General features: G+C 35.2%; 3 protein-coding genes across 6 annotated transcripts in view; 2 read left to right on the top strand and 1 right to left on the bottom strand.

Moving 5' to 3' along the window:
* The first annotated feature begins 16,359 nt into the window (after positions 1-16,359).
* On the top strand, positions 16,360-121,467 carry LOC6045821 (cytosolic purine 5'-nucleotidase). 4 transcript variants are annotated; one of them, XM_038254928.1, is made up of 6 exons: positions 16,360-16,814; positions 25,304-25,514; positions 109,492-109,779; positions 109,836-110,109; positions 114,515-115,480; positions 120,327-121,467. In XM_038254928.1, exons 2-6 carry the CDS (start codon positions 25,405-25,407, stop codon positions 120,513-120,515), a joined length of 1,827 nt encoding a protein of 608 aa, XP_038110856.1. In that variant the 5' UTR covers positions 16,360-16,814; positions 25,304-25,404; the 3' UTR covers positions 120,516-121,467. The 4 variants fall into 4 exon arrangements, with proteins under 4 accessions (XP_038110856.1, XP_038110841.1, XP_038110845.1 ...); XM_038254917.1 differs by lacking the exons at positions 16,360-16,814; positions 25,304-25,514 and adding exons at positions 80,579-80,783; positions 86,146-86,479; XM_038254913.1 differs by lacking the exons at positions 16,360-16,814; positions 25,304-25,514 and adding an exon at positions 40,127-40,920.
* A 7,314-nt stretch (positions 121,468-128,781) lies between these two features.
* Positions 128,782-130,872, top strand: LOC6049042 (transferrin). The gene is made up of 2 exons (XM_001865823.2): positions 128,782-130,250; positions 130,319-130,872. The coding sequence occupies exons 1-2, from the start codon at positions 128,845-128,847 to the stop codon at positions 130,794-130,796; spliced, it is 1,884 nt and encodes a 627-aa protein (XP_001865858.2). The 5' UTR covers positions 128,782-128,844; the 3' UTR covers positions 130,797-130,872.
* Positions 130,873-136,067: 5,195 nt separating this feature from the next.
* The window catches only part of LOC6049032 (programmed cell death protein 4), a 19,235-nt gene continuing 17,781 nt past the window's right edge, over positions 136,068-137,521 (bottom strand). Inside the window, exon 4 of the mRNA XM_001865824.2 lies at positions 136,068-137,367. Coding sequence (XP_001865859.2) covers positions 137,292-137,367 — 76 coding nt within the window. The 3' untranslated portion in view covers positions 136,068-137,291. The remainder of the gene's footprint in view (positions 137,368-137,521) is intronic.

Here is a 137,521-nt window from a genome sequence, read left to right as displayed (position 1 = left end):
ACTACATTCCGTTAGATTTATGGCAGATTGATAAGGTTTTGAAAATGGATTTTCTTTCGAAGATTTGGCATTCTCTTTTTGGAATGTTGTTTCTACTCAATAGCAGGTGAACCTTAAAAGTCAGCGTTACTATTAATCAAGCAAATGGTTCTACCTTCGTCCGTAGGGGAGAGTGGGGAGACTTGATCCCCTTTTTTTGTATCGCACATAACTCTGTCAATTTCTCACAAAACTATGATCTTTTTGCATGAATTGAAAGCTTGAACATTCAACTATGTTTGGCTGATAAGGGTATTTCATGAGATAAACTCTTCGAATAATGCCAAGCTTTTTAAAAAAATATTTTAAACCGGCATTTTCAAAATGTTGGGGTTAATTTGATCCCCCTTTCAACATTTTGAAGAAATCTTAAGCAAAATGTTTCTTATTCATCCAAAATTTTAATTTTCTATAAGATACAGCAATTTCACATTAAACCTGTACGTTTGTGTTCAAAATATAACAAGTTTAGCATGTAAAATATTTAAAAACTTAAAATTTTCTTTTTTAGACCAAAATTGAGCATGTTTACAAAAGCTGGTAATTTTTGTTTACAAAACTTTTGAAAAATGGTTCAAACTGCAGTTAGTTATGTACAACTATACTAAAGGAAACTATGTACGAAAAACCAGCCAAATTATTTAATCTTGAGGTTGATTCCAGTGACTGTAAAAATGCAGGGATCAAGTCTCCCTTAACGCACTTTTTTAAACAATTGATTGTAAAAATAGTATGACGATAAATTTAACGTCAAATGCGTAAGGGTTTTGGAGTTTATATGTTTATCAAACAATTCATGTGAGCAATTCTCTGAGATTTCGGTCATTCGATTTTTTTTGTATTTTTTAATCCGGGTGAAACTTTTTTGGTGCCTTCGGTATGCCCAAAGAAGCCATTTTGCATCATTAGTTTGTCCATATAATTTTCCATACAAAGTTGGCAGCTGTCCATACAAAAATGATGTATGAAAATTCAAAAATCTGTATCTTTTGAAGGATTTTTGATCGATTTGGTGTCTTCGGCAAAGTTGTAGGTATGGATATGGACTACACTGAAAAAAATGATACACGGTAAAAAAATTTTGGTGATTTTATTTAGCTTTTGACACAAAAACTTGATTTGCAAAAAACACTATTTTTAATTTTTTTATTTTTGATATGTTTTAGAGGACATAAAATGCCAACTTTTCAGAAATTTTCAGAATGGGCAAAAATCTTTGACCGAGTTATGAATTTTGAATCAATACAGATTTTTCAAAAATCGAAATATTGGTCAAAAATTTTTCAACTTCATTTTTCGATGTAAAATCGAATTTGCAATCAAAAAGTACTTTAGTGAAATTTTGATAAAGTGCACCGTTTTCAAGTTATAACCATTTTTAGGTAACTTTTTTGAAAATAGTCGCAGTTTTTCATTTTTTAAAATTAGTGCCCATATTTGCCCACTTTTGAAAAAAATATTTTTGAATAGCTGAGAAAATTCTCTATATTTTGCTTTATTGAACTTTGTTGATACGACCCATAGTTGCTGAGATATTGCCATGCAAAGGTTAAAAAACAGGAAAATTGATGTTTTCTAAGTCTTACCTAAACAACCCACCATTTTCTAATGTCGATATCTCAGCAACTATAAATCCGATTCACAATGTTAAAACATGAAACATTCGTAAAATTTTCCGATCTCTTCGAAAAAAATATTTTCAAAAATTTAAAATCAAGACTAACATTTCAAATGGGTGTAATATTGAATGTTTGGCCCGTTTGAAATGTTAGTCTTGATTTTAAATTTTTAAAAATATTTTTTTCGAAAAGATCGGAAAATTTCACGAATGTTTCATATTTTAACATTGTGAATCGGATTTATAGTTGCTGAGATATCGACATTAGAAAATGGTGGGTTGTTTAGGTAAGACTTAGAAAACATCAATTTTCCTGTTTTTAACCTTTGCATGGCAATATCTCAGCAACTATGGGTCGTATCAACAAAGTTCAATAAAGCAAAATATAGAGAATTTTCTCAGTTATTCAAAAATATTTTTTCAAAAGTGGGCAAACATGGGCACTAATTTAAAAATGAAAAACTGCGACTATTTTCAAAAAAGTTACCTAAAAATGGTTATAACTTGAAAACGGTGCACTTTATCAAAATTTCACTAAAGTACTTTTTGATTGCAAATTCGATTTTACATCGAAAAATGATGTTGAAAAATTTTTGCGAACAATATTTCGATTTTTTGAAAAAATCTGTATTGATTCAAAAATTCATAACTCGGTCAAAGATTTTTTGCCCATTCTGGAAATTTCTGAAAAGTTGGCATTTTATGTCCTCTAAAACATATCAAAAAATAAAAAATTAAAAATAGTGTTTTTTGCAAATCAAGTTTTGTGTCAAAAGCCAAATAAAAATCACCAAAATTTTTTTACCGTGTATCATTTTTTCAGTGTAGTCCATATCCATACCTACAACTTTGCCGAAGACACCAAATCGATCAAAAATTCCTTCAAAAGATACAGATTTTGAATTTTCACATATCATTTTTGTATGGACAGCTGCCAAATTTGTATGGAAAATTATATGGACAAACTAATGATGCAAAATGGCTTCTTTGGGCATACCGAAGGCACCAAAAAAGTTTCACCCGGATTAAAAAATACAAAAATTAAAATTAAGCAAAAAAGACCGATTCCGTAGAGAACTGCTCATGTATAAAAAATATTTTTTTGAGTAATTTTTGAGTGTTTTCTATACTTATCAAAACAAAGAAAAAAGATCTCTTGGAAGTTTTTTGCAGCACTTCTTAGAAAAATGTGTGTAACTCAATCCAAACATTTTTTAAATTTTTTCTTTGTTTTCTACAATGAGTTTTAGTCGATTTCGCACAACTTTCTAGAACAAAGCTAATTGTTTTACCCACATGCTGACGAGATACAGGCTACAAGTCTCCCCGGGGATCAAGTCTCCCCACTCTCCCCTACATGCAAACATGGTCGTTGATATTTTCAAACTCATTCCCCCGAACCATAACGATAATCTAGGCATAAAGGTTAGCGCAAAGTTGAGCCCACATAGAACAGACAGTTCTAAATCGAATTATAAATTCGCGCAACAAGAAGGTGTAGGGGAATAATAACTAGATTTTGTTTTAGCGAAGGAGCATTATTGCTCGTAATTGTACCGTTGGTGTACCGTTTTGTATGAGATCAGAGCCCGCTGTCATTAGCACCAAGAGGTAGGGTACGTTGGGAAATTCTGGGTTGGAAGCTAAAAAGGTAATTCTGTGATGCATACAATTGTTATACAATACTATAGGGGTCATTCTCCGCCAACTCACACAGCAGTTGCCCCGACCCCTCTTCGATTTTCGTGAAACTTTACTCTAAGGGGTAATTTTGGTCCCTGATCACGAATCCGAGGTCCATTTTTCGATATTTCGTGACTGTGGGGCGGTACGACCTCTTTCATTTTTCTGGTTTTTTACTAGCACACGTTTTTCAGGGATTTGTAGCTCGTAACCGTGAAGAGATAGAAATTTGGTGTCAAAGGGACTTTTGTGTAAAATTAGACGCCCGATTTGATGGCGTACTCAAAATTCCGAAAAAACGTATTTTTTCATCAAAAAAAGTTAAAAAATAGATTGAAATTCGCCGCCATTTCTCGTTACTTAACTGTCAAAAATCGTAAGACATGTCATTTTATGGGAAATTTAATGAACTATTCGAATCTGAAAACCCAGAAGGGTAATTTTTTTATTTAGAACATTTGTTTTTTCATTTTAAAATTACGTGTTTTATATAACTTCGCAGGGTTACATTTTAGAGTGCAACAATGTTCTACAAAGTTGCAGAGCAAACAAAAACAAAAATTTTGATACATAGACAAAAGGGGTTTGCATGTATTCTTCATGAGTTATCAGAATTTTACAAAAAAGTTTTCTGAAAAAGTTATGATTTTGAGCATTTTTTACCAGTTTTTCGAATTTTTAACCCCTAAAACTCAGTCGTGTGCGTTTGAAAGTTTTTCTTTCGGAATGTTCAGCTACTTTGCATAAGAATGACCCCTTGGACGATTGTTGTGACTCGTGCATTGCGAGAATCAGAATTGTTTTTCCAAGAAAATATTTTTGTGGTGAGTGAGTATATCCGGTTTGTTATTTTATTTTTGAAAAATCTCCACATACAAGCAGTGCACAAGCCACAACAATCGTCCAAGGGGTCATTCTTATGCAAAATTAACTGAACATTCCGAAAAAAAATACTTTCAAACGCACACGGTTGAGTTTTAGGGGTTAAAAATTCGGAAAACTGGTAAAAAATGGTCAAAATCATATCTTTTTCAAAAAACTTTTTTGTAATATTCTAATAACTCGTGAAGAGTACATGCAAACCCCTTATTTTTATGAATCATTTTTTTGTTTTTGTCTGTTCTACAACTTTGTAGAACATTGTTACACTCTAAAATGTAACCTTCCAAAGTTAGAAAAAACACGTAATTTTAAAATGAAATAAAAATGTTCTAAATGAAAAAAAACGACCCTTCTGGGTTATTTCAGATTCGAAAAATACGTTAAATTTCGCATAAACTGACATGTCTTACGATTTTTGACAGTTGAGTAACGGAAAATGGCAGCGATTTTAAAACTTTTATTGAACTAACTAACATTGAAAAATCGGATTTTTGTTTCCGTGTGCCTATTTTATTCCAAAAGTTCTTAATCATAATCTTTAACTTTGCCGGAGACACCAAGTCCATCAGAAAATCCCATCTGAAGGTATAGGTTTTCATACATTTACGTACTCATTAAATTACTAAAAGTGAAAATTAAAAACGACTGAATCAAATTTGCGAACATTTCTAAACTAAATTTTTGATAACCGTTTATACACCAGTTATAGTCACTTTTAGGGTAGATTTTTTTTCGGAAATTTTAACATTTTTTCAAACACTTTATGCGGGAATGCCACCCCTGAATATTTTTCAAGAGCTTTTTCTATTTCCTACAACTTTCACTCTAAGTAGATTTCTACAGTTTGGCATTTTTTTCGTGATTTAATTTAAAAAGTCTCCATTCAATTTTATATGAAATCATGAATCTTGATAAGGATTTTCTGATGATGGTTGTGATTAGGACTTTTCAGAATAAAATAGGGATGCGGAAAAAAAACAATTTTTATTTAACAATTTATAACATTTATAACGAGGCTTTGACAGTTCGAAGAGACCCACCATCTCTGTGCGCCACTCATTCTTCTTTTCACAGAATGCTCAACGGTACTCACGGCACTCACAGCTGACAGTGCGATGGGTACCAGGAAGGTGCTGTGTCCTATCCCTCGCCTAGACCAGACCAAAATCCATGATAAAGCTGACAGACCAAATCTGTCAGACCAAGACTGTCAGACCAAAGAGCAAAAAGTAAACAATCTTGGTCTTCGACGTAGGTGCACACAAATCAAGAATAGAAAATTTGAAAAAGAATTTTATTTTTCCAATTTAATGACTGGGTTTGGACTACAAAATTGAATGGACGTCAGAAAATGATTAAAAAGTGCGGCGTCTTGTACACCTACAATTAAATAAGCAATTAAAAGTCTTATTCTTCCACTTTAATTATTGATCGCGTTTTCGGTTTACACCTGAAAAATCTTGAAATAATTTACACGGATTTGTGATTCCTCTCTTTCCACCATTCCCTTGATGGGTACAGGAACAGCGCAATCTGAAATCTCACTCTATTTATCGTTTTTCTTTTGTTCGCTTATTTTGAGTTGTAGTCTTTCTAGCCAGTTGATAGGACAGTTTTCTTCAATCGGTTGAATGCTTGCTTATATCATATGTTAACATAAAATCATGCGCTGTGTTTAATATGATTACGTAACCACGAGAGCAATTTTATAATTCGGTTATCATACATTGTCCATCCGTACTTTTTAACCCTTTTTAGGCGGCAATGGAGCCATCTGGATCTTATATGTTTTAAATTATAATTATTTATTTTGCAGCTTCCTGAAAAACTCTTTAAATGAATTGCTTACATGCATTTATCTATTCACTATTCACAATAAATCCTATTTATTGTAATTTCCATATAAATCATTATCCAATACTTTATCCTTCATCCCACCATTCACTTATACCATAAACAATCAAATTGCATAAACTAATGACAATTACAATTTCAGCAATGGAACCATTTTAACCTTTTGTCCATTAAAACACTGTTATTTATTTCACAGCTTCCTGGAATCAACTTTAAATTTACTTTCTATTTGTATTTATTTTTCTACTATAATTTTCATATTCCCTCTCCTACTCCTTTTCCTTTATCATACAATTCCTCAATATCAATATGATCAAGTTGCATAATCTAATGAAAATTACAACTTCAGCAATGGGACCGTCTGGAGTACTTGACTTTTAATTATGGATAATTATTTTGCAGTTTCCTGGAATTATTTTAACATTCAATGCTTAATTGTATATAACTTTTCACTATATGATTTATTTTAATCCTAATCCGATTCCTTTATCCTACCATTCCCCTATACTATATATGACCAAATTGCAAAATCTCACGACACTTACAAAAACTGCACATACAAAACACACACCACATCAAAACTGATCCGGAGCGTTTGGTACGGTATGTCCACGCATCCTTCCTCCCCTGTAGATTCTGTGAAATGTGATCCGTTCACAGAATTCTCTCTGCGGTTAATGCAACGCAGTAGGCCTGGCCGCTTTTATGAGTGTAATACGTTTCGGGGATGCTCGAATGTACTACAATCATTAATATTGACAAGAAAGAACATGGGGCGTAATCTAATCACATGTTCTTCCAGGATGCTTTCTTCGGACTGGCTGCGCTTGTGTTTGATTAGATTAGATTAGATTAGATGCGGAAAAAAAACAATTTTTATTCAACAATTTATAACAAAAATATACTTTTTTATTTCGATTTTTTACATGTTTTTATGTGAGTGATGGTGCAAAATCTGGTTTAAAAGATATGAATGTTTGGAAAAGGCATTTTTCGGAATGTATCGAAAATCTGGACAAAAAAATATTGAAAAAAAAATTTAAAGCAATGTCGAATTTAAATCAAAAATTTCTAAAAAAAAATCTATTAAGGAATATTTTTTTTATATTTGACGGGTTTTTGAGTTTAAAAAAATAATGCTTAATGTTGTCTGCCTGAGTGGATCAATAGGACCGCGCACTGGACTTACAACCCAGAGGTCGCCGGTTCGAATCCCGAGGCGGACGCAAAAAATGTAAATAGTGTAAATATAAGTTCTCGGTGCCTTCTCCCCGTGCCATACCTTCACACTTAGGAGAACCGGGAGGCGGAGTCTTGTCGCAAAAAGAACGATACACGCCTGTGGATCCGTTGACGAAACCGCAAGGTTTAAGAGGGCCACTTTATAAGGTGTTGCGTCGATTCCATTCATGCTTAATGTAGATTTTTTTTAAATGTCATAAAATGACAATTTTCAATAACTCCTGAGAAATTCATAAAAATAATATTTATATTTAATGATTAAACTGAGTAAGACACGATTATAGATTACAATTTTGCAAGACACAAAGCGAACTGTCAAACTTTCTGAGCATTTTTCTCGAAACACTGAGTAGATTTTCAGGTACCACGATATCTCGAGATTAGATGGACAAAATTGGCTGAAATTTGGGGTGAAGACTATTATGACATATCCCGTGTGCATGGTGAAGCCCGATTTTTGAAATTTGATAAAAAACAACTGACTGTTTTTAATTTGAAAAACCTATATATCAATACCAGTGCTGAAAAGTTCTACTTTTCAGCACTGAAATGAGTGCTGAAAAGATGAACTTTTCAACACTAGTTTCAAAAAAATAACATTTTTCAATATTTGAATGTTTGACACAAAATTCCATTCAAGAAGCGTTTTTTGGAATTTCAAAAAAAATGTAAGCAACTCGTTGCAAAACTAGATTTTTCCAGCACTTGTCGAATTTATCTAACTCGGTAAACCTCTTGGAAGATTGGAAAGTTTTGGACAACTAGTTTCTGAGATACAGCCTCACAAAGAATACGAATCAATCAAAATGAATATCTCTAAGTGTAACCTAATTAGTCTGTATAATTCTACTGACGATACCTTGCAAACTATTGTTCCAATTTTCCATGTTCTGAATTCTGACTTTTGCGAAATTTTCTGATCTTTTCAATAAAACTTATTACAAAATAAAAAAAAACAAGCCTTATTCTGAAAATTGTCTCTAAAATAGATATTTTTTCTAATTTCATATTTTAAACCAAATAATATTTTTTGAAATACTTCAATTGAAAAGATCGGAACTTTTCGCAAAAGTATAAATTTGTAACATTTAAAATCTGGAAAATAGTTTCCGGGATATCGTCAGTTGAAAATTTCAAAAAGTAAAAAAAAACGTTTTAAGAAAAATTTTAGTGATAAAAAGTGAAATTGAAATGTTTTTTTAACAAGCTTATTTTTCCAAAAAGTCCTAAAAATAACATACAACTTTGCCAAAGACTCCAAATCGGTCGCAAAATCTCGTCTCAAGATACAGAATTTCAAACATTCACATAGGGGAAGGTGGGGCAAGACGACCATATGGGGTAAGAGGAACAGTCGCTCGTACGGCAGTAATTTTTACAATTTTGATTATTTCCAGTATGAGGATTTGTTGCTAGCAATGCAATTAGCTGATTCTACTACCACATAACCACCAAAACGACGTAAACACCACGGGGCATAAGATTTAATGAAGTTTTTTTTTCAAAACCTTTGTTATCTTATAATATTTGGAAAGTACAAAATAAGGCATAGGGTTCGTTTTAAGGCCCATTTTATAAAAATGCTATTTTTCCTAGATCAGTAGTGTCCCTACAAATGACATGCACCTATTACAAAGTATGATTTAACTTTTAGTTATTTTTGTTGAGAGCTTTAAAAAAATCTTGTTCAGGTGGGGCAAGTGTACCATATGGATTTTTAGTATGGAAAAAAATGCGAATTGCTGCAACAACATATTTTATTGGGAAATAAATACATAAAAGTACTTAAAAACTGATTAACAACTGTTAAAAAAATTGTCAATGCAAAATACAATGATATTATGAAAATTTCCTTTTTTCATCTAAGTAATATTTTTTTTTCGTAAAAACGATAAAATTTTTAGTAAAATATTATTATTCAATCTAAAAATGAAAGGAACGTTTCAAATACATTCTAATCTGATGTATCTAAGTGATAACAGTTCGATTGTTAGCAAATTAACTTTTTGTTTCATGCATTGTTTCTCTTGCCCCACTAGTTGAGTAGAACGTACGGAAAATCAAAAAAACTATTTTTTTTTACATTAAAAAACAGGATTTTTTTAAAACTTATTCTCACAAAGTCTCAGTCAAGACCAGGAATAAGATGATTATTAAAAATCCGGCATATTTTTAACGTTTTTAATGGGTTATAACGAGCATTTCCTTAGCTTTTTACACTTGCCCCACTTTCCCCTAAACGTATTTTATTACAGCAGGCCAACAAAATTATATGGCGACTTGTATGCAAAACTAATGATGCACAATTGTTTCATTTGACTTCGGAATGTGCGGAAAAAGTTTCATCCAAATCAAAATATATAAATTTTAAAATCGCGAAAAATTTGTGAAAATCTCATATCCTAAAAATAAGCATGTCTCGTGTTGTTTTTTAAAATTCCTTTTTTTATCAAAAATCGATTCATTTCCATTTTTACATTTCTGGGAGTGGTGTTAATGTCTTACAAAAGGGTTGCCAAATTTTCTAAGCGAGAATTTTTTTGATAAGATGTCTCATCTTTTATCTAGCATTTACAGTTTTGAAATAAATCTTAATTAATATTTTGGAAATTCGACTTTTTCAATTAGAATTAAATATCTCTATTGGATTATATTTATGACAGGGTTACCAAATAATCAATATTTTGCAATATTTTAACGAATCATCACTAGTACAACTTTTTTATCTTTCTCGATTCTTGGAAAATTATTGCTGATTTTGCTGAAATAAAATCTGAAAAGGTTACCCACTAACAGGATAACCTTTATTAGCTTATTAGCCTATTAGTGGTGCGCCCTTCTTAGCGGCTATAGGGTTACCACCACAAATTGGAGCAAATTGCTGCACCAACTAGTTGCCAATAATGTTTTGCATACCGCCCCAGACTGAAGCATCGCGACGGTGTCAAGCGTTTATGCATCAATTTATTATAGAAATAACAATCGCCCTTGCTCGCTTTGCTCTCGGCTGACGTGAAGTGCATAATTGTGTGTGAAGGAAACTGCATCAATTAGACCAGCCAGCTGCTTCAGGGGCTCGTAATTGGCAACACGCAGCAGATATTAAAAAAAGGTTAAAAATTATCACCAACATGGGAAAAGTGGTTTACATTGAAAAGAGAAATACGCCTTTGTGGAAATACAAACCACAAATTTAGAAATACCTAATCTTTTTAAAGAACTTTAAAAGCGCATTTCTAAAATGTTCAACTGAATTTATTATGGTAATCATAATTGCAATTTAAATAAACCACAAAAGGATTTTTCTGCCATTAGAAATTTTTGCAAACACCAAAAATTGCACTTCAAATGCATAACCACATTTATTATTTATTTCCAATAAATAAACCCAATTAAATAGTTAAACAACTTGCATCGAATCGGATTAGCCTGATGACGGAGGCATTAACAACCACTTTGAAAATTTTACCCCGCCTAATTTATGAATCACCCAAACATTTCCACGAAAACGTGCAACGCCGGCCACCAATTCGAGGTGCGAACATTATAAACCAAATCTACGATGACCGCCTAGCAAAGCCGCGGGCGCGGTTCACGCAAATGGCCTTTTGCGAAAAACCCGTTAATCGCGATCGGCACTTGTAGTGCGAGGTAAATGGGTGGTGGTGTCAAATTCTGAAAGTTACCGGCCGAACAAATTGTCTCCACGTGGTGAACCTCACAGCTCGTGATGAAATTAACTAATGGAGGATTATTTGTCGGAAAAACAAATATGTTTTTTGCTTTTTTGTCTTTTGGCTTTTGGCTTTTGGCTTTTGGCTTTTGGCTTTTGGCTTTTGGCTTTTGGCTTTTGGCTTTTGGCTTTTGGCTTTTGGCTTTTGGCTTTTGGCTTTTGGCTTTTGGCTTTTGGCTTTTGGCTTTTGGCTTTTGGCTTTTGGCTTTTGGCTTTTGGCTTTTGGCTTTTGGCTTTTGGCTTTTGGCTTTTGGCTTTGGCTTTTGGTTTTTTTGGCTTTTGGCTTTTGGCTTTTGGCTTTTGGCTTTTGGCTTTTGGCTTTTGGCTTTTGGCTTTTGGCTTTTGGCTTTTGGCTTTTGGCTTTTGGCTTTTGGCTTTTGGCTTTTGGCTTTTGGCTTTTGGCTTTTGGCTTTTTTTTTTTGGCTTTTTTGGCTTTTTTTTTTTTTATTTTTATTTTTTTGGCTTTTAGCTTTAGCTTTTGGCTTTTTTTTTTTTTTTGCTTTTATTTTTGGCTTTTGGCTTTGGCTTTTGGCTTTTGGCTTTGGCTTTTGGCTTTTGGCTTTGGCTTTTGGCTTTTGGCTTTTGGCTTTGGCTTTTGGCTTTGGCTTTTGGCTTTTAGCTTTGGCTTTGGCTTTTTTTTTTTTTTTTTTTTAGCTTTTGGCTTTGGCTTTGGCTTTTGGCTTTTGGCTTTGGCTTTTGGCTTTTGGCTTTGGCTTTGGCTTTTGGCTTTTGGCTTTTGGCTTTTGGCTTTTGGCTTTTGGCTTTTGGCTTTTGGCTTTTGGCTTTTGGCTTTTGGCTTTTGGCTTTTGGCTTTTGTTTTTTGTTTTTTGTTTTTTGTTTTTTGTTTTTTTTTTTTTTTGCAGTTACTATTCAGATTGTTATAATAATGAATTAGAGAAAAACTTAAAATATATTATATATAGAAGTTTAAATTTACAAAACCTCATTGCCTATTCATTGAAACAAATCTACGTTTTTATTACCTTTATAGTCTACGGCATCCTTTGAACCTTCAACCTTGAACCCAATTTACCGTATTCTGCACGCACCGTAGACGCTAGATAAACAACTTTTTGTGCAACAATAAAAAAGTGGAAAATATTCCACAGCTCAATAGTCAACGCCCTTCGCGATCAAGATGGCTCAACAAGTTTTATCACATATATGCATAAATTTCCCCCCGACTGTAGTCGTTATCTGCAGGAAATTCGAAACTTTTCCCACTTTTCCTAGTAAACAACTTCCTTATGGTGCGCCAACACAAACACACACTCTCTTGGCACGTGCTCCGCAAAGAAATGAAGAAGAAGTTTATTTTGCAGACATAACCCCAAACCCCTAAAACCCATTACCCAACACACATCTAGGCAATCTGTAACAATTCACTCACTTTGTTCGTCCCTTAATTTTCCTTTGGCACATGATTTACGACGGGCAAAAGTTTTATTTGTTCGCACTTTTGGAATCGGCGACACGACACCGCAGTAACAAAAACCGCTCGAATCGAGCCGCCAAAACAGCTCGAACTGTGAACTCTAGTTTGCGCCTGCAACTAGACTATGGTGGCGGCGCGCGGTGCTGTTGAGTTTGTGTAACGTAGCACCAAACAGTATCACGTGTTTATGAGAAAAGTTTTTTTTCTGTGCTAACTCTAGTTGGAGGAAGTTAAAATTGCTTCGAGCGCGAAACAAAACACCCCCTTTTGATGTAAAGTTTTTATTAGGAAACACTTCCATTCTTTGGGTGGGTTGTTTAAGTGAAAATGGATAGTATAAATATGAGTGTTATTTTGGAGGGAATTTACACCCAGCAATTAATTTTATCTAGAGATTGAGACATTTGTTAATCTAAAGAATATAAACCTAAAATAAAGAACTATAATAGATAGAATATAGTTATAGAATCAAGACTCTCATTGTTTCAACCATATACAAAAATAAGCAATTCTCTACGAAATCGGTTTGAAATTCGGCTCATTTTTTTAATGTTTTTTTTTTTATTTTTTGATGTTTTTTTAATATTTTTATGAGGAAAACAGTAACTTTTTTGCCATATAAAAATATGTACAAAAATGTTGCCGGTGAGCTATGATTTTTTGAAATAAATGTTTTTGGTTTTTTGGAAACACTTTTTTCGAAATTTTCTGAGCCCTTAAAAACAAATTTTTTAATTTTGGAATCAACTCTAACATTTTAAAATGACATAATTTTGGATTCAACTCAAATATATCAAAATGGCATAATTTTGAAATCAACTTTAACATTTCAAAATGACGTTATTGACTATTTGAGCTTTTGGAAATGATAGTCTTGATTCCAATATTTTAAAATTATTTTTTCGAAACGATCAGAAAATTTCACATATGTATCATTTTCAAACATTGAAAATAGTACCTTTATTTTCTGAGATGATTGCTGTTTGGATGAGACATAAAAACCTTTAATTTTCTTGTTTCTTTTCTTTTTATTCGCTGTATTTCAGCAACCAGAGGTCCAATCTTCACTGGCTCTTTGGCAATTTTATTTGCTTTGCTTCTCTCTATTTTCTCTATTTTTCCAAAAAAATATTCTTAAGAGTTGACAATTATTGAACTATTTTTATACATCGAAAAACTGATTTTTTTTCAGTTAAAATTAAACTTAAAGTTGCTAAATCTCAAAAACAGAATACTCAGTCAAATAATCTGTAGAGTACTTCTGGATTGCAAAATATAAGTAAAATAAAAGTCAAAAATAAAGGAATTCAACCTAAGTTGTTCTTGTTTACAAAATAAACTTTTACAAAACAAAACAATATTCAACATACAAAACTACGGGATTTATATCATTGAAACAAATTGCAAACAAAAATCAAATCTCATCCCAATTCATTTTTTGTAAATCAACACTAAGAGGAAACTATTTTAATCAAATCATTATAAGTCATTGCAAATATCTTGATGATGTTTATATCACTTCACTCCAAGTTGATGGGTTAGGGATTAAACATTTTATTTAAAGAACAGTGCAGGAAAATGGGTTTGAAAATGTTTTACGTAAATAAGACTAAAATTTCATTAAAAAATCAAAGTTCTTAAACAATATTTTTGACCCATGGTTTTTTAATATTTTTTTAAAAATGGCATTCCTTGATTAGACCTTTAAAAATATTGTGAATACCTTATTACACTGAAGAGTTATCACATGTTTTAACAGCAGCATGTATGATTTGACAGTTGTTTAAACATGGGGATAAATCAATGATGATATGTCAATGAGTTATTACAAAATTTGTTAAATAAAAATAATTCAAAATCGATTCGAATTTATAAATTCAATCAACAATTTTTTTGTCATTATCGATTTCAATTTTGATATTGCATCCAACAATGAATTTCGATTTTTTTAGTACCCTTTGTTCGATTACCACCTAAAGCCACATCTCTCTAAAAAAATCATAGATGCCTTGCCAGATTTTGCACCACCCTGTACTCGAGCCCAAAAGATTATTTTCTTGGTACACTAAAATTATTCCAAAAAAATGAAAATTAAAAAATACATTTAAGAATTATACTATTTGAGATAAAAATCGATTTAAAAAATGTGGATTTTTTTTCCTATGACTAGTTTAAACTAAACAATGCAAATAGGCCGAAGACGCCAAATCGATCAGGAAATCCCTTCGGAAGATACATATTTTAAAATATTCACTTCTTAACTTTTTTTATTAGGTTCACGAGATGGGGAGGGGAGGAGGAGTCTGAGTTTCCAAAATAGTGTCCACGTGGTTTATGGATGGTCCCTTACTTAGATTTTTGTTAAAATTTTAGTGTTATTCCAAATTTTAAAATAAAAAAAAATACGGTAAATCTATCAATCATTAAATACAAACCTATATTTATGTTAAATAAAACACTTGAATTAAATTCCGCATGGTTATTGCTTACTGTTTTTTATCAGATCGGCACACCCCTCGCCGTGCAAAGTGAACTTTTTTAATTTTCTTCTCCCCCTCCTTTTGAACCGGCCTACTCGCTTTTCCGAGAAAATTTATCACCAAAACAAAGAGAGTGAGAGAGAATGGAAGCCCGAGGGCAAGTCTGACGGTTGTGACGAACAAAGTAGAAAATGTTTTCGCTTCTTTTGTTTACATTTTGGCATCCTCAGTGCTGTTGAACTTTGTGATTTTTTACAATTTTTCATACGGTTTAATAAACATGTAAAACGTTTAAAAATAATAACATTTTTATGATTTTTTTTTTAATTTTCTTGATTTTTTTTTTTTTTTTGCTAGAAAAGTTCGAGCCAAACATTTCATTAGGGCACAAAACCAAAAAGTAAACATTCGGGATTATTCCACTATTCCACTCCATAGAACACTCCCTACATGCCCTCCAAGAATCAGATTGATAGCAAACAATTTCCTATTGAAAAAATCAAAAAAACAAAAGGGCACATAACAATGTTCACTCCAAACCAGAAAAAAAGTTCAATTGTGCCCTTTTCTTTTTCGTTAGTTTTTCGTGGTTAAGGAACTTTCTATGTTATAAAGTGAACTTTTCATACATTCTTAACACTAATTTACTTCAAAACAAAGTTTGGTTAACGTTTCACCAAGGGTTTCTGCAGAAAAAAAACTTCGTCGAAATACAATATTGAATACGGCCCGCGGCTGCTGTTCAGTACACTTTTGAAGAATTTTAATGTTTCACATACCTTATCTGCTCCATTCGATCATAAAACTTCACCAATTATAAAAATTTCCACTGAATTCCTCATTATTTCTAACTAAACAAAAGGGCCCATAAACATCATTCAAAACAACAATCCGGTGACAGCGCTTTAGTGCCCTTTTAGTTCTCTTCGAAATTGCATTTAGAAAGGGCCCATTATGAACAGCAGTTGGAAAGCTAAAAGGGCCTAATAACGAGATTTTTAAAAATTATGAGTTTTATTGCGAAAATCAACATAAATTAAGAAGCAGTAAAGCAGAGTTGAGGATAATGGTGTGTTTTATCGAATCATCAGTAAAAATACCATCAGTCATGCTTATTTTTTAAATAGGAATTGAAACAAGTTGTCCATTTTTTGCAAGCGATTTTCTCGAATCGCGGTTTTTGCTTTTGTGCCCTAATGAAATGTTTGGCTCGAGTTTATTCTATACAACTCAAAACCTACCACTCACCCTATTTTTATCACGATCAAAACACAAAGAGCAATAAACCGCGGGAGAGATATCGGCTTCGCTCTCTCTCTCTCGTACTCTCTCACGCTCTCTCACCGGTTATCACCGCGTTTGTTGTTTCCAAGCGATTTTGACAGCTGACAACCGTTCACATTGAAGAGTGTGGAGCGCACGACGGTGGAAAACCAACAACATTGAATTTTCCGTTCCTAACACACGCACACAAACAAAGCGCCAGTCGGCTTTGGAAAATTGTTGTTTCTCGCCGCGGTGGTCGTGAAAAATTCGATTTCTTCCACTTTCGGGGCCGTAATTGCGTGCATTTCGGGAGTGTTTTCCTTGTGACAAGTGCGAATTTGGTAGTTTTCCGGGTTCGATGTGAAAGTTAGACGGGGGAAAGTGTGAATTTAGTGTTTTTGGGTTGGGAAATTCGGGCTTAGTGACGGGGTGGGACCAGTGCCGGAGTAAACATTCCACTTCCGGTGGCAAACCTTGCTCATCGTTCATCGTCATCCTGTCATTTCGTCATCCGGCGTTGGTTTGGCCACTTGGTCCAGAGCCAACCGGCCGGAAGTCGCCAGCACTTCGCCCTTCAGAAAGGTTTGTACGCGTGTGTTTTTGCTGTGGTTTTTGGAAAATTGATTTTTACTCGATGGTGGAGAGAACATGTTTGCTAGGATAATGATAGGTTAGGGTAGGTGACCCTATTGTTGTCATTCAATTTTTATTTTTGGCAATCTAACGTACAAAAAGTTCTTCAAAATTTTATAATTTAAATTTCAACGTCAACTAATTTTAATAAACATTCAAAATTATCTCTCAATCCACATTATACACACTTTATAACACTTTTACCGCAGCGGGAGGTTTATGAGTGTTGGCGGCTATTTTTGGAAGACCGGCTGCGTCGCGTCTGAGGATGAAAAACGATTGCCATTTCTCATTTTAGCAAAAGGGAATTATTTCTGTCATTTTCATGATCAAGCGCGAGCCAACACACCACAAAAGTGTGCGTGTCGAAATTGTAGAAATTCTCCTTCGTGCAAAAACAAAGAACGGAAATTACCGTGAAATATCAGGTACAGTAGAAGCCTGATAGATTGACACCTTCAGGTTTGAATCTAACACAAGAAATTAGAAGAACTGTCACTTTTGACAGGACTTTACAAACGATATCAATCGAAATTCAAAATAAACAAACTATGCTGTTGTTTTCAAAACGTCAAAGTTCAACTGAAAACAAAAACAAGCTTTCAAATTGTAGTATGACCTATTCTTCATGTAAACTAATGTCAAAAACATAAACAATGACTTTTATATCCCGCCGTTTGACTTGTGGGTTGGGGTCATCCCGCCAAACAAATCTTAGTAAACTTGGGGTTGCGATGGGAAAAATCATGTCAAATATTTTCGGTTTGTTGTTTTGGACAGAGTTTGCGAAAACATCCTTCGAAAAAATTCTAGAAATCCCTCTCGGTTTAAATTGTGGCATTGGCATATCATTGGATCATTTCCTCTCCTGAACACAGAACACGAAGGAACTGCTCAGTTTCAGAAACGGACTTGGCTGCCGAAGGCATGCGACCAGCGGAACGTAGCGGAGCGGAACGGAAGGGATGGTACAGATTAAGAAAGTGATCAACGTTATTCACGATGAGCCAAGGGTGGCACTGGTGGCAAGCTTGTGTGAATTTTAGCTTTGGAAAACATGGAGCTGGTTGTCCATTCCCGTTTTTTCTAAGAATTTGATTTATGTCCCATAAAGACCAACGCCATGTAGTAAACCCTGATAGTGAAAGTGCGTCAAGCTCCATCAAGACACAAGAAAAACTCTTTTAGATCAACAAAAATCATGGGAATACAAATAAAATCCTTTACATAAAAAAACATCTTTTTTTTGTTCACGATTTTTCAGTAATTATAAAAAAAAACTTTATTCATAAATAATCATTCGGAATCGCATAATTCCAATTTTCTTTTCTTGAGTGAAATTTCTTCCATTCGGCTTGAATTAACTAATCTACGGCAGCTAGCAAATCCGTAATGGCCATCCTTTCGGTACCTTTAGCGTGATCACGGGCAGTTGACATTCTTACGTTTATAAAGCCGATTCGAAGGCTTCAGTGTTTTGTAAATATTAGACACCCGTCCAACGTTGGCCAAACACGTATGTTTTAGGACAAACTCCTGACTCGAGGGCTGTGTTTCAGCTGTGTGGTTCTGGTGACCTAGCTGACAGGATAACGTTTCCCTGTGCAGTTCCACGCGTTCCGTTTTGGTGAAACACGTTGATGATCTTCCGATAGGCCGTGTTGGATTTATCATTATACACTCGAGCCAAATTTTCGGCAGAAATGCCGCAATCAAACCGTTAGTATTTCCAGTTCCTTCATCTGAAAATAATAATCCGTCCAAAACAATAAACCGAAAATATTTGACATGATTTTTCCCATCGCAACCCCAAGTTTACTAAGATTTGTTTGGCGGGATGACCCCAACCCACAAGTCAAACGGCGGGATATAAAAGTCATTGTTTTTGTTTTTGACATTAGTTTACATGAAGAATTAAAATGACTAAGAGCCTTCGCAACCGTTCAACCGTCCCCCAAAGCACCTATCTGAGGAGAAAGATTTTTGATGGATGGTGACAATTAAAGTCAGTGCACTGCACAGTGCCGGTGGTAACGTTCCGTGGTGGGTGGTTCTTATCTTATCTAGAAACAAAACAAAAGAAAGCCAGCCCCGGGACATGATGGCAAACACCGGTGCCCTGGTCTTGAGGGAACACCGAGATATTGTAGAGCAATTCGTTGTCAATTAGTGGAGAGTGCTGTGCAGACTTTTTGTTTCGCGTGAGTAATGGTTTGAATTGTCGTCTAAAAATAAATGTTAAGTGATTGGTCATGTTTGTTAGAAGCTAATGATAATAATACCATTTTTTTACTAAGATCTAAAGTCCATTGAAAGTTTGATACCCTGACCTTACAGACATATGCTTGCAACGTCGTGTAATTAGTAGGCCTTGCTTCTGAATTTTGAGAAATTTTGAAAATTGCGTTTTCTGAAAGGGAAAAATGTTCGCCGTGAAATTTCCTACAAGCTGCATGCATTGGTTTTGCTTGGCTACCCTAAATTAAATGAGCATTTCTAAAAAAAGATTTTTTCGACTTAAATCAGCCTGGGAGAAGCCAAAAACTAAAATTTTGGTCGAATATTGATAGTGCATCTTAGTTGTAGACAAAAAACCTATCGTTTAAGTATAATACACACCAGATTGTAACAGTTTTTATATTGATTCCAAGCAATTTTAGAAAATTTGTTCAAAAAAGTGACTTTTTTCAGTAAATCGAATAGGGGGTGCGAGAAAGTATTTTATTATTTTTTCTTGTCTAAGAAAACATTGTTTCTAACATCATAATCTACCATTTAAGAAGTGAGCACCTGAAATTCCTTGACATGACCTCAAAATGGGACAGGCTACTCACCACACATAACCTTCGGACGCCTAGAAATGAGCAGAAACTTGCAACAGAGACCACAAAAGACCCGGGGGTCGTTATTAAAGTGGATTGCTTTGCTTTGCAAACTCATAAAAAGTATTTTGGGCTGTTTTTTTTATCACCAAATAATAATAAAAAAAATCACTTATAAAAATCAAGAAATAATCTTTTCTCTTCTCTTTTCTACAGATTTTCAAATATTCACATTTCCATTCAGAAAAGCAATAGAAAAGTCAAAACTAAAACTATTTCAGTGTAATTCTCTTAAGAATCTGGAATTTAAAAAAAAGTGGATAATAGCCGGTTTTTCAATGTTCTACGAATGGGTACATCTTTTATTGAAAAAAAAAACAATTTTTACCTTTAGAAATGTGTTGAACATCACTTTTCGGTGTAATGAAACTTTGTCAACTAAGGTTGAAGTACATGTGGTGGTTTTCCATAAGACCAAAACAGCCATCTTGCATTATGAGTGTCCAAAAATGTCTCCATGTAAAATAGCAATTCTCTCTTGATTTTTTAAACCCGGCTGAAAATTTTGTTGGTGCCTTTGTTATGCCAATTGGCATTGCCCAAAGAAGCCATTTTTCATCAATAGTTTTTTCATATAATTTTCCATACAAATTTAGCAGCTGTCCATACAAAAACTAACTTAATGCACCTATGTGGTTGATGCCTTCCTCACTATTTACCAAAAATGTGTAATAAGATGGGTTTGGACACAAATTTCATTTTTTTTATTCGGAATAACAAAGTACATAAATATCACATTAGGGGTCAAAACTTGAGACAGGGTGGACTCGTTGGTAAGGTCTTTCGATTACCTAACCAGCGATGCGTCGGATAATGGATCCGGACATTGTTTACATACATTTAAATGAGATCCGGCTACAAAAAAAAGTACATAAATAACACTTAGGTAAACATAATTCGAGGCAGGATTGCCAGATTTTCAATGTTTTGAACTCGTTTGAAAGGTCTTTTGATTACCTAACCAACGATGTATAACATGTGATATTTGGTGCGATTTCCTGCCATTTATTCAACTTTTGAAAATATGCGGAAACACATTTTTGTACATAGCTTTTGAACTATTGATCGAAACTTCAAACAATTCAATAGCAGCGTCTGGGACGCTGAACCAAGTCAAATGCGACTGGTTTGGTCAAAATCGGTTCAACCAGTGCTGAAAAAAAACTGAGTGACAATATTGGTCACATACATACACACACGGCGTGTTTTCTGGGCAACGTTAAGGAAAAAAAATAGTCATCGCTACTTTCAAAAGTATCTTATAGGAAATTTTCTCAGCTTTCCAATGCTTCTAAGAGTGTTTCATCGGGAAATTTCTGAGATATTTATATTTTAAGTTTTTTGTTTTAAAATCCTTAATCATTTATTGGAAACTTTTAAATAACAGTCTAGGAAACTTGTCAAATGATGTGTTTCATGTGTCATTTACTCATCAAAAAGTGCAAAATAATACAAGAAACAACTTTGTTGAAGGTTGCAAACCGCTAAACATTTTGAAAATTTTGTTTTAACCGAATTTTTGAATATGTGGGATTTATTCATAAAATAAAATCATAAAACCGCAATAAAATATTATTTTTACAAGAATAAATAGATTATTACATAATTGTTGTGTACAAATAACACCGGTCTACTCTGATTCAGCTTGGAATTAGCTGATACAACCGAAATTTTTACAATTTGAGATTGATAGGGTATTAAAAGATTTTGATAAATAAATAACATATTTCCTTAATTAAACATTAACCAGTTGGATGAATACAAAACATGTTTAATACTCGAAATTGAACTGCAAACTACTGTTGCAAGCTTTAGGAAAAATACCTTCCATTAGTATGAAATGATTGTTTCATTTTTATTTATTTTTTTTATACTAAATGATCAAGGAAAAAGCAATACTTTAGACGTTTATAAGACTCTCATCTTTAATCTCATCTTTTTTAAAAAAATGTTTTATTTCTTGATTCTTGTTCAAATAGTTTGGAAAGACTTTTTTTTTGTTTTTTTTTTTTTGTTAAAATAATAGATAATAATTTTCAAACAAAAAAAAGTTTGTGACGGTGTTTTCAGCATTCTGAATTGGAATACTCGAGTTTTATTGCTACTTTTAAGTGCATTTTCAACAGTAAACATTTTATCAAATTTTATATTTATTTTATTCTCATGAAAATATGACTTTTGAAGCTTGCAACAGTAATATGTAGTACATTTCGATTTTAAATCATATTTGTATTTATGTTCCTGGTTAATGTTTGCTTAAGAAAATATCAAATTTATTCATTAAAATTCAATAATACTATTAACAATCACAAACCTGCCAAAGTTTTGGTTGAACAAGCTCAATCATAGCAGACTCGTGATATTTGCACACAAAAAATATATGTAATAATCTAATAAAAATATATTTTTACATTGTTTTACGGTTTAAATTTCATAATAAATTCCAGATATTAAAAAAAAAATTGGTTTAAACTTCATTTTCAAAATGTTTAGCGATTTGCAACCATCTACAAAGTTGTTTCTTGTCTTATTTTGCACATTTTGATGAGTAAATGACTCATGAAACACATCATTTCATAATTTTTCTGAACAGTTAGTATGAAATTTCCAATAAATAATAAAGAAATTTAAAACCAAAAAACTTAAAATAGCGATATCTCAGAAATTTCCCGATCAAAAATTTCGCTCTTAGAAGCATTGGAAAGCTGAGAAAATTTCCTATAAGACACATTTGAAATAAGCGATGACTATTTTTTCTTGATAATGTCTTTCTAGAAAACACGCCGTGCACAAATACAAATTCACATACCCACACACATACACACAGATATTTGTTCAGTTTTCGATTCTGAGTCAATATGTATACATCAAGGTGGGTTTTCGAACATTAAATAAAAAGTTCATTTTAAGAGCAGGGTTATAGCCTTACCTCAGTGAGGAAGGCAAAATGATGCATGAAAATTCAAAAATCTTTATCTTTTGATGGAATTTTTCAATCGATTTGCTGTCTTCGGCAAAGTTGTAGCTATGGATAAGGACTACACTGATAAAAATGATGTACAACTTTTGGTGATTTTTAATATCCCTTTTTGCCACTAAAACTAGATTTGCAAAAAAACACCAATTTTTAATATTCTTTTATATTTTAGGGGGCATTTAATACCAACTTTTCAGAAATTTCCAGAATGTACAAAAAATCTTTGATTGATTTTAAATTTTTGAAGCGAATACTGATTTTTTTCAAAAAATCGAAATATGATCAATTCCATGTCAAATAGGGAATCGGTTGTACCGGACCCTCTCCGATTTCAATGAAACTTTGTAGACATGTTATCCTACGCCTATGTAAGCCATTTTTGTGTATAAGGAGTCAGTTTCACTCGATAACATCATTTGAGAAGGGCGTAAGTGTTTTCAATATTTTTGTATTTCGTAATTTAAATATAGCTGTATCTCGAAGCCGTTGCATCGTATCAAAAAGTGGCCAAACACAAATTTGAAGGAAATTTGACGGGCTTCCCGAAGAAATACACTGAAAGAAAAAAACACGTGACTTTAATGAGATTTTTTCGATTTTTATGCTTAAAAGTCAAATTTGAAGGTGAGCCCACTATTATTTTTCGCTCATTTTTTTTTTTTGGAAAACAGTCTAAGATGTTACAAAAAGACTCACAAAAATGCTGGATGGAGCAACTCACCTAAAAAAAATATCAAAATCATTTACTGAAACTGTTTTTTAAGTGTTCTAAACGTCAAAATCTTGAAAAGCTGAATACGGGAATCGATTCTCCAGACAATTTTACATAACAGTCTCCATATTGACCACTGTCCTAAGTCCAATCCTTGTGAAGCTACAGCGGTTTAAAAAATAAAAATGTTGAAAAAATTGCTTTTTGATGGGTTTTGTTCATTTCTAAATGACAGACTTGATTTTTCAGTCTCGTAAATATTTTAAACGAAATAACTCGTTTTTTGATGATTGAAGCTAATTTACTATCCAGGTTACTACCATCCACTAAACTATACTGAAAAAATCTGTTTTCAGTTATTTTGCACATTCTGGAAATTTCTGAAAAGTTGGTATTCAATGTCCCGTAAAATATAAAAGAATATTTAAAAAAATAAAAATAATGTTTTTTTGCAAATCAAGTTTTAGTGGCAAAAAGGGATATTAAAAATCACCAAAAAAATGTGGTCTAAGACAATCTTATGGGAAATTGAACGAGCTTTCCTTTAAAAATATTCACGAGACTGAAAAATCAAGGCTGTCACTTTAAAAATGTCAAAAATTACCGAAAAGCAATTTTTCAAACATTTTTATTTTTTAAACCGCTGTATCTTCCAAGTATCTTCCCAAGGATTGGATTTAGGAAAGTTGTCAATATGAAAACTTTCATGTAAAATTATCTGGAGAATCGATTCTCGTATTCGGTTTTTCAAAATTTTGACGTTTAGTACACTTTTCAAAAAAACAGTTTCAGTAAATGATTTTTGTATGTTTTAGCTGAGTTGCACCATCCTGCATTTGTCGTGAGTCTTTTTGTAACATCTTATTATATTTTCACAAAAAAAAAATTGATTGAAAAATAATTTTGAAGAGGGGGGGGGGGTCCACGGCCTAACTGCGACTATTTAATAAAAAACTTACCTAAAAATGGCTTTAACTTGAAAACGGTGCACTATATCAATAATTCACTTAAGTACTTTTTGATTGGCAATTCGATTTTACATCAAAACATGAAGTTTTTTTTTGCGATCAATATTTAGATTTTTTGGCAAAATCAGTATTGATTAAAAAAAAATCATACTAGGTCAAAGATTTTTTGCACATTTTGGATTTTTTTTGAAAAGTTTGGATTTGATCACCCATAAAAAATATAAAATAATAAGAATTGTGTTATTATTTTTTTTTCAAGTCAAGTATTGACAAAAAGCGAAATAAAAATTCTCCAAAATATGTTTTTCCGTGTATCATTTTTTTCAGTGTAGTCCTTATCCATACCTACAACTTTGCTGAAGAAACCAAACCGATCCAAAAATTCTCTGAAAAGATGTAGATTTTTGAATTTTCTTATATTATTTTTGTATGGACAGTTGCCAAATTTGTATGGAAAATTATTTGGACAACCTAATGATGTAAAATGGCTTCTTTGGGCATACCGAAGGCACCAAAAAAGTTCCTACCGGATTAAAAAAATACAAAAAATGGAATGACCAAATCAAATCTGAAGTCTTCAAATTATGCTAAAAAAATTACTTCGTTTGTTGATGCACTTGATTTGTTGATGTCATTTAGGTTATTTTTTCCGAATGTCAAAAGCGACCAACGACAAAATAACACGATCTTTTTGATATGATTATCAATTTTGTGTTAAACAAAAACAAAATCTGAATCATGTTGATTTTGTATCAAAATTAAATAAATAAATATTGGAAAAATAATTCATAATGAATTCTTTATCAAGTTACAGATCGTCCCACCCAGTTGCCTGCCCAATCTCAACATGCTAATATTCTCAATTTCTCCACCCACTCTTTCTCCTTCCTCTATTTCAGCACAACAATCATCAATCTCGTCGCGCAAATTCATTGATTCGACCCGTCGAATCACCAGCTCGACCCATCAATCGGTTCGATCGCCCCCGAGCAGCTCGGTCATGTACTACGACGGCATGGAGCTTCCGTCCCCGCAGACGGCCTCCGGCGAGGGAAACAACCCGTTCGGGGATTCGTACGTGAAAAAGTACTACCGAAAGGCCGAGCACAGGTGAGAGATTCTTGGGGTATCGAAGGTCAAATATTTGTTCTTTTTTTTTTTTTTTTTGGGAGCTCTGAAATAGGAAATGAAATGGTGAAGGAGAACTGCGTATAGAATGGCAAGCAGGTTTTGAAAATTGAAGGATTTCGACTCCTTTGTTGAGGTCTTTAGGTTCAAAGGAACAGAAACTCCCAGCGGATTTTTTGGGTCAACCTGCTATCTTCCGATCCCATCGCCATTTGTTATAACTTTTTTTTTGACATTTTTGTTTTATTCCTGTTCGGAATGTTTGACGTAGGCGTGAAAGTTAAAATCTCTCCGGCCGGATCCGTTTGGCGCGCGGGAGCGTAATGGGAAAAAGTTCCTTCCCGGTAGGAAGTTTCCACGTAGGCTTGCGGTGAGATTTCGCTGATTTTAAATTGAAATAAGTGCGTACCTTTTATGCTTCTTTTTTTTTTGCTGGTTTGTTCAGGATGGGAGGTGCGTTTTCACTTTGTTTCCGGATTCTTGGGATGTCGTCTGCAGATTTATTTTTCGTTGAAAAAAACAATTTTATTTCAATTTACGTCGGTTTCACTTTCTATAAATAACGCGCTTAAATCGTGATTAGCGAGTGACGTAAAGGGCCACGAACAAGGATCGATACAGGTCTTTGCGTTTTGATGACCGCTCAGATGAAATGAATGCTGTGTTTACATTTAGATATCGATTGTTTTTGATTCACGCTGGCAAACAATTCAGGCTTAAATAAAGTGTAAATTATCTGGAATCCAATTACATCCACCTCGTTACACAAAATAATGTCGATAAAATCCTGTCGATTATCTAGCCGCTCCATTTCCGGTGCACCTTCAGTGGTAATTTAATTATTGACCAATAAAAATTTAAAATTTTATGGACACTGGATTAATCGAGGTGGAAAAATCCACAATCGATACGTTAAACTATTTTCACTTCCGTATTTCGCAATTCGATTTAAACTCCCGTTTTATTTGCACAGTCTACAGTTTTGAATTGAGATTCCAAAAAGACTGCCAATAAAAATTAAGAGGCATTTAAATGATCATATTGGAAATCAGCGACCCTAAGCTAATTTGAGTAGTCAACTGCCTTTAAAAAAATAAAATCAGACACTTTGGAGGTACTCTGGGTTTGCTCGGCACCGATTCCTTATTAAAGCAGGGCTGCCAATTTTGAAGCTCGTATAACCTTGTGGACCAAATGAGGAAAAAAAAAAATTGATAATAAATTACGCATTTTCCTTCCATAGGACACGAAAATACCTCAATTAGTTTAAGTTTGCGGTTGAATGTTGCGCAATTCCCACTAACTTGGACTTTGCACTAAATTATTGCTATCGATCGCACTATTGCGACTTGCCAAACTGCCTTGGAAAAAATTAAATTTCCTAAAAAATGATCAAAGTGCTCGCTTGTTTTCCAGCTGTCAAAACGTCGTTTTTGTTCAACTCATTTAATCTCAATTTGAAAATGAGCATTTTTCAATCGTTTTTTGCCCATAACATTTTTCAAGAATTAAAATGTTTAAGAAGAAACAAGTTTTGGCTGAAATATTTCAGGAATGAATTTAATTATTTTGTTAATTCCTGAAATATTTCAGCCAAAACTTGTTTCTTTTATAACCACCAGATCATTTTGTACATTTTTGGGCTCCTCTAGAAAATTGTAGAGCTTGTCAAAATTAACATTTTTATTCTTGAAAAATGAATTTTGGTCAATTCTATCAAGAGTTATGGGCAAAAACGATTTGAAAATGCTCATTTTCAAATTGAGATTTAATAAGTTAAACAAAAAAGACCTCCAAGATATTTTCAGTAAATGTACTCTAAAATGTGTACTTTCAGATGCTTCTAAGAGCGAGGTCAGACTCCACCACCTTTTCGAGTAATTCAGATTTCAAAATGGCGTCCTTTTCGTCGTAATTTGGCTATAACTTTCGTTTAAAAGGTCCGATTTTCGCTCTCTTGGAAGATAAATGTGTGTTTCAATAAGCTCTACAAATGTTTAGGAGACATCAACTCGCTACGACACAAGCCTGAGTTGATAAATTAAAAAAAAAACTCATTTTTTCATAAACACACAGTGCAAGGATCAAAAGTGATTGAAAGTTTTGCGGATGAAGACAATCATAATTTCACAAATATAATTGAAATGAAGCAAAATCGTGAACTATTATATCACATCTATGTTGTGTTATTTTTTTGATGAGATTTTTTTCGTATATGCCGATTTTCTACGAAATCGGTATTTTTCTCAAATTTTAATTTTTGTATTTTTTAATCGGACTTAAACTTTTTTGGTGCCTTCGTTATGCCCAAAGAAGCCATTTTGCATCATTACTTTGTCCATATATTTTTCCATACAAATTTGGCAGCTGGCCTTACAAAAATAATGAGCATGAGCATGAGAGACCACCCATGGTTGTCCTTCTCCGTTGCTGAACAGAACCGTAATATCCTTTCAGCACTACTGATCATAGGCTTCGACTATCAAGTGGTATTTCCCTTATCAACAGCATGTATGAATGCGCTGAAAAGATAAAACACCATGATTTCCAGAACAAGATCAGTTGCGAATAGGTAACAGTCATTGGCCACCAACGGCGCCCGCCATGTCAGTTTGTAGATCTCGATTTTAAGGGACGGGAATGTTAGTTAGCGCAGGTTGCTACTAGGGCAGCTGATTTACTCTGTGCTTACACCCCACAAGCGCCAGGAACCTGAAAATTGGTTAGTAGGATAGGGTGTTTGGTCAGGATTCATCATAGAAGATGATGATGCGACCCAAAATCATAGTGTTTGTTGAAAGGTATTATATTTTATTCTCAAGGCAAACAATCGGTTGCTGCGGATGAGACATGTCCCGTTTAACTGTTGTTAAATTTTAAAGGAAATGGTTTAATCTTAGATAGCCGGCTGTGGAAAGATAAAGCCGAATAGTGCTTATTTATAGAATGAGGTGTTAAACGATAGCGTAGTCTAATTTTTAATTATATAATCATTTAGTTCATGAATTTGTTACAGAATAGACGCGACGAACTCAATCATCAAGTGCCTTCCGATCTTCTTTCTGTTAGCTAGATAAGGTATTGATTTTCGTTGCCTCTCGAGCTATGATGCTATGGAGAAGGCTTAACACACAAACAACCTACGTCGAGCCCTCCGAGCTACGGAGCTATGGGAAGGTCTTTTCAACACAAAAAAGACTCGCGCACCACACGACGTTCTTGATGAATCAAAATAATTTTGTTACGCGATAAACCTAACGAACCCGGATCATTTTTATCGAAAACTATATCACAATTCACGACAAAAATGCGAAACAAAAGGCACACACAAAAAAAAATCACTTTTCACTCCAAATATTTTTTTATGGCCACGCGCTCCCTTTGCCAATTATGCACTCGCAGCTGGCCTTACAAAAATAATGTATGAGCAATTCTCTACCAAAACCGGAAATGGATTTTATTTGTATTTTTTGATTTGGCTCAAGCTTTGTGGGGGCCTTCCCTATGACCAAAGAAGCCATTTTGCATCATTAGTTTGTTCATATAAATTTCCATACAAATTTGGCAGCTGTTCATACAAAAATGGTACGTATATATTCGAAAATCTGTAACTTTTGAAGGAATTTTTTGATCAATTTGGTGTCTTCGGCAAAGTTGTAGGTATTGTTAAGGACTATTTAGAAAAAATAGGTACACGGAAAAAAATTTCCCGATTTTTTATTAACTTTTTTCACAAAAACTCAAATTCCCAAAATACGTATTTTTGATTTTCGAGATTTTTGATATGTTTTAGGGGACAAAAATCCGCATCTTTTGAGCTATAGAGAAACATGGTCAAAAAATCTGCCGCTGAGTTATGATTTTTTGAAAAACTGGTGATTTTTGGAAAAAATCAAAATTTCATACATAAAATTTTTTGACCTCATTTTTTATGCAAAATTGAATTTGCAATCGAAAAGTACTTTACAGATACAGCGGCTTAAAGAAAAAGAAACACGAAAATTGAAGTTTTCTAAGTCTCACCCAAACAGCCCACCATTTTCTAATGACGATATCTCAGCAATTAATGGTCCGATTTTCAATGTTAATACATGAAACATTCGTGAAATTTTCCGATCTTTTCGAAAAAAATATTTTGAAAATTTGTAAATCAATACTAGCATTTTTAATGGGCATAATATTCAAAGTTTAGCCCTTTTAAAATGTTAGTCTTGATTTAATTTTTTTCAAAATATTTTTTTCGAAGAGATCGGAAAATTTCACAAATGTTTCATGTATTAACATTGAAAATCGGACCATTAATTGCTGAGATATCGTCATTAGAAAATGGTGGGCTGTTTGGGTGAGACTTAGAAAACTTCAATTTTCGTGTTTCTTTTTCTTTAAGCCGCTGTATCTCAGCAACCAGAGGTCCAATCTTCAATGTCTTTTAGACAATTTTATAGCAAATTTTCTGAACTTTTCAAAAAAAATATTTTTAGAAATGGTCACTCATGGTCACTATTTTTAAAAATTGAAAAACTGCAAATATTTCGCTAAAATCAAACTTTCGGTGGCTATATCTTGAAAACGGAGCCCTTTATCAAAAAATCTGTAAAGTACTTTTCGATTGCAAATTCAATTTTGCATTAAAAAATGAGGTCAAAAAAATTTTATGTATGAAATTTCGATTTTTTCCAAAAATCACCAGTTTTTCAAAAAATCATAGCTCGGCGGCAGATTTTTTGACCATGTTTCTCTATAGCTCAAAAGTTGCGGATTTTTGTCCCCTAAAACATATCAAAAAATCTCGAAAATCAAAAAATACGTATTTTGGGAATTTGAGTTTTTGTGAAAAAAAAGTTAATAAAAAAATCGGGAAATTTTTTTTTCCGTGTACCTATTTTTTCTAAATAGTCCTCAACAATACCTACAACTTTGCCGAAGACACCAAATTGATCAAAAATTCCTTCAAAAGTTACAGATTTTCGAATATTTACGTACCATTTTTGTATGAACAGCTGCCAAATTTGTATGGAAATTTATATGGACAAACTAATGATGCAAAATGGCTTCTTTGGTCATAGGAAAGGCCCCCACAAAGTTTGAGCCAAATCAAAAAATACAAAAAATAAAAATGGTCGAAATCGGCCGGTTTTGTAGAGAATTGCTCGTATGAAAATTCAAAAATCTGTATCTTTTGAAGGAATTTTTTGATCGATTTGTTGTCTTCGGCAAAGTTGTAGGTATGGATATGGACTACATTACACACGGTAAAAAAATTTGGTGATTTTGCCTTCCTCACTGAGGAAAGGCTATAATCCTGCTCTAAAAATGAACTTCGTATAAAAACATCGTAGACCCACCTTCATGTATACATATCGACTCAGAATCGAAAACTGAACAAATGTCTGTGTGTATGTGTGTGTGTATGTGTGTGTGTATGTGTGTGTGTATGTATGTATGTGACCAACAAACTAGCTCATGTTTCTCGGCACTGGTTGAACCGATTTGACCCGAACTTATTGCATTCGACTTGGTTTAGGGTCCCATAGATCGAGTTTTATACAGATTGAAGTTTCGATAAGTAGTTCAAAAGTTATGTATAAAAATGTGTTTTCACATATATTTGGATCTCGCTTAACTGTATGTAAACTATGTCCGGATCCACCATCCGACCCATCGTTGGTTAGGTTATCAAAAAACCTTTCCAACGAATCCAAAACATTGAAGATCTGGCAACCCTGTCTTGAGATATGGCCACTTAAGTGATAGCGATGTACTTTTTGGAAGCCGGATCTAAAAAATAGATGAAACTTGTGTACAGCCATTGTTGTGAGGAAAGCTCCAACCACATAGGTGGATTAAGTTAGTTTTTTATTTAACTTTTTGTCACTAAAATTTTATTTGCAAAAAAACACTATTTTAATTTTTTTATATGTTTTAGAGGACATCAAATGCCAACTTTTCAGAAATTTCCAGGTTGTGCAAAAATCAAATTTGCAATCAAAAAGTACTTTAGTGAAATTTTGATAAAGTGCACCGTTTTCAAGTTAAATCCATTTTTAGGTGACTTTTTTGAAAATAGTCGCAGTTTTTCATTATTTTTTTTAAATTAGTGCACATGTTTGCTCACCTTTGAAAAAAATATTTTTGAAAAGCTGAGAAAATTCTCTATATTTTGCATATTTGAACTTTGTTGATACGACCCTTAGTTGCTTTTAAAAGGGCGTTATATTGAATGTTTGGCCCTTTTAAAATGTTAGTCTTGGTTTAAAAAATTGAAAATATTGTTTTCGAAAAGATCGGAAAATTTCACGAATGTTTCATATTTCAACATTGAAAATCGGACCATTAGTTGTTGAGATATCGACATTAGAAAATGGTGTGTTGTTTGGGTGGGACTTAGAAAACGTCAATTTTCCTGTTTTTAAACTTTTGCATGGCAATATCTCAGCAACTAAGGGTCGTATCAACAAAGTTCAAAAGTGCAAAATATAGAGATTTTTTTCAGCTTTTCAAACATATTTTTTTCAAAGCTGGACAAACATGTGCACTAATTTAAAAAAATGAAAAACTTCGAAGTTTTTCAGAAAAGTCACCTAAAAATGGGTTTAATTGAAAACGGTGCACTTTATCAAAATTTCACTAAAGTACCTTTTGATTGCTAATTTGATTTTACATCGAAAAATTAAGTTGAAAAATTTTTGCGACCAAAATTTCGATTTTTTGAAAAAATTAGTATTGATTAAAAAATTTATAACTCGCTCAAAGATTTTTTGCACAACCTGGAAATTTCTGAAAAGTTGGCATTTTATGTCGTCTAAAACAAATCAAAAAATAAAAGTGTTTTTTTGCAAATCAAGTTTTAGTGACTAAAAGTTAAAAAAAATCACCAATTTTTTTACCGTGTATCATTCTTTTCAGTGTAGTTTATATCCATATCTACAACTTTGCCGTAGACACCAAATCGATCAAAAAATTCCTTCAAAAAATACAGATTTTTGAATTTTCATGTACCATTTTTGTATAGACAGCTGCCAAATTTGTATGGAAAATTATATGGACAAAGTAATGATGCAAAATGGCTTCTTTGGGCATACCGAAGGTACCAAAAAAGTTTCAGTAGGATTAAAAAATACAAAAAAAAATCGAATGACCGAAATCTGAGAGAACTGCCCATTTAAATTTAATATCGATAAGACCAGCAGTGCATTCGAATTATTTGTATAACTTAGATTGTACAAAGCTAAAGATTGTACAAATCATTAGCTTTAAAATATAATTGAGTACTATTGAATTTAGTTTACCTCAGCAAATACACTTTTATAAAAATATTACCAAACTTATTATTCCAAATCGAACCAACTTGACATTAAATCAAAAGCCGTTCACTGAAATATCTTCAATCACCACCAAACATCCTCATCTTTCTCACTGAGCCATAAATCCAGTCTACGAGCGACATCAGGCAGAAGATCAGCTCCCGGCACTCACTTTATTTACATCACGAGGAGCAGCGATAGAGTGTTTAGCAAAACACACAAACCCATCCCAGTCGTGAGCCGTACGCAAAAACAGCAACAGCATCAGCAACAACAGCAAAGTAATGAACCCGAGCTGCATTACGACGACGGCGCACGATAGTTTATGGCTGTTTGCTTTCGCCTTCCCAGGGACTGTTATCAGCTACAGCGATTCTCAATCAAAACGTGAAAGATTTAGGGTAGATTGTGAGGTGATTTTTGAAAATGGTAGAGAGATTTTGATTCTTTGACGATTACCCAGAAATAAAATGTTGCTTTGTTGCCGTACTCGAAAGGTCAACTTGAGTACAGGCACTTTTTATGCATATGTGGGAAGACTCAAGCCGTTACCAAACCGTATCGATAAAACTTGCCCAACGTGTGCAGTAGCTGAGCTGTACAGCGAACACCATGGTCTAGGAAATGATGCTGTCAGTTCAGCTGTTGCACTCTTTTCGATGTTCGATGACCACTGCTAGCTTGCTGGCAATGACGAACGTTACGTGACCTGGGCCTCTAGACAATGCAGCGTGGAATATTTTGGGGGCTCGTCAGCGAGACCGGTTTGACGGGTTTTGGGCTGTTTCAGTGGAATTTTTGTTTTGTTCAAGATTCCGCTTGAAATGAAGGCATAGACACCTAATTTGTTTTTCCACTCTATGGGTCTCAGACGATGCTCACCAGTCCTGATAACGCGAACATCAATAAGACCCATTTCACTGTCAACAGGGCACTCTTATCAGTGCAAGTAGTGCAACTACTGGCTCCAACGGAGGTTCGCCGTTTGCACAACAACATCGGCAAAGTGTTTATGAGTGATAATCCTTCGACTCGAAAAATAAACACAATAAGTAGTCAACGCGATGGGAATGTGCTATCAGATTTCCCAATCACGTAGCGCGTAACAAGTTTGCATAAAAACAAGAGTTCACATTGCAATCCATGCAATTCCAACTGCACCAGACTGCAATCAGACCGTCATCTTCCAGCGCAGCTGTTGCTGTCGATACGGTATCAGTTCGATGGTTTGACATCTGGAATTTTAACCCTTTTTTTCGAGAGACTTATGCTTCTTTTGACATTTTGAGGTGTCAAACTTTGTTTTTGTCACAATGGTCATGTCTGTAACATAACAAGTACTAAATTTACTTTGCTTGACAGCAAACTCCCGTTGTCAAACCAGCAGGGTACTCCCCGTACCTGTCCGGAAGTAGGAAAATCGGAACGTCCCTCTACGGAGCGCATCATGTGGCGTACAAAATAGATGAGATTATCTCGAATTTATACCGGCAACACAAATTGGAATCGAAACGATGAACCTCCACGCTCCACGTAAAATTCCAATGGAAAACAAACGAAAATGGAATAGTTGGTCGGGCTAATCGAAACTGAAACCGCACATGTCTGTCGATGGTAATTAAGCTGTTTTTTCGTGAAATAACTATATGGTGGTCGGTACTAGAGGTGCAAGCTGAGAGTGAATTTTGTCGTTTTAAACTTGAGATCTTTTAAACAGATTTCAACTCTCATAAAATCGGTGATTGAGCAACCCGTACAACGTACAACAAAGTTAAAAAGGGAAATATTCTAGTTTTTTTTACAAACTTTATCAAAAAGTTCATATTCCCATAAGCAAATCGAAAAACAAGTCGGAAATTAAAAACAAAGTTTTTTGGGCATTCAACTTTTACTGATTAAAACTGAAATTGATAAATCATATTTTTGTTCAAATTTGAGATTCTTGTAGGAAATCAATTCTCTACAGCTTTGTCGAAGGATGCAAAACGCTCCGTATTAATCTGTTTTGGTTTTGCCTTCCTCACTGAGTTAAGGCTATAATCCTGCTCTAAAAATGAACTTTGTGTAAAAACGTCGTAGACCCACCTTCATGTCTACATATCGACTCAGAATCGAAAACTGAACAAATGTCTGTGTGTATGTGTGTGTGTGTATGTGTGTGTGTGTATGTATGTATGTATGTGACCAACAAACTAGCTCATGTTTCTCGGCACTGGCTGAACCGATTTGACCCAAACCTGTTGCATTCGACTTGGTTTAGGGTCCCATGGATCGAGTTTCATACAGATTGAAGTTTCGATAAGTAGTTCAAAAGTTATGTATAAAGATGTGTTTTCACATATATCCGGATCTCACTTAAATGTATGTAAACTATGCCCGGGTTCATCGTTGGTTAGATTATCAAAAGACCTTTCCAATGAGTCCAAAACATTGAAGATCTGGCAACCCTGTCTCGAGATATGCTCACTTAAGTGATATTGATGTACTTTTTGGATGCCGGATCTCACTTAAATGCATGTAAGCTAAGTCCGGATGCCAGATCTCACTTAAATGTATTTAAACTATGTCCAGATCCACCATCCGACCCATTGTTGGTTAGGTTATCAAAAAACCTTTCCAACAAGTTCAAAACATTGAAGATCTGGCAACCCTGTCTCGAGATATGCTCACTTAAGGTGAAGCCATTGATCATTTTCGAAGAAAAATTATCATCACTATAAAATATTCTGTATTAAATTCAATTTAACGAATTTCAGCACCAAAATGAATCAGCATGTGCCGGTTGTTGCCATCTTGAAGCCACTGAAGGAATTTTTGATCTAAGTCAATTGTGCTTCAAAATTTATATAATTTTGTGGCACAGTCATTGACGTCATAGTTGGCAATCATTGATTAATGACGATTTCCATAACTTTACAAGGAATGGGATAATCGTTATCAAAAGGAATTAGCATGTGTAGCGCACTATTCTAAACAACTTGTTGAAGGAATTTTGTCAAAATATTGAAAGCGACGCAAAATTTATATCTTTGAACGAAAAATCATGACAATGATGGAAGTCTTCACGTTAAGTGATATTGATGTACTTTTTGGATGCCGGATCTCACTTAAATGCATGTAAGCTAAGTCCGGATCCACCATCCAACCCATCGTTGGTTAGGTTATCAAAAAACCTTTCCAACGAGTCTAAAACATTGATGATCTGGCAAACCTGTCTCGAGGTATGGCCACTTAAATGATATTTATGTACTTTTTTATTCCGGATCTAAAACATAAATGATATTTTTATACAATTCCATCATATCAGCCATTGTTGGTAATAAGTGAGGAAGGCTCCAACCACATAGGTGGATTAAGTTAGTTTTTAATTTATACCCCCTGAGATATACACCCAGAACTGGGCATCGGCATACGAGAGGATAAAGAGCACGATTCGATAGTAAAATGCTACTGTATGCGGACGGAGAGGATAAATCCCGAAATTGCCGTGAGTACTTTACTCATGGGTTCATTTTCCAAAAAAGTTCATCTATCAAAAAAAAAGTACCGGTACCGAGATTCGAACCCAAGACCTTCGGCTTATTGAACCGTGCCTTTGCCGTATAGGCTACCATGGTTCGGTGACTAAGTGGTGGTCATTTGTCCATATAAGCCACTCAATTGGATGAACTCGTCAATGAACGAATGAACTCGCGTGAGGTCTTTACTCACGCAAAATAGTACTTTCCTCACGTTTATTTTCGGGAGGACTTTCCCCTCGTTCTTTAACTTTGGGTGTAGGTATATTTTTTTTCTATCGGTTAAACAAATTAAAAGTTGAAAATTTACGACAAAAAGAGACAAAAAAAAACAAAAATATTGACTGCTTATTTCGAAATAACACAATCAAAACAAGTCTTCCTTGAAGTGACGCACCAAGCCCTCCAAAACGAACCGAAAAAAAACTATACTGCTGCGTCATTGCCTTTGTTTACAAAACAACTCAAGGGTGCGCCCTTATTGGTGTGTTTGTGTTCCACGCATTTGCATACGTGTAAACCTTGGTATGCATTCGATTCCAGCGATTTCTCGACACAAAACCCCCAGCGTTCATTCCATACGCTCCAAAAAACAAAAACTGACAGCATTTCGAACATTTCGAGTTTGTTGTTGGAGTGGTGCGTTTCTGGGTTGTGTTTTGATCAAACAGCTGAGTGGAGCGCGATTCGCGGTCACGAAGTCTCGCGGACGAAAAGAAGCAAAATTGAGTGAATCAGAGTATGGGAGAGAGAGAAAGGGAGAATGAATAAGTTTTGCGTGTGTATAATATAAAAAGAGTCGTATGTGTGTGTGCCCCTCATCATTTTGATTTTCCCTTAGTGCGATGCAGTTACATGCCAGGGAACACTTGAGGGGGCAAAATAAAAGAAATATCAATATAAAAAAAAAAAATATTTCAGGTGATTAATTGCAAGTGCATCTCAACGTAACCTTAATGCTGATTATCTTTATCGGAGATTACAATAACGATATTATTGCCATTACTTTCGATTGACGACTACTTCATCAGCAATATAAAACGATTTTTATTGGAATGAAATGATTAATATTATCCTATAAAAATAAGCCTGTCTTTTTTCTGTAAATCTTTATTTTACTCATATTTTTGAACAATTACAAAACTTTAAATTGTTATTTTACAATTGGTCGAAAGACAAATTATCGAAAATAGGGGAAATATAGCCAATAATCATTTAATTTTCTGGCAATAAAAAAATTAAATGAATGGAAATTTTTAAATTCAATTCAAATAATTTTATGAGTGAATAATAATGCACGATTTCGTATTTCCAATAATTTAAAAGAATTTAAGAATTTCTTTCAACTATGTGTTCGCTTCGCTAGGAGACGGTGATTTTAGCGGATTGCAGACTGGATTCCGCCATGTTAAGTGATGATTGTCTAAGCCCAAGAGAATTTCTTTCAACTATGTGTTGTATAAAAAATCATTTTGATGTAATTAGATATTCTAAAAATGGATTTGACAAGAGAAGGAAAATTTACAGAAACAAACTTTTGAGTTATTCAGAAAAAAAATAAAAATAAAACCAAATATTTAAAAAAAAAAATTCTTTGATTCTCGATTATCCAAAGTCCTCGTCATAATTTAAATCTGGTAATCGAAACACGACATTTTTATTTTTCCTGAAACTTCTCTAACCTAAAATATCTCTCTAAAAATGCACCAAAGTTATCTCATTATTAGTAATCCAACATGCTGACATTTAAGAATTGAAATATGTAGACATTTGTAACTTTGTTGAATTTTAGATTTTTTTTGGTTAAATTTTATTTTTTTTAATGAGAAGGAATGAGAAAATCTCATGAATTTTAAACGAACACTTGTTTTGATAGAATATAAAAACATAACAAAAAGTGTTTGCATTCAGACCATTCTAAGTTGTTTTTTTTTAATATCTGCATGACTAAAATATTACAAAAAAATATTATTAAAAAATATGGAATAAATTAAAATATGTTGAGATTTATTCTAATAAAGCATGTTCAATAATTGCAAATCAAGTCTGCAACCCGCTAAAATCTCCATCTTCTAAGCGAAACTTGTTAAAGAACTGCCCATAGAGACAAAACGAGAATAAATAAATGAATACTAAAACAAGAAAAAGCTAATTTGAGGTTATTAAAAATCAAATTCTATTCCAAGGAAAAAGGCAAAAACTAACTTTATATAAATAATGGAAAGAACTGATTTAAAAAATTTGAAAATACTTACAAAAATATTACAGAAACAAGACTTGATTATTTTTAAAGAATGGAACATTTTTCTAATAGCACATACGCAAGAATAATTGGCTTTGCAAGGAAAATAAATTATTTGAAACATGTTCTGAATCAGTAAATTTCTTATTAAACTTTCCAAAGAACTGCTCAAGTTTGAGAGAATGGACAATTGTCTCAAAAACGAAAATTTATTATTTTGAATGATAACAATAAATATGTAAAAAAAGTCTTTTCTGAATTTTTCAAAGAATCTGCTCACATAAAATGGAAAGTTAAAAAACATTTCATAATCATGAGTAAATAATTTTGAAGGAATATCAACCAATCAATCTTTAAACTGTTTGGGCTAAAACAAAGCCAAAGGTGCCAGGGATGAAATATTCGCAAAAAATCTTTTTCGATTGCGAACTTTCATCACCCGCGAAAGAGAGATGAAAAGAGAGCCTATATGGAGAGGCGAAATGTCACTCTCAAGGTTCCAATCGAACTGTCAAATCGGGGTTCCAATCGAGCAACAAGATCATGCAAGAACAAGGTTGGAATCAATTTATAATAATTTTGGCAAAAAACGAGACTTATAACAATCACAAGTATTGTTAAAAACTGTTGTTGATAATAATCTGGTAGTTTTTGTTATTGTTGTGGTTGTTCGGTACAAGAAAAGTGCCAGCATCAAAGAAAAACTACAAGTTTTTCAACCTTAAATTTGAATAACTTTGGGTATTTGAAATTTCTCCCAGAACATTTAATTTCCCTATGTAGGTCGTTAGAGATGAGGCGAAACACGCAAAAAAGTCACTCCCGAACGATTTGAGAAAAAAAAAACCAATCAGTTGAAGATTTTTTGTGATTTTCATTGTTAGCACCACTAAAATCAATTTATTTGGTTTTGTTTACAAACATTGTTAATCTACAAAAAGTGACAGGTCATTTTTTTAACGTGTGACGTTACACCTGCAAGTGTATTAGTGAAATCGGTGTTCCGCCGAATAATCGAGATGATGATTTTTTCGTGCGCGAGAGAAAAGAGCCTCGTTCTCTCCTGATGAGCGTCAAAAACTTTTTCTGTTGATGAAGATTCCATCGCTGCCTGGTGTAAAACAAAATGTTCATGGATTTGACTAAAAACGTCGGCCATCGGCCTAGTTTTGCATGTAGAATCGATCACCAAATGCTCAAATCGAGCCGTGAAACTTGTCTTGCATCCTTTAGGACCAGAAAAGTTGGTCCGACGGCATGCAATTTTGTTCAATGGGGTAACTTTGGTCCCTGATTACGAATCAGACGCCAGGTCTACCCGGGTCTGAGATATTTCTCATAATTTCGTTGCCGACCAGCGGGTATTGGATTAGTCAACGGAAAATGTTTACCATTACAACAAAGATTGATTATTTGAAACCTCATCAATGCCATCAAACTTAAGCCACGTCCACTTAAGTGTTCGCATGCCCGCACTCTTCCCTGCTGCACCGTCGGCACATGCCACATAGTGTTCATCAACAACCAAGAAAGACCTTGTTCGCACTCACCAAACTTGCTCGATCGTGTCTAGCTGTGCAGCTCTATCGCGCCTTAAATCCAGCTGCCCGCTCAGTAACTCACGGTTCGTGTTACAAGCAACAAGCAAAAGTTTCGGAATCCGTCCGTCGACGTGGAGATTTTCGTGTGTTTTTGTTTTCATTCAGCAAAACATTCAGCCTTATCGTGGTTGTGAGTTGACTTCCCCCCCTCGTCTCAGAATATCTTGAACCCCTCGGTGTATCGTGCGCGTCGTATTCGTGTCGTGTAGACTGACGCGTCGTAGTTCCGACGGCGACCACTGTGTGCGTGAGCTCAAACAGGTCTCGAAAACTGGGTTAACGGGTGACGGAAGGGGGGGCTTTGTTTACTATAGTGCGACGCGTCCACCAAACTGCAACTGCGACGCTGCTACCAACAACAAAAAAACAACGCTAACGCTAACGGTAGATCATGCCGGAAATTTCGCAGGACCACTTTGAGGCGCAGCTGCCGCACAAGCCTCCGGCCACGGTCGAGGAGTTGCGCATCCGGGCCAACTCGGGTGGGGCCTCCGGGATGGAGGCATCCCGCCGAAGGCTGGAAGCGTTGCGGCTGGCTAACGCCGCTAACGGTGGTGCAACGGTTGAGCAGAAGGATGGTGGCGCTGCGGCAGCGGGTTCGACTGCGACGCGACGTCCGCGGAAGAGCAGTGTCACCTTCCAGGATGACAAACCGGACCGGAAGTTGGCGCACGCGGACAGCTTCGTGCACGATATTGGATACAAGCGTGAGATTAGTCACAGGTGGGTGTTGATTGGAGGGTGGGGCTTGATAATGATGTGATATTTATTGCTGCAACAGGCGATATTGGAAATTATTTGATTGTCTATAAATCTGTTATGCTATCGGGGGAACTTTGAACAGCTGAATCTGACATCCGGTTTCGAAGCTTCAGTCAATGTTGTCATCTTAAAAAAAGACGGAGTACTCTATAACAATCTCGCCGATCCGTAACCGATTACCGATGGTCCCATGAAGGACACTTTCGCTGTTTGATAGGAACCCTATCATGTCGCATGTCAAACTTCATGAAATTTAGATCTATGACCAGTTTAGACCATGCCGATGTCCGGTGGCCACTCCGGAACCGGTTACCTGTGATGCCATAGAGAACACTTTTAGGGTTTGATAGGAACCCTATCATGTTGAATGTCAAACTTCGTGAAATTGAAAATTATGAACATTTAAGGTCATGCCGGTGTTCGATGACTCAATCTGGCCACTCCGGAACAGGTTACCGGTGATCCCATGGCGGACACCTTTCGTAGTTTGTTGGGAACCCTATCATGTTGCATGTCAAACTTCATGAAATTTGAAACCATGACCAGTTTATGCCATGCCGATGTCCGGTGGCAACTTCGGAACCGGTTACCTATAATCCCATAGAGGACACTTTCTGAGTTTGATAGGAACCCTATCATGTCGCATGTCAAACTGTGTGAAATTGAAAAGTATGACCAACTTAGGTCATGCCGATGTTCGATGACTCAACCTGGGCTCTCCGGAACAGGTTACCGGTGATCCCATGGCGGACACTTGCGTAGTTTGTTGGGAACCCTATCATGTTGCATGTCAAACTTCTTGAAATTGAAAGTTGTGATCATCTCAGGTTATGCCGATGTTCGATGACTCAACCTGGCCACTCCGGAACGGGTTACCGGTGATCCCATGGCGGACACTTTCGTAGTTTGTTGGGAACCCTTTCATGTTGCATGTCAAACTTCATGAAATTTAAAACTATGACCAGTTTAGGCCATGCCGATGTCCGGTGGCCACTTCGGAACCGGTTACCTATAATCCCATAGAGGACACTTTCTGAGTTTGATAAGAACCCTATTATGTTACATGTCAAACTTCGTGAAATTGAATATGACGAATATTCAAGGTCATGCCGATGTCCTGTAACTGAAACCGACCATCCCGGAACCTGTTACGGGTGATCCTTTGGGGGACATTTTTGGAGATTGATAGGAACCCTGTCATGTTTCATGTCAAACTTCATGAAATTGAAAGTTGTGATCATCTCAGGTTCTGCCGATGTTCGATGACTCAATCTGGCCACTCCGGAACAGGTTACCGGTGATCCCATGGCGGACACTTTCGTAGTTTGTTGGGAACCCTATCATGTTGCATGTCAAACTTTGTGAAATTGAAAAGTATTACCAACTAAGGTCATGCCGATGTTCGATGACTCAACCTGGCCACTCCGGAACCGGTTACGGATTTTTCTATAGGGGACACATTCCAAATTTGCTAGTAAACCTATCATGTTACATGTCAAACTTCAAGGAATTGAAAATTATGATCAGCTGAGGTCATGCCGATGTTCGATGACTTAATTTGGTCACTCCGGAACCGGTTACCAATGATCCGATGGGGGACACTTTCGGAATTGGCTGGAAACACTATCATGTTACATGTCAAATTTCATGAAATTGAATATTACGAATATCTAAGGTCATGCAGATGTCCTGCAACTGAAACTGGCCATCCTGGAACCTGTTACGGGTGATCCTTTGGGGGACATTTTTGGAGATTGATAGGAACCCTGTCATGTTTCATGCAAACTTCATGAAATTGAAAATTATGATCATCTCAGGTTATGCCGATGTTCGATGACTCAATCTGGCCACTCTGGAACAGGTTACCGGTGACCCTATGGTGGTCATTTCTGGAGTTTGCTAGGAACCCTATCATGCTGCATGTCAAACTTCATGAAATTAAAAATTATAATCAACTAAGGTTATGCCAATGTCTAATGACTCTACCAATTCTAGAACCGGTTGACGATGACGTCTCAAGAGTTTGCTAGAAATTGCACCATGTCACATTTCATGAAATTGAAAATCGTGCCCATTTAAGGTCATACCGACGCCCAATGAATCAACCTGGCATTTCCGTAGATAAAACGAAACCAAAATCGCTCATTCTCGAAGCACAATGCAACTCTGATAACCCCCAGGTTTTCGTGGACGACTGCAAGTATGCACCTCGTCGATTTCATACCGGACCAATTAGCACGTGTGTGTGTGTCGTCGTCTTCAGTCCACAAAATTGACCGAGTACACCCTCACAGCAATTGATTACGCAAAGCTGCCCGAATGCACTTGCAATTGATCTTAATTATTTCGAAGTAGATGTTGACGATGTCAATGGTTTGCGGTTGCAGCCGCCTTACGTACTCGAGCGGTTTAACCTTCGAACGACGATGATCCGTTTTGGTTATGGCACATTATGGCACGTGTAATGTGGCACGTGGAGGGGGGAAGGTTAACCCACCGGTAATTGACACCCTGTCCGGGTAAAACACAATGGACATGACTTGGATTACCTGCTCTCTTTTGTGCGGCATGATGTAGTACACGTAAGACAATCTCCCGGAGGCTGCCGAAGGCGAAGGCCTAGTTACGTCAACCCCCACGTCCGCATGCTTGATGTGGTCAATTGAACGGAGCACATCTTCATTAAACTCCGGGTTTAGTGGAAGAAGCGATAACGAGTCCGTCACAGACAAACAGACACCAGTTAGAATGAGAACCAATGTTGAGGTTAGGTTTCACGTCTGCTTGTCTACCAAGCCCGTGATTTGATTAGAAGACCTCGACCTTATCAACAGGCTCCGATCGGCTACGCGTTGCTCCGAGCAATGGCGCAAGGTGTCAATAGGTCATCACAATCACGAGAAAGTGGCCCGCGTTGTTAAGTTTAGGAGGGGGTTAACAGATTGATTGAATGATGTGGTGTACACATTCGGAATCTTGAGTGCGTTCAGTTGCCACCTTGGGTGGGTGTCTTCTTTTCCATCGTCTTCTTCTAGAAACTGACCAGAATTTCACGCTCGCGTGCATTCGTGGACAATCTCGTTTTCGCTGGAGCCAGCGCCGGAAAGTATGCTGCATTTGCTCCCCTTGTGACAGTTTGCTCTCGAAAAGCAATATAGTTCAAAATTGAAATAGCTTTGGGCGAGGTTGTCGTCGTGCTAGCTTGTCACATGTTTTACGGAAACATCCCAAATTGCCATTTTGTGGCATGTACTACAAAACTTTCCATTTTTGTCTTCATAGGGAATGGCTAAAATATCAATTTCAACAAGATAGCAAGATCACTACGTCCTTTATTTTTTGACAGATTCTGGTATCACAGTAAAAAATTGTGTAAATTTGTAAAGTGTAATTTTGGAAGGTTGAATATTAACTCTTTTATGATGTAATTTTACTTAAATTATTTTTTTCACTGTGTACTCACTGTCAGCTGGAGTACTTCACAAAGAAATGTGCATTCATGTTTAGCGTTTTTATCTTTTTGCCGGTATGACATTCAACACGTTTTCGTTATCACATTGTCGTCTGACTTTCGGGGGCAGATTTGACCCGACTGGACAGGACTGGGCTGGTGCGTTTATTTTCGGTTTCAGATTTTTTTTGTCTGTGCTCTTTGGCCTCCAGCTGGAAGTTCACTTAGTTTGGAACAAGTTAATTTTGAACAGCTGTGTCTGATGGGCAGTGAATTTTCGGCAACATAAAATGAGAAATAAAAATATGCTTGCTTAACATTATCAGTGATTTCTATTAATATTGGGGATTGAGAATGGAAAAATTTCTTCATTAAGGCTGTTGAAAATCTTTATCAAAAATTGTATCACCCCCCTTCAAAATCGGCCCAAAAATTCAGGCAATTTTTTTTTTTCAAAATATTTCGAAATTTCAACGAGGTTTTGAGTACAATAAGCTGCAAACAATTCACAAAAAATATTTTTGTCAGAACTTGGATTTTTTGAAAACTAATGATTGATTTCTCCAAATTGTTAGATTAAATTGAAATGTTGAATTTCCGGCTTGTTTTTTTCAAAATTTTTATTTTACATTTTTCACGTTCCGTTAAACTTGGTGTTTTTTTTTAATTGGGTTCTAATTAAGCTTAAATTGCTGATATTATTGTTCACAACGATTAACTTTGTTTATCTACGTACAATGACACTTTGTACGACCTAAAAAAATTAAAAATAGATTTTTAAATCAACTAAAAAAAATCGCGGCTCATCGCGGCTTGACCTGGGTGATGAATAGATCAAGAATAGATAAAATGCGTAACGTGATTTTTGAATGATCCCATTCTGTTTACATCTATAAAGTAGGAGGCTGTTCATGCATGTTTTCAAATGGAATCAAACAATAAAGACACCTTCTGGATGGATACAACCGCATCTACTCCATAAACAACTCCATTCATAATTATAAAAATGACGATCTCGCCTTCAACTTTCTTAAGATTTCTTGACTTAAACTTTAGGTCCTCAAAAGGCACACATTTTCATTCTTGTAAAATAAAAATCACACTCACAATTATTAATGATCGATACCAATACTATCTACTTTTAGCGAACAGTAAATTGGTTCCAAAATTCAGGCCGTTTTGCTTACCTCCATTCAGCACCCAGATCTTGACAGTTCGTAAGGAGACCATAGTTGATCAATCGAAAAAATGTTGTGGCGTAATTTTTTTTTTTGCATTACGCTGGTACAATTTTTTTTAAAGTTTGTGTCTCCCCCATTCCCCCCCCCCTTTAAAAATGGCCCGAAAAATCAGGGGGCAGAAAAATTTCTTTTCTAAAAACTTCTGAATTTCAATGGAATTTTAAGAACACTCAGCTAAAATCAATTTAAAATGCGTTTCCCTGCGTTTAGAATCACTTTTAGCATGTTTGAATTGACTAAAAAAATCTTTTGAACTTTTGAAAATTTTCAATGTTTTATTTTTTTTCGTTAAAATTTTTGATTTCGTCAAATCTTTCATTTTTTGAAAATTAATGATTGCAAAACAACTGAACTAGTGTAAAATGCATTTTAAAACATTTTTTCGATGCAAATGCTAAGACAAAAAAAATCAAATCAAACCACTTTTTACACCTTAGCTTCCATCCACCCCGGGATTCGAACTGACGACCTTTGGATTGTGAGTCCTACTGCCTACCAGCGACTCCACCAGGACAGGACCCAGGGAGACGACTCCTGCACCCGGACTGAGCTAACGACCTAACCACTAGGTTAGTCCGGGGCCAACGTTTACTTCCCGTCCGACGGAAGGCGTTATCAGACAAATCTCGTCTCAAAATTTGCTACCGGGACCTTCTGGGATCGAACCCAGGCCGACTGGGTGAGAGGCAATCACGCTTACCCCTACACCACGGTTCCAACTTGTTGATGGAATTTTGTCAAAATATTTGAAGCGATGCATTTTTTTTTTATCTTTGAACGAAAAAATATGACAGTGATGCAAGTCTTCACGTTAAACTATTTCCAACTAGTTGTTTTTTAAATCGCACGGAAAATTTTGTGTTTGCACTTTGCAAAAAAAAAAACAGTTTTTTTAAGGTTGTTGTGCCAAATATACGGAAAGCGTTGATGCTCTCTTTTATAAGAGGATAAGGGAAAATTTCCACGGTATCCCCAACATAAATTGTTTTTGGTTTGGTTTCCAGAATTCGAATTTATTGCACATTGTGTATGACATGAAATATACCCTCTAGCAGTATGAATGGCCTCCAAACTGTGACATTCTCAGTAAAGAGATATTGCTTGTTTACTCTGGCTACCGTTTGATCATTTTATAGCTTTTTCGTTGCAGTTTTCACTCATGTCAATATCATCGAGCCACTTCGCCCACGGGAATATCAACAGTGAATCTGATTCCTGCTCGTTTCACCTGAAATTTGCCGTGCAAAAACATTTTTAAACACTTTCATCTCAACACTCCTCCCCACAACTAATTACTCGGAGGTGTCCCAAAGCGCCACAATCCTGCTAAATTTGCCAAACAACTTGGCAGCCCAAATGTGTGACGCAAACGCTGAACAAATTTCCCCAAACATTCCTTCTGCTTGAAGAATTGCCCATGTTTTTCCACCACAAACACCACCCCCACCAAAAAGGAGAAAGAGCAGGAGGTGGGAGCAAAATAATGTTGCACACAATTTGATTTATCTTTGACGCTTTGCTTCCGAGTGGGTTCCACCACCGTGGCTAATGAGCTTGGGACATGCCACTACTAATTGATAGCATTCCAGTAAATTTTCGAAATTAATTTTATTTGAAACTTAACTAAACAAAAAATTTATACAAAATCTAAAAAAAAAATTCAAATTTGAAAAAAAAACTAATCTTAATCCAACATTTTGACACACCAAGGGTTACAGCGCAAAAGTGTTTTGGTTGTGCTTCTTTACGAAATAATCACGACGATCAAGGAACACGAACGGAACTCACTCTTGAGGGCTGGATAGCGCAGCTAATTTTGTGGAGTGGCAAGTCCTGCTCTTACGCGAATTCGCGTGTTTATGCAAATTAGGGCCAAAGTTCCTTCCAGTGTGCAAATGAAAGCGCGCGCCGTACTCTGTTTGCTTCAAGTTTTGTGAATTTTCCGTGATTTGTTCCGGCTGGTTGATGTTACACGACAAGCTGGAAATGTGATCCTGGCTCAGTGTGTGGCGAAACGCTTCGGTTTTTGTTTGAGGATCTTCGAGTCGATTTAAATGATGATGGAATTTGATAAACCATTGGGAACGATTTTTCAGAACTCACATGTAAATTGATGTACGTTCCTGGAACGAGTTAATATTGCTGGTTGTTTGGAGTTCAGTGCTATAATTATGCATAACAAATGTTGCTTCAGGGAAATAAACTGCAGTTTACAGAACAATGATTATTTATACAGCGATTCCGCGCAAAGCCAGCATGATCCAGATCAAAAGTGCACCGCATTGGTTCAAATTTAGCATAGGAATTCTTGTATTTTATGTTTGGCGATTAGGGTGGTCCTATTCAAAATAGGATGGTACAAAAAATGAGGTTTCTGAACGAAAGCTTACAGAACTTACAGGTCAGATGAAATCTTATTTCGCTGAGTTTTAGAATCGAAGAGCTTACAGCTGAAAATATTCCATAATCTTTTTTTTCAAAAAATCATAACTCGCGGCATATTATTTGTCGTCTGAACAATTCCAGCCCAGGGCAATTTCAAATCCAAACAGGAAAATTTTAGGTACTTTTTTCAATATTTTTGTAATCAAAAATATAAATATTGCTGTATCTCTAATCCGTTGCAAAAAAAAGTGATCAAAGACAAACTTGTAGGCAGAGCCGTACCTAGGGTCCACGGCGCCCTTGGCGAAGCATCAATTTGGCGCCCCTCCAAATTTTTCATCATTTTGATATGTTTACTTAAATTTCCAGCGATTGCTTCAAAGAGTTTTAATAATATAATGGTAATTGATTGAATAAATATAACAGCTAAAAAAATCCAACCACAATTTAATTCTTTGAAGAATATTCAAATTAATGTTTTATTATTTTTAAACCATTTCAATCGATTTATATCTTTCCAATACAGATAGGTTGTAACGAAAAGGTGCTTTAGGATTAATGTTGACTGAAAATAGCAGAGTGTTGTCTTATCGTTTTAAACAGAATTTGATCTGACCTAGCTTAAATTTCATTGTATCAGCATTAAGTTTAACTGATTAGAAGCAATAGTTTAACTGATTAGAAAATGGACTCCTTTTCAAACTTGTTTTTGGATGGATTCCTTTTGAAACTATTTTTTTTTTCAATTATGTTTTGAAAACAATATTTCTCTTCTCTGTGACTGTGTTTTTTGATTGATATAAAATTCCTAAAATTTGTTTTTTGAAAATTCATAGCTTCAAACAAAGGCAATTAGTTTTTACCTTTTTAACACATTGAAATTTTTTGTGTTTATTTTTCGACATCTAAAGTTTTTAAAATTTTGTATAGAAACCATTACACTCAAATAGAGGGTGACGAGCGGGAATTCCCGGGAAATCGACCATTTTTGGACCTCTCGATTCCCGGGAAATTTGGTCGAAGCAAAATTATATAAACAAATAAAAAAAAATTGAAAATTCGAAATTGTTTTTTTTTTTTTTAATTTATATTTATTCAAATTTCTTTTCCATGTACATTCATTCAGTTAAAATATTATTGAGTGTCCAATCACAAACGATGACTTTTCACCTCAATTTTAAATACTAGCAAATTTCATTTATTCATGAAATATTGTAGCTTTCGCTATTCAGTGATTTCAAATGTAGGAGGTCCTACATGTACAAAGGGAAAAGGGATACCTTAAAACTAACTTATAAACTATATAAAGAGCGAATCAATGCAGCTGAAGACTGCAATGATTTTTGTCGAAATGCATCAATTATCTTATTGGACATAACATCCAAAGTGTCAACTTCGGCTAATTGATGAAGTTCACTGGTGCTGAACCAGGGAGGAAGTTTCAGAATCATTTTCAGAATTTTGTTCTGAATCCTCTGAAGTTTTTTCTTCCTGGTTAAGCAACAGCTTGTCCAGATCGGCACAGCATAAAGCATGGCAGGTCTGAAAATTTGTTTATAAATTAACAGTTTATTCTTGAGACAAAGTCTAGAATTCCTGTTTATAAGTGGATACAAACATTTAATATATTTGTTACATTTAACCTGGATACTTTCAATGTGATCCTTGTAAGTAAGGTTTTGTCAAAACCAAGTCCAAGATATTTCACTTGATCCTCCCACTTTAAATTTACCTCATTCATCTTTATAATGTGATGACTTTTGGTTTAAGAAAATCAGCCCTTGGTTTGTGAGGGAAAATAATAAGTTGAGTTTTGCAGCATTTGGAGTAATTTTCCATTCTTTCAAATAAGAATTGAAAATATCCAAGCTTTTTGTAATCTTCTTGTGATGACACGAAGGCTTCTGCCTTTGGCGGAGATGCTTGTGTCATCAGCAAAAAGTGATTTCTGACATCCTGGGGGCAAATCAGGCAAGTCAGAAGTAAAAATATTGTATAAAATTGGACCCAAAATGCTTCCTTGAGGGACGCCAGCACGTACAGGTAGTTGATCAGATTTGCTATTCTGATAACATACCTGCAGAGTACGATCCGTCAAATAATTTTGAATAATTTTCACGATATAAATCGGAAAATTAAACCTTTTCAATTTCGCAATCAAACCTTTATGCCAAACACTGTCAAATGCTTTTTCTATGTCTAGAAGAGCAGCGCCAGTAGAATAGCCCTCAGATTTGTTGCTTCGAATTAAATTTGAAACTCTCAACAACTGATGAGTAGTTGAATGCCCAAGGCGAAATCCAAACTGCTCATCAGCGAAAATTGAATTTTCATTAATGTGCGTCATCATTCTATTAAGAATTATTCTTTCGAATAATTTACTAATAGATGAAAGCAAACTAATGGGCCGATAGCTTGAGGCTTCAGCAGGATTTTTTCCGGTTTCAAAATCGGAATTACTTTGGCATTTTTCCAACTACTGGGAAAATATGCCAAATCAAAACATTTGTTGAAAATTTTGACCAAGCAACTTAAAGTTGCTTCTGGTATTTTTTTAATTAAAATGTAAAAAATGCCATCCTCACCAGGGGCTTTCATATTTTTAAATTTTTTGATAATAGATTTTATTTCATTCAGATCCGTATAAAAACTTCATCTGATGAAAATTCTTGTTCAACAATATTCTGAAATTCTATTGAAATTTGATTTTCAATAGGACTCAAAACATTCAAGTTGAAATTATGAGCACTCTCAAACTGCTGAGCAAGTTTTTGAGCTTTTTCCCCATTAGTTAATAGAATATTATCACCATCTTTTAAAGAAGGGATGGGTTTTGAGGTTTCTTAAGAACCTTTGAAAGTTTCCAAAAGGTTTGGAATAAGGTTTAATTTGTTCGACATCTCTTGCGAACTTTTCATTTCGCAGGAGAGTGAATCTGTGGTCAATAACCTTTTGCAAATCTTTTTGAATTCGCTTCAGTGCAGGATCACGAGAACGTTGATACTGTCTTCGGCGAACATTTTCAGACGAATCAGAAGCTGAAGATCGTCATCAATAATGGGAGAATCAAATTTGACTTGGACTTTAGGAATAGCAATATTCCTAGCATCCAAAATTGCATTAGTTAAAGATTCCAAGGCTGAATCAATATCAGCTTTGGTTTCTAAAACAAAATCATGATTTAAATTATTCTCAATATGATGCTGATACCTGTCCCAATTAGCTTTGTGGTAATTAAACACAGAACTATTGGGTCTGGTAACTGCTTCATGAGAAAGTGAAAAAGTTACTGGAAGATGATCAGAATCAAAATCAGCATGAGTCACTAAAGGACCACAATACTGACTTTGATTTGTCAAAACCAAATCAATTGTTGATGGATTTCTAACAGAAGAAAAGCAAGTTGGCCCATTCGGGTATAAAACCGAATAAAGACCAGAAGTGCAATCTCTGAACAGAATTTTACCATTGGAATTTACTTTTGAATTATTCCAAGATTGGTGTTTGGCATTAAAATCACCGATGATCAAAAATCGAGATCTATGCCGAGTAAGTTTATTCAAATCCCCTTTGAAATAATTTTTATTTTCCCCAGTGCATTGGAATGGCAAATATGCAGCTGCAATCATAATTTTCCCAAAAGAAGTTTCAAGTTCAATGCCCAAACTTTCAATAACTTTTAACTTAAAGTCACGTAACGTGCTATAAGTCATACTACGGTGGATAACTATTGCAACTCCACCGCCATTTCGATTCATTCGTTTATTAGTTATAACTTTATAATCTGGATCACTTTTCAAATAAGTGCCAGTTTTTAAAAATGTTTCGGTTATAACAGCAACATGCACGTTATGAACTCGTAAAAAGTTGAAAAATTCATTTTCTTTCGCTTTTAAAGAGCGAGCATTAAAATTCATAATATTGATGGAATTACTTAGATCCATGATTAAACTTCAGGGTAAGAACAACATCATTCGCAAATTTTAATCCAATCTGGATTGCTTCCATCATGGATGTAGCATTACTCATTGTTTGAATCAAACCAAACAGTGAGTTTTGCAAAAAGACATTTTTCAAACGTAACATCGCCGAGATCAGAAGATCCCAAAGCGTTGCCAGCAGAAAAATTTTCAAATGAGATTTGAGGTACCTGCCCAATTTCAGAAAGATTGGTAGAGGATTTAAAATTCGTGGATGAACCCGAAACGACGTTAGCATAAGAAATGCCATTGTTGTTACCTAACTTTTCCACGGTAGGGGTATTTCTAGAATTGTTCGAGTGAGACAGCACGAACGTTTGATTTAAAGATGCAGGTACAACCTGACTTTGAGAAAATTTCGGTTTGGATTTCGGCTGATGCTTAGCACGAGAATCCAAAACCTTTTTTCTGATGGGGCAATCCCAAAAATTTGATTTGTGATTTCCACCACAATTTGCACATTTAAATTGGGTGACTTCTTTCACGGGACAATTGTCCTTGTCGTGAGAAGAATCCCCGCAAACCATGCATTTTGGAACCATGGCGCAATGATCAGTACCGTGACCGAATGCCTGGCAACGCCGGCACTGGGTCAGATTCTGGCCATTACCGCCATGTTTCTTAAAATGCTCCCACTTTACCCGTACATGGAACAAAAACTGAACTTTGTCCAAAAGTTTCAAATTGTTGATTTCATTTCTGTTGAAATGAATCAGATAAAATTGTGAAGTCAAACCAAAGCGAGAAATATTCCCGTTTGATTTTTTCTTCATTGGTATTACTTGGGATGGGGCAAAGCCAAGCAACACCTTAAGTTCGTTTTTGATCTCATCCACCGACAAGTCGTTGGAGAGACCTTTCAAGACCGCCTTGAATGGCCGAGCATTCTTGGTCTCATACGTGTAAAAATTGTGTTTGTGGTTTTTCAAATAACCAACAAAAGTTTGGTGATCTTGTAAAGATTCCGTCAACAAGCGACATTCTCCTCTTCGACCAAGCTGGAACGAAACTTTCAAATTGCAAGTTTCCTTGCAATTCTTCAGTTGCGTTCGAAAGCTGGCCAAATCGGAGACGGAAGTCACTACAATTGGCGGAGCCTTTACTCGTTTCTCGACGGCAGAAGGCTCAGTACGAGGAGAAGGTTCCTTGTCATCAGTTTCGGATAAAACACCGAAACTGTTTGTCAATGGAATTGGAGGATTGACCTCACATTCAGAATCAGAATCAGACCTCAGAAGAGGCTGTTTTCTTTTCTGTTTCCGTTAGCCGGTTTAGCGTTCAAACGCTTCACCGACGTAACGACCAAATCTTCAGAAGATTTGCGTTTACCTTTGTTTTGACGCATTTTGCAAGCAAAGTTCTCTTTAAAAGATGGCTTCGTTTGTAAAATACAACAAAATTTCAGGTGGGGTTAGTCTTGAAAAGACTGTTTAGAATTTTGGAAAATAACTCAGGTAGTCTTTAAAAAGACTGTGAATTTTGTTTTGAAATAACTCTGAGCTTAGGTAGTAAAAAATACCGCAGCTCTAGTGTCCGTTCACCAAATTCGAAATTGTTTAGAACATTGGGTGTTCAATGTAAGATGTTCAAGTTCGAATGAACCTATGCTTCTCTTATCTTCTAATTCAGAAAGTGTAAATTTTAACTTATTAAAAATTCCAATAACTATAATTGGGAAAACTTAAAATAATGTGAACCCCCTCTTTCAAGCATAGCAATTCTTATAATCCATTTTTTTATTCTTATTATTTTAATTTCGCTGTATCAAGGTAATTTCCTTCTTTGATGTCATGGAGTAATTTTGTGTTTCGCTTAAACCTCAATATTAAATTATATCTTAGAAAAAAAAACTCTGGAAATCTTTAAAAAAGAAAAAAAATATTAAAATTGTTGTTTTGAGTCGCTATTTATTATATTGTAAAAATCCCGATACTTGGAAATTATATATTAGCTATTTTGTTATTTCACAAAAATCTAATAACAAGTTCATACAACAAGTTGTATTGCAGATTCAGAAAAAAATCAAGAAGTAGATCATAGTTCCCAAAAATAATGAGGCTACTTATTAACGTTTCATTACATAAGCATGAATAAATCGTAACTGAATTCATTGAAAAGAAACACATTTATAACTTTTCTTTATTCATTACTGGCACTATTGGCATAGTTATAAACACTACCAGGTCCCGGGAATTCCCGGGAAATTTCCAAATTCAACTCTCGATTCCCGGGAAATTGAAAATCTCGAGAATAGTCACCCTCTACACACAAAGCTTTTAGAACCGTTTGTGTAAATGTGAAAATTTAGGCGAAATTACACTGGATAGCCCAACACATGGAATCCATGAAATAAAAAAAAATGTATGTGAAAGATAAGCAACTTTATCCATTCCATTAAAACATAACAAAACAAAAATTTTCAAGGAAAATGTTACTAACAAATTATTGACCCTAGAAGCAAAATTAAGTGGAACTTTGTGTTTTCCCAAAAAATATTGCTGTTTTTGGAGTTGGAATTTTGCTTTGGTTTAAATTCTAATGGTTCCGCGATAATGGTGTTTCTGCAAATCAAAATTATACAAGAAATTGTATAATATTTTACTTTTACTACTAAAAAGTTGGTGGGCATGCCAATCTATGCAACTTTGTCGAAGACACCCAAATTTTACTTTTTCACTCTTGCTACAAGCAAATGAATGCAAGCAGCAGAATATAATATATTTAGAGCAATTTATGTGCTCTTAAAAAACCAACATTTTTATGTTGAAAAAAAAAATATTTTGCTAGAACTTTAACAAAAGTCAAAGCATTTTTTGTGTTAGAAATATTCAATTTAAACACTTCAGTATTTCGAAAACGTAGGCCAATCTCAACGCACAAGTTTGCATTTAAAACGATAAAAATATCTCAAATGCCATTTTCTTTAAACTTGAAATATCTTATTCTTTTTATTTCAGATTTTCAATAGAAATGTGTAAATTTCAATTAAATAGCTGATTATATAAAAAAAATACTTCAAAACATAAAAAAGCTTGATGGTTCCTGATGCTGGAAAAAATAGTGAAATTAAATTGAATTTTATATACTGTAGTTGGAATATAAAATCTCTAACTATTTCAAAGAATTGTTATAAAACCCTGAAATTTTTGCCACTTGAGCGCCCCCTTTGATAAATGAATTGAGAGAATTTAATTTTAAATTTAATTCTGGTACAATTATTGAAATAGTTGATTTTGGCGCCCCAAGTGTTATAAGTAATATTTGTAATATTCCGACCAAAATTATCGAGTTATTTTGCAGTCCTACTTTAAAATTTGGCGCCCCTTTTGTTCTGAATACCTTTCTAGGGTTTTATAATAACATGACAAATTTGTACAATCATCGTTTTCGGCGCCCCCCAAGGGCTGGCGCCCTTAAGTCGCCAACTGCGCCAACCTCTAGGTACGGCGCTGCTTGTAGGAAATCTGACGGGCTTTGTGAAAAAAATACACTGACAGAAAAAACACCACAATTTCATGAGATTTTTTGATTTTTATGTTTGAAAGTCAAAGTTTTAGGTGAGCCCCTGATTTTTTGTTCAATATTTGTGTGAGATTAGCCTAAGATGGATGGAGCAACTCTCCTAAAAACAAACAAAACTCATTTAATAACACTGTTTTTTGAGTTTCAGTGGTTTGAATTTTTGATACGTCGCGCCAAAAACGCGATGTCATAACATTCGAGACATTGCTCGTAAATTCTCGGATGTCTTTTTTTTTTTTGCCCAGTTCGTTCGGTTTTTTGTGGCCAAAAGTATATGACATCGCGTTTTTGGCGCGACGTCTCAAAAATTCAAACTACTGAAACTTTTGTTTTTGTGAATGGATTTGGCTGAAATTTGGGGTAATATTAAGAAACTATGTCAAGATTATGTGCCTGAAATATGAAGTTGGTCTGATCAATATTTTAGGAGATATCGTCAAAATAGTGAGTGTCGGTCAAAATCGTATTTTTTACGAAAATGTCAATAACTTTGAAACGATAACAGGTAGCTAAGTTTTCAAAAAGCATCTAAAAGTAGACATACCAAAATGCATGTGCTGAGAATTTCATAAAATTTGGTTGAAAGACGAGCGAACCAAAGTAACATTTTTAAACCAACTAGCCACCACCTAGTTTTATTAAGGTTTTATGGTAGCATCTTGATTGCTCAGTAATTTTATTTGGGCACTCACCGCAACCAATAAGCAAGAGCTAATTAATAGGTTCTAACAGGGTTTTATGCCTCGGACATAAAACCTTGTGACAATAAGGTTATATGAAAGTTTTAAGAGAGTCTTGAAAACCCAATGGCAATGTCATGCCAAGCAGTTTTATCGCATGCTTCTTTAAAACCAAGGGTGTTTTAGCTGTCAAGTGCCATTAGGCATGCTTAAAGCTTAATTAAAACCACAAGCTCCTGAAAAAGCTTTTAACGCGACCAATCAGCAGTGCATAAAAATGGCGCTAAACGCGTGTTCTGATTGAATGTGATTGACCGCCATCTTGGTTGAAAAAATAGAGAACTGAGAAATTTGATTTAAATTTGACGAAAACAATCATTTATGCACAATTTATGAAATAATTAATATAGCGATTGATGTTTATAAATAATTTGAACATTTTTTCAAAGAATTGCAATAAAATATTTTTAACATAAAAAATTATGATTACAAATAATGTTTTTTCATGAAGCGAGTTGGTTTTGTTGGCTCCCCTACATTTATCAATAAAATTTCAACCGCAGCTGAATTTGAGCCTTCGATTGCGAGAAATAAGCTTTCAAATTATTTTGTTTACCTCCAATATCTATTTTTTCTCATCGCCATTTTTGAAAAAACAATATCCATTTTATAATTTGGCAAGACAAAGACTTATAGTTTTCCAAAATAAAACCTCTTTGGCATAAGACGTTTGAAGACGTATGAAATGTCATTTTTCCTTGACTCCTGACTAAGTTTTAACAAAGATTTTATCAAGGCTTTGAGGATGTTGTCAGGATTCAGTTGTAAAGCCTTGAACTCCTATGTAGGTTTTATAAAGAGGTCGTGACAACCTTTTGCGGAGGTCCTTTTGAGTTTGAACAGAGGTTTATCGGGGTTCTGGGGAGGCTGTTACGACTTAGTGGTTTTAATATTGGTTTTGGCTGATAGGTTTTATAGCGTTTGTGACAGCTTTGATAAAGACTAAAATGTTACTTGAGAACACCAGTAATTTAAATTTTGAGTTAGGTTTGACAAATCGTCCAATGTCATATACTTTTGACCGGTACTGTATATGACAGACTTGATTGTTCAGTCTCGAAAATATCGTCCAATTTCCCATAAGAGTGTCTTTTACCATTTCAATTGGAAATATGAGCTGACAGATTTTAGCTGAATACATTGCTCATAACTGAAAACAGAATATTTTTTCAGTGCATTTCAGTGGATGGTAGTAACCTGAATTCTCACAAAAATTTTGTACGAAAAATAATCGAGGGCTCTCCTTCAAATTTGACTTTTCAACTTAAAAATTAAAAAAAAACAAATCATAAAAGTTACGTTTTTTTTTCTTCCAGTATTTTTTTCCGGAAAGCCCGTCAAATTTCCTTCAAGTTTGTCTTTGACCACTTTTTGATACGATGCTACGACTTCAAGATACAGCTATATTCAAATTACGAATTACAGAAATATTGAAAACACTTACGCCCTTCTCAAATGTCATTATCGAGTGAAACTAGCTCCATATGCACAAAAATGGCTTACATAAGCGTAGGATAACTTGTCTACAAAGTTTCATTGAAAGCGGAGAATCTTCTCTTTGGCATAAAAGTTGCGCTTTTTGTCCCTTAAAACATATCAAACAATTATTAAAAAATGAGAATTCTAGGAAATTTTATTTTTATGAAAAAAATATTTTTGAAAACCGGCAATTTTTTTCCGTGAACACAGCAAAAAAAGAAGTAATCCAGCTGCATGTTAAAGGCCTGGGTGTAAAATAAATTTTAATATGTTTATGTAGCCCATCAGTGTGGGAAACCTACCTGACCGAATTGTCAAGCTTATATATGGGTCATTCCATCTGAAGCGGAACAGCATTTGAAAATTACCCTCTCCGATCCTGCTCAAATTTGGCAGGGCTGTTGATACTATCAAAACATGCAAGAATCCCGAATTTCATCCAAATCGGACCACCCCCTCCATTTTTGTACCTCCCCAAAAAATCGACTTTTTGGCAATTTTTGACCAAACCTCCTAGTTTCAAACGGCGATAGCTCTGGAACCGCAAATCAGTCTTAGACTCAATTTTGAAGGAAATTGGACGTAGAATCGGTCTTAGACTCAATTTTGAAGGAAATCGGACGTAGAATCCATTTCCGTGATCAAAATGTTGATTAATTTATTTTTTCTACCTGCATTGCGCAATTGAAAACTTTAAACGGCCGTATCTCGAAACACCCCAACTTATTTTTTTATTTGACCTCACCATCGTGTTCCCGGACAATTTTACATAAGAATCACTTATCGACAGAAATGAATATGTTTCGTTCCAGAGATATCGAATTTTAAAGTTTTGTGTTTTCGAGATTACCTACATCAGCTTCATTCGCCGCATCTGCTAGAAGCACACAGGCGGGCTGATCAATAACTGCTACCTGGCCATTTATTGAAATAATATTTCATCATAAATAATCTTTATCAAATTGGGCAAACATTAATTGTATAACACTGTAGGAAACTGGAGTTTAATCACGAATGTTTATCTGCTTTATCCGTTTATCTGAATGAAGTGAATTTCTGTGCTAACCCACAGGACAGAGCAATAACGACACACAGTAAAGGGCAGAATTGGATTCCGACGGAGCGAGCAGCGCATTATTTAGTAAAAAATATGAATTAAAATGAATAAAATTTGTTGATACGTTGTACTCTAGTAAAGCACGATCACAAAGGAAAAGGATTTCTGGAAAGTATAAAACTGAAAAATGTAAGAAAATTACAAAGTTTGATCTACTGCAAAGCGGCTATTTCCCCAAAATATAGTTGCAATGATTTCGATACCGTCCGATCAACAATGTGTTTTTTTTTCTTTTTTCATTCTTGTATTCTTGGAACACAATACGGCTGCTGTTTTTGCTGAATGGCACTATTTTGCTACCGCCCATGATAAAGGCCCTAGTCATGACCTCGGAGGTACTCTAAAACGGTTAGCAACACGTAAATAACGGTGCATTCAAATTAACCCAATAAATATTCCTTTCACAAAAATAGATTGATCAAGGTAGGGAACAGCATCTCATTCCAGCGTTCCTCTAATGTTGCCATATCAGCGATTTGGCATTCACTTACAGCTGATTAAAAGCGTTTTCAACTGAAATCGAGTGATAAATAGCTCAATAAGAAGTGAACAATCAAGTTTCTATCAAAAGTTTTGAAAAATGTGTTGTTTAAATAGTGAAAATTAGCAAATTAGACGAAACTAGGAGCGAGGACTTAACCTGCCAAACATACGAGAATTTCCCCTATTAGCCATTTGAACAAATATTTGCGTAAAATTGTAAATAATAAATTAAATTAATCATCTCTCAGACCACCAGATAGCAGTTATTGATCAGCCCGCCTGTGTGCTTCTAGCAGATGCGGCGAATGAAGCTGATGTAGGTAATCTCGAAAACACAAAACTTTAAAATTCGATATCTCTGGAACGAAACATATTCATTTCTGTCGATAAGTGATTCTTATGTAAAATTGTCCGGGGAACACGATGGTGAGGTCAAATAAAAAAAATAAGTTGGGGTGTTTCGAGATACGGCCGTTTAAAGTTTTCAATTGCGCAATACAGGTAGAAAAAATAAATTAATCAACATTTTGATCACGGAAATGGATTCTACGTCCAATTTCCTTCAAAATTGAGTCTAAGACCGACCTTCTAAGATTTGTGGTTCCTGAACTATCGCCGTTTGAAACTAGGAGGTTTGGTCAAAAAATGCCTAAAAGTCGATTTTTTGGGGAGGTACAAAAATGGAGGGGGTGGTCCGATTTGGATGAAATTCGGGATTCTTGCATGTTTTGATAGTATCAACAGCTCTGCCAAATTTGAGCAGGATCGGAGAGGGTAATTTTCAAATTTGCACTTTTTCGTGCACAGTTGAGATGGAATGACCCATATGCGTTTATCCTTTCCATTCATGACCGAGCGGGCTAAGGCGCCAGTCCTTACTATTGGTGCTGGGTTTGATTCCCGTCGGTTGCAACTTTTTTTTGTGTTTACAAAAAATTGTACATGTATGATATTAGATGCCTTTTTTGAGGAGGAAGTCTTCATAAATTTCTACAACTTTGCCGAAGACGCCAAATCGATCAGAAAATTCCATTCAAAGTTACAAAAAAAATTGAGTGGAAAATTGATTTTCCGAAAAATGCAGAAGTTTTGGAGTTTTGGTGTCTTGAGAAGAATTGTTGCAAATGGAAAAGGGCAACTTTTGTTTTGATTCAAAATTAGAGTGGTTTACTATTAAGGTGATTTTCAAAATCTAACTTTTCATGAATATTTTTGAGATTTTTTTCGTCTTCAAAAACGTTGTCGGGCTTGTCAATCCAAGCAACTTTGCCGAAGTGACCAAAATTTTATCTCGCATTCTACGCCTTCTACGACTTAATTTAGAGAAAACATCTGAGCAAACCATCAAAAATTAGCTTTTTGAACGTTGCAAAGCGGAGCACTTTTAGAGTTCTGAAAAATGAACATTTTTATTTTCTGACAAGTCAATTTGGACTTAAGGTCAAAAGTTACAGCCATTTCAAGGTAAAAAAGATGCAAATTTAAAACCCTTGGCTCTTGGCTTGGATTAGCAAGTCAAACCAAAAGTTGCCCCTTTTTATTCACAACAACTCTTCTGAAGACACCAAAGCTCCAAAACTTTTCACATTTTTTTTTCGGAAAATCATTTTCCCACTTAATTTTGCGTTCTGGATCGCTGTGCAATGAGACGAAATGGATTTTTTGGTCATAGGGAAGGCCGACACAAAATTCGAATTCACATCAAATTAAAATGGTCGAAATCGGCCGATTTCGTAGGGAATCGCCCTGCTTCTACATTATGCAGTAATAACGGTCCTCAACAGTTAGTCCTGCAACACGGTTATGCTCCCCAGGGGATATTTCCCCCCCTAACCTTCCCATCCTACCCTGGACCTCTGGAGGGCATAAAATTAATTAACTTTCATTGTTTAACCACGCCACCACTCTCGTGTCAAACCGTAATATTCCGTGAAGTTTGCTGTGTGCGGGTGTGTGTGTGTGTGTGCTGCAGTTTACACCAGCACATTAAACAGCAGCAGGTGCAATTGACGATCATCAGAGCGGGGTTCACGTCCACGTCCCCCGCGGGGACTCATTGACAGATGCAATTAGATTACTTTGAGCGGGCACAAGCACTTACCTAAATTGATGTGTGCGAACTCGACTGATTAAGGTGCGCTTTAGATAACACCATGTCAAAGCTGTTAAATTGCCTAAACTTTAAAAAAATGCGTTCAATTCAAATGAGACTGCACGTTTATTTCAGATCAAACTATCGAGGCTAAATTGTATTGTTTGGAAACATAACTAAATTCAAAATTAAATAAAGCCAGATTGCCCACGGTTTCCAGGAACATTTCCGACTGCTTTGTTTGGAGCAGTGAACATAACCGGGAGATATTAATTAAACCTCTAACAATTGGAAATGGTGAAACAGCTAAATGCTATTCGCTGTCAATACTAAATAGGAGTATTCAGCGACACATCGCGTAATTGTTTTCACCTTTCGCAATAACTGCATTTGCTAGATTGTCGATATTTGATAATTTGATTGGTAGGTGTTATTATTGAATATAGAAATAGCACATTATTTAATAAAAACTAACTTTCGAAAACGCTTTTTGTATGTCAATTTTAGTTATTTTTAATTAAGTGTTCATTAGAATATTACGCAACGCGTTTATTGAAGAAGTGATTGTCGCCTTTTTGAGCACCTTGTAATTACATTATAATTTGCATGAAAGATTTTTTACGTGAGAGAGATGGAAGAGTATTCAAAATAAAATCTCTATTACGTTATATTTGAACGAACCCCTAATACTGTATTTTGAACATATCTTGAAATTATTAGCAATTCTTATTGAACATGTTGTGTACTTTTTCTTATTCAAGCTAAATATATTTTGTAAAAAAATGTGTCCCGCAGCCCTTTTTAGTTGATTTCTCTTGTATTGCTGCTGGAATTTTACTTAAATAGTATATCGATTCCTCTATGCTGCTCTTGTGCCTACAACATTTAAACATATCATAACTGCACATTAAAAAAATATTTTGAAGTTTGAATAAAATTACAGTTTAATAAAAAAAACTATCAATGTAAGTTAAATATTTAAAATTACACATTCAAGATATAAATTTATATTATTTTTAGAGGAAAAATCAACATTTATTCTTATACAATTTCTTTCTTCATTTCCCCTCTGTAATATATCCATAATTGTGTGGTGAGTACCGAAAAAATGCAAATTTTGTTAAAAGCAGCAAAAAAATCAAATTACAAGCATAAGCCTAACATTTTTTTAACGCAAGGTATCATCAAATGCTCTATAGTATAAGGTAATATAATAATTTTGAATTTAGTTTTTTTTTCAAAATCAAGTCTATCATTTCAAATAGGCGTAATATTGAATGTTTTGCCCTTTTGAAATGTTAGTCTGAATTCAAAAAATTAAAATATTGTTTTCGAAACGATTGGAAAATTTCACGAATGTTTCATTTTTAACATTGAAAATCGAACGATTGATTGCTGAGATATCGACATTAGACAATGGTGGAATGTTTGGGTAAGACTTAGAAAACATCAATTTTCCTGTTTTTAAATCTTTGCTTGGCAATATCTCAGCAACTTAAGGTCGTATCAACAAAGTTCAAAAATGCAAAATATAGAGAATTTTCTCAGCTTTTCAAAAATATATTTTTTTAAAGGTGGGCAAACATGGGCACCAATTTAAAATAAATTTTAGGTAACTGTTTTTCATAACTGTTACCTAAAAATTGATATAACTTGAAAATGTTGCACTTTATCAAAATTCCACTAGAGTTCTTATTGATTACAAATTCGGTGTTACATCGAAAAATGATGTTGAAAAATTTGCAATCTATTTTTCGAATTTTTGAAAAAATCAGTTTTGATTCAAACATTTATAACCTGGTCAAAGATTTTTTGCGCATTCTGAAAAATTATGAAAAGTTGGCATTTGATGTCCCCTAAAACATATCAAAAAATAAAAAATAAATAAAAGATATTAAATCAACATTTTCAGATGTATCAACAATGGAGAGTTGCTTGCTCACTTTTATTTGAGCTATTTATTACTTTGGAACAGCCAAAAACACTTTATGAAGGCTGTAATTTATGATCAAAGTGCTGATAGGCCGATAATAGAAATAGGCTGAAAAAGGGTATAGTTCCCCTAGTTGTTTTTTGCACATCAAATTTGTGTGACAAAAACGATTTTTTACCGTGTATAATTTTTTTCAGTGTAGTCCTTATCCAACACAAAAAATATAGTGTTTTGGAATCTCGATGATGACAGCTATCCATTGTAATTATAGTTACACCAAAATTTTCACAAAAATACGTATTTTTCCTGTACTTTGAAAATGCAGTTTGTTACTCTTTTAAACCTCAACATATTTGTTATTGCAACAATGGATCGTATTTTTGTCATACATTTTCGTCATAACATTTTTCTTTTTTGAAAGTACTGAAAATTTTCACAAAGCTTCGTATTTTCGAAAAAATACTCAATTTCAGTTTTTCGCAATATTGGTGTCTAGAGCAGGGATGCCACATGATTTTTTAAAATGTCTGTGAAAAAGTCTGTGTTTGTCTGTGTCTTTGTCTAAAATTCAAATAAATCAATTTACAGTCATAGAAATCTATCAAAAATTGTGTTTTTAAGCATTTGAAGACTAACGAAATAAGTTTCGATTGATATTTTAACAAAATAACAATTTAATGAAGTTTTTAAAAAGTCTGTGTACCTCAAAAAATGTCTGACACAAGCTCAAATGTCTGTGAAACACAGACAAATCTGTGTATCTGGCATCCCTGGTCTAGAGCGTCCAATTTCCCGGGGTTACAAAATTCCCGGGAAACGGGAAATTTGAAATTTAGCGAAAATTATTCTAATCCTGTTTCAGATTGATCTTTTGCAACAAAATTGTATAGAACAGCAACTTTAATGGTCAAAATGAGTGTGAGGATCAATTAATGGCTTGACTGCTTGTAAAAAATCATGCAACTTTGAGAAAATATATAAACTTTCTAATTTTAAAATCTTTCAAATCGTCCCAAATGAAAGAGAATATTATTAGTACCTTTGTTGAGAAGGATTTTTTTTAAAACAAAGTGTTTGGACAGTGAAAATCTATGCTCCAGAACCATAAGATTGCTTCTAAATTTGTCTCAGTGACCATACAAATAAAATAAAAAAACCAAAAAATTCAACTTGTGAATAAATAAATAATCATTGAATTTACCTTAAAAATCTAATTTCTAGCGCTTTTTAACATGAAACACTATTTTTTAACTTGAAAATTTGATACGAAAATGTTTTTTAATGGTTTTTCATGTTTTTATGATATGATTTTAGTTATATGGTATTCAGCCTAATAAATCAATTAGATTAAAATAATTTTGAGTTTTAAAAAGTGGTTGAAATTCAACGATATTTTTCATATATAACCCTCATACGCCCTTGATAGCTCACGTGCTTCATAAATTTATAACTTTAATCTGTAATTTCTCGAATACTTAGAAACAAATTCTTTTCACACAAACCTTTTTTTAAAAATTTGATTATATCAGTTCAATTTCCATCCAACATGTTCAAGGTAAATAAAAGTCAAGCAACTCTCAATGTTGATCTTGGCCGGAAGATGTAAATATCTTATTTTCAAATGATTTTACAAAAAAATAAAATAAAACGTTACATAATCCACCCTTAGGTGGTTGGCGCCTTCCTCACATTTAAAGGGTGTTATCCAAATGAAAAAAGTGCGTAAATAACACTTAAGGGCTCATAACATTTGATAGGGTTGTCAGATCTCCAATGTTTTGGACGCGTTAGAAAGGTCTTTTGAATACCCATCCTACGATAGGTCGCATGAGAGATCCGGACAGCATTTTTATCAAAATATCTGAGATCCGGCCTCGAAAAAGTGCGTAAATAACACTTAAGTGCTTATAACTTTTGATAGGGTTGTCAGATTTTCAATGTTTTGGACGCATTGGAAAGCTCTTTTGAATACCTATCCAACGATGGGTCGCATGAGAGATCCGGACAACGTTTTTATCAACATATCTGAGATCCGGCCTCCAAAAAGCGTATAAATAACACTTAAGTGCTTATAACTTTTGATAGGATATCCAGATCTTCAATGTCTTGGACGCGTTGGAAAGGTCTTTTAAATACCTTTCTGAAAATGTATAGCATGACGGGTTTTCTTACAAAAACCACCCTTTTTACAATCTTCCGGACTTTTGCTAAAATCGTTTTTTTAGCATAACTTTTGAAGTACTTAACTAAACTGCATAATTTTTAATAGCGACTCATGGGACCTCAAGACGGATCGAATGACGCCAAAACGGACAAAATCGGTTCAGCCAATGTCGAGATAATCGAGTGACAATTTTTTGATCAACATCCCACCACACACACAGACATTTGCTCAGAATTTGATTCTGAGTCGATAGGTATACATGAAGTTGGGTTTAGGAGGTCTAATTGAGAAGTTCATTTTTCGAGTGATTTTATAGCCTTTCCTCAGTAACGTGAGGAAGGCAAAAAGGTTATCAAAAATAAAATAGTTTATATTCATTCCATAACAGTGTAAGTTTTGTTGTCCAACATATAAGCAAACAATATTCCTAATAATGAATGCTTCAGAAATAAATATCATCTGAATTAAAACTTGACATGAAATTTACAGACAAGTTGATTAGTAAAATATTAACAGTAGATGTAAATAAATAAAATCAAATCAGGTTCTCCAATTATTATTTTTTGTATAATTTCAAAACATTGATGCCAAAAAGGTAGGAAAATGTATTCTTCTGATTGTATTTCGGGAATTCCCGGGAAATTTACAAATTTCGGGAAATATTTTTTTCCGGGAAATTCCGGGAGTTCCCGGGAATTTTTTTCCCGGGACGGGAAATTGGACGCTCTCTTGGTGTCTAATGATTGGGATTTTTTCATACATTTCGAATGTAATAGCAACATTTTTTGCAAATACTCAACATTTTCACAAAACTACGTATTTTCTATAAAATACTCAACATTTCAGTTTTTTTTAGTATGGGATCCAATGATCGGGACTTTTTTATACATTCGGCATGTAATAACAACATTTTTTGAAAATATTCAAAATTTTCATAAAGCTTCGTATTTTTAAAAAATATACTCCAAATTTAAGTTTTTTGCAATATTGGTATCAAATGATTGGAATTTTTCATAGTTTCGAATGTAATAACAAGGTTTTTTGAAAATACTCAATATTTTCACAAAACTACATATTTTCGATAAAATACTCAAAATTTCTTTTTTTTGCAGTACGGGTATCAAATGATCAAAAAAATTTCATACATTTGGAATGTAATATCAAACTGAAAATACTCAAAATTTTCACAAAACCACGTATTTTCGAAATAAAAGCAGAGTAACAAATTATCGGATTTCTTTTTCAATCATTTCGTATGTAATAAATTTGAAAACTTTGAAATTTTGAGCATTTTTTAGAAAATGCTCAGTTTAGTGAAAATGTTGAGTATTTCCAAAAAAAAATATAGCTTTCAAAATTTGTTAAAATACCCCGATCATTTGAAACCTGTATTGTGCAAAATTGAAATTTTGACCATTTTTTCGAAAATACGTAGTTTTGTGAAAAAAATGAAAATTGCCCAAAAAAATTGTGTTACGACTTTTGAAATGTATCCAACAGTCCAGGTCGTTCGATACTTATATTGAAAAAAAAACTAAAATTTTGAGTATTTTTTTACAAATATTTTGCTTTGTTAATAATTTTAGTATTTTCAAAAAAAACATTAGAAATGCATGAAAAATCATGATCATTTGATACCCATATTGCAATAACAATAATTTAACAATTAAATTGCTTACAAAACGTTAAGTTTTGTTATTTCAAATGAAATAATTGTCATGCAACGTCGGAAACTGGTGAAATTTTCATCATGATCGTTCATTTTTCACTCACCGTAAATCAACTTTTTTTTACTGTGATTTATGGAACAACTATCAAATTCTTTAATTTGGAGTTCATTTTTTTCGGCGTTGTCCTCATCATAAATTACAACTTTGTTAAAGACATAAACTCGATCAGGAGTCTTTGGAAAAGTTTCCAACTGCAGAATCCAGGAAAAAAAAAGTAGTTACACTCTTATCATTATTATTTTTATTTGCACATCATTAAATTTTTGCCACAAGATGGACAAAATTTATTCTGCAGTGATGCCATTTATTGGAAAAATAAAATTTTTGGTTAAAGCAAACAACTAAGTCGAGAAAAGGTTGAGAAAGTTTAACTTTAAAAGAAGTATCAAACCAGTTAAACCTTATGACAAGCAAACATCATTCAAAAAAACTTTTTGGGTAATTAAAACTGTATTCATTGGTTATTTTACGGAATAGTAAAAAAAAGTGAATGCAACATGCTGCAGATCTCGATTTTCTTTTGGACCGATTTTCATATTTAAGAATATGAACCATAACATTAAAAAACGTCTTTAAAAGCTATTCTGAAACTAATAAAAAAAAATCCAATCAATCACAGCGCACCAATATACTCTCTGCGATCCTCGCCGAGTTGGATTTCCGCAGTTCAACGAACCGAGCTCGGGATATGTACGTTTCCTCCGGAATTTCCATACAAATTAAAATTCCGATGCAGCTCAGGGCGCGCGCGCCCCCACCGGTGCAGTTGGTAGCGCATCCCGGCAACAACAACTAGCAAACTTCCGGACTTTGCCCGGGGGATGAATGTGGGGGAAGGACTTTATTGCTTGTGGGATTTTTCACTTCGATGCACTCTGACCGGGTAATGGTGTTAAAATGGTGTACGCTGGGTTAGTTTATGGTATTTTCTGGACAGAGGTTGGTTTAGTTGATTTTTTTTCAGTATTTTCAAAATTAAATTTGTTGTTATTCTGATTTTATTTCTTTAAAAAAACATTACTATGATCGAAATTTTTCAAATTAAAAATCTCATGAAATCCCAGTTCAGGATCAAGTGTCCTATTCCTTTCGCGGTTCCCTCAGGAGTGCACTTGCAATTTCCATTTCCATGCAACACTGCTTCTCCATCCCGGGAAGTGGATGTGGTATTTCTACGAGCTGCAAACACGTCGTCGGCGGATCTGACATATGTTCACGGTCATAAAGTGGTGAGCTGGCGGTTGCTCCACCGGTGGTAGTGGGAAATGTTTTTGCTTGCAAACTTGTTAGTTGGGTTTTGTTTTTTTTACCGCTGCATAAATTGTGCTAGGAATTAGCAGGGTAAACATGACGGCTTGGCGAGATTAAATGAAAGAGTTTACATGAGGAACTTTAAATAGAAAAAAAAAGTTGATTTGGGGGAAAAAAATCACTGGTAGGAGGATTGCAAACTTGAACATCGTGCATCGGTGACCATTAATAGAAAATTTTAAATTGTGTTTCCAGTTTGTTTGGTGCTGTATATTTCTAGGTTTCTTTGCTTTTTGACAATTTAATTTATAACTTGATAAAAGTCATCCCATTAGGAAAGTATTCCAAATACCTACCAAAGCTGAAAAAAGTCTTTGCAGCAGTAATTTGCTTAATTTCACAACATCTAATTTGGTAAGTTCTCAAAATCGCACTTACCCACTGAGAATTTTGGCTCGAGCCTCGACTCGATTTAGGCTCGATCTCGAGCAACCAATAAAACCTGGTAAAAAGTTTACATCATCATTCCTCGCATAAAAGTAATGAGCATTTTCTCTACCAAAACCGGAAATGGATTTTATTTGTATTTTTTGATTTTGCTCAAACTTTGTGGGGGCCTTCCCTATGACCAAATAAGCTATTTTGTGTCATTGGTTCACCCATACAATTCTCCATACAATTTTGGTTACTGTCCATACAAAAATGGTATGTAAATATTCAAACAGCTGTAACTTTTGAGTGAATTGTCTGATCAATTTGGTGTCTTCGGCAAAGTTGTAGGTATTGTTGAGGACTATTGAGAAAAAATAGGTACACGGAAAAAAAATTGCAAATTTTTTAATAAACTTTTTTCACAAAAACTCAATTTCCCAAAATACGTATTTCTTGATTTTCGAGATTTTTTGATATGTTTAAGGGAACAAAAATCCGCAACTTTTAAGCCATAGAGAAACATGGTCAAAAAATCTGCCGCCGAGTTATGAATTTTGGAAAAAATCGAAATTTCATGCAAAAACAAATTTGATGTTATTTTTTAATGCAAAATTTAATTTGCAATCGAAAAGTTCTTCACAGATTTTTTGATAAAGGGCTCCGTTTTCAAGATATAGCCACCGAAAGTTTGATTTTAGCGAAATATTTGCAGTTTTTCGATTTTTAAAAATAGTGACCATGAGTGACCATTTCTGAAAATATTTTTTTTGAAAAATTCAGAAAATTTGCTATAAAATTGTCTAAGAGACATTGAAGATTGGACCTCGGGTTGCTGAGATACAGCCGCATTAAGAAAAAGAAACACGAAAATTGAAGTTTTCTAAGTCTCACCCAAACAACTCACCATTTTCTAATGTCGATATCTCAGCAACTAATGGTCCGATTGTTCAATGTTTCTTAACCCCCGAAAGAGATCGCAGGCGTAACACACAAAAGAAAATCGCTCCCGAACTTCTCGAAGGAATCAATCAGCTGAAGATTGTTTTGTGAATCTCCTTGTTAACACCACACAGCAAGAAAAATCTGTGTAAAATCGCATGCAAAAGCATGCACATCACCTTTGTGAGAAAAAGCATGTAAAACGTGTACACAAAAAGCATGTACCGAAGAAAAAAAATTAGGTCGCTCACCCCAAAAACAACATCAATCCGGCGAAAGTCATATTCAGATTACCATGTCTGCGCCTCAACACGCTCGGCTATCTCGCTGCACGCAGCGTCTGTAATAATCGTCATTGCTTGGTGACGGTCGGTGAACATAGACACAAAGACTTTAGTCGAAAAATAAGCACCACTTAAGCAGCCACCCAAACGAGAGAACGTTCTCTTTCTCTCGTTTTTGTCTCTCTTGTTTGCTGCGTGGTGACAGAAGTCATATGATTGCAATCACAGGAGAGATGACCGGACTCTCGGAAGAATGTCAAACGACCGCTCTCTCAGCGATTGTATTTCTAGAAGGAAGTCAATGACTGTGTGAGTGACTTTGCGTAGCACTCATTCGTTTGTGTGTGAAACGAACGAAAGTAGAATATCAAAATCAGGTTGTCATGGTGAAGACGATTGGAACGTTCTGTCACCTATCATAAACATAGCCGAAATTTCGTAAGCATTGAGCTGAAGGTTATGGTGGACATTTTTTTCGCCAAGTTATGTTTTTTCACACGTAAAAACTTCATAAAATTTTGTAAAGTTGGATAATCTGGATCTGGACTGAAATAGGGTCCTAAAGCGCTGTGTCATTTTTTATGTACAGCTGTAAAAAACACGCCTTAACCATTTCTGATAACTTTTTTTTTTATTTCAATGCAAAATAAATGGCAAGACAACACTTTACGATGCATAAACTGTGGTCCCCGTGGAACGATCGGTCAAGTTGGTTATTTTCCGTCAAAAAAGACCACGAAGTTAATTTTTCAAAATAAATATAAAATCCATTTTTTATCCTTTGCGGTCATACAAAGGGAATGACCAGAATAATAAGTAAAAAAGTACTATTGTGAATCTTAATAAAATGCATAGTTTCCGAGATGAAGCCCCGTCTAGATTCGACTTTTTGGTAGGTTGGATATTACCTCTTTTTGAGTAAAATTACATAAAAAATGTGTAAAAAAATGTGTGAATATTCACCAAACCTGATGAAAATTCATCATTTTCTGGGGTAAAATTAACCATTTTTTTGACACAAAATTTGTCACCATTTCCTGATGATTTTTTTTTTTCTGTGCATAAATAATGCACCTTCTTAAAGTGTCATCATTTTTTCAACGAACATGATTGTCTACTAGGAGAAGGTAAAACAAGTTTGTAAATAATAAATATGATGTGCTTTTGAAACATAATTCATAAAAATCTCCATATTTATAGGCATTTTCAGTTGATCAAATTTAATATCAAATGTGAAAAGTTTTGATTTTTGCTTCCAATGCAATATTAATCGATATTTTTATAAACAAAATAGTTCTGGCAAATTTCAGGCAAAATTCTGACTTTTAAAAAATTTTAAATTATTTGTTTTAACAGTTTGTAGGGAAATATATTACCATTAAAACCCTTTTTTGGGAGAGTAAATCCGTTTTGATTGCCAAAGATATGCCACTTCAAAGGCATCCATTTTTTATGTGAACTTCGTTTGACCTTGAACCTCTGGGACTAAAAATCTAAAAAAATCACTAAAAATCTTTCAAAACATAAATTGAAAGTGATTTTTGGCCTATTTATAGATTTTTAACCTCATTTAACTAAAAATACAAAGTTATTTGGTATAAATATATGGATTTTACAAATTTTAAATAGTTTTTAGTATAACTTTTGTTAATTAAAGTTTCATGTTGGCAAAATTACTCTAAAATGTTCAAGGCAAGTCACCTGTAATGGAACAATACAAAAACTTGATGTTTTACTAGAAAACTATTGATTTTCGTAGAGTGTCTCATTGTTCCCCAGCTGTCTCATTGTTCCTGCCAAGTGCGTCTACAATGAGACAGTTGAATAACTCTGGCTGCACACGTCGGATCTATCTCATTATTTTGGTCAATGTTAGAACACATTAAAAGAAAGAAAATGCAACAAAAAGCTCATTAAAATATGCTGATGAAAAATTTAGAAAAATCGTTGAAAGTTGAAAACCAAAAGTGTCTCATTGATGACTACCCTACCCTACTTTATAAGGGCATCTCCAGCGCTGGGGTGCAAATCAAATTTGCACCCGGCTCATGAACACCGAGATCAAATTTGCCACCTTGAAAAAACTCCGTCATCCCCACCGCTAGGGTAGCAAATTTGCCACCGAAACAAGCCCACCGCGGGGGGCAAATATGGGTTTTTATCATTTTTTTGCTCTCGTTTACCTTCAAAATCAATAATTATGTGTTGATTCATGCCTAGAAATGCTAAAAGTTTATTAAACTTTTTAATCCTATTAAATATTTCAAAGAATTTCATTTTTCGAAAATGTCGAAATTTCAGCCATTTGCTACCCGATTTGATTCCCACCAAATTTGCTCTCGAAATTGCCCCCGAGGTTCCCACCGCGCGTAGCAAAGCAGGTATCAAATTTGATCTCAAGTTCATCTGTAGAAGAAAATATGTGTCGGTACCTGTCGGGTACTCATTTTCTGATACCCGACAAGTACGGGGGCAAAGTTTTGAATGCGTGTTTCGGAGATTTTTGTATGTCTGCTCTTGTGGGTGATTAAAAAATTAAAAAATTCAAAAATTTAAAAATTCAAAAATTCAAAAATTAAAAAATTCAAAAATTCGAAAATTTAAAAATTCAAAAATTCAAAAATTCAAAAATTCAAAAATTCAAAAATTCAAAAATTCAAAAATTCAAAAATTTAAAAATTCAAAAGTTCAAAAATTCAAAAAATCCAAAAATTCAAAAATTCAAAAATTTAAAAATTTAAAAATTTAAAAATTTAAATATTTAAAAATTCAAAAATTCAAAAATTCAAAAATTCAAAAATTTAAAAATTCAAAAGTTCAAAAATTCAAAAAATCAAAAATTATTTTTTTTTGAAATTCTTAAAATTTTTAAAAATTTTGAAATTTTTAAAAATTTTGAAATTTTTGAAATTTTTGAAATTTTTGAAAATTTTGAAAATTTTGAAATTTTTTAAATTTTTTAAATTTTTGAAATTTTTGAAATTTTTTAAAATTTTGATTCCTGAAAATTTTGGAAAATTTTGAAATTTTTAATTTTTTGAATTTTTTTTCCGTGCTTGATTCGATTTTTCCGTGCATAATTCCATTTGATGCGGTAGCAAACAGGCTGACTACCGGGTAGCAAAGTGAAATCTCGAAGAACTGAGAGCAAATTTGCTACCGCGACAGGTACCGCGATGGGGTTGACGTCGGGTGCAAATTAGCTTTGCTTCGATGTTTGCACCCAGCGCTGGAGATGCACTAATAATCAATCCTGATTCAATGATTAGAAAATTAAACAAATCAATGCCGAATCTTAACTCTATAAGTCGACAAAGAAATGTTTCACGCTACTGTAAACAATGGGTAATTTAAAATTTAATTAGGTCAGATTTATCATTATGTTCACCGACTTTGATTAAACGATTTTATTTGTGCGGTGAGCCGCTTTTGCTTCCTTTTTTTATTTCTAGCTTAATTACTAATGCATGATAATCTGATTTTTTTTTGATTCCCACAAAAGGATTGTGGTGGTTTTGCATATCAAAGCAATTTACTTTTCTTTTTTTGTTTGCAATACATTAACGATTCTTTTTTTTCTGTCTCTCCATCATTCCAGGTAAACAACACACCGTCCGACTTTACTATGGTCACGAGACAAACGGTAGGCATTCCATTGAATCTGGTTCCAGCAAAAACGTCGTCAGTTTTTGATCTAGTCTCTAAGGCCTCACCGCCCATTAAGTGACGTGAGAAAGCATGTGCCACTAACAAGCTGGTGCACGTTGATCCATCCGTCACAACTGGCAAATGGCAAAATTGTCGCATACGCCACTTTGCCGAACTTAGGTTTGTAATGAGATAATAAGAAGTTTTGGCGTAAGCGCCATAAAAAATAATTGATTTTTTTCCTCGATACCTCTGAATCACTTACGTCACTTTTGCTGAAATCCCAAAAAGACGAAAAAAAATGAACCTCTAAACGTAAAAGATGAGCTACGAGCAACGGACAGGAAGTGGATTTCTCTGTCCCCCCATCCATGCTGGATGTATGTATGATGATGATAGGCTACTTAAAGGCATGAACTAGCTCCGTGAACACACCGACAGTAGACGTCTCCGAATAACAAATGTGGGAGCAATTTTCACCCAGCGCGATCTCGCTCGCAATTTCATGCATGAAATCATATAATTCCATTTCGAGCACGAGCAAAAATGACGAATCTCGGGTTTGAAAAATTGTCATGCCGACGTCGCCCATTTTGTTGGACGGGTTCCAAATAATAATGCACACAAAAAAACTCAAAACGATTCGCCCGAGAATGGGCGGTCTAATTGGCTAGATTATTTTTTCTTGATTGGCGCTCAAAGGAGGACTTCCTCTTCTATTTAGAGGCTATTTTTATGGCGGTCATTTCTGATGGTTAAGGTTAAGCTTTCTTCCTCGTTACCGTGTCGCGAGCCGACTTTTAACGACTTCCGACGAATTATGTCAAATCCACCAAATAAATTTGCCTACAACTTTTTTTTAAATTTATTATGAGGAATTCAGTAAAATTCGCTTAATTTGATATTTTTTCAAAGCGTTCGAAATACCACAACAAAGCAAAAAAAAGTTTAACTGTTGGCATGAAATGAGAGATGAAATACATCACATTTTGTTTACCAACAGGCATCACCATCCCCTCATTAAAAGTTGCACTTTTATTTTTGTTGTTGTCAAAGTGAGATCAATGAAGCGGTGTCATAATTCACTTTCCGCAATACTTTGTAAGGGTTGCCCACTTTTGCGTTAATTGTATCGATGCACGGAGCATTGCCATAGGGACGTGGCGTTACATCGTGCTGCCACATGGTTTTTTTAAGCGCAGGAGTGGAAAAGTGCTGAGTCATCGTCTAAAAATACACAGAAAAAAAATGATGGTAATATTCATCAGGAAATGGTGGCAGATTTTGTGGCAAAATAAATGATAAATTTTACCCCAGAAAATGATGAATTTTCATCAGTTTTTGATGAATATTTATCAGGTTCACATTTTTACACATTTTTTATGTAATATTACAATATATTCAACCTACCAAATTTTCAACATTCCAAAATTCAACTTTTTTTTCTGTGTAGACGGCGTCCTATCTCGCCCAGCAAAATGAAGTCGATAAAGTAGTCGGTTTCGATGAGAAAAAGTGGAAAACGTGGTCTAAAAATAGCGACGCCATCCCCCTATGCTTTCAATAATGATTCTTAAAATAAAAATGGAAGAATAATGCAGGAAAAAAAGAATATTTGTTTCGGTTTCCACATCTGCATCTGGGCCAATCACCAGGAGACATGCACAGAAAAAAAGTTGAATTTTGGAATGTTGAAAATTTGGTAGGTTGAATATTACCTCTTTATTTGTGTAATATTACATAAAAAATGTGTAAAAATGTGAACCAGATGAATATTCATCAAAAACTGAGGAAAATTCATCATTTTCTGGGGTAAAATTAATCATATTTTTTGCCACAAAATCTGTCACCATTTCCTGATGAATATTACCATCATTTTTTTCTGTGTGGATAGGGGGGACCTAAAATACGGAAAGTAATATTGCTCCACTTTTTTCAGGGGATAAGGTAAATTCTCCACGGTATTACCAAATATCTTTTAAGAGACATTCAGGCTGGTGGGCATTTTTGTTCAAATTCTTCAGGTGTCGGGTGTAACATAGAGTATCATTCGTTCTAACATACAAGTATTCATACAAATTTGACAGATGACCATGCAATTCAAAAAGGCCTAATTCTGAATCCTGAGAAAGGTTTTTTTTTAATTTGGTGTCTGTGGCAAAGCCATAAGGGCGATTCCGGATAAAAAAATGCTATTAAGAAATACTTTTTTGAATGTCAAATCCTCAATTTGTTTGTTTTTTTTTAGAGTCAATCGTACGTTTTGGACCAAATTAAGTTAAGAGGGCCATTTTGTGCAGCTACAATGCCTCACCTTTTCACCTTCATAGATCCCCAATATTTGATTTCAATCCTGAGATATTCACTGAAAAAAGTTTCAATCTTGTCGTGCTATCTTGACACACCCTGAAAATTGTTGAACGTGCGACAACTGGCCAAAGGCAGTTCAGGTCAGAACGCGTTTGACACACGTACATGCCCGACTATCGTAAACATTTATAATTATAACTCGGGACTCCGGCAACTAAATTCAACCAAACTTCGGGACAATGCACAAAACGATCAACCAATCAAAACGTGTTTGCTATTGTATACATTGCGCGCTCATGTTATTGTCTGTTCAAGGTTGAACATTAAAACGCGTTTTTTCGGAACGTCGAAATGACGGGTGCGACAAGATAGCAGGACAGCGTCAATTTGTTGATTTGGTTGAAACTTTTTTTGGGGCTTCATCATGAGCAAAAAATACATTTTGCATCATCGGTTCGTCCTGTCCTGTTGTCCTGTGTCCTGTTAGTTAAATTGTGATAAAGTGCGCCGTTTTCAAGTTCAAGCCATTTTTAGGTGACTTTTTTGAAAATAGTCGAAGTTTTTAATTTTTTAAAATTAGTGCGCATGTTTGCCCACTTTTGAAAAAAATATTTTTGAAAGGCCGAGAAAAGTCTCTATATTTTGCTTTTTTGAACTTTGTTGATACGACCCTTAGTTGCTGAGATATTGCTATGCAAGTGTTTAAAAACAGGAAAATTGATGTTTTCTAAGTCCACCCAAACAGCCAACAATTTTCTAACGTCGTTATCTCAGCAACTGATGGTCCGATTTCCAATGTTAAACCATGAAACACTCGTGAATTTTTTGATCTTTTCGAAAATAAAATATTTTCAAAATTTTTAAACCAGGACTAATATTTTAAAAGAGCGTAATATTGAACATTGATTTAAAAAATCATAACTTTCATAAAACCTTATTGAAAGCCATTTGGCTTATATTGTCACCAGGTTTTATGTCCGAGACATAAAACCTTCTTAAAACATTTAAATCAGCTCATGCTTATTGGTTGCTGTGAAAGCCAACATAAAACTTATAAGCAATCAAGATGCTACCATAAAACCTCATTAAAACTAGGTGGTGGCTAGTTGGTTTAAAAATGTTACTTGGGCAATCTTTTGGCCCTGCGAGTCAGATCTGGTTTTTCTGATGCAGTGGCGGACCGGAACGAATGGAACCTTATTTTATTACGAAACGCAGTTGGGGGGAAGGGAGGGTCGGAGGCCATGTTACGCTACATACAAAATTTTAAAATTGTTTGGAAATTTTGTTACGAGGGGGGGAGGGAGTCTAAAAATCCATTTTTTTTTTGTATTACGTAATAGAGCAGTTCTCTAGGATTTCGGTCATTTTTTGTATTTTTTTATCCAACTGAAACTTTTTTGGTGCCTTCGGTATGCCCAAAGAAGCCATTTTGCATCATTAGTTTGTACATATAATTTTCCATACAAATTTTGCAGCTGTCCATACAAAAATGATGTATGAAAATTCAAATATCTGTATCTTTTAAAGGAATTTTTTGATCGATTTGATGTCTTCGGCAAAGTTGTAGGTATGGATACGGACTACACTGGAAAAAAATGATACACGGTAAAAAAAAAATTGGTGATTTTTTATTCAACTTTTTATCACTAAAACTTGATTTGCAAAAAAACACTATTTTTATTTTTTTTATTTTTTGATATGTTTTAGAGGACATCAAATGCCAACTTTTCAGAAATTTCCAGGTTGTGCAAAAAATCATTGACCGAGTTATGAATTTTTAAATCAATACTGATTTTTTCAAAAAATTGAAATTTTGGTCGCAAAAATTTTTCAACTTCATTTTTCGATGTAAAATCAAATTTGCAATCAAAAAGTACTTTAGTGAAATTTTGATAAAGTGCACCGTTTTCAAGTTAAATCCATATTTAAGTGTATTTTTTGAAAATAGTCGCAGTTTTTCATTTTTTTAAATTAGTGCACATGTTTGCCCACTTTTGAAAAAAATATTTTTGAAAAGCTGAGAAAATTCTCTATATTTTGCTTCTTCGGACTTTGTTGATACGACCCTTAGTTGCTAAGATATTGCAATGCAAAGGTTTAAAAACAGGAAAAAATTTCAAATCAAGACTAACATTTCAAAAGGTCCAAACATTCAAAATAACGTCCTTTAAAAATGTTGGTCTTGGTTTAAAAATTATGAAAATATTGTTTTCGAAAAGATCGGAAAATTTCACAAATGTTTCATATTTTAACATTGATAATCGGACCATTAGTTGCTGAGATATCGACATTGAAAAATTGGTGGGCTGTTTGGGTGAGACTTAAAAAACATCAATTTTCCTGTTTTTAAACCATTGCATTGCAATATCTCAACAACGAAAGGTCGTATCAACAAAGTCCGAAGAAGCAAAATATAGAGAATTTTCTCAGCTTTTCAAAAATATTTTTTTCAAAAGTGGGGAAACATGTGCACTAATTTAAAAAAATGAAAAACTGCGACTATTTTCAAAAAAGTCACTCAAATATGGATTTAACTTGAAAACGGTGCACTTTATCAAAATTTCACTAGAGTACTTTTTGATTGCAAATTTGATTTTACATCGAAAAGTGAAGTTGAAATTTTTTTGCGACCAAAATTTCGATTTTTTGAAAAAATCAGTATTGATTTAAAAATTCATAACTCGGTCAATGATTTTTTGCACAACCTGGAAATTTCTGAAAAGTTGGCATTTTATGTCCTCTAAAACATATCAAAAAATAAAAAAAAAATAAAAATAGTGTTTTTTTGCAAATCAAGTTTTAGGGATAAAAAGCTAAATAAAAAAATCACCAAATTTTTTTACCGTGTATCATTTTTTTCCAGTGTAGTCCGTATCCATACCTACAACTTTGCCGAAGATACCAAATCAATCAAAAAACTCCTTCAAAAGATACAGATTTTTGAATTTTCATACATCATTTTTGTATGGACAGCTGCCAAATTTGTATGGAAAATTATATGGACAAACAAATGATGCAAAATGGCTTCTTTGGGCATACCGAAAGCACCAAAAAAGTTTCAGCCGGAATAAAAAATACAAAAATTAAAATTAAAGAAAAAATACCGATTCCGTAGAGAACTGCTCAATAACAGGACGCTCCCTAATGTTAAAAAAAAGTTGATAAAGTTAACAATTTGTTTTCATTAAATTTTTTTTCATTATGTTCTTTTAAAGTAAACAAAAAAAAATACGACATGTGAATATTTTCATTTAAATTACTTATTATTATTTTTTATTACCAGCCATAAGGGCCACTCATACAACTATTTTGAATAGCCATCGTGTGCCGGACGTTACATTAATTTAAATGAGATCCGGCTTCAAAAAAGTTCATAAATAATTCAAGTGGTCAAAACTCGAGGCAGGGTTGCCAGATCTTTAATATTTTGGACTCGTTGGAAAGGTCTTTCGATTACCTAGCCAACATTGGGTTATATGACGGGTTGGGGCACAAATTTCATCTATTTGTGTAGCTCCGGAATAAAAAAAAAGTTTACGAATATCACTTAAGTGGTCAAAAATCGAGACAGGGTTGCCAGATCGATTGGTCGCATTATGGATCCGGACATAGTTTACTTACATTTAAATGAGATCCGGCTACAAATGTCACAGTACTCCATAAAAATCCACAGGAGTTTTGCAAACTTTATTACATTTTTGCTCTATTTTATAATGTACTATTTACTGTGTGCTTATCAATATCGATTAAAAGTTAATTGCGGTGGGCCATTTATTTTTCAATGCATATTTTATAACAGCTTCAACTAACAAATAATATCATTTCAAGTCATAATGCCTTGGTTACATACGAAGTTGTGTAAACCATCATCATCATTAAAAGAAGAAAATCCATAAAATGAATCCCAAATCTGCACAATCCTCCTCCCCCCCTTAAATGCATTCTCACATGCCAGCCAACTATAGTAGATAGATGGAACTCTTCTAGTGGTCTTTGCGGTGAGGTGGAGCTTTTCAAATTTTATCGTCTTCTCTTCCACGACGGCGAAGTGTAGAAGAACGAAAGGTAGTGTTCGTCCGACAACGTTGCAGAGCGGTAGAACTAGCCAGCTAGCTCCATCCTTCTACTAGGCTAGTAATCGGGATTAGTGGTGCCGCTAGAAGTGAACAGCGAGAGAGAGTGTACATCATAAATCTGCCAGTGTTTCACAGTTTGCACATCAAGTGTGGATTTTTGCTCAGATAGTGCAGCTGTGACGTTGCTGGACGGAGTTGTGTAACAACTTTACAACTTCCAAATTTCGTCGTTTAAAGTGTTTGTTTCAGCAGGGAGAGAGTGACCTTTCTCTCTCGCGGAAAAATTCGCGACGTGAGAATCGCAGCACTAAATTGGGGTGGAGAAGGTACCTACTCGCCAGCTGACTCGGCGGCCTTGCAGTTCAGTGTCAAGTTCAGGCCCCCAGGGACTGGCTGGCCAACCAGGGTCAAGGTGGTTAGCCGTCAGCTGTTCTGAGGGTGGTGATGGTGGTGGTCTAGAAGGGAGAGAAAGTTGTTGTTGTTCTAGTGAATGATGTGGGAAAGTGGCTTTTGGCGTGTGGAAAATAACGGAGAGCAAGAGTTATGATGCGGTGTTTATCGACGGTGGAAAATTTTGTTGCATAATCGATTTTTAGTGTGCTACTTCACTCGTGTGTGTTTGTTATGTTACGTTCGGTGTGGAATGGGAAGCGTCGCGTCTAGTTTAGCGGGAGATCAAGGGATATGTTGACTTTAATTTTCGAAAAGTAAATTTATTAAAATATTAATGATTTTTTTATGAATTAAACATTTGTCAAACAAAAATTTAAATTAAAAGATGTTTACCGTATAATCAATATGTTTGTATACAGTCCAGACTAGATTATCCGAAACCTCGATTATCCGGTGGTTTGTATGGGCCTTCAGATAATCGAATCATGAAACAATGTTTTTTTAGCTTCAAACTCGATTTCTGCGATCTCATTTATTAAAATTTGAGTAGTTATGGGTCTATTAAATAACATAATGCATTTTTTCAAAATTTTATCACCGAAATTTGGCTGCCATCTTGGATTTAAAAAAAAATCTAAATCACTTTTGAGTAGTTTACTTTTCCCGCGGTGCATCTGAAAGCTTAAATCTTCTTCTTTAATATGAATATAACATCTCAAAAGGGTTTTTCTTAAACCCAAGTTACAGCGATTCTAAAATGGCCATTTTATGAGATTTTGTACAATGCTCTACACACAAAAAAATATTTCCGAATGTTACATCATTTATGATGTAACACTTTTGCACGTCATTAAACATTTAAATTTAAATGCAAATTGATGTAAATTTGCGACAAATTATACGTAAAAACATGATTTTACGTGTGATTCAACCGTTTACGTCGAATCTCAAGTTTACATCAACTGAGTTTACATGTGATTCATTTTTTCCGTGTCGAGTAAATTCACATATTTTTTTCTGTGTATGAGAAAATTTACATGAATTAATCAGTATCAAAACTGCTCTTAGTGAGCTCAAATGCAGGTAAAATTGGTTTGTGGACAACCGTGGTCGAACCTGGTTTTTATGGCAACTAGGATGGTCTTAGATGACCTAGGGTGGTTCATATTCGTTCACTCTCATAAGTTATGATTTTTTTTTAATTCGCGTAGAAAGAAAAATAAAAAAACATTTCAAATTAAAATACATAACCTGTTTAAAATAGTAAAGCAGCTGAGGATATGATATCTGATTAGGGTGGCTACGTATTTTAACATATTTTTATTTCTCTACGTTTTCGTAAATCGACTTTTATTTGTATTTTATTATAGGATAAAACTTTCCATGCATTTACTATGTTAAAGGGTGCCATTTTGCATCATTAGTTGTTCCATACAAAGCTTTATACAATTTTGCCAATACAAAATGGGAATGTGAATATCCGTAAACATTACACATTTTCTTATCGATTCAGCGTCTTGAAAAAGTTGTAGGTTATGATTTGAACCCTTAAAAATAGTTTCAGGGAAAAATGCACACATTGGAAATTCATATTAGAAGTTGATTTATTCCCAAACCTCTTATTTTATTTCTGAAAATTTGTTATATTTGTTAGGAAACATCTTTTAGGCTAGTGTTCATGTTTTGTTGTTAAACCTGCTACTAAATTTGTTTGATTAAATGCACCGTTATCATTATTTGCATTTATTTGCAATTAATTTGAGCCACCCTAATCAGATATTATAGCCTCAGGTGCTTTACTATTTTAAACTGGTTACGTATTTTAATTTGAAGTGTTTTTTTATTTTTCTTTCTATGCGAATTTAAAAAAAATCACATCTTATAAGAGTGAACGAATATGAACCACCCTAGGTCATCTAAGACCACCCTAGTTGTCATAAAAACCAGGTTCGACCACGGTTGTCCACAAACCAATTTTACCTGCATTTAAGCTCACTAAGAGTAGTTTGGATACTGATTATTGCGATATTCATGTAAATTTTCTCATAGAGCATTGTACAAAATCTCATAAAATGACCATTTTTGAATCGCTGTAACTTGGGTTTAAGAAAAACCCTTTTGAGATGATATATTCATTTTAAAAAAGAAGTTTTAAGCTTTCAGATGCACCGCGGAGCGTATTTTTTGTGTCCCCCTCGAAAAGATACAAACATTTGAAAAAGGCCTATTAAAAACTTTAAAAACGCTGTAACTTTTTACCAAAATGACCTAGCGACTTCGTTGACATTTCAAAAGACGCGTATTTTAATGTTTCAGATATGTCCCGAAGACACCAAAATTGCCAAAAACAATACAAAAAAGATACGCAATAAAAACACTTTTTTGATGGGCCACCCTACTGCTTTTCATATAAAATGCTGTAGAATGATCAGATTAAGAGATAGAGATTTGGTGTCTTCGACAAAGTTGTTTGAAATGGCTAGTACTACAATGCTACCGAAGAAAGTACACCTATATCTCATCTAGAAGCGAAGATAGTTTTTGAAAATAATAGAAATTGTTGGACCACCCTAATATCGTTTTGACCAAAAGATGTAGAATTTCATTTTTAACAAATGCTTCTTAGACTTCGAAGGTCGAAAATGCATCCCTGAAGCGGAAATAAATTATTCCTGCTAAATTTACGTTTCCGACCACTGTGGAATGGAAGCTCGTAAAGCACCAGATTTGATAAACCCGGTTAGCCACTTTCGCACCGAATCCGATGACGATGTTTTCACAAAAATGGGTGGCAACTTTTCCCTTCTCGCTCACGTCCACAGGGAGGGTAGCGAACTGGTTTCCAGTCGAATTTTGAGCGTCCTTGCTCAAACTGCCTGGCTTTGCAGGTAGCGCTTCGGCATTCTTTAGCTTCTTCAAATCTGCCGATCCTGCTGGTGAGGACCGTCTCTTTTTCTTGCCGTGAGGCATTTTTTGCACTTTTCAGGAGCTAATATCGAGGAGTACCTCACTGATTGGTGGTCCACAAAAGAATCCAGACAATAATTTATAGGACCTATTCAAAAAAACTCTGGATTTCAACATTTTCCCATTCAAATATTCACTTTATGTAAGTCAAGAATATTCTTCGTTTTGGAGAAGTCTTTTTTTAGACGATGACTCAGCACTTTTCCACTCTTGCACCTAAAAAAACCAGATGGCAGCACGATGTAACGCCACGTCCCTATTCTCTCCAACGAGCGCAGGCCTGTTTTGGGTGTATTTAACTATTGCTAAGTTGATAAACATGTAGAAGCTTAAATAAAACAAAGATGAATTGGAACAGACAATAATTACATTAAAATAGCTATAAAAATTATTGTACATTTTCAAATATGTTCCATAAAACCATTGTCCCATGTGCGTTTATGAGCATTATAGTAGAAAAAAAACTATCACAAAATACTTGTCACGATTATGATACTGAGCAACTCTCTACGAAATCGTTTTTTTTTTTGCAATTTAAATTTTTGTATTTTTTAATCCGGCTGAAACTTTTTGTGTGCCTTCGGTATGCCCAAAGAAGCCATTTTGCATCATTAGTTTGTCCATATAATTTTCCAAACAAATTTGGCACGGTATTTTTTGTGATTTTTAGTTTAACTGTTTGTCACTATAACTTGAATTCCAAAAAAACACTGTTTTTATTATTTTTTTCAATTCAATTGTGTTTTTATTAAAATTTGACTGTTCTGCTCCAGGAAACATCCATTTGCAATTCAGAGATTTGGAGAACCTTTCAACTGAGATCAATTCATAAGCCTTTGCAGGGAGGATACATATTTCTACGATTAGATTTTGCTAACTGGATGTTCGTTTAGGGAAATTTTATTTTTTGATTTTTTCAAAGGGACATCAGATGCCAACTTTTTAGAAATTTCCAGGCTGTGTAAAAAATATTTGACCGAGTAATGAATTTTTGACCAATACTGATTTTTTCAATGATACAGATACAGATTTTAAAAATTTCATAAATAATTTTTATATGGACAGATGCCAAATTTGTAAGGAAAATCATATGTACAAACTAATGATGCAAATAGCTCCTTTGGACATACCGAAGGCAGCAACAAAGTTTCAGTCGGATAAAAAATGAAATAACTGATATCTCAGAGAATTACTCAGTTGTTAAAAAAAATTAGAAAATAGTGGCGGAGCATTCTCAGCGACTTCAACTTCAGCTTCTACAGATTTTTACAACCTGAAATGAAGCATTGGTTTCTCTTTAACCCCATGAAACGTTTGACAATGAACCCCACAACGATAAAACTGTAATCCAATTCAGTTGTTAAACCCACTAAACCCCATCAGGATTATAAACCGTACTTGATTTTGAAATATTGATTCCCGGGCAGACGGTTATAACAAAATTAATAATATTTCAATAACAAATCCTGTTAAAATGACAAAATGTGTTATTATTTTAACCTGTGTTCAACTTCAAGAAGAAAAAATAATAACAGTTTCTGATAAAATAACAAAATTTGGTATTGAAGTGATATTAAATTGAAAATGTTTAATAACACGCTAATAAGAGGAAATGTTATACATTTCAAAAACTCTACTTATAACAAAATTTGTTATTCGTTCGGTATACTGACTTAGAAATAAAATTACCATAAATCGCACAAATGGAAAAGTTTCTAAGTGTCCATAACACAATCTGTTATTATTTTTTCTTATGTTAAATATGTTTAGATCTTTGGGATAATTTTGTCTAATTTCGTCGGGGTCATTATTTTGGCCATGAAATGGGGTCCTTAAGCTAAAATTATTCTTAAAAGTTGAAATTTTCAAAATTGATTTTTTTTAATTATTTGATATACCCCCTAAGGGATTTTACTAAAATTGGCTAGAACTACCCGGGCAGACGGTAATAACTAAATTCATGCCATTTCAATAACAAATACTGTTAAAATAACAGAAACTGTTATGGAATATTCTTGCAAAATTCATTTTTTCATAAGAGTTCAATAACAGTTTATGTTATCATAACAAATTTTGTTATTGATCTGATATTGGTAGACAGCCAAAACAACTTTGCAATAACATTTTTTGTTATGGAAGAATACCTCAAACTGTTATTGGGATGATCGGATTAGTTGTTAAAATAACAAAAAATAATAACAAAGATTTGTTCGAAGAATAACTTAAAATGTTATTAGTCTGTTATAACAATAACAATCCAATAACAAAAAAATCATAACGGCGAATAACAAATTTTGTTATAAAAAACATAAAATGTTATTGGTCTAGTATTTTCAAATATCAAAAAATGTTATTCCCAAGTTATTTCCGTCTGCTCTTCGTATCCTCTGAAAATCCCCGCTAAAACAGATAGAGCGTCCAAAATACATCATTCCACTCACCGAAATTGCATGATAACACTACGCAGGTGATAAAAACCAAACCAAAGCCCAAAACGTTCCCAAGCCACGATGAGCTGCTTAACTTTGTTCTAATCCCGTAAAATACCCCACATCTGTGCCCGCAGATTTGATGGACTTTGGTCCGCGGTGGATTTCCAATCGTCGATCGATCGTTTTCTGTTTAGTGTGTAATTTCGAATGTGTGATTGAATTTAAAAAAACGACCACCAAATCGTCCCACCATCTGGCAGCACTGTTTGTGGTGAAAAAAAGAGAGTGAAAAAAAATCGCGCAATAAAACACCCCCTCGTGGACGACAATGTCGCAGGAATCGAACCGCTGGCAGCCGGGACGGAGACGGGGCCGGCTCTCCAGCCCGCCCAGCTGTTCCTCGTCGTCCTGTTCCAGCTTCGAGGAGGACGACCTGTGTGTTTATAAGCTGCTTCCGGCACCTCATGAGTGAGTGTTTTCCAGCGTGTGGGACACGATTTTCATTTTATTGCGTTTGATTTTGCTTTTTTTTCGCACTGGTTATAGCTTTAAAGATGATAGATGCATTTTTCAGTAAAAAATGGCCTTTTTCATTATTTTTTTTGTGTTAAGTAATCTCTACGTTTTTGCAAGTTTCCTTAATACACAAACAGAAAAAAAAAACAGATTTTTTAACTGACTTTGTATTACTCTTTTTATTATTTTTACATGTCTATTATTTTTATAAGGCATCTTCTGTGCTACAGTTTAAATCATGTACCGTACACTGGGGTATAATTGGTAGCCAGAGTGACATTGCTGGGATCAAGATTTTTTGCAAAATTAAAAACGAATAAAATACAAACGGAATGGTATAGAACCATACCGACCTTGGTAAAATACCTCATGAAGCAGTTTTCAACAAATTTTGATAAAACATTGATAAAACGGACTCCACACTTTCGGATTCCTTGGGCAATTTCACACTTAGAACAGTCGAAATTAGTTTGTATGTTACAAAGTTTGTCATGTTATTTAAACAGAATTCAAACATATTTTGAGATTTATATGCATTTTTAAGCATATTTGGAAAATGTATGAATCATGCTACAAAATTGGTTTAGGTGGTAACAAAAATAGATATTTTGAACTTTTTATTCACTTGACCTTAAATGTGTATACCTTTTATTCAATGTCAAAAAACTTTGTTAACTTTTTAGTGTATTTTTTTCTTCAAATAAGGCATTTTAAAAGTCTTCCAAGTTTTTAAACAATTTTCAACAAAACTATTTTTAAGCACTATCGACAAAAAATACTTTTTTGAAAAAAACCTACATTGGCATTGTGTGACCTATGCCAGAACATGTTTTAAAAATATATATCTTGAGACAAGCCTTACCGTTTGAATAACATTTGAATTATAACTTGAAATTCCATCATTGTCACCCCTGCACAGTATAAAATAATGTTAATTTGGGAGGTGCAATATTGGAAGATTGAATAATATATTTTTAATGTTGTAATTTTACCTCAATTTAGACTGAAAAGTGGCATTACACTAGAAAAGTAGTAAAATTACACATTTTTTTCTGACATAAAAGATGTACCCCTTCCCAGGTGTAAGATTACCGTGATTTTTTCTGTATGTTTACGGTACGGGAGATATATTTTTTTGAAATCACATTTTTTGATAAAATGCACCGTTTTTAAGTTGTACACAGTAAAAAAAATGTGTAAATTTGGAAATAAGTAATTTGGAAAAATGGTAAAATTACACATTCTCCTTCCGAAATCTAATATTACCATTAGGCATTTTAAGGTGATTTTTATTTTGAAAAAAGTTTAGTTTTTTACCCATGCAAAAAATATTTCCGAAAAGCTGTAAAAAAAATCTACAAAATTCCTTATTTTACTTTGTTGATTGTACAGCTGGATGCTGAGAAACACAGTACAAAAAATCATGGTAATATTACATCTGGGAAGAGGTAAATCTTTTATGTCAGAAAAAATGTGTAATTTTTCCTCTGAAAATGTGTAATTTTACCACTTTTCTGGTGTAATGTCACTTTTTCAATCTAAATTGATGTAAAATTACATCATGAAAGAAGTAATATTTAACCTTCCAAAATTTACACATTTTTTACTGTGTACAAGGCTTAAATTAAAAAATAAAGACCTGAAAAATTGCTTTTCTCAGTGTAAGTGCCTTTATTTTTTAATTCGCGATATCTCGGAAGCTATTATTTAGATTTTCAACGTTGATTTTTTTACTATTGTGAAAATTTCTCTTTTTTCTATAAACATTTAATTTCAAAATTGAAAAATCTACCTTGACATCCGAAAATGTCCAAAGTGTTTATAGTTATTTCAAAAACGTTCTCAAAAGTTCGAAATTATTTTTAATGAAAAATCAGGTAATGTCACACAAGTTTTACTTTTTAACATTTGAAATCGAACCAATACTTTCCGAGATATCGGGCCTATTAGGTGATACAAAGTCTTCTAAAAAAAGAAAAATGTAGAAAATTTTCCAAACTCGCAAAAATCGCAAATGTTTTTTGCATTTTTCCTTTTTTTCATAAAATTTTAAAATTTGTGAATTCTTGAGAATTACTATATTTTGAAATCGACTAGCTTTACTATCATCATGTTTTTGGTTGTTCTCTAGCTTTTCGTGATTTTTAATTTTAGTTTATTTTATAAGGATTCACGCTTGGCATTTTAAAAATTCTTAATATTTAGGTCGATGCAAATATTTTTTGAAGGGCCTGTCCTTCAACTCTGACCAAAATCGATCAAATGAAAAAAAATACATATAAAAATTGAAATCACAAGTTCAATATTTGTATGAAAAAAAAAACATTTTTTCGCGAAAAAATAACTTTTTGCGCTACTGTGCATTGGACTTTTACAAAACTATTTTCAAAACAATCGCAGGAAAATGCATTTCAACTTGTTTTCTGCCTATTGAACTTCTATTTCCGTTGAAATTTTGAAGTGCCTCGAAACAAAATTGTTTTTCCCCCTAATTTTTCAAGCCGATTTCGACATAAACTTTGACAAATATTTACGGAATAGGTTTATTCTTTAATTTTACTATTTGAATTTTTTTAATCCGGCTGAAGTTTTTTTTATTGTCTTCAGTATGCTCAAAGAAAACATTTTGCTTAATAAGTTTGTCCATATAGTTGTCCATACAAATGTGGCAGCTCTCCATGCGAAAAGAATATATGAAAATTCAAAAATCTGTTTCTTTTGAAGAATTGTTTTAATCGATATTAATTCGGCAAAGTTGTAGGTATGAATAAGGACTACACGGAAAAAAATGATGCACGGTAAAAAATGGTGATTTTTTATTTCAGTTTTTGTAATTTAAACAAGATTTGCAAAAAAACTTTTTTTATGTGTTTAAGGGGTCATCAATTGCCAACTTTTCAGAAATTTCTAGAATGTGCAAAAAATCTTTGTTATATTTTTTTTTGTGTCAATACAGATTTTTTCAAAAAATCAAAATTTTGGTTGCAAAATAGTAGTTTATGCAACAAGTTGCAAAAAGAGGATTTTTTCAGCACGAGTCGTACATTTATCCAACGAGGTTCACCGTGTTGGATAAATACGACGAGTGCTGAAAAAATCAAGTTTTGCAACGAGTTCCATACAACACTTTTTGCAATTCCAAAAAACACCCATTGAGTGAAATTTTAAGTTAAATTTTTATGTATTTTATCAATAAATCGTTTAAATAAAAAAAATTGTTGAAAAGTGTTACTTTTCAAAACAAATGCTGAAAAGTTCAATTTTTCAGCACCCATTTCATTGCTGAAAAGAAGAACATTTTTAGATGTAAAATTGAATCTGCAATCAGAAATTTTGATTAAGTGCACTGTTTTCAAGCTGTAGCAATTTTTAAGGTAACTTTTTTGAAAATAGTCGCAGTTAGTTAGGCCGTTGCAAATATTTTCCAAAGTTTATGTCCCTCGGCTCTGACCAAAGTCGAGGGGGGGGGGTTGCAAAAAAATAAAAAAATATATGAAAATTGAAATTACAAGCCTAGGTTTCAACATTTGGATTAAAAAAAGTTTTTTTTAAATTTATCTTTATTCATTTTTCTTTTTCCATGTACATTCATTCAGTTAAAATATTATTGAGTGTCCAATCACAATCGATGACTTTTCACCTCAATTTTAAATACTAGCAACTTTTATTTATTCATGAAATATTCAGTGATTTCAAATGTAGGGGGTCCTACATGTACAAAAGGGAAAAGGGATACCTTAAAACTAACTTATAAACTATATAAAGAGCGAATCAATGCAGCTGAAGAATGCAATGATTTTTGTCGAAATGCATCAATTATCTTATTGGACATAACATCCAAAGTGTCAACTTCGGCTAATTGATGAAGTTCACTGGTGCTGAACCAGGGAGGAAGTTTCAGAATCATTTTCAGAATTTTGTTCTGAATCCTCTGAAGTTTTTTCTTCCTGGTTAAGCAACAGCTTGTCCAGATCGGCACAGCATAAAGCATGGCAGGTCTGAAAATTTGTTTATAAATTAACAGTTTATTCTTGAGACAAAGTCTAGAATTCCTGTTAATAAGTGGATACAAACATTTAATATATTTGTTACATTTAACCTGGATACTTTCAATGTGATCCTTGTAAGTAAGGTTTTTGTCAAAAGCAAGTCCAAGATATTTCACTTGATCCTCCCACTTTAAATTTACCTCATTCATCTTTAGGATTAAAAAGAGTTTTAAAATGCTTTTTACAGGCGTACAGTTGCTTTCCAATCATTAGTTTTGAAAATATCGAGGTATTGACGGAATTTTTTTCCCCAAAAAAATTTTTTTTTTTCGTGGGACTGTACATAAGTATTTCATGAAAATTCAAAATGTTTTCAAAGGAGTTCAAACATGCTAAATATGATTATAAACGCGGGAAAATGCACTTTAACTGGTTTTCAGTTGGTTAAACTTTAATTTTCAATTACTAAAAATGAAACAAGAAAAATATAAAACAAGAGTGATGAAGTTTTTGTAGAACAAAAATTGCTCAAAATCACTTCCTGAACACGGGAAAAACAAAATATATCCAAAAAAAATGGGCAGTAGAGGGTTAATAATCGGATCAATAATTCCCAACATATATACATATATGTCGATTGAATTTTAGGGTGATTATGGGTAATACTCAGAAAATTCTCATTTTTTTATTTTATTTTCAAAGAGGAAATTATACAGAGTTTCCTGATCTGTTTATTTTTCCAGAAATTAACCTATTTTTTATTTTCAATAACTTTAGCCTTTAATATGTCTAAAATCCGTGAAAATTAATATTTGATGAATTTAATCTTAAATATGACAAAATTCCAAAATAGTAAGATTCATCATAGGTCTTAACATGATTTTTTGAAATGTTCTTAAGACCGTTTCCCATGATTTCGCTACCGATAATTAGGTATTGGATTGGAACAATGCACACACACACACACTACATTCTTACACGGTTTGATTCTTTCAGCACGTATTGCATATAGTGCTCAAGGGATTGCAAACTTTTTTTTTAAACATACCGCCAAATGTTCTTTACGTCAGCTCTAGATCGAAATGTTTCGACTCGAAAGTACTAATGGATTCCGATGCTTTTAAAAATTTCCTGCAGCACAGATATTTCTCCATTCAGAACCCCCTAACACGCGTATCAATTTCCCATTCACAACCCCCAATGCCACGTGTTCCCACCCCGTGGCGTTCTGTTCCACAGAAAACTTTTCCATGCAAATCGTCCGTACCAGACCCAAAATCTAACCAAAGGAGTGAAGGTTCAATTGGCCAGAACCGATTTCCCGAAAAAAAAAGTCAATCTTCCATCACGATCCATACAAAAGAAGAAGACCATTTGTCACGAATCGAAGCTTAAATTGATTGGATCTCGGTGGCCGGAGATCATCCGCGCGGAGGCACTTTTCAGCGGGCCCTGTTTTGGCATGTTCAGAGCGAGGGAAGTTTTGACGTTCTGGAATGAAAATCCTCGTGACGAGACGGAAAAAAGCAAGCTTTGTACATGGGAGGCACGAGCAGGCAGATTAGAGTGATCAAAAGGATTTCCTTTTTTGTGTGTGTGTGTCTTTTTTGCACGTTTTCGATGGAGTTGAGATTTCGATCGAATCCTTAGAAAATCCACGTGAGTATTGATTTCGGTAGCGCGAAGGGCGAAAAATTCTTCGAAATTCAACGGACGTAGCAAACGTAAAGATGTGCTTGCGTGTGAAATGTGAAAACAAGTGTGAACTTTACAAAGTTTTTCATCTGTTCAATTTGGGGGGAAATATCTTTCAGAGTTCTCTAGAAAATCGGCAAATTTAAAAAGAGACAATTGTGAATGAGTATTCAAAAATCCTTTTGACTAGTCTTGAATTTTTAAGATACTAGTCAGAAAAATCAACCTAAGAAAAGAATAACTTCGGTGAAAGTTACTCTTATACAAGATTTAACCAGCCATCCAAAAGAAGCTACCAAATCTAATCGCTTTTATTACGGATTAGCACTTTAAACAGCACTTGAGCCACCATTTTTGGCCGCATATCGTATCCCATAATAATGCGCCACATCCGACTGTACGGAAAGGGCTTAACGATAACGATAATGAGCAGCTGAGACAGCCACCACTGTTTTTGTTTTTCCTGCAGCAAAAGGGTTTTCGCTACCTACAGCACAGGATAAACGTAATAAAAAAAAAACAATCCAAAAGTTTGTTGTGCTGGTTCGAGCCCTGAAAAATGTGTTTGCACCGGTTGTTTTGCTTGGAAAGTATTTTTGGCGTCATGCACGTTGGATGATCCTTTAATGCTTTTTCGAAAGCGAGGAAGACTCTTTCAAATTATGACAGAAAAAAATTCAAATTTCAAGGCACAACTGCACTTCATTTTTCCAATTTCCCAAGAAGTAGTGTTGTTGCTAATAATTTCCGCAAGCGCCTGAAATAACGAGCTGTAATTTGTCTCAAAAAGGACAACAAAGTTTTGCCCGAAATCACCTTTTGTTTCGGATGGAAAACTCCCCAGCTTTAGCGAATCACCAGCTAATAAAAAGCAACAACATCGCGAAAAGGCGAATAAACTTGGTGTCGTTTGGCAAGCGCCGCGCGCCATGACGGTTGATGAGGCACGCGACTTGGGCCGAAAATCTTTGGAAAGTTGGTACACACCGACGAACGGACAGGTTGTAAAATTGTGAATGACAGGCTGTTTTCGGGGAGCGTGGTGGCAACAATGTCCTAAAATTTATTTGGATTTAAGCTTGCAAGTTCCTGCTCGAACCTTGGAGTCCGAAGGCTTGAATAGGAAGGGTACCCAAACCTCTTTCTACTCCAAAGAACCTTCCATCCAAGGTTCGAACTGACGACCTTTGGATTGCGAATCCAACCGCCGCCAGCGATTCCACCGGAGTTTGGTAGGGTAGAGGACCCAGAAATCGCCCACTTTATAGTGGCGTTTTAATAAAGTGCTCTGAAGAGCCTATTTTCGCCCCCCTAAATCCAATTTTCACCCACCCTTGGAACCAGTTTTCGCCCACGACAAAAATCAAGAAATCAAATGAAATTATGACACAAAGCTAAGCAAATATGGTCTCCTATTGATACACAACATGTTCCCGAAGCTAAATTTTATTGTTGTGCACATATTTTGTCATACATATTATAAATTGAGGTTCAAAAAATCCTAGGAGATTTTTTTTTCAGATATCGTACTTATTTTGAGATTCTCTGTCTATTATAACTAAAACCAAAACATGTTCTCACTCTCACTAAAAAAATATAACTAATTTGTGATAGAACTCATGTGTCCCTGTTCAACCAAGATAAGGGCACACAGTTACAATTAGCTCCATGTTGTTGTTGATTTTGTTAGGGGAGCTTTAATCCTATGGGTCATTTGCTCCCGAAATTACTCAATATAAAACATCGAGTACCTCTTAATAAAAATATTAAAGCACATGACATTGTGTAACTACTTCTCCATCCTCAACATTTGAACCAAAACCCCTTATGAATGAAAGTAATTAAAATGATTATTTAACCTTTAAAAATAATCAAGAATGTTCCAAATATATTTTCAAGCACATTTCGCTGCGATTAGAAAAGTTTTTATGGTAAACGAAAACTGGTTCTAGATAAAATCTTAAAACACAATACTAGATTTCGCCCTGGTCGAAAATTGGATCGAATGTTTTTTCATGACCCCAGAAATCGCCCACTTTATTTTATTGAAAAAGCCTTTGGTAAACGTTTAAAACAGGTAAATCACTAGATTTTCATTAAATTCAGACATACAGTGAACTAATGAATTATTCATTCACATTATTTTCGGACAAAATAAGTTGTTTTCCCTCATTAACATTATTACCCGCTGCAGTCTAAATTGACAAAAATATGGCGGCTGCAGTAAGGTTTTTTTGAAAAGCTTATAAAAACTTAATAAACAATAGAAATTCATTGGGAAAGTTTCAATTAGTACTTGAAATGAATAAATATGTAAACCTGCATAATAAATTCAACCAAAAAACGGTATGAGTTTGCTAAATACAGATTAAATCCAGTAGGTGGGCGAAAACTGGAGCAGGGCGAAAACTGGGTCCTCTACCCTATAGTGTTTGTATTTTTAGCGTGGAGACGACTCCTACACTTGGAATGGAGCAAACCTATGTCAAATAGGGAATCGGTTATACCCGACCCTCTCCGATTTCAATGAAACTTTGTAGACATGTTATCCTACGCTTATATTATCCATTTTTGTCTATATGGAGCCATTTACACTCGATAATAACATTTGAGAAGGGCAAAACAAATAAAAAAAAGTATCAAAAAGTGGTCAAAGACAAACTTGTAGGAAATTAACGGGCTTTCCGAAAAAAAATACACTGAACGAAAAATATAGGATGGAGCAACTCACCTAAAAAATACAAAAATCATTTACTGAAACTGCTTTTTTTTCCAAAAGTGCTCTAAACGTCAAAATTTTCAAAAACCGAACACGAGAGTCGATTTTCCAGACAATTTTACATAAAAGTCTCCATATTGACCATTGTCCTTAGTCCAATTCTTGTGAGCGGTTTTAAAAATAAAAATCTTGAAAAAATAGGTTTTTTGTTGGTGTTTGGCGATTTCTATATGACAGACTTGATTTGTCAGTCTCGAAAATATTTTTACCGGAAAGCTCGTCCAATTTCCCATAACTTTGTCTTTGACCACATTTCAATTGGATGTATGGGCTTACAGATATAAGCTAATTTACTATCCAGGTTACTATACCACACTGAAAAAATATTATGTTTTCAGTTATGAACAATGCAATTGGATTGGAAAAATGGATTATATAAGCGTAGGATAATATGTCTACAAAGTTTTATTGAAATCGGAGAGGGTCGAGAAAAAAGTACCTAAAAAATCCTGTTTTGGGCTGGAATTGCTCAATGACTTAACGGCCTAACATCAACTAAGGCCGGGCCGACGTTTTAGGGGAAATATACCCTTTCTAATCAAACACCTATCTTCGTCATATGGAGAGTTTGATGCTCGATTTAAGCTCCAAAAATACTATTTAGGCTATAAACTTACCAGCAACAGCACCGCCTCGAGTAAGCACGCAAATTTATGCCATTTACTGGCCAAAAAAATGCACTTTTGATCATAATTTGTATTTCGCGAGACCATTTCTCATCATTTTGGTGGCACACACATCCACACGCAAGATGAGAGGTTAACTGCTTAACGAAAGTCGCAATCAATATCTTTTCATTTGCGCAAACGATTTCAAAGCGCTTAAGATATAAAATTGCTTCCAACTCCCGGCAACATGTTCTTTTTCACATCCTTTAGTCACTCAATTGAAAAATAATCCCAAAACACGTAAATAATTAGCAAGCGCCATCAAAAAAACAAACGCGCCAAGTCTTTTGACGTTTGACTTTTGACGACCCATCCCAATCGAAGGCTGAAGAAAACCGAGCGAGAAGCGAAGGCAAATAAAGAACAAAGGGTGGCCACCAACACCACCAACATGCTGGTGCAGCGCCTGTTGGAGTGAGCCAGCGATGCCAGGAAATTTGTCTCTATAAATGCTACGTTTCGTGAGTGTTCGCTTAAAACTTCATCAATTTTTGCAGCATTTAGCTGACCCAAAAGAGCGCTGGAAGAAAAAAAGAACTAAGCTGAAAATAGAAAAATGGGCGTGGCTCGACTAATTAGAATGCATTTTTGATTTTTTTTAAATGCTTGTAAAAGGAATAGCATAACTTTTAATAAAAGTGAAAATAAACAGAAATGTTCACAAAATGTTGCTCTACTCGTTGGTGTACTTGCTTTTAGAGAATTTCATGGAACAATCCAGATTATCCAGCATCATTCAAACACGACCGCTTATTAGGCTTAAAATGGGAATATTACCCCTACTTCATGTACTGCCAACTGGGGAAAATCAGGACTACAGTCTGAATACAAACAGAAGATTTTAGAGCAATACAAAATTTAAAATCGGTATACTTATTTTGTTGTTCTGATCCTGTTTTAACCGAAATCAATCAAAAAAATCTAAACATTTTGCAAAAAAACGAATAAAACAGCTGTTTTAATTCGTTACTTTTGCCCTGATTTCCTCCATAAACCGGTGTTTGATGAAAAAATAATTAAATCTGATATTTATTTTATGAAGTTAAAAATCATAAATATACGTAAATACATCAGCAAGTTTAAAAAAAAATTAAAATTAAATAAAAAATATTTAATGGGCTAGGCATTTTGCGGATCTGTAATATTTTTTACAATTTTCCCTTATAATTCATATTAATATTTCCACATTCTTATCGATTATTGAGTATTTAACTGTTAATCCATCTATTTCCACAACCAAATCCGAATTTTCAGACCAAAATTTGATTATATTTTTTGATTTCGGGAATTCCCGGGAATATATATAAAAAATCCCGGGAAATAAGAAAATATTGCTCCAGCTGTCAATAAATTTTTCAGTCCCTTCAAATAGATTGCATTGATTTTTCGTTCTATAATTTGATTACTCCCGCTCTCGACGGTTCCTTCGATATCTATAACGAAAGAGTCCGCGGTATTACTAAAATGTTTAACTGTGCCTCATGCTAAACAATGCATATATGGAGTCGCCTTTTGCCAAACGTATTGTTTGAAATAGTATAAAAATAGCTCAAAAAAGCAAATATTTTTTTCACCTTGAAACTGGATGTAATTTTTATGAATTACAACTTAAGTATTTTTGTTAGGTAATAGTAATAATAATAATCCTTTCTTCAAATATTTTTTTCGTGTTAAATTGATGTTTTCTCTAGATTATGTCCCTCACAAAAGTTTAAAAAAATACGATGAGCCATTTGCAAAAAAAAAATGTTTTAAAAAATAAGTTTTTTGGTAATTTGTAAAATTTATTTTTTAAAGGTTATATTTTTTAAGGTTTTTTGACTATTAAGACATATTTGTAAATAAGGAAAAGCATTTCAATGAAGCTATAACTAATTCTAATCAAAATACATAAACTAATTATTTTCCATCAAATTGTGCTTGTTTGTTGTAAAAATTCACAGTTTTTCATGGAATGTGGTCGCTATAATATGAAATTCACAAAGCCAAAATATAAAATTTGTTGAACAGCATTTTTCTTCACAATTCAAACTTGATTTTTTCAACATAAATAGTTATGATGTTCAGAGAAGTCTTTTCAACCAATCATGTAGGTATTTGGCTAGATTTAGCAATGTTATTATGTTAATTTATAGCACTGACCGTCTTACCCCACATGGGTGGCCGTCTTGCCTCGCGTATTTCATATTTATTCTATTTTAATTATTTTTTAAGTTGCTGAAAAGTATTGAACATTGTTTTTAACTGTTTTATATACGGCTGGTACAAATTGTATTTAAAGTTTTTGCCAGAAAAATCAGGGGGCAAAACAATTTCAAAGTTGAATGAATGAAAATTAAAGTGCGATCAGCTGAAATCAATTTAAAATTCATTCCCCTGCGTTTAGAATCATTTATAGCATGTTTGGGCTGATTTTAAACCTTTTGAATTTTTGAAAATAAACGATGTTTAGTATCGCAAAAAGTAATTTTCGCTAACATTTTTGTTTTCGTCAAATTATACATTTTTTGAAAACTAATGATTTGCAAAACAAGTGAACTGGTGTTAAAATGCATTTGAAAGCACTTTTACCATGCAAATGTTGAAACTATGGCTTGTTATTTCATTCGTGAGGAGGAGCGCTACGCCAGCTAGCTCACGTTTGCTCATTTATTTTATGAGCGAAAATGCTCATTGCTCATTGAGCAAAAGGAGCGGAATTTTTTTACCTATAACGGTTAAACGCATATAACTTTTTTTTCAGCAGAGCTTCATAGGTTTTTCATAGAGCTTAAATAGGTAATATTCAACCTTCCAAAATTACACCTTCCAAATTTACACAATTTTTTACTGAATATAAATAATCCGATCAATAGAAATAAAGTTGATAAAAGAGAAACACATGAAAGTGAACTTTTTAATAATGCTGAAAAGTATCATTTAATGAACACAAATTTTTGTTTTTTTGTAAAACGTACGTCACGATTTTAATTCTTGGGCACCTCATCTAGTTTAATCAATTATTTGTAAATAATTTTGCATAAATGTCAAATCGGTGTCTTAGATGATTTTCACATCAACTATCTTAATTATATGCTGGAGTCGATCCAAATAAATAAATAAAAAAAATCGATTGCCATTCTGTTAACAGTTTATATAAGACCTAAAAATTAAGTTCCTTGAAAGTTTACTCTAAATTTAAAGTTAAATGAGCCAAAAACCGTGTCTGGAGTTCTAAGCAAATTAAGACACTTTAATTGCAAATCAGTTATTTTTCATTCATCGGGAAATTAATCAAAACTAGTTTTCTTCATCATCAAACTCTGAAATTTAATAAGATGACGACAATTGGCCAGATTCATCAACAAAACTAAAAATCTACCTACTTTACTGATGAGCGCGAGCGCATGCGATGAGCATGAGCGAGCACGAGCTACCTGATAAGTCCTCATGCGCTTGAATGAGCGAGCACGACTTCTGGCTCGCTCGCTCATTCGCAACCCTGGACCTATATTTACCTTTAGAGTTTTTTTTTGCGTCCGCCTCGGGATTCGAACCGGCGACCTCTGGATTGTGAGTCCAGTGCGCGATCCGATCGATCCACACAGGCAGACAACAAAATACTCATAACGCATAACTCAATCAATCGGGACGATTCTTGTTTCCATGGATTTGTAAGAATGTCTAGATGATCCTAAAATTTTGCAGAACTTGAATTGAACAAACCTGTAATTTTTGCTACCGAAAACATCGTTTCAACTTTTTTTCGCGTGTAAAAAACAATGGATCCGTTCCGCGTTTATCCTGAATTATATTAGTAATTTAAAAAAGAAATTTTTGTTGTACGACTCCTAAACGCTTAAACGGTTTTGCTCAAAAATGGTACAGATGCTTAATTTTGCTTTAGGAATGTCCCAAAAATTCTTTTTTTTTGGCTTCTCCCAGGTGGATTTATATTGAAAAAATCATTTTTTTTAACCTTTTTTATTAAAAAAAAAGTGCTCATTAAATTTTCTTAGTAAAAGCAATGCATGTAGCTTGTAGGAATTTTCACCACAAACTTGTTTCTCTAAAAAAAGCAATTTCCAAAATTGTCCAAAATGTGTGATTCTTGTGGGAAATTCAACTCAAGGGGTTTCCAGCATCGTGTCAGACTGGTCACTAATCCGGAATTACTTGGAATTTGAGCAAGTAATTCAGTAATTCCGGATTTATTGAGTAATTCCAGAGTAATCCTGGTAATTCTTAATATATCCCAGTAATCCTGGTAATTCCATGATTCTTTTTTTTTGTGAAAACATTCTTCGGAAAATAAAATAATAGAAAACAACTGTTGAAAAGATAATTTCGATAAACCTTTTATGATTCTATTAAATGCCTCTTAATTTTCATGTAAGAAACCAGCTAGTACGGGATCATTCGGATTTTAAGTAAGTAATTCAGTAATTCCAGAATTACTTCGCAATTCTGCATCCTGTAATTCTGGAATTACCTAGTAATTCCGTAGTAATTCGTGTAATTCCATAGTTACTCAGTAATTCGTGCATTTCACATCAATTCAACACAGAAAAAAAGTTGAATTTTGGAATGTTGAAAATTTGGTTGGTTGAATATTACCTCTTTTTTTTAGTAATAATACATTTAAATGTGTAAAAATGTGAACCTGATGAATATTCATCAAAAACTGATGAAAATTCATTATTTTCTGAGGTAAAATTAATCATTTTTTTATGACACAAGATCTGTCACCATTTCCTGTTGAATATTACCATATTTTTTTCTGTGAAGTAACTACTAGTAATTCTTTAAAGGTAAATTGGTAGAATGCTTTTCCTTGATGCCTTTTATGGTTGTAAGAAGTACAGAGCGGATTGAGAATGTCCGCTAATTCGGATGTTCTCTAATTCAAATGTATTCGGATGAAAAAACACTCAAACGTCAAAATCAGTTGTCAAACTGATGTTGTTATTTACCCCATTATTCGATGATTTCCAAGTCCAATTTTCCCGGGTTTTGAGTTTCCCGGAAAACGGAAAAAAATATTTTTTAATTTTTTGAAAACGTCGTAAAATCTATGTTATCTTTAAATTTGTTATGTTTTTCATGCCTTAAAATCATACTATTAGCTCAATATTATTATTACCAATCTTAACAAGGATAGCACTTTTAGATAGTTTTAAAGCCAAAATCGCCAAAATCAGTTGTCACACTGATGTTGATGGTTACCCAATTTTTCGATGATTTCGAAGCAGGACGTCTAATTTTGCCAGGTTTTGAGTTTCCGGGAAAACGGGGAATATATTTATATATTCCCGGGAAGTTTTTGAAAAAGTCATAATATCTATGTTTTCTTTTTATTTGCTATGTTTTTCAAGCATTAAATTTATAGAATTAGCTCAATACTATTGATATCAATCCAAACAAGGATAGCAGTTTTTTGATAACTTAAACAAATTTTTGTTGTTCTTTGTTGTGCTTTGAATTTTATGTGCACAACATTTCTAATTCAAATTAAATAAGTATCTTATAATTTTTTTATTTATTTATATATGACATGAATAAAACAGCTTAAAAAATGGTTTAAGATGGCTAAAAACAAAAATGACTACAAATAAAATGATACCAATTAATGTAAAATTTTAGAAAAGTTTAAACTAATAAATTGTAATACTTATGTAATTCCCAGATCAAATAATGTTTTTTGTTTGATTCCGAGAATTCTCCGTACAACATATAAAAATCCCGGAATTTTTTTCCCGGGTTGGACGCACTATTGCCAAGCACATGGTTTTGTGCGTTTGACAGCTGTCATTCGATCCAATTCCAAAGATTTTTCTCAATATGCTGGAAGCTAGGCAGTAATTCCAAGTTATTGTTATAAATTTGAGCAATTCTGCGTGGTTTCTGGAAATCCGAAATAATTCTCGGAAATCATAGTAATTCGTGATATATTGTCAGTAATCCTGGTAATTCCATTTAGACCGGTCAGTAATCCTTGATGCTGGAAACCCCTTGATTCAACTCACAATTTTCAACTACAATTTTATCGAAGGGAGCAACAAAATCCTAGTTCATTCTGATGAGTTATTAGCAATGCTATGACAAGAAATCGGCTTATATACTTGAAAGTATATAATGGGAATATAGGAAGAATATAAAACAATACTTTTTACTAAAAAAAATCACCAAGAATCAGGATCAACTCGGATCGTTTTGCACCCTTCGACAAAGTTGTAGGGATTTGAACTATTTTGGGCGAGACTTGCAGGTTAAATAACAATATCATGATACCTACATATTTAAAATCTTAAAACAAAAAAAACGAATTGAAACATGGTTCAGCCTTAGCTTCCAAATCAGTCAGTCTTTCGGTCACTGCACCAGTACCAGATTCCGCTATCTCCTCGAATCGTCACCAACCTACGTACGGAAAACGATGAAGACCAAGGTTCAGCAAGACGCGTGCCATCGCCACGGCAGCATGCTCTAAAGTGATAAGCACTTTTAGGCTCTTGGAAGGAGCAGACGAACGAACAAAAAAGAAGTGTGATGATTTTATGGGCTTCTTCCAGCTCGTCGACGTCGCATTCGCGAGAGGTGATTTGATTCGCCTGCCGGAAAATAGCGTGCGACGTAGGCTCTTAAAGTGGATAACGTTATCAATCAGCTGAAGAACTGGCTGGAAGTTGATGCAGGGAACGATTGATGCTTCAAACAACGGATCCGGGAATGACTTCGATTTTTACACAATCACATCCAATCTGCTGATAATAGGATTGGAACATTTTGTGGTATCAATTTTCCCACCCAAACGACCAAGGCACAAAGCCGTCTGATATCAATATCGAGCCGGTGCTGGATTTTATTGCTCCTCCCTGGGCAAGCAGAGTAATAAATCCGATTTTTGATGGTTGATGTTTGCGTTACGCTGTCGGATGTGAGGGGGAATTGAACAGAAGAGAGTTAAATTTGAAGCAATTGAAAACAATCAAAACCGGAGAATGGTTCAAAAGAGTTATGATCCATAGTCTTACAACTTGCTTAGATTGTTGCGAATGAAATTGATTTCAGAATATGAAATCAATGAAACAATACTCTTCTGGTACAAAGTTTGTCTATCGCTGGTTTGATATTTTTATTTTTGAGTACAGATTTTTTTTTTTTTTTTGCGTATGCCAGAGTAAAATTGACACATTATCAGAGGATGAAATAAGGTTAGGTTTTTTTAACGATAAAATTATCGAGGATCGATAACAATAACGATAGTTCTATCGTTATCGTTATTCCGATAATTCTATCGGCGTTAATTATAATTATCTAGACGAAAACGGACGATAACTTATATTTAAAAATATTTCTAAAATTGACTAAAACCTACCAAATAATGTTGAAGTTTCAAGCTTCCTCTTAATATATATATTATTTTTTTTTTGAAAATATGGCTATTTTCATACACCCAACTGGCAGTCGCATGATTGTGATGCATGGCGGCATGAAAGTATATCAGAATCTGCATGAAATCTGTCCTCATGCATTTTTTGCGATATACGAGTATGACATTTTTGCCCGTTACCGACAATTATCGACATTACCGACGGCTTTTTGATTGTATCTCACAAAAAAAAACACTTAGCAGAACGAGGATTGAACCACCAACTTCTTGGTTATTGATCCGACACGCTACCACCGCGCCATGGACGCTTGATGAAAAGTGAGTGAAAGAGCACCAAGATATGCTTCTCTTTGGAGTGTTGCTCGGGGACGGGCCAGCTTTATATGTGTTGGTGAGAACTGCAGATCGCTGAAATTTTTACACGCGGGCAAAAATGATCTACGGGCTTGCTGCAAAAAATGTTATAAAATATGACATTTTCTGCAGCAAATCCAATGTTGCAGATTTTGAGATATATTTTTCCTTTGGGTGTAGAATTAATACTACAAAAAAATCACAAAATACCGTGTTTTTTTAATGTACTCAATTTTTTATAATTTGCAATATGGGTATCAAACGATTTGAAATTTTGCATGCATTTTCACTGTTTAAGAGTTTTTTGAATGAAGTACTAAAATTTTCACAAAATACCGTATTTTCTCGAAAATTTTCTATAATTCCAATTTTCTATAATTCGCAATATGGGTACCAAACGATTCGAAATTTTGCATGTATTTTAACTGTTTTAGAGTTTTTTGAATAAAAAACTAAAATTTTCACAAAATACCGTATTTTTTCGAAAATACTAAAATTTTAATAATTCGCAATATGGATATCAAACGATTCAAAATTTAGAACGCATTTTCACTGTTTTAGCGTTTTTTGAATGGAATACTCAAATCTGCACAAAATACCGTAATTTTTGGAAAGTGCTCCAGTTTTCATGATTCACAAATTTTGCAATCGATTCGAAATTTTGCATATATTTTAGCTTTAGATTTTTTTTTGAGTGGAAAAAGCAGGTTAAAATTTTGCTTCGTTTGATACCCTTATTGCAAATCATGATTTAGTATTTAATTCAAACAATTCTAAAACGGTAAAAATGCATGCAAAGTTTCAAATCGTTTGATACCCATAACGCAAATTATAAAAATTTGAGTATTCTCGAAAAAAAATACGGTATTTTTTGATAATTTGAGTATTTCATTCAAAAAACTCTAAAACAGTTAAAAAAACATACAAAATATCGCTGCGTTTGGTACCCATATTGCAAATCATGAAAATTTGAGTACTTTCAAGAAATACGGTATTTTGTGAAATTTTGAGTATTTATTTCAAAAAACTTTAAAACAGTAAAAATGCATGCAAAAATTTGAATCTTTCGATACCCATATTGCGAATTATGAAAAAATGAGTATTTTCGAGAAAATACGGTATTTTGTGAATATACGGGTTTTTTGTGAAAAAGAACTCTCAAACAGTTAAAATACATGCAATATTTTGAATTGTTTGATACCCACTTTGCGAATTATAAAAGTTTGCGAAAATACGGTATTTTGCGCAAATTTTAGTATTTCATTCAATATACTATAAAACAGTTAAAATACATGCAAAATTTCGAATCGTTTTAAACCCGTATTGAGAATTATAATAAAAATAAGGTGTTTCGAGAAAATACGATGTTTTGTGAAAATTTGAGCATTTCATTCGAAAAACTCTAAAACAGAGAAAATGCATGCAAAATTTCGAATCGTTTGATACCCATATTGCAAATTATACAAATTTTAATACTTTCAAAACAATACAGTATTTTGTTATCGTTATCATTAGACGATCGCTATCATTATCGACGATAATTCTGTTGATTAACAATCTTGAATTTTCGATATCTTTTCGTTTTTTCTTTTGTTTTTTGTTTTTACTTCTTGAAAGGATACCTTCGAAAAAAATATCATTAATAAAATTTTCTTCAATTTCTTTTTTTAGACTTTGAAAATTGGATAATTAGTTTCAGACAGTTGAATAAAAAATATCGAAACTTTGGTAAATGAAAAAAGTCTAATCGGATTTGCAATTGAAAAGTACCCAACCCGTGAAAAAATGTTTTTGAAAAGCTTTGAAAATTTCCTTAAATATTCTCTCTGATTCTTCTCTTTGGACATCAGACAATTAGTTTCTGAGATACAGCCTAAAAAAATCGAATCGATGAAAATGATTTTTTGTGTATCTCCTAAATAACCTGTAATTTAAAACTGACGATATCTTTGAAATTTAAAATGTGAAAAACTTAAACTTTAGTGACATTTACTGATTTAAAAAAAATCATTATAATCTTGTGGACTTTTCCAAATCAATAACTTTCCTCATTTCAAATTTTGAACAAGATTTCAAAATTTTTGATTTATTTCATTAACAAGAAAAGAAACAACAACATCTTTCAACATTGTTAATCGAACCAATAGTTTCGAGATATCGTCATTTAAAAAATACAGGCTAGAAACTCATTTTCATTTCGAGGCTGTATTTCAGAAACTCATTGTCCAATTTGCAAAGTCTTAGAGATATCTCAGGGGCGGGATTTCTTCATGAAATATTTCAAAATAAAAGAACTCCAAAACGGTGCAGTTTATCAAAAATTATGTAAGGTACTTTTGAATTGTAAATTTGATCAAGCTTTTAAAAATATTTTTTTAATATTTTTATACAGCGGTTTCGATATTTAAAAAAAACATCAAATTTTTCACCACCATGTAATATAACTCAAAAGCTTTTGACACTGCTGAGCAATTCTCTACGAAATCGGTCTTTTTTCTTCAATTTTAATTTTTGTATTTTTTAATCCGGCTGAAACTTTTTTGGTGCCTTCGGTATGCCCAAAGAAGCCATTTTGCATCATTAGTTTGTCCATATAATTTTCCATACAAATTCGGCAGCTGTCCATACAAAAATGATGTATGAAAATTCAAAAATCTGTATCTTTTGAAGGAATTTTTTGATCGATTTGGTGTCTTCGGCAAAGTTGTAGGTATGGATACGGACTACACTGGAAAAAATAATACACGGTAAAAAAAATTTGGTGATTTTTTTATTTAACTTTTTATCACTAAAACTTGATTTACAAAAACACTATTTTAATTTTTTTTTTTTTGATATGTTTTAGAAGACATAAAATGCCAACTTTTCAGAAATTTCCAGGTTGTGCAAAAATCACTGACCGAGTTATGAATTTTTAATCAATACTGATTTTTCAAAAAATCGAAATTTTGGTCGTAAAATTTTCAACTTCATTTTCGATGTAAAATCAAATTTGCAATCAAAAGTACTTTACTAAAATTTTGATAAAGTGCACCGTTTTCAAGTTATAGCCATATTTAAGTGACTTTTTTGAAAATAGTCGCAGTTTTCATTTTTAAATTAGTGCACATGTTTGCCCAGTTTTGAAAAAATATTTTTGAAAAGCTGAGAAAATTCTCTATATTTTGCTTATTCGGACTATGTTGATACGACCTTGAGTTGCTGAGATATTGCAATGCAAGGTTTAAAAACAGGAAAATTGATGTTTTCTAAGTTTCACCCAAACAACCCACCATTTTCTATCGTCAATATCTCAGCAACTAATGGTCCGATTTTCAATGTTAATATATGAAACAATTGTGAAATTTTCCGATCTTTTCGAAAAAATATTTTGGAATTTTCAAATCAAGACAAACATTTTAAAAGGGCGTAATATTGAATGTTTGGCCTTTGTGAAATGTTAGTCTTGATTTGAAAATTCCAAAAATATTTTTTCGAAGATCGGAAAATTTCACAAATGTTTCATATATTAACATTGAAAATCGGACCATTAGTTGCTGAGATATTGACGATAGAAAATGGTGGGTTGTTTGGGTGAAACAGAAAACATCAATTTTCTGTTTTAAACCTTTGCATTGCAATATCTCAGCAACTAAAGGTCGTATCAACAAAGTCCAAATAAGCAAAATATAGAAATTTTCTCAGCTTTTCAAAAATATTTTTCCAAAACTGGGCAAACATGTGCACTAATTTAAAAAATGAAAAACTGCGACTATTTTCAAAAATCACTTAAATATGGCTATAACGAAAACGGTGCACTATCAAAATTTCAGTAAAGTACTTTTGATTGCAAATTTGTTTTACATCGAAAATGAAGTTGAAAAATTTTACGACCAAAATGATTTTGAAAAAATCAGTATTGATTAAAAAATTCATAACTCGGTCAGTGATTTTTTTAACAAATTTCTACAGAAAAGTTGGCATTTTGTACTAAAATATCAATAAAAAATTAAAATAGTGTTTTTCTTGTAAAATCAAGTTTTAGTGATAAAAGTTAAATTAAAATCACCAAATTTTTTTACCAATTATTATTTTTCGAAAATAAAAGTCCGTATCCATACCACAACTTTTAAAAAAACGAAAAAATGCGATAGAATTTGGAAGATCTAGAAAACCACACAATATGCCATTCTATTGGGAAAATGACGTGGAGACAATTTGGTGAAACAATAGTTTCTCGGAACCAGGGCTTGCGAAATTTCGACTTTGTTTGTGATAGCTGACAGAGCACCACTAGCGTGCACAGGGTGGGGCAACATGGGGCAACTGCCCCACCATCCTCAGAAATTTGTTCTAATTTTAGTCAGGGGGCGTCCATAAACGACGAAATTTTCTAAACGTCCATATAATTGCCCCACCTTCCTCGAGGAGCTGGGCACGCTACTGCAGAGCACTCTAATCGTCTTCACCACGACAACCTGATTTTTACATTCTACTTTCGTTCGTTTCACACACAAAGGAATGAGTGCTACGCAAAGCCACTCACACAATCATTGACTTCCCTCCAGGAGAAAAATCGCTTGGAGAGCGGTCGTTTGACATTCTACCGAGATTCCGATCATCTCTCCAATGATAGCAATCATATTATTTCTGTCACCACGCAGCATACACTAGGAAGAGAGACAAAAACGAGAGAGAGAAAGAGCACGTTGTCTCGTTCGGGCGGCTGCTTGGTGGTATTTTTCGTTCGTTTCGTCTTCGTGTTTACGTTCATCGACCGTCGCCAAGCAATAACGGTCATGATAGGCGTTGTGTGTCAGCGATCAAATATCGTTTTGGGAAATGATCGCTGACAGAAAGTTCTATCGAATATCGAGCAGTCCCGTTCAGTGATAGATCCCTTTTCAAGCATTGCTCGGAACACAAGATTCAGTCTAGGGATAGAATAATCGCAAAAAAAATCATTTTCGCTTACGGACTTCCTTCACCCGTGACATTGCTGGAATAATCATCATCAAAAAAAATCCTTAGATGTTCATCAAGAGAAAAAAAATCCGAAGATTTTTTTTGTTCTCCTCTCTCTCGCACGAAAAATCGGTAAAAAGAATCTAAAAAAATCATCATCTCGATTATTCGGCCGAACATTTTTCACTACTACACTTGTAAGTGTAACGTCACACGTCGAAAAATGATCTGTCACATTTTGTAGATGGGCAATGTGTGTAAACAATGTGAAATAAATATTTTAGAGTGGAGCTGACAAGGAAATTCACAAAAAGCAGATTGATTTTCTTGGAGAATTTCGGGAGCGATTTTCTTTTGCGTGATTTGCATCCTCTCTCTTTCGCGGGTGAAGAAAGTTCGCAAGCGAAATTGATTTTTTACGATTATTCCATCGCCGTGAATGAATGAGGAGACGAAACACGCGAAAGAAAATCGCTCCCAAACTTCTCGATTTTTTTGTGAATTTCCTTGTTAGCCCCTTTTAATATTACTTATTTTTTTCTGTTTACACACATTGCCCATCTACAAAAAGTGACAGGTCATTTTTCGACTTGTGACGGTACTCCTGCAAGTGTAGTAGTGAAATAGATATTCTGCCGATTAATCAAGATGATAATTTTTTGAGTTTCCTTTTACCGACCTTTCGTGCGCGAGAGAGGAAAGCCAAGTTCCGAACCGATTTTTTTTTATTGTTGATTTCTAATGAAATCTTGATAATAAAGACACCTTTTTGATTCTACTCAGTTTAAAGAAAAGCAGTATAAAAAAATCCATTGCGAAGCAGTTTTTCTTTGCAACATTCCGTGAAAACTCGGAAATCGTTTTCATCTAAACCTGAATTGGTCTGGAGACACACATTTTGTGTTTGCCAGGAATTCCGCGAATCCTCACTCCATGGGTTAATCCCAAATGAGACGTGAGTTTCGCTCGAAATCGATGCGAATACGAAACCAAAAATAGCGCGTAGGTTGCAGAATCAAATTTCCTCACCTTTTTCCGTTGAATTGAACTAGGTCAAGAGTAAATTGATCACCCCTCCGGGGAAATTCTTAAGAAAAACATTTTTCGCCGGAAATAATTGGTTTCATCTAACACATTTTCTTACCTCTCTCTTCCCTTTCCAGAATCTTCGTAAATCGTTCGCTCCACCTCGAGAACATCAAGCACTATGGCTTCGACATGGACTACACGATCGCCGAGTACAAATCGCCCCAGTACGAGCAGCTCGGTTTCAACCTGGTCAAGGAGCGGCTCGTCACGCTCGGCTACCCGGTCGAGATCCTCCAGTTCGAGTACGATCCGTCCTTCCCGGTGCGTGGCCTCTGGTTCGATTCGCTGTACGGGAACCTGCTCAAGGTGGACGCGTACGGCAACATTCTCGTTTGCGTGCACGGATTCGAGTTTTTGAAACAGTTTGTAGAAATGAACTCAAATCCAGACAAACTGACTGATTTCGTCCTCTTTTTAGTTCCCAAGTGTACGAGCTGTACCCGAACAAGTTCCTCCAGCTGGACGAGAGTCGGGTGTTTGTGCTGAACACGTTGTTCAACCTGCCCGAGACGTACCTGCTGGCGTGCCTGGTGGACTTTTTCACCAACTCGCCGCAGTATGCCGAGCAGGTGGATCGCACCGGCGTTAAGTATGGGGAGCTGTTTATGTCCTTCCGGTCGATCTTCCAGGATGTGCGTGGAGCGGTGGACTGGGTGCACATCTACGGGGATCTGAAGAAGAAGACGCTGGAGGTGAGTTGAAATGGGGTTACTGAAAAAATACTGTTCTTAGTTCAAAATTGACCAATGAATCCAATAATGCAGTAAGTTTTTCCGATTCAAACTCATTTTGCTCGGGAAAAATATCATAGATATTTTTTAATGAACTTTTAAACCTTTCACATCTTGTAGATAACTACTAACTAAGGAATTTAAACATTTCTCTACTATGTTCAGTACAGTTCCGTTTGTATTTAATTAGTATTTTTTATTTTGCAAAAAAAAATACGAAACCTATCAATTTCATCCCAGTTTACGGTAATCAAATTCCGGCGTGAATCCTCTCAAACGACGAAACGGCCTGCTTTTCTCGACCAAAAATTAGCGGAATCGAATAGTTGTACTTTTCAGCAATTGGGTCCTAAAATGAAGCTTAAATTTGTGATATTATTGTTCACATCGACAAAGCATATTTTTCTGAGTTAAATGACCGTTTGTACGACCGTAAAGGATTGATTTTTGAATCAATTTAAAAAAAATAACTTCGCAGCCCTTCTTGACAGAAATGTCCTACTTGACAGCTCGTTCCAAGGGGACCATAGTTGATCCATTGAAAAAAATGTTGTCTTATTTTTGTCTCGTTTTATTTTTTTGCATTGAAATGAAAAAAAAGTTATCAAAAATGGTTTTTATTCGTGCTTTTAACCGTTGTACATGAGCAACACTCTACGCAATCGGCCGATTTCGACCATTTTTATTTTTTATATTTTTTTATTTGACTCAAACTTTGTGGGGGCCTTCCCTATGACCAAATAAGCTATTTTGCGTAATTGGTTCACCCATACAAGTCTCCATACAAATTTGGCTGCTGTCCATACAAAAATGGTAAGTAAATATTCAAACAGCTGTAACTTTTGAGTGAATTTTCTGATCAATTCACCAAGTCTTCGGCAAAGTTGTAGGTATTGTTGAGGACTTTTGAGAAAAAAATAGGTACACGGAAAAAAAACATTGAAAATCGGACCATTAATTGCTGAGATATCGTCATTAGAAAATGGTGGGCTGATTGGGTGAGACTTAGCAAACTTCAATTTTCGTGTTTGTTTTCTTTAAGCCGCTGTATCTCAGCAACCAGAGGTCCAATCTTCAATGTCTCTTAGACAATTTTAAAGCAAATTTTCTGAACTTTTCAAAAAAAAATATTTTTAGAAATGGTCACTCATGGTCACTATTTTTAAAAAATTGAAAAACTGCAAATATTTCGCTAAAATCAAACTTTCGGTGGCTATATCTTGAAAACGGAGCCCTTTATCAAAAAATCTGTAAAGTACTTTTCGATTGCAAATTCAATTTTGCATTAAAAAGTTATGTCAAACTTGTTTTTGCATAAAACTTCGATTTTTTCCAAAAATCACTATTTTTTCAAAAATTCATAACTCGGCGGCAGATTTTTTGACCATGTTTCTCTATGGCTCAAAAGTTGCGGATTTTTGTCCCCTAAAACATATCAAAAAATCTCGAAAATCAAAAAATAGGTATTTTGGGAAATTGAGTTTTAGTGAAAAAAAGTTGATAAAAAAATGTGCAAATTTTTTTTTCCGTGTACCTATTTTTTCTCGAAAGTCCTCAACAATACCTACAACTTTGCCGAAGACACCAAATTGATCAGAAAATTCACTCAAAAGTTGCAGCTGTTTGAATATTTACATACCATTTTTGTATGGACAGCTGCCAAAATTGTATGGAGACTTGTATGGGTGAACCAATGACACAAAATAGCATATTTGGTCATAGGGAAGGCCCCCACAAAGTTTGAGCCAAATCAAAGAATACAAATAAAATCCATTTCCGGTTTTGGTAGAGAATTGCTCTATATTTTTGTTTATTTGAATTTTATTTTTTATTTTTTTATTTTTTTTTCAACTTCTATTTAAAATCAAACTTGCAATCAAACAGTACCTAGTGTTTTTTGCCATCCTCACTTTACTGAGGAAGGGCTATAAAATCACTCGAAAAACGAAATTCTTAATTTGACCTCCTAGACCCACCTTCATGTATGCTTATCGACTCAGAATCACATTCTGAGCAAATGTCTGTGTGTGTGGTGAGATGTTGATCAAAAAATTTGCACTGGATTATCTCGGCACTGGCTGAACCGATTTGGACCGTATTGGTCCCATAAGTCGCTATTGAAAATTATAAAGTTTAGTAAAGTACTTCAAAAGTTATGCTAAAAAAACGATTCTGACAAAAGTTCGGAAGATTGTAAAAAGGGTGGTTTTTGTAAGAAATCCCGTCATTCTATACATTTTTAGAAAGGTATTCAAAAGACCTTTCCAACGAGATCAAAAGATTGAAGATCTGACAACCCTATCAAAAGTTATGCGCACTTAAGTGTTATTTATGAACTTTTTAGAGACCAGATCTCATATATTTCGATGAAAACGTTATCTGGATCTATCATGCGACCTGTCAATGAATAGGTGATCAAAAGACCTTTCCAACGAGTTCAGTAGATTGCAGATCTGACAACCCTACCAAAAGTTATAAACACATAAGTGCCCTGAATTATGAAGATTTGACTACCCAATCTGATGGTATGAATAATGAATCAAGTTGATAGAACACTGAAAGGTCCGCCCTTATGTATTTATTTTGGATAGCATTACCCTCTAAATGTGAGGAAGGCAACAACCACCTAAGGGTGGATTAAGTAACTTTTTTTTAAAACAGAAAAATTGATGTTTTCTAAGTCTTACCCAAACAACCCACCATTTTCTAATGTCGATATCGCAGCAACTAATGGTCCGGTCTTAGCCTCGATTTAAAAAATAAAATAAAATATTGTTTTCGAAACGATTGGAAATTTTTAAGTAATGATGCATAATGGGCCATACATAAACTACGTGGAAATTTTATTTGGAAATCGAAAAGTAGAACTTTTTAGCACTTGTGTCGAAAAGTTAAACTTTTCGGACTTTTTATTTTAAATAGAGATTATAAAAAATATTTTTTTAAATGAAAGCCAAATTTTACTTCAAAAAATTTGCCATATCTCTGCTTATATTGAACCAAAACCAAATGTTTAAAAAGTTCATGGTGTAATATGGCAAAGGATTAAAATTTTAATTTAAAAATACCGTAAAGTTTCCTTCAAGTCTTACCTTTTTCAAAGCTAATGCTCAACTGACTGCCGAAGGGTTAGAAATTTCTTATAAAAAATATAGTTTTCCTATTGTCGAATCAGACGTAAAAAAGCAAACCAATCCACTTTGACGACCCCCGGGTCTTTTGTGAGCTCTGTTGCAAGTTTCTGCTCATTTTCAGGCGTCCGAAAGTTATGTGTGGTGAGTCACCCAAAACCTCTTTTATGCAAATGGACCGACGTTTTACTTCCCCATCCGATAGAAGGCCAGGAGGATAAGGCGGGAATCGAACCCGCGCCCCATAGCAACTTAGGGATCGGCAGCCGAAGCCGCTAACCACCGTGCCACGAGGCCCCACACGAATCAGACGCATTCGTATTGAAATGGTGATCTCTGTTGAGGCGACTGGAATTGCGGTCCCCACGTGGACCGTACGCCACTGGACTCGCGATGACAGCTGTGTATCTGTCACTCTGCGAAGAAGAAGTGGTAGTTGTCTTTGCTGTGAATAAATGTTATTCTTGTTTTGTGAGTAGAAGAATCTTCACGTGTTTTTTATTCGTTGGACGAAACCGTCTTGTTTGTCCTTTTAACTTGTTTAATTACACCCCCACGACTCGCAACTCGACCACCCTGCGGGTGTCGTCCGAGGGTTGTAAAATTCTCTATTGTGGAACTCGATCAAACTTACCATTTGACCTAATTTGATCGGATTTGAACAATAGGGCTGCATAAACCCTGCGTTGGTGTTGGTACATACATATGAAATGTATGAGAGTCACCCTAAGAAAGCGATACGACCGTTGGCATAAGTGAGGTTAAAATTTAATTTTATTCCCACGGCAGACTATCGGATACTGCTCTTGAGACTGTTCCCGTTGAAATTTCATAAAATTAAGTATTTTAACAAGATTGAACAAAAAGCCGTAAGAGCCATCGTGACCTCCGGCACTAATTTTCCTTTTTCTTCAAATTGAAATAACATTTTATTTGTTTCAAATTTACGGTGATTGAAAGACTTTTAGATGAACAATCTCAAGCATTTTTGAAATTGGTTTTTCGTAAGTAGGTCGAATACCGATGCTTAAAGGACTATGCTTACCAATGGCTCTTACGTCTTTTTGAAAACTAAATCCGAGATTTGTTCCCAAGAAAAACAATCAGATGCTGCTGCTGAGACGCTTTTTATTTAAATATTTTATCCAACGCGACTTTTTGTTTAAGATACTTGAACTACTAAACTACTTTTTTTCTAGACCATGCATTAAAAACAACTCTCCTCATATTTCCAGAACCTCGACGAGTACGTCAAAAAGGACGAACGTCTGCCGATGGTGCTGTCGCGAATCCGCGAGTCGGGCGCCAAGCTGTTTCTGCTCACCAACAGCGACTACAAGTTCACCGACCGCATCATGACGTTCCTGTTTGACTTCCCGCACGGCGCCAAGCCCGAAGATCCGCACCGCGACTGGAAGACGTACTTCGACACGATCGTGGTGGACGCCCGGAAGCCGCTGTTCTTTGGGGAGGGTACGATCCTCCGTCAGGTGGACACGACCACGGGAGCGTTGAGGGTGGGAACGCACATGGGACCGCTGCAGGCGAACCAGGTCTATTCCGGGGGTTCGTGCGACGTGTTCACCAAGCTGATTGGCGCCAAGGGCAAGGACGTGCTGTACGTGGGTGACCACATCTTCGGCGACATTCTGAAGAGCAAGAAGATTCGTGGCTGGCGCACATTCCTGATCGTGCCGGAACTGGTCCAGGAGCTGCACGTCTGGACGGACAAGTGTCAGCTGTTTGCGGAACTGCAACGGCTCGACGTCAAGCTGGGCGATCTGTACAAAAACCTGGACTCGAGTGCCAAAGAGAAGCCGGACATTTCCTCCGTGCGAACGGCCATCCGGGACGTGACGCACAAGATGGATCTCGCCTATGGCATGATGGGTTCGCTGTTCCGGTCCGGATCGCGCCAGACCTTCTTCTCGAGCCAGGTTTCGCGCTACGCCGATCTGTACGCGGCCACCATCCTGAACCTGATGTACTACCCGTTTTCGTACATGTTCCGGGCGCCGGCCATGTTGCTGCCGCACGAGTCTACGGTTGCGCACGAGCAGCGCTTTACGCTGGACGCGCCGATGATTCAGCGCACGCGATCACGCCAGCTGGGAACGCCCAGCAATGCGCCCGAACAGCTGCAGCAGATGCACTTCCAGCAGCAGCAGCTGCAGCACGAGGAAGCATCCAAGGAAATTAGTGTGAGTATTTTACAAACAATTCCCCTCTAGTCTAGGTTCAATCAAAAATCCGCCAAAAAAAATGTTTTACTCATTTTAATCTCCATTCATTTATTAACATTCCAACGCCTAAAAAAAATTGGAACGGTAAATTCAACATGCTTTTTCTCGGGCATAACTACAACAGCGCAACATCGCCCGCTACGGATGTGAATCTTGGAGTACCACAGGGAAGTGTACTAGGACCGCTGCTGTTTATCCTGTACATGAACGACCTAAAACAAGCGTTACGGCAGGCACAAGTGAACTTGTTCGCCGACGACACAGTTCTGTTCGTAGTGGGAGATAGTTTGGACGAATGTTTTGACGTAATGAATGCTGAACTAGCAGGATTTGTCGATTGGCTGAGGTGGAAGAAACTTCAACTTAACGTCAGCAAAACGAAAAGCATGATTGTGACTACACGGCGGCTCAATGACATTAGCAGATCAGTTATGGTAGATGGCGAGGCAGTTGAACGGGTGGAAGCGATTAAATATCTTGGAGTAATGCTGGACGAAAAACTTAACTTTAACGAACACATTGACTACACGATACGGAAAGCAGCTCGCAAGTATGGAGTTATGTGCAGAATCAGCCGATACCTGACCTCAGAAGCAAAGATACACGTCTACAACTCTTTGATTGCTCCCCATTTTGACTATTGTGCCTCAATTTTGTTTCTTGCAACCCGGACGCAGCTAAAACGAATGCAAGTGCTTCAAAGCCGAGTTATGCGTCTGATACTGAAATGTGACCGTTTGACTTCAAGACAACTTATGCTAGAGTGCCTGCAGTGGATGTCCATTAGGCAGCGCATCGAATACAACACCTTAATTTTTGTGTTTAGGATTAGGAAAGGGATGGCCCCAAAATACTTGACGGATACGGTGGTACACGGAAGTGACATTCATCAGTACAACACAAGACAAGCTGACGACCTCAGACTGCTGCAATGCAAGAAGACTTGCACCCAGAACTCCCTACTTTATAAAGGATACAACCTGTTTAATCAACTCCCCGACGAAACTAAGCTCACCAGCAACATCAACGAGTTCAAGAGGCACTGCAAGACATTCGTTTTACGAAGACCACTGGAGTAGGTACCCACGATTGTACTGTGAGGAAGAGCATGTTATGACGGCCGGCCATCTTCATTATCGGTACAAATCGCATGGGATTTACCTTGGGCCGCATATGAAAAAGTTTGATCAAAAGTAACGCGAATCTGGGCGCGGTTTTAACCCTATGTGCTCATATGTGTGTGAGATAGCAAATGATCTCAAATCCCTAAATAGGAGAAAAGGAAGCAGCAGCGAGTGACATAAAAGACTCAACAAAGGATTTGTATGAGCGCCTTGAGGTGATGTAATGAGAGAAACGGATGGGCATACACGGAAGTCGAGTAAGATTTAAGGATACTCTCAAGCACTGGAATAGAATTATCGAAAGATATCTGCTCGTAAACCTTCCATACTACAAATAATGTGTATGGGCAAGAGGTGGGCCATCCAAGGAAAAAAAAAACTAAACCAATTAGGACGATTCTTTTTTCCAGTGATATGAAGATAATACTAGATGATACTAGATCTTTGCTTAACTAGATTTGATAAAACAAAAATTTGCGATATAAAAATTCGCCCGTAATTCCACGAAGGCAGGAGCTTCAAAACAACTAGAATAGTTCAACTTGAGTTTGGCAGTAGTTTTTACTCAACTTAATGTAATAAATAAAAATAAAATATGTACCGGTTTTTTTTTAATTATGAGCAAAAAAATAAAAAAAAATGATTATTATCATTTTGAAAAATATTTAAATAACTATGAAAGTGTTTTTAAACCGTTTTTGTGTTAAATAAGGGATGCATCGAAAAACTTAATTCATTTTTGAAATTTAATATAAAATTCAAAAAATTAAAAAAAAGATATCTTTTTGAATTTCTTACGCAGAATATATTTTTATTATGAAAATTTATCATTTATCTTTTGAATAATAACGTTTCAAATGCATTGTAATCTAATGTTTATAAGTGAAAACTATTCAATTGTTAGCAAATAAATATTATATTTTATACAGTGTTCCTTTTGCCCCAAGAGTTGTTCGTTTTGCCTCACCTAGCTGTAGAATGTATTAATTTTTTTATGGTACATAACCGGATTCTTTTAAAACTTGTTATACCAAAGACCTGGAATAACATGATTATAACAAAATCCGACTGATTTTTTACGTTTTTTATGGATTTTAACGAGCATTTCCTTAGCTTGTTACACTTGCCCTATAGGAGGTGGGCAAAAAAAGAGCGAGCCGCTCAAAGAGCCGGTTCACTGAAAAGAGCGAACGAACCGTGGCTCACAAAAAAAGAACCGCGGTTCTTTTTTAATCTCCGGTCTTTTGCAAGAACTGTTTCAAGATGGCATGATTTTTGATATAAATATAATTTATTGAATTTTCAAACAAATTTGGTATTAAATTTATTTTTTAGAATTGGAAATGCAATTTCAAAAATGTCAATGCATATAAAAATTAATCCCAAAAGTAAATGATTTGTTAAAATCTTACCAAAAATGTAATGAATACTGAATACTGAATATTTTATCGATTCAATCAGAATGAAGAAAAAGTTCACAGAATATTTTCTCCAAATAAAATTTTAAAATTACAAGCAATTTTTCCGGCATCTTAGATTGAAGTTTGGATGCCATATCTGTATAAAAGCGATAAACAGTGACAAAAAAATGTTGATACTGTTTTCATTCCAGACTTCCTCAAACATTTTTGCAATTTTTATTTATTTTGTTTGCTTTTTCAATTTAATAGAGTTTTTTTTTAATAAAACTAAAATTTTCACAAATTACCGTAATTTTTCGAAAATACTCAAATTTTCAAAATTATCAAACAATGTCGTAATTTGTGAGTATTTTAAAAACAGCTCAAAAAAATTGAAAAGCATTCGAAATTTCAATTGGTTATTAACATATTGCAAATTTTAAAAATCTTAGTATTTAAAAAAATGGTGTTTTGTAAAAATTTTAGTGTTTAAAAAAAAATCTCTAATACAATGAAAAATCAAACAAAATTTCGCTTCGTTTCGATACCATTTTGGACATTTGGAAAATTTGAGTGTTTTCGAAAAAATGCGGTGTTTTGTTAAAAAATTTGTATTTTCATAAAAACTCTAGTAAAGTGAAAAATCAAAAAAAAAATTGATACACATATTACAAATTTTAAAAAATTTAGTTTTTTGATAAAATACGGTATTTTGTGAAAATTTTAGTATTTTCATAAAAAAAAATCTAATATAATGAAAAATCACACAAAATTTCACTTCGTTTGAAATTTGAATATTTTCAAAAAAATGCAGTATTTTGTGAAAATTTTTGTATTTAAAAAAAAGTGAAAAATAAAAACCAAAACAAATTTAAAAAATTCGAGAATTTCCGAAAAAATACGGTATTTTGTGAACATTTTAGTAATTTTTAAAAATACTTTAATAAAGTGAAAAAAATACTTTAATGAAGTGAAAAAAAAAACAAAATATTGAAAATTAAGAAAATTTTAGTATTGTCGAAAAAATACGGTATTTTGTGATCAATTTTGAGTATAAATTACTTTGAAACATAGACTAGTTTATGCTTTGAAACTTTTACATTTACAAAAAATATATTCTTGGTGCATTGAAATGAGTTATCGTCCCGACGATAACGATAACCATTATCATTATCGTCGGACGCAAATATTATCGACTAGAAACTATGATATTTATATTTTAGGCTGGAACAAAAGTGCCGAATTTTGAGCTGTAGCGGCCAAGGTTTTTGGAAAAAAAGTCAATACATAAAATTTTAGGATGTAAAATTGAATTTGCAACGTAATGTTCTTTTGTGAAATTTTGAATTTTGATACAGATTTATTTTTCGGAAAACACAGATCACCCATAAAGTAGTAATAAAGCATCGTTGCTCTCCCTCTGAGGTGGTTTAGGGATGGACCGATACAATAAATAGAAACAAAATATGTAGTTAATCATATATCAAAACATATATTTTTTTAACTTAACACTTTTTATCGGATTTTGCGATGTAATCCGAATTTTTTTTATTTGGAAAACGGGCAAAGAAAATGCCGCCGAGTTATCAATTTTTGAAGTGAAACTTTGAGTAAATTGGAAAATTTAACATGCAGTCGAAAGGCTCTTTAAAATTTTACTTAATTCGTTTTTAAATGCTTTGTTTTCGAATTTTAAACATGTCAAGTTTAATTCTAAGAAGAAAACGTTTAATAATTGGTCCGATTTTCAATTATAAAAAAAATAATTCGTAAAATTTTTTGACTAATCGGAAAATTTATAAAAAAGTTACAAAATGTATAAGGCTCATTCGACCTTTACCGATTTGGACCAAACTTGGTGGGAACGTTCATCTGTCGATAGTTAACAGAAATCCCAAGTTTTGTGCTGATTGCACCATTCCTCTATTTTTGGCACCCCCCTGTTTTTGACGATTTTCTAAAAAACTTTTTTTTCTTTTAATCATAACTTTGCAACTATTTGAACAAAACACTTTCGAGAGGATGCATTTTATAGAAAATTGTTCAAGGAATTCGATAAAAATAAAAAATCCACTAATATTATATTTTAACGTGTTATGCATTAAAATTCAGTTTTTACCAATTCCTTTTATTTTTATTTGTTTTATTTTATCACCATCGTGTTCCCCGGTCAATTTTACAAAATAATCAATGTAGACCTCAAACTAAAATGAACTATTGGCGAGATACAGCAATTTTACTGCCAAATTAATAATAATAATTTTTTATAATATTCCACAGGACATCGAAAAGGACGCGGCCCTGCTGACCGGAAATGCATCCGTGCCGCACACCCGCCCCGAAACGCCCCGCTCGGTGACGCACACCCACGACGAGGACTACTCGGACGAGGACAGCGACGATCAGAAGAAGGCCGCCGCCGCTGCAGCTGCTGGAGTTGGCGTTCCGAAGGAGGACGAAGCGAAATAAGGCCGGAAACACCATCTTTCTTCTCCTTCTTCTTCTTCGAATTTACAAAATTTGTTAAAAAAAAATCTTTGTGCCGTCGCTTCACTCTAGTTGGGATTGATTGAGATTGTCGGACTAGTCGAGGTTTGTTTGATTGACTTGATGGGCGGGAAATTAAGCAGGGCATGGTTAGAGTTTAACAAGCTAGATTTAACGCATCAAATAGAGTTGCATTTCCGCAGTTGTTGAAACTTTTTCACTCGGCTAATTTAACGCTAAAACACACCGAATGTATGTTTTATGAAATAGACTGCTAACAAAACAAAATATCATCCGTTTCAGCAATAAATTATGATGTTGGATAATCTCACCTTTAATTTTAAACGGGTTTCCAATCAGAAAAAATGCTACAAATATTACTGAGTGAGAGCTGCGAACAAAAAAAAAAGTGACCGTTTCAACACGTGCATGTGCTAGTTTGTAAGAGTTTCCTTCGTGGTTTTATTTGTGTCTAACAAAATTTACGCTCTAGGCTTATTTAAATCGTACAAATGTCTAATTTTTCGTCAACCCTTTTTTTCCTTCTCAAAATAACACAATTACGTTACACGTTACGTTGCTAACAAGTAAATTTAGGGACAGAAATCGGTACATTTAATCAGCTCACACGCAATTGTTAAAACGCTAGAGACGTAAAAACACACATTTATAGCCAACATCTAGTTTTACTGCATTCGAAAGCGACAAACATTTGATATAAATGATGAGATAAAAGAGAGAAAAAATGCCTTTTACTGAAAAGAACACCGGAATCGAAAAGCCAAACAATTTGAAGGGTAATTGCGCGTAGAAGCCTAGCAGTGTTAGAAGTACGTACAATGTAAAGAAACAGAGATTTATGGAATGTAACAAAAAAAATCTAAAATACGATGGCATTGTAGAGAAATACAAAGCGTGTGTCATTAGAGTTCAATTCGAACATTTATTTTTTTATGGAAGAACGAAAGAAAATCCTTGAAATTCAAAAATAGCACAATTTCCAAACTCAAATAAAAAAGTGTTCCATCCAGATACCAACTCGATTAAACCTGGAGCTTGTAGGGAACATCTGGGACTACCATCTGAGACTGATAACACATAATAAACGTAACTTAATCCACCGTAAGGTGGTTGGTACCGTCCTCACTTTCATATATTGAATACATTTATCAAAAATATCATCATTCCCCTTTAACAAGTTTAACGCGTTAGGCTTTGTCACCCATTTCTTTCAATAGGGTTGTCAAATCATCAATCGTTTGTTGGAAATGTCTTTTAAGTTCCGGACAACGTATTCATCAAAATATCTGATATCCGGCCTCCAAAAGTGTATAAATAACACTTAAGTGCTCATTACTTTTGATAGGGTTGTCAGATCTTCAATGTTTTGGACATATCTTTCAAATATATTTCTAAAAAAAAGTATAACATTTCTTACAAAAAACAGCCTTTTCACAATCTTGCGAACTTTAGCCAAAATCGTTTTGTTAGCATAACATTTGAAGTTCTTAAGTAAACATCATGATTTATAGATAGCGACAGGACGTCAAATTAAGAAGTTGAATTTTCGAGTGACTTTATAGCCATTCCTCAGTAAGGTGAGGAAGGCAAAAGACACCCTTTTTGTGAATTTTTGCTCAGGGGACCCCTTAGATCCGATTTTCTGATAATAATTTTATCAAATTCGTGTTTCTGAGTCAATTTCACAACAGAAACATGCTTAAAAATGGAGACGTATGCCCCGCCCCTTTGCGCTTGTTATATACCATACCTCTTTCGCTTCTTGTTGCAACGCTTCCACGCAACATTATCGTCGACATGTTGCGTTGCATACCACTTCTCAAAAACGGACGGGAACTTCAAGTACCTTAAAATTTTGGATTGATATCGCAGATAGAGCTTTAAGACAGTGTTACAAATACAGTAAATAAAAGTCTTTTGTAAACTGTATATTTTAACAATTTATTTTGTTCTAATTCTAACAAAAACATATAAAGGACCATCCACAAACCACGTGGACACTTTTTTTTAAATTCCTCCCCTCCCCCTTCGTGGACACAGCTTTTTGTATGAAGCGTGAACAATCGCCATACCCCCTCCATTAAAGTGTCCACTGTAACCATATTAAGAACGATCATGGGCGATCATCAATTTCCTCTAAATGAGCGAGCGCCAACTGAGTGAAGTAGTGAGTTTCGGAACTAAAAATTAAAAAAAAATAGGTCAACTCTACATCTCCCGTAGACGATGATCGTGTGATATATTGACCTGGCCGAAACTCTCTCAATTTTCCGCTAAGTGCTTAGCAACCAGGGCACCTTGCGAGTAGGACTCGGCCTTGGCCAATTAGAGCCGGCCACGAGTGAGCCATTTTTCGCGGTCAAGGTCTCGACCTAGAGTCGTCAAGGGCTCTCTGCCATTTGCTCCGAGATCGTGCGCTAGTGAAGATCACCAGCATTTAGGGAAGTGTAGTAGTTGCAAAAATTTACAAGTCGTTGAATTTAAGTCCGCGTGTGCAAAGCGAAGTGTATTTAGACGTGAGTTCACTCCCGAGTTATTGTAGTTCTTGTAGTTCACCACGCCACCGCGTGCTTCACACCGGAGCAGCCCAAGCAAGCCCGCACAGCGAACGAACCGTGCCTATCCGCCAGGGTCCGCCGAGAGTCCGTAGGAGGCCACACCATCCCCTCCGAGCCACAGGACGCGATCGTCGATGAGGCTCCAGCATAGCTGGCCCGCTGAGCCGCCCACGCGGCCACGTTGTGGACCGCGCCGGCGACTGAGAGTGCAGCAACAAAAAAACAGCCTTAGGCTGTAGCAGGTCGGACTAGATTTAAGAGATCTCTCCCCTTACACGTGCACGTGCCCCCAAACTGTAAACCCTGCCCCCCTAGAGAATAAACAAGTGGATGTTAAGTTTAATTCTAGGCTTGATTCTTTTACGAAACGCACTTTCGATAGACTTGTGGTTTTTGAGTTCCTTGTTCGATATCTATCTTCGTTTTTTTGATGCGCTTTTAATAAGTGGTTCTCACTTGACCTGCCCTGAGAAGCTAAGCCGGGTTCTCCAAGTAACACGCCCTTTCGCAGTGTAGCCTTCAGCTACACTGGCGCTTAAGCGAGAGTGTTTCCAAAGGGACGGTCGTTCCGGGTCATCGGTCAATGCATGTTTAAAACCCTCCTCCTATCAGGTAATAAACAATATTTTTTCTGTAAATTTGAACCCATCAAATTAAATTAAATCGGACAATTCACTTAATAGTAAATTATCCTCACTACTTATTTTGGAATCTTCTATCTATCATATTCGCCAAATTGATCTAGTAGGCTTGATAATAGGATGTAACAAAAATGACTTTTTGGCAGGCATTCTCGGACTGGTCTGGTTGGCGCACTGAGCCCAAATCTTAAATATGAGCTTGATTAGACGTAACGGAAGCTACCCCGTAAAAATACACTTTTAATAAAATTATTTTTGAGGCATTTTGGCCACCAATGCGTTTAACAAAAACAACTCTGGAGTGTAGGCCAGACCATTGCGCATATTCTGGTATATTTAACATTGTACTTTTGAGCATCCTAGAGCTTGGGTAGGTCTTCAAAGTTTGGCATTTTTTGGAAAATTGGCCCCAGCAAATTCAAATGGCGTATCGGGCGTCGCGCAGTAGGGGAACAGCATCTAATTCCAGCGTGCCTCTAATGTTGGAAGGTCAGAACTTTGACATTCAATTAAAGCTAATTGAGCCAGCAAGTTTCTATCGAAAGTTTTGCAAAATTAGTTGTTTAAATAGTGAAAATCATCAAATTGGATCGAGTTAGGAGCGAGTGCTTAACCTGCCAAACATACGAGAAATTCCCCTACGACGCATATCTTTTAGTGCACATTTCAAGCACATTTGTGAAGAGCTTTCCACAACTTGCTCGTTTGTCTAAAAATCGTTGCAATCTGCAATAAAAAAAGAAAAGAAATTTTAACAAATTTCCCATGTTCAAATATGATGCATATATAATATTTAAATCGAGATTGAATTCACAATTGTGTTAATTCAAATTATATTTGCTCATATCTCATCCTCTTCTTTTTTGTGATCTTGATGCTTCTTTTGAAAACATAAATACGTGGAACAATTTATAGCAATTTACGCCACTAGTTTAAGGGGTTTAATCCATGTAAATCGCCAAAAAAGTCAAAGGTTGGTGTGAGCACACACTTTATTATTTTCAGGGCATTAAAATATACATTTTCATCTATTATCAAAACAAATTTGAAGACATTTGGTTGTATCATTGCCGAGATATAGCTATTTGAAGTTAGTCGTTTCAAAAAACGGGTGCCACGATATCTCAACACTGCCTTGACCAAATCGGCTCAAAATTTTGGTGAAGACTTGTTAAACTGGTCCTTTTTTGCATGACGAAGGCCGATTTTGAAAATACTAATTTAAAAGAAAAAAATAAAAAATATTTTTGTGTTTTTCATACAAAAAATCATCAGTTTTTAATTTTTGTGTTTTTTTTTTAAAAGGCAAAATTTCAAAATCGGGCTTCGTCATGCACACGGAATGTGTCTTGAGAGTCTTCACCCCGAATTTCCGCCAATTTGGTCCATCCCATCTCGAGATATCGTGGCACGAAACGCTCAGAAAGTTTGACAGTCCGCTTTGCGCACGGCAAAATGTCGTCTCTAACTGTTAAAATCTTCTCTAACTCAGTTTAAGCTTGTGATATCTTCATGAAACTTTTATAAAAGTTTTATAAAAGTAAATCGGAAGCAAAGTTTGCGATTCCGCAAACCGGATTTTGTTCCGTGTAAGAGTGATTGAAAATCAAGTTTTTAGTGGATTCAATATTTTTTTTTTAATATGAAATTTTGTCATTTTCTACATATATGTAACCCCACTCAATTAACCCTCTACAACCCAACCCAGCCTTTAGAGTCAATCAAAAATCAATTTTTCAGTCAATTTTTGATCTTTAAAAAGCATTGGAAAGAAGAACTGTTAAAATTTTAGAAAATTCATGGATTGGAAGTTTTACTTGCTTTATGTGACTTTGCCAATGTTTTATAAAATGTCATTTTTTCAGGGGTCAACTTTGGCTGTGTTTTTACTAACATTTCCTTTATTTTAGGTAAAAAGAAGTATGCAGGCATTTTTATAGTGGAAGAATGCGTATTAAGTTTTCACGGAAAAACTGGATTTTTTCCTGATTTCTAGAACAAAGTACTGGATGTTATAGGCTTTTCGGAAAGAGCACACGATTTTGAACCAAACTGCATCAATAACTCAAAAGTGATGAAAATGCATATGGGATATTTATGCGATCAGGGGCAGTGTAAAACATGAAAAAAAATTAACAAATGTAATGATTGGAGGTGGTAGAATAGGTCAAATACAACCGAAAACAAATATAAACTATACAAGATAAATGCAAATTAAAATTATGCATGCAAAAAATAAAGTTTTTGTAGAATAAAAGTTGCTTAGAATGACCTCCTAAACACGCGAAAAATAAAAACTTTCGAAGAAAAGAAGTGGACAGTAGAGGGTTAAGAAGGCAATTAACCTGGCCCATTGATTATCATAAACATAAAACAGCTAAAATCGAGCCAAACATTTCATTAGGGCACAAAACCAAAACGTAAACATTCGGGATTATTCCACTATTCCATTCATTAGTACACTCCCTACATGCCCTCCAAGATTCAGATTGATAAACAAAACAATTTCCTATTGAAAAAAATCAAAAACACAAAAGGGCACATAACCATGTTCACTGCCAACCAAAAAAAAAGTTCAAATGTGCCCTTTTATTTTTCGTTAGGTTCTCGTACTTGAGGAACTTTTTGTGTTATAAAGTGAACTTTTCATACATTCTTAACACTAATTCACTTCAAAAAAAAAAAGTTTGGTTTACTTTCCCCCAAGGATTTCTGCAGTGGAAAACTTCGTCAAAAAACAATATTTAAAACGGTCCCGCGGCTGCTGTTCAGTACACTTTTGAAGAATTTTTATGTTTCACATACCTTATCTACACCGTTAGATCACAAAACATCACCAATAATCAAAATTTCTACTGAATTACTCATTATTTCTAACTAAACAAAAGGGCCCGTAAACATAATTCAAAACAACAATCCGGTGACAGCGCTTTAGTGCCCTTTCAGCTCTCATCGAAATTGCATTTAGAAAGGGCCCATTATGAACAACAGTTGGAAAGTTAAAAGGTCCCAATAACGATTTTTTTTAAATTATGATTTTAATTGCGATAATCAACACAAATTAAGAAGCATTTAAGCAGAGTTGAGGATAATGATGTGTTTTATCGTATCATAAGTAAAAATACCATCAGTCAAGCTTCTTTTTTAAATAGGAATTGAAACAAGTTGTCCACTTTTTGCAAGCGATTTTCACAAATCGCGGTTTTTGGTTTTGTGCCCTAATGAAATGTTTGGCTCGAAATATCAACAGGTAAACAATATTTATGAATCCTCAGACTCTTGAGAGTACATTTCTGGAGCAACATTTGAAAAGATCACATAAGCATTTTTCAAAACGTTACTGTTTTGCAAATTTAGAAACAACAGGAAACTATTTAAAGAAATCCAGAAGGTTGAAAGATAGCTCGGAAGGCCAGCTGTTTTTTAACACTTTGAGTTCTGTGAAAAGGTCAAAGCTAGCCTGAGAATAGAAAATAATTCAAACTGTCGAAATGCTTATCTGCCCTTTACTCGTGTTGTTCTAGATTTTAAGAATGACATAAGTATGATTAGTTAGGTATAATGAAATCATCTCAGCTAAACTATTATTAAAATAAGCCAACTGGGGCTTCCCTCCAAGATAACAGTTCGGAAAGCTCAGCTTAGATGATGTCAAATTATTATTATAAGTAAAATTAGCTCAAAATAATTAATTGCTTCACCAATTTGATTTTCTTATCTGTAATTAGTGGTGCCCCTTTATCAATGAGCATTAGCTAACACATTTATTAACTTCACCGGTTAAATCATCCGCGAAACGTCTGGACGTGACAAAAACCAATCTTGTTCAAGCTGTTCGAGATAGCCCATGAGTGTAATCTGAGCCAACGTTCTTACGCGAGTCGAATTTAAATTTATGCTAAACTGAAACTTCTTAATTTGTTACGACCTGGAGGGATGCTAATGAAGGATTTTTGAATGTATTTTGAAATAAACCTAATTTTTGTGCAGAAGAAAAAATCTTAGAAGACAAACTATTGCCCAGGTTATTATATTAGTTTTTAATAGAACGAGCCTCCCTACCTAAAACAATCAAAAGGATCACAGTTTCACACATTGACTCGAATGTTTATATGCAAAAGACAAACCGGCCGGTGGTTTTTCTGTTTATTTGTTTCCATCTGAGGCATTTCGACGTCGTCGTGCTATCTTGTCGCACCCGCCATTTCGACGTTCCGAGAAAAACGCGTTTTAATGTTTGACCTTGAATAAAACGAAAGCACGCAATGTAAATAATAACAAACACGTTTTATTTGGCTGACCATTATGTGCATTGTCCCGAAGTTTGGTTGAAGTTGGTTGCTGGAGTCCAGAATTATGATTACAAATGTTTACGGTAGTCTAACTTGTACGTGCGTCAAACGCGTTCTGACCTGAAATCCCTTCGGCACGTTGTCGCACTTACATCAATTTTCAGGGAGTGACAAGATAGCACGACATGATTGAAACTCCTTTCATATGTAAAGTGACAAAAATGCACGGATTTCGTTGAATATCTCAGAATTGAAATCGAATTTTGGAGATCTGTGAAGGTCAAAAGGTGAGGCATTGTGAGCTGCACAAAATGTGAGGCATTGTGAGCTGCACAAAATGGCGTTCTTAACTCGATTTGGCCTAAAATGCACGTACGACAAGTTAGCATGACGGCGACGAATTTGGTCGCCACCGTCTCTTCTCAGCAAAATATTAGAGAGTCCAGAAACAAAGTCGTTTGCGGTAGCCTTTCGATGTTGGACAAATTTAATGGAACCAAAAATTTTGTACCTCATCAGTCTGTAATTTGTGTGGAGTCTAGACTCTGAAGCACTATGTTAAACCGATTAAATTTGATCATTTCAACATCTTATATGCTTCGAAAATGTAACTGTCCACTATCGACATGGCACCGCCCAAATCCTATCAGACAAGACGATCGACGACGATCTTACCGAATCCTCGCCGGGGAATTCCCCCTCGCTCTCGCTCTCTGTGCTATAAAAAGCCCCACCCGGCGACAGTTTGGCTATCAGTTTCCATTTTCAATCCCCGAGCGTTGATCGCCGGTTCAGCAGGATGGGTCTCGTGCGCTTATCAGTCCTATTCGTGGCGACCTTGGCCGCTTTCGGCGTTCAAGGTCAACAGGAGCAAACGTTTCGTTTGTGCGTGCCGCACCAGATTGCGGACGCGTGCCGTGACCTGATGGCCAAGGTCCAGGTCGAGTGTGTGGCGGCCCGCGATCGGATGGAATGTCTGGACAAGGTGAACGCGCGAGAGGCGGACTTTGTTGCGGTTGATCCGGAGGACATGTACGTGGCGTACCACATGGCGAACCAGGACTTTAGCGTGTTTACCGAGTTCCGAACGAAGGAGGAACCGAAGGCGGAGTTCCGGTATGAAGGGATTTTGCTGGTGAGGAAGAGCGATAACTTCAAGGCTGTGGCCGATCTGCGCGGGAAGAAATCTTGCCATACTGGGTATGGGCGTAACGTTGGGTACAAAATTCCGATCACGAAGCTGAAGAAGCATGGACTGTTTAAGTTGGCTACCGATCCGGAGATGTCCCCGCTGGAGAAGGAACTCAAGGGACTGTCGGATTTGTTTGGAAGTTCGTGTCTGGTGGGCAAGTACTCTCCGAACGACGAGGTCAACCGACTGCTGAAGAAGCGCTACTCGAATCTGTGCGAGCTGTGCGAACGTCCGGACATTTGCGACTACCCGGACAAGTACTCGGGGTACGACGGAGCGATCCGTTGTTTGGTTGAGAACAACGGTGATGTCGCGTTCACCAAGGTGATCTACGTGAACAAGTACTTCGGACTGCCCGTTGGGGATGCTCCGGCTCAACCGGCGATCAACCCAGCTGCACGTGCCCAAGACTTTGTGTACCTGTGCGAGGATGGAACAACTCGTCCGATCACCGGCCCAGCCTGTTCCTGGGCACAACGTCCTTGGCAAGGCTACATGGGCAACGGAGACATCAACAGCCGCTTCCAGCAGCTCCAACCCAAGCTGCAGCAGTTCTACGAAGAAGCGAAAAACTCCGCTGACGTCAAGAAAGCCGCCGCCATGTGGGTCGACCAGAAGAACTTGCTAGTCAACCGCGTCCAACCGGTTCTTCCCGGCGAACACCTAAACAAGGCCCAGTACAAGGACGTGATCGAGCGGGATGGTCCGTTCGAAAGCAAAATCAAACTCTGCGTCACCTCCCAGCTGGAGGCGGACAAGTGCGACGTGATGCGGCGAGCAGCCTACTCGCGGGATGTCCGCCCGGAGATCCAGTGTGTCCTGAAGGGCAGCCGCGATGCTTGCGTGACGGCGGTTAAGGACGGTACCGCTGACGTTGTGGTGCTCAAGGGAGAGGATCAACCCACGGGAACGGGTTTGAAGGCGATTCTGTACGAAAAGTACGCCGAGGAAGACGTGATGGTGGCGATCGCAGACAAAGGCATCAACCGGGATCAACTGGCGAAGGCACCGATGTGAGTATAGTAAAAAAAAAAGACCATTCGTCCGACTGATAACCCTACAACCCCCCTCTCCCCTTTAGTGAATTCGACGCCTCGGACCCGCGTGCCGTCTCGGCGGCCCTCTTCCTCAACGACAAGCGCCAACAGCGCGTTTGCCCCAACAAGCTGGTGTCCACCCCGGGTGCCCCCATCCAGATCGTCTCCGCCCAGGACCTGACCCGGCTCGGCCCCAACAAAGTGCTCGTCTGCGAGAATTTCCAGTTCGAACCGACCTCGAACTACGCCTCGTGTAACGTGGACCACACCCTCCCGACGGGAATCTACGTGCGGAAAACCGTCACCGGACAGATCGAGGACAACATTGCGCACGCGTTCGTGGCACTGTCGGACAAGTTTGGCCACGGAGCGAAGGCCGAGGTGGTGTTTGAGCTGTTTGGGGAGTTCAAGCCGGGCGCGAAGAACGTGCTGTTCCACGACCGGGCCGCCAAGTTTGGAGCCGCGGACAACAAGGTCGGTGGGGTTGATCCGGTGTACTACAAGCAGCTGATGTGCCAGTAGGTGGGCATGGTGTTGTGAGGGAAGAGCATCCATTGTCAAGGAAGGAACTTGTATTATGTCATAATAAAACGTATTTACTGCTAAAACGCTCAACCAAACCACAAAACGTATTTGTATCAATTTTATGTTGATCTATTTTTTATGTTGTTATTGGGTGCCCACAATATGGGACTTATTCTCAAAACAGCTCCACAATCTAAATATTCACTGAGCAAAACTCACACAGCGCATCGAAGTGTTCCGCACATGATCTGACCCTGCAGTAGGGTAGAGTAGTCATCAATGAGACACGGGGAACAATGATAAAATGGCTCTCACAAGTCGTAGTTTCAACCAATCAGACTCATATTTGGGGGAAAGGTGTGTCTACTGGATACACGTCTGCCATATTAGTGGCTTTGGTTATGGACGCTCCTTTAAAAAGTTATTCATAAATGTTTTATTCTGGGGTGTAAAAGTAAATTATGAACAAAAAATACTTTTTCGCTCGTAGGCTGCCATTTACACCAAAACTAATATTTCTTCAAATTTCTTTCGACGTTCCATAGGGATTGAGTTGGGCTACAATGTCCTTTCATTAGATTTGGCCAAAATTTTAAATATACCCAGAATCCAGGGCTGTCTCATTGTTCCCCACTCATTTCAGCCCATGGGTAACAATGAGACACTTTGATTTTTCTTCAATAAACTTTTCAAAATCAATGGAAATCTTTCAAAACATGAATTAAAAGTTATTTTTGGCATATTTATAGAGTTCAAACTTCATTTAACCAATAATACTAAGTTATTTGGTATTAATATATGGATTTTACATAATTTCAATACTTTTTAGTGTAACTTTTGTTATTAAAAGTTTCATGTTGGCAAAATTGCTCTAAAATGTTCAAGGCAAGTCACCTGCAATGGAACAATACAAAAACATGATGTTTTACTAGAAAATGTTGATTTTCGTAAAGTGTCTCATTGTTCCCCAGCTGTCTCATTGTTCCTGCCAAGTGCGTCTACAATGAGACAGTTGAATAACTCTGGCTGTAGATGTCGGATCGATCTCATTTTTTGGTCAATGTTAGAACACATTAAAAGAAAGATAATGCAACTAAAAGCACATTAAAACATGCTTATGAAAAAAATAGAAAAATCGTTGAAAGTTGAAAACCAAAAGTGTCTCATTGATGACTACCCTACCCTACAGAGCACTCAAATAACAATCGCAAAACACTCGAAATTGCGGTGATTGGCTATGAAATATTTTTTTTCTTAACGAGGATCAATAAAACAATATATAATAACAAAAAAAATCTCCTTATATTCCATACTTTGAGATCATGTAACTGACGAGGGTTACTTGGTCCAAGCGGGTCTTGCAGGTCTTGAACCTGCCGATGTACTCGGAGAATATCCCCCACAGCTCAGCCGAACTGTAGAGTACCTCCCCGGCTTCCTTCTCCGTGGCTCTACCGTCTCGGGAGCCACCTTGGCTGCTTCCTGTGGGACGAGGGCGATCCTTGGATTTTCCGCCCGGAACTGCGCCCGGCAGCGAAGGGAACTCCATCGGCGTAAACGCCGGAACTGCTGGACTCTGCTTCTCCGCCTTCCATGCCGGCGGTTTCGGTTTCGAGGCCTGCTGGCGCCTCCGGATAAAGTCCGCACGCTTGGGGCAGCTGCGGTCCGTGGCTTCGTGGGCTCCAGAGCAGTTGGCACACCGCTTCGGCTTGGCTTCTTGGACTTTGCACTAGTCCGTCTTGTGGGGACCCCCACAGTTGTTGCACCTCCCCTTGAGGTGGCAGTATCTGGTCCCATGGCCCAGCTGCAAACAGTTCTTGCACTGGGTCACGTTCGGCCGCTTCTTCCGGTAGGCCTCCCACCGGATGATAGTGCTTGCCACAACTTTCATTGCAGAGAGCTTCTTCAGATTGGTGTATCCCTTGGGGAAGACCACAATGTACGGAGTTTCGTCCACGGTGGACTTTTCCTTCCGCTTGATGATATGCACCTCCAGCGCGTCCAGCTTGAGATCCCTCTTCAGAAGGTACTTGACCTCGTCCGGTTTCAGTTCATCAGGAAAATCACGAAGAACCACCCGATGATTTCGTTCGCTCCGCCGATCGTGAGTGTAGAATTCCACTTTCTTCTTCTTGAGTAGCTCTTGCAACTTGTCAAAATCTTTGACAGAGAAGCAGGTCACCTTGGTTCCAAATCGGGTTAGTTTGTAAATCGGTTTGAAACCAAATTTACAACTTCCCACTATCGCCACGAGCTTGTAAAAATCCGTGGTGTTCTTCACCACCAAAGGTGGTTGCTTTTGTTTACCTGCCGACTGACCGGGTGGTGGAACCGCCGGGGCCCTTCTCCTGCTGGACTGGCATTGTTGTTGTTTTTGTTATCCGCTAGCGGGCTGAACTTGTTGTTGTTGAGCAGGGTCTTCTCAACTTTTTCTCCTTCGATGCCGATTCCAGTGACCTCGCTGGACTTCTTCTGCTTCCGATTCCCGCGGACGGGACGAAAATCTTCCTCCTCGGAGGATTCCTCCACCTCCATCTGTCAAAAACTTCCAAGCACGCGAGATGACAACACGAGCAAAACACGTCTTAACTTGTCGCTGGCTGGCGACTGAGTGAACGAATATAATTGAAAATAGAATGTTTTTCTTAAATAAAATGCAAATTCAACTTTTTTGTGGCCATAAAAATCTGTTCTGAATCATCTGATCTCTAAAAACTTTTGAATTAATTTATATCTTCCCTCCCCTTACTTATTCAAATTTGTTAGATTTTCGTCTGCCAGATTTTTCCAGATTTTTAATAGATACTTTGCCAGATTTTTCAAATTTTGACCTGATAACCCTGCGTACAAGCGATATACAGGTTTTCGCTTGCTTTTCGTGCACGCTACCACTGCGTCGGCCGGCGTTTTTTGTGCTACTCGTTCTAGCCTCGCTTCTAGCCATCGATAAAAGTCGCGCTAAAGTCAATCAGTGATGAGAGGGATGGCATCGCTATTTTTAGACCACGTTTTCCACTTTTTCTCATCGAAACCGACTACTTTATTGACTTCGTTTTGCTGGGTGACTTAGGACGCCGTCTCATGATTTTGTTTTTTTCATAAAATTATTTTTATTAGGTCCTTTTCGGTACTGGGACCTGGTTAGGACCGAGTCGGCTTTTGTAATTACGTTGTTCTTAATGCTAAGAGTAATTACAGAGGATCTTGTGTGTAAATGTTAGTGGGAGGGGAGCCGATTACCCGCGGCCTACTCGGGGTTAGTAGGGAAGGGATTGATGTTAAAAGACAAGGCGTGGGAAGGGAAGGGGGATTGTGTAGGGGTCTTGGTTGGCTCTGCTGGCCTTTGCGTTTTGTCCTCAGCCGCAACTCGGTGTCCAGCTGCTGGGGCGTTCTTGCTTTGATTCCGTTGCAAACCAGAAACGACGGCTTTGTGTGAAGGCGAGTTATACTAACTGAAGGAAAACTAACTGAAGAAAAACTAAATGGATATTATGGAATCTAAGAGGAACTGATAGATCGGATAGAGAACATCAAGGTCAAGTTGAGATAACGCGTCTCGCATCGGGATTTCTGGTGGTCTTCCTCGGGCCCTGAGGGTATCTTTCAACTTAATTCTGTGAACATGGTGATCTGGACACGCCCATACGAGATGGTCGATGTCCTGATAACCCTGCCCACAGTCGCAAAGGATCGTATCACTCATGTTGATACGGTAAAGATGAGCCTTGGACGAGTAATAGTTCGACATGAGGCGGGACATCGTTCTGATGAATCCACGCGTCAATTCCATTCCCTTGAACCAGGCTTTTCTTTGCACCTTAGGTCGTATGGAATACATCTAACGTCCCTTGGTGTCGTCATCCCATTGTTTTTGCCAATCCAGAAGCGCACGCTGCCCTGGAAAACCGTAACATTGCATAATTGGCCTTTCAAAAATTTCTCCACTCTCAGCACCCTTCTTGGCGAGCAAGTCCGCTTTCGCCGTCTCATGACTCTCATGATCTCCAAGTATGGAGTTTAAAGAGTTGTTTTGATTTTTTATTATATATTGTTTTTACTGATCCTCGGTCCCAACCTGGTCATAGTACCTAAAAGGACCTAATAAAAATAAGTTAAGAATAAAAAAAATAGGACGCCGTCTATTTTTAGACGATGACTCAGCACTTTTCCACTTCAAAAAACCAGATGGCAGCACGATGTAACGCCACGTCCCTATTAAGTTCAAGTGGAAAAGAACGTTGACTTTGAATAGTGCTTGTTTTGTATAGATCTTAAGATCAATTTCAAATGTTTTCCTCATCACTTTGAATAGTTCAAGACAAAAAAAAATTACTGTATCTCGAAGCCGTTGCATCGTATCAAAAAGTGGTCAAAGACATACTTGTAGGAAATTGAACGGGCTTTCTGAAAAAATACACTGAAACAAAAAAAAGGCACTTATATGAGATCTTACGATTTTTAAGTTTAAAAGTTAAATTTGATGGTGATGTCACGATTTTTTTTAGCTCAAAATTTTTGAGGAAATAGCCTAACATGTTACAAAAAGACTCCCGAAAAATGCAGAATGGTATGTCTCGCCTAAAAAAATACAACTAAACTAAACGTCAAAATTTTCAGAATCGATAGTGGGAATCGTTTCCCCAGACAATTTTACATAAAAATCTTCATACTGACCATTGCCCTAAGTCCAATCCTTGGGAAGATACAGCGGTTTTAAAAATAAAAATGTTGAAAAAATAGGTTTTTTGGTGGATTTTGGCAATTTCTATATGACAGACTTGGGTTTTCAGTCTCGTAAATATTTTTACCGGAAAGCTCGTCCAATTTCCCATAAGTTTGTCTTTGACAGTTTTTCAATTTGACTTTGTCTTTGACCACTTTTTGATACGATGCAACGGCTTCGAGATATAGTAATTTTTAAATTGCACAATACAAAAATATTTAAATACCTTACACGCCCTTCTCAAATGTTATTTTCGAGTACTATTGGCTCCATATACAAGGAGATTTTTTTTTGTGGTCTAGGCTCTTTTCAAATGGAATTGCTGAATATCAATATAATTTGTAGAATCATGCAACGCTCCCACAATTTCGCTGCCGGTCTGCGTGTTTTTAAAGTCGATTTTCAGACTATTAGCAAAAAATGATCATGTGATAAAGTTAAAACAAACAAATCGTTCCATTATTTTAATAGTTTTTTTTATTATGCTTTTTCAATTGCATTTTTGTTTTGTTCCTTAACGGTTACTTTGCATAAGTTGTATTTTATCTGTTGGTTTTTATATTATTTTGCAGTTTTACTCTCAGTACGATAAAGTATGTTGTGTTTTGATGCCTTCCTTTTGCCTTTCCTTTCCTCTTGACGAAGTGATGCGCACTTCACTGGGTTACGTTTACGTGTGCGAATAATTCAAGGAAATGTTCAGGAAGGAGATAGGGGGTCTTACAAAATCTGCACTGAATTGAATCCAACTTTGTAAAAAGTATTTATTCGTACCGCTTACAGGATGAACAAAATAAATGGGGGCGGGGAAACAGTATATTATCTCATCTCTAACTTAATTCTCTCTTAACTCGAGTTATCTCGTTCAACGCTTAAGTGCTTACGATTTTTGCTTGGCAGAAGTATCCAAAGTACTGTTTAATTAGTATTTAGTAGTATGTTTTTGTTTTTTTTTGTAATAGTCAGGTAGCAATTTCAAATTCTTCTCTTGTTTCATTTTTGTTTTTTTGTATTCTCTCAGAATGACTCGCATCGATTCGTCTAAAAGAACGACAAATCTTGGAACTAGACTGAATGACGACCAAAAATAAAAACTGGAAAAAACGCAAGAAATGCAGCTGGCGAGAGTTTGGGGGGCGGAATCAAACTGATCAAAACAAACGACTCAGAGTGGTGATGACTGACTCTTGCAGGTTCCTACTCTAGCAGCCTATCCTTTCAGGATTTTTCAATGCTTTTTCTACGGTTTTGCTTCTAAAATGCGCTCGACTTTGTTTTCTTCGTCACTTTCGTCTACTGATAAGTATTTTTAATTCTTGTTTTTGTGGTGAATATACGATCAAAATGGGGTTACAATATATTTGAGTGTAGTTTTCTGTTTCCTTTCAAAATGTGTTACATTTTTCTTCTGCTCTTCTAAACTGCGCGGGCTGCTTCTTCTTTCCCTCCTGCAAATGTGCTCTCTACCTTGCAAAATTATGTAAATGACATAAAAGATGTTGTTTTCCGCACTTTCAAGTAAGTATGACAGAGCACACTAGTACAATTTTCATCTCTCCGCCTAACGATTCTCACTCTCTTGAAAAGTTCAAATTTATCCTCCTCTTGCATTCGAACTTCAACTCTCGCAGGAAAAATATCAATTGCGTTTGCGCGCCATTCCAGAGTAAACAAACAGGTTGCGCCAAATAAAAAAATGTTTAGCGCGTTTTTCTCCCAGGCTGAAATGGTCTGCTGAGGCTGCTGCTGCTGCTGCTGCGGTTCTCGCCTTAAAAGTCACGAGAATTCAAGTTGACCGGCTTGATGCGGCCACCGTCACCCTCGGACACGAAACGCTTGCGGCCTCTGAAAATATACAAAAAAGAAAGAGGTTGTGGTTAGAATTGTTTGGTTGAAATTTTATTTGGTCGAATTGATATGGCTTAATCCTCTACTGCCCCAGTTTTTTCTGATGATTCTTTTTTTCCCATGTTTAAGAGGTCATTTTGAGCAACGTCCA

Source organism: Culex quinquefasciatus, chromosome 1 (genome assembly GCF_015732765.1).
Source record: "Culex quinquefasciatus strain JHB chromosome 1, VPISU_Cqui_1.0_pri_paternal, whole genome shotgun sequence".
NCBI classification, from domain to species: Eukaryota; Metazoa; Arthropoda; class Insecta; order Diptera; family Culicidae; genus Culex; species Culex quinquefasciatus.
The sequence above is the reverse complement of the archived record's forward strand: the minus strand, read 5'-3'. Positions and strand labels throughout refer to the sequence as shown.

Coding starts and splice junctions, on each gene's coding strand:
- LOC6045821 (XM_038254913.1), top strand. CDS start 40,589: ATGCCGGAAATTTCGCAGGACCACTTTGAGGCGCAGCTGCCGCACAAG. Junction 40,921..109,491: donor AAGCGTGAGATTAGTCACAG/GTGGGTGTTGAT, acceptor TTCCCTTTCCAG/AATCTTCGTAAATCGTTCGC. Junction 109,780..109,835: donor GGATTCGAGTTTTTGAAACA/GTTTGTAGAAAT, acceptor TCCTCTTTTTAG/TTCCCAAGTGTACGAGCTGT.
- LOC6049042 (XM_001865823.2), top strand. CDS start 128,845: ATGGGTCTCGTGCGCTTATCAGTCCTATTCGTGGCGACCTTGGCCGCT. Junction 130,251..130,318: donor CAACTGGCGAAGGCACCGAT/GTGAGTATAGTA, acceptor TCTCCCCTTTAG/TGAATTCGACGCCTCGGACC.